Genomic DNA, 104,154 nt, shown 5'->3' with positions numbered 1-104,154 from the left:
TAGCTCATGGCATCATTGAGGTGCTCAAGGTCCAGCACCACGACAAGGTAACGATCCTTTGCTGAAGTTGTATGGACTACCAAGGAATAAATGCCATCTCAATTACAAATCAATACCCCCTCCCCCTAATATAGGACATGCTTTCGCACCTCTCCAAAGGGAAGGTGTTCACCAAACCTGACCTCAGAGAAGCCTATTTCCGAATTCGCATTCAGGAGGGGGATGAATGGAAAACAGCGTTTAACTGCCCTCTTGGTTCCTATCAATATAAAGTTCTCCCCTTTGGGTTGGCGGGGGCTCCTGGTGTCTTTATGCAGTATATCAATGAAGTCCTTCATGACCATTTGTACAAGGGAGTCCTGGTTTACCCGGACGACATTTTGATTTATTATGACAATCTCAAAGACCATGTTAAACTTGTGAAAAAGGTTTTGTCCAAAGTGAGGAATGCTAAACTTTATGCCAAACTTTCTAAATGTGACTCGACTCTTTGGGCTACTGTATATCCTCGAAAGGTGTTGAAATGGATCCTGCAAAGGTCCAGGACATTATGGGTTGGGAACCCCCGTGCACCCACCGCCAGCTTCAAAGTTTTCTCGGTTTCGCCAACTACTATCCAAATTTTATACCCCAATTTGCTCAAATTGCTTTACCTCTCACTGACTTATTAAAAACCAGGGGGAGGGGGGAAACCCGCAAAGTTACCTCCCCTGGAGCAAAACTTACATGGACTTCTGCCTGTCAGGCAGCTTTTGACAATTTGAAACTGCTTTTCACCCATGAACCTATTCTCGCCCACCCTGACCCAACTCAACCTTCCATTGTGCAAGCTGATGCTTCTGATTCAGCTCTTGGAGCTGTGCTCCTGTAAAAGGATGACACAGGTTTTGCTCGTCCCTGTGCTTATCTTTCCTGCAAGTTTTCTGACACTGAGTGTAATTGGCCCATTTGGGAGAAAGAGGCTTTTGCTGTCAAAACTGCTCTTACACACTGGAGGCATCTCTTGGAAGGTGCCCTTTCTCCTTTTGAGGTTTGGACTGATCATAAAAACCTCCAAGCCTTGCAAACTCCCAGAAAATTGAATGGAAAACAAATTCGCTGGGCTCAGTTTTTTAACCGTTTCAATTTTACCCTTAATTTCCTTCCAGGTAAAAAGAACTTTTTGGCTGATGCACTTTCTCGCCTCCCTCAATATCATACAGCACAAACACAAGTTGTGGACACTGTTTTCTCAAAACAGCAGCTTGGAATGGCATGCGTAATGTGCAAACAAGCGGCAGCCAGGAAAGTGAAAGTGCAGGCTGACTTAAAAGAGGAACTGCTTCAGGCGCTGCCAAACGATCCCTGGTTACAATGTAACCAGGCTCAACTGAAATTGACAATGTCTGGTACTCTAACGGCAGAATCTACATTCCTGAGTCTCTTCGCAAAACTGTTTTGCAGCGCTCCCATGATAGTAAATTTGCAGGTCATTTTGCCTTTACCAAAACCTTGCACTTGGTCAATTTTGGTGGCCCTTCCTTCAGGCTGACGTGCAATCGTACATCACATAATGCCACGTCTGTGCCCAGGCGAACAGGAAGGGGAGGAAACCACAAGGACTGCTCCAACCGGTAGCCTCCCCAAGGGCTCCCTGGAAGGAGATAGCCATGGATTTCATAGTGGATTTACCTGAGAGAATAAAACTGTCATTTGGACTGTCATTGACTTGTTTTCTAAGCAAGCTCATTTTATACCCTGCACTAAAATTCCAACAGCTCAGCAATTAGCCAAACTATTTCTCACGCACATCTACAAAATTCACCGGTGTCCCACGTGTGTAATTTCTGACAGAGGCGTCCAATTTACTTCTAAATTTTGGCACTCATTTTTGAAATTGATTGGGGTCCAACAATCTCTCAGCTCATCTAACCATCCTGCCGCTGACAGAGCGACTGAACGAGCTCAATCTACTATAGAGCAATTCCTACGCTGTTACATTAGTTTTCAACAAGACGATTGGGTGGACCTTCTCCCTTTTGCTGAGGTTGCTTACAATAATGCTGTTCATCAAAGCACTGACTTTTCTCCTTTCCACATTGTATACAGTCAGGACTTTGTTCCCATCCCTGAGCTCCAGCTGCATCCCTTGCCTGACTCTTCTGTGGCAGACTGGGCTGCACAGATCTCCACTAATTGGCCTGTCATCTGCCAGGTGCTTGATCACACTCATGAGACTCAGAAGAGGTTTGCTGACTGTCACAGATGCCCTGAGTGGAATTTCAAAGTGGGAGAGCTCGTTTACCTTTCCACCAAATTCTTACACTCCCAACAACCTTTGAAGAAACTTGTTCCCCAGTTTGTTGGACCATTTCCCATTACTAAGAATATTAACTCTGTGACTGTTCAATTGCAATTACCCCCCACCCTAAAAAGACTTCACCCTGTTTTTCATTGCAGCTTGCTTAAACCTGCACCGGAACATTCTAAGTGGCACAAGCCTGCAGTAACCCCTCCACCCATCATGATCGATGGCCACCAACATTTCAAAGTTAAGGACATTCTGGATTCTCAGTTCTTTCGCAAAACTTTACAGTACTTGATTCAATGGAAACATTTTCCAGATCCTGAGTGGGTTAATGCACATCATGTTAATGCTCCTCTATTAACCAGAAAGTTTCATGCTAAATATCCTTCTAAGCCTTCTCCTGGCTAATCTATTATTACAATTGATTCATTATTGCTTGCTCATATTTTATTATCATTAACAATTGCTTGGTTCAATTTTAGTATGTTTTGGTGGGGCGGTATGTCAGATTCCCTGATCAAAGGTTTCACAGAAACCCTTATCAGGACATCTCCCATTGTGTCATTCTCACAGGGTGCAGGATGGGAAGGAGGTGGAAGGGGGTATGTGAAGTTGGAATGTAAGGGGTTGTTTTGGCTATAAGCAGGTGCTGACAGAGAATATCTATTTAAAACCATGTCTCACGGAGTAGATTATGGCACCCCTAGGACCTTAACGAGCGAAAGTCAAAGATAAGGAAGAGTTCTGGAATGCTTTTTCACAAGCGAAAGTGAGATATGCAGACAGTTCTCAAGGGAAAGTAGAAGCAGCTGAAGGTTCAAATCAGCCGATTCAATGTGTAGGGAAATACTAATATCTTCAAATTTAGTACAAAAATAATAACAGGGAGAAAATTACTTATTCTCAACCCTCCTTAATATTTACCAGGAAAACAAAGTCCAAAACTAATTTTTAAAAAGTAATCCCAAAAATAACGATAAGCACCAAGAGAACCAGCTTCTCCTTGCTGTAGAAAGCCTCTCTCAGGATAAAAGGTAAAGAAATATAAACTTAAAAAAATATAAATTGGGTGATTTAGAAATGGGGTGGCTGGTCTTAGTGTCCCTTTAAGGCTACAGCACAGCTTGGAAAATGGTGACACCCTGCCTCCCTGTTTGCGATCTTCTGGCTAAAAACAGCCATCCAGAGGGCATGATTCCTGGTGTTTTCCTTTTTCCGGAAAACACTCCTGGGCTTCAGGAAAACCTGCCTGAGCCTGGAAAAACTGTCCTGTTGTCAGCTCTGCCTGCTGAGCCTGCAGGCACAGCTGTTCAGTCCGCCATGCCCCCACCGGAAGTCCCCATCTCTCTCACTGTTAACATAGATAGTTGACTCTGTAAAAGCTTAATTTGGTGAGTAATAGTTGTCCTCCCTGGGGATTTTTAAAATTCTTCCTTTCTTTTTATCTCATCCAAAATCATTTGTATTTTCTCTTGCCTTTCTGTTTAAATTCACTATTACATTGTATAAAATACCCTCTTAAAAAAGCTTTACTTACATCCCAAACCATCCTTACTTCTGTGCCTTTATTGAGATTATTCTCAAAAAATTCCTTAATTTCTTTTTAGAATCCTCCACTACTGTTTCCTTTTGTAACACCATCAAATTCAATCTCCACCTAAAAGATCCATTTTTCCTTTTAAAAGTTAAAGTCACTGGATTGTGATCTGAAAAAGTCTTTGGTAATGTCTCCACTTTATAAACATTAATAGCCAAAGTCTTAGAAATCCAAATCATATTTATTCTTGAAAAAGATCTACATCTTTCAGAAAAATAAGTATATTATTTTGAATCATCATTTTTGTATCTCCATGCATCAACAACCTCCAAATTATCCATTAAAAAAAATCTTTGGTAGTTTACCCTGTGTATTTTTAATATTTTTCTCAGAAGTTCTGTCTTTTTGTGGGGAAACCACTCCATTCCAGTCTCCCAGGAGACACCAATTTTCATTTGAACAATCCAATAATTTATGCATAATTCCTCTATAAAATGCTGTTTTATCTTCATTTGGGGCATAAATTCCCAATACCAAAGTCTTAGCCCCCATAGATTAATGTCCACCCCAACATATCTGCCATGATCATGAGTCAATATAAGTTTTGGATATAGTTGAGGATTTATATATAAAACATCTATAGCAATAAATCTGATGAAATGCCCTGATTTATAAGTTGTTCTAGTGAAGGTCTTTCTCCTAATTTGGCAGTTTTTCTTGTGGTTGCCATTATGAGAAAGTGAAGGTATGTCAATTACTTCAGTGAAAGTAAAAGGCAGCTTCTCCTTTTTCTGTTTCACTTTATCTTAAGCTCTTTAGTCCCAGTTAGTTCTCCATAGTTACAGTCTCACAGTTTAGCTCATATTATCCTTGTTTTGTAAAATCCACCAATTATCTACTGTCCTTAATAATAAATAATCAACATTCCCACAAAGGTCCAGTCTCTCTCAGTGTCATATTCCCCCCAATCCAGAAAATTAGAGACTTAATAACTTTTCTCTGATATCTTCTCTATGTTGTTCTGGAATTGCCCTAAATCTTACACAAAATTCTTTTGTATAAGATTTGAAGATACTTCAATTCTGTGTAAATTACCTACTTTAATGAAGGTAGTTTCATTAAAAATATATTTCTTTTGTTTTTTGAAATTACTGTTTCCTTTATTCATTTAAAACTTTCTTGAATTGCAATCTTGTTAAGCTTTTTACTGTTAAATTAAAATCATTTAAAATGGTCTTTTTCCCCCCTCTTCTTAATTTCAATAAGAAGGCAACTCACCGACAGCCTTTGATTTCACTGCTGTTCAGAATATCTCTTTTAGGTTGTAAATTAATTAAATCCAAAGGCTTAAGAAAGTGAGGCTTTTGCCAGTCAAACGTCCGTAAAGGCTGCACAGTGGTTAAGAGTGCATTGAAATTCCCTCAGCTCCCAAGCCGCTGAACTTGTGATCAACCACAAGAAACTCAATTCCTGTGGTCTCCTCACAAGGAGCAGCTCTTCCAGAGCCAAGTGGGTGATCCCTGGATCTCTCCTTTTCTCCTGAGAGATTTTCATCAGCCAGAACCTGGCTCATGGCTGGCGATTTCTCTGCAGTGCTGTCCCTGCTCATGGAGCTGCTCACACGGACATCTAACCCACCATCAGTCCTTACCCAGAAGACCAGTTTATCAACTTCAGATTTATTTTCTATTTCACTTCACTTTCCTCACAAATACAGATATCTGTGGCAATGACATACAGTAGCTTCACTCAAATTGTCAATAACAGTTTATGTTCTTCTCTTAAAAGTAATATAAACTGCCACTAGATTTGTAAGGAAAAATTTTCCCCATTTTTGAGAAAGAACAGTCACTGTACCAATTCTGGCACTGTACTATTATTTTAAGAAGCAGTATTTTAATCTACTATCCATAGATTGTAATTTTGTAATTTAACACACTTCGTTTTATTCTCCTCAGCATTAAGGAGAACTTTGAGTTAAAACTGTCTAAACTGAAGGTAAGTATTGGAAATTCACTGGAGAATAGCACCTTCCTTTCAAAGGAGCTGGATAGACAATCCTTTTGTATAAAACAATTCAGTACTTCTTTATTATGCTTTAAGAAATTGATCCTCAATTGTATCATTTCCCCACATTGCTCATACCATCAAGGACTTCCAGTGTATTTTCTCTCCCTCTTTCTCAATACACAAACATGTTGTTTTGAAGGCAATGTCCTCCAGCCCAAATCTTATCTCCCAAGCAATTAACAACACTTTCCTGATGGTATGTCAGCTTTCATTTACATATTTCCATGTATTGGTTGTGTTATCGATAACATGTCACCTGGGGTCAGTAATATTTTTATAATTAGCTTTAGTCTTCATTTGTGTAAATACAAGTTTCATTATTATTAATAAATTATTAATAAATGCTTTGGTGTTAACTAATCTTGGAATACTGTATATACAGTATGTTTGAAGACATACCTATATTCAGCAAAAGGGAAAAATGAGGAACTGGCACCTTTCCCACACTATCCTTCTAATCAGATGCTGCTAAACTGTTTAATGTGACTGCTTTCCATGAATTTTATCGAAAAATTAACGTTACTGAAGACTATTTGTCCCTAGAAGGTAACATCCCATATTCTATTATAGTGGGAACAGCTCAAGAACTGGTGAGATGTGGACGTTTGCCATAATGGCACTAGTGTTACATATTTTAAATGAAATCGCTTATACTCCTTACGTGTATTGTTCTTTTTCTGAGCAGGAGGTTTTCTAAACAGTACTATACTGCAGTCTGCCAACATGCTTTTAAGACCCAGGGCAGCACTGAAGATAAAAAAGACTATGCTGGATGTTGGCAGTTTGATTTGCAAAATGCCAGCTTCCTTTTGAAAAAAAATTAAAGGGATTTTTAATGTAAAAGATCAGATGGGGTAGGAAGTACCAGTGGAGCTCCCCATAGATGTTTTGGAGCTCCTAGGCTCATTTAGGGATGCTTGATATAGGGGAGGAAAAAATTCTGAATAAAAGCCTCCCATAGGTAACTTCTAGCTTCTAGGTCAGCAAGGTTCAGCAATGGACAGTTAACATGAGTTCATCTGTTGGCATGACTAACGTTTATATAAATAGCGGATGGGTTTGTCTGAGTATGCTCATTAAATTATATTTGCATTCTTTGCAAGATAAAACCAGGTATTTAGAGTATTGTATTAATGGGGCTACTTGCAAAATTTTCCTGTTCCATTTCAAGAGCTAGCTAGATTTATTTATATGGCCATCCAACTCACAACAATGACTCTAGGTGGCACATAAGTTTAAAACAACAATATAACAATTCAAACCACAATGTCCAAAACAATCACAATTTATTTTTTTTTAAAATAGCATATTCTGATGTTTATAGAAAATTAATGAAATACAGTACCCAATCTACTGGAAATAACAGATAGTATAGCACTTAAAGTGTCAGAGTGGGACTAGGGGGGACTTGACCATGGACATTTTTGAGTGCCTCTGACCCCATCACTCTCTCTCACCCCAACCTGTCTTAAGATCCTTGTGAGAATTTGCAAAGGGGAGGCCTATAACCTGCTCAGAGCTGCCATAGGAAAGTGGGAGAGAAGTCTAATAAATAAATCCACCCAAGTAATTAGATGCTATAATTGGTGTAAGAAGGTGGATAAGAGGGTCAATAATGGAAAAATTAGTCAAGTTAGAATGACATTTGATAAATAAGATACTAAAACATAACTTTTAGTCTGGGTTCCTAATCTTTAGACATACATGATTATACTTTCAAGCTTTTATTTCAAGTTTTCAAGATTTTATTACATCATGATGAAAGTCTCTGCTTTTTGTTGTCTGTGTTATCTCCAACATATACTGCGAATCATGGGCTTAGTTTTTCCAAAACTGTTTGGGAGTCTTGTGATTGCAGATTTCTTCAATAATGCAAACACATGCCTTTATTTTACAAACTGGGTGGATAAATACTGGCCAGCTTCCTGGTGGAGGGAGAGGCAAAAACACAGTATTTGCTGATCACCCCTGCAGCTTTCTGCACCACCTCTCACATTGCTGCAGCAAGCTCCTGAATCCTCCACAGTCACTTTTCATGGGCACAAAGAGCTGCAGGGATGAATTGCAGAGATGGCCTTTCTCCCCACCTAAGAGGAACTGTAAGTGCTTCTCTAATCCAATCCAATCCATAAGACTTACTTTGCAAAATGTGAAATCATATCATTTTCACTATAAGCAGTTTAGTACAATATCTGGCTTACTGATTGAGGAAGGAAAGGAATTCCCATGCTATAAATTAATCTCTTAAAAAGGCAGATAGCTTTGTCCATCGAAGACTATAAGTATTATCAATTTGGAAGTCTTTTTTGGAATTCCATTTAAACAGGATTTTAACACTGAATCCATTGACTATGGCAGAAATGTCATCTTTTCATGATTAGATATTGTAGTCTCAGTTCACATAAATATTAATATCTCCCAATTAGAAGTAATATATTGAGAAGAAATGCCTACAAGCTAACAGGCTGATAAGAAGGCATTAAAATGTACTAGAAGTAACCAGCATTACTTTAAACTTGCAGGTTGTTTTAAGTACTTTTAAAGTAAAATACTTTCAAAGTATTTAAAAAATCTAAAATTAAACCCAATATCTAAAAACAATTTTAAAAACACCAAATCCAGATGATCTCAACATTCAGGCTAGCACATTCATCTTTTTGTTAAATGTAAATTCCACAAAACATTCTAAAGACCCATGTAAATAGTAGCTAATGCTGCTTCAAATATATATATCCCCAAAAATCCTGCTTTATTATTTGCTTAGAGACATTATGACATTTTTCATGTCCAAAATTAAATAAAATCATGTAGAGAAAAGTTGGCCATAATTTTGCATACTGACTGTAGTCCCAATACTTAGTTTTTCTTTAAAATTATGACTGGGCTGCTTTCATGTGCAGTTGTCTAAACCCTATATTAATAGGGAAGGGGACAAATAATTTATGAAAAAGGTTTTGGATTACTTTTAGAAAATGCTCATGAATTTATTGAGTCTCCTTAAAAATCTTTATAACATTAAAGGCGTCTATCACAGGCATTTGATATATCCATGATAAAATCATTCTCTCATATTTAGATTGTTAAAAAACAGTCATATGATATTCCTGGGTTGCTATTTTTCCATTATAAAGTATCAGATAAAGTGGATTTTATTCCATTAACGCTTATGCTGTAATACATGTACATTTTTTAGGGTGCCATAATACTGTGTCAGTCTTTATAGGTTAACTTACAGGATAACTTCTATTTCCAAGAATATCTGCATTCACAACCCTTCAACATTTTATGCTTGAGTAAATGAGTTACGAATACTTATCACATCTGCACAAGGCTAAATACTCTCTTCTTATTTATTCAACCTATATACTGAATATATATTGAGGAAGGTTTCTCAAAAAAATAAGCAGGGTTCTAAAACTGGAGGAAGAAACATCATAACCTGCGCTATGCTGATGATACTGCTCTGATAGCTGAAAATGCAAATGAACTGGAAGTTCTAGTAAGGAAAGTGGAGCACAGTGAACAAATGAGACTAAGGTTAAATCTAAAGAAGACCAAACTAATGACAACAGGTACAGCAACCACCTTGGAATTGACAGTGAAGAAGTGGCAGATAGCCTTTTGCCTTTTAGGATTGACTCTCAACAGTAAAGGAATCAGCAGTCAAGAAATACATCACTGACTAGTATGTGGTAGGGTAGCAATGAAGACCTTGGAAAAGATATTCAGAGGCTAGAATTGTGCAAGCCACAGTACTCCCTGTGACACTCCAGGGAAGTGAAAGTTGAAATTTGAAAAAGCAGGAGCTCACCGGAGAAGTCTATAATACTGAGCAAGGTGACAGGAAAGAGAAGAAAAGAATGACCAGCAACAAGGTGGATGGACTCAGTTTACAGCGGTGATGGGTGCACCATTGGAATACTTGAAGGACCAGGTTGGAAACAGATATTTTTGGAGGTCTGTCTGTGTTTGCTAAGAGATGACACCAACTCAATGGCACATAATCACATGTACCATCCATATAAAACTGAACAACCTGCTTTTCAGGAAAAAAAAAAGTCTCCCAAATGAAGCCCTGCTCCTGGTGACTACATGGAAATAATCAGCTAGTTGTGGCAACAATACAGAACAGGTTTGCCATTCCCTTCTATATTTTTCCATTTCCTATCGAGCCTACAGCCCTAAGATTTCCTGGTGTTCTCCCTTCCAAGTACAAACCAGGCTTGATCCTGTCTAGCTTTTTCAAAGTTAGCCAAGGTTGGCTAGGGGCTTTTACTTGCTGTATGCACAATACTCAGTTACAAAAAAAGCAAATATCTTCACAATTAGCCATGCCATCTCAGAGGAATAAAGTAATAAAGTTCTGGATTAGTTTTAGCTTATTTCCTAGAACCAAAGGGGCAAATCTTCATAATTAAACTTATTTCAATGGCTCTGCTATCATAATTGTTGTCGGAATTAGGGGCGTTTAGGAGAAACAAAGAATTTCCTTAATAATGTGAAAGTACTGAAAATGTTGGTAATGGATTTTAAGGCTGAGGCTGAAGCCCCAAGCAGGCAGACTTGATAGGAAGCCCTGCCACATACAGCATCCTTCTGTTGAGGACATCTGCATAGGACTGAGCTGTTTGAGTTTGTACAGCTCACCAGGTTGCAACGGAAGATTGCTTCAATTTAATTAATTCAAAAACTGCGTGTTGCCGCCCGTACTTTTAACAGCAACTTCTAATGATTTCCCGGCCATCGGAATCCGCATGTCCAAGCTAACTTTTCACATACTCAAATCAGCGGGTTCTGTTGCTAACGCTTTTTGCTTTTGCTGCTGAGATCTGCCCGCGCCCATCCAACCTATTTCCGTAATTTCGTCTATAACTCCAGTTGGCTTAGCTCCCTCTCTTTCGCCACACCAACTCCTCCCGCCCCTTAAAGACTTTGTTATTACCTCAAAGAACTGAGCGGGGTTGAGTTGCATCGCATCCTCATCCCACCTCTCTGGCCGGAGCGCATGCGCGGTCGGCCAGGCCCTGCTCTCCCTGCCTGAGCAGGTGCAGGGATGGGCCCCGCTATGGAGCGGAGGCAGCGAGGATGCTGCGGAGCCCCAGCCTGGGGGTGCCGTCGCCTGCTGCCCTTTCTCAGCGCCCTGCTCTGCGCTTGTGGAGACACTAGCGTCGGTCCGGTAGGGACGGGGAGCAGCGAACTGCCAGCTATGGTGGGTGTTGTGAGGGGCAAATAAAAAGAGCAGGGGGCCGCCCGGAGCGTCTTTCCATTGCGGCGGGGGGGGGGACGCAGCCGGGCGTCGCCTCCCCACCTCACGCGGTCTCAGTCTGGCCCGCGCAAGCTGCTCACCAGGCTGGGCTGAAGGAAAGACAGGTTGAGTCATCCCTGGGCGATGATGGGCGATGGAGCCAGCCATCCCAATTAGCCTTCTCCTGTCTGGTTATCTGGGAGGGGTTGGTGGAGATGTGCCCCCTTTCTCCGCAAGCACGGCGCTGTCCTTACCTAAATGAGGGGGGCAGATCGTGGCGGCCCCAGTGCTTTGGTGGTGGTGGCCGTGGCTGCGGCGATCTTCCTATTTCCCTCTGTTACGAGGAGGAAGGGGGGGAAGGGGGGATAACAAGGACAGAGAACATTTGGTTGGGTACCACCATCCTGAATGGGTTGGAGGACTTCACACAGAGGCAGTGGGCAGTGATGCAAAACAGTGGAGGGCTGAGTGCCTTTCTCCCAGCAGGAAACAAGTGATGGTGATACTGCAGGTCAGGGGAAAGCTCAGGTAATTGAAGCTCAGGGGTTCAGCGAATGTAAAAGTGAATGATTTCATAGACATATGAACTCCGACAAACGAGCCATTCTTTGGTGGGGTGGAGTGGTAGTTCTGGTGGACTGAAAACATTATTTTCTGTATATCCCTAAGGATATGCTTCCAGTTTTCTATGGATTGACCTGGTAATATATCACTGTATCTACACATTATTGGATCTGTTGTTATTGCCTTTGTGGTAAGCAGTAGAAAAAACACAAAAAGGAAGTGTAGCTATATCTTAGGATAGATTGGTTTTTTGTTTGATAGCTATTGATGATGTGCTGATGTTAGTGTGCAATGATATTTCTTAGCCTTTCTGCAAGCTTTGATGGCATTGTGTGAGGCTGCTTCCAGTTGTATCAGCTCAAACAAACAAAAACCATGATGAAAATGCTGCTATTGAAGATATGCAGTGGGAATAGAGTAATAAAGGAAGACCTACTAAATGCCACTTGTATGACTTGGATATTTACATGGATAGCACACATTTCTAGTATCTAAGACAGTATAAAGAGGGTGCAATTTTGTTTCTATGAGAAACAGTGTTCTCAAATATACTAATTTTAAAGTGGTATGTTTGTACGATGGATCCTGTGAATAATAGGAAAAGGTAAACAACGTCCATTCCCTGACTCTTATTGCTTGCATTTTTGCCTTGGTTCTCGTGATAAACTAAGGAGATACAACAAGTTACAGAGGAGTGGTGGCTAGGCCAACTAACCTATACATAATTCTTAATGCATGACTAGTCTGTTCATAAGACTGAAACTACGAATGGAAGCTGATGCCATATCCCAAAGGTCTTGCAATATGCTGCTCAGTAAACTTATTCTGAAACTAAGGAAACTTCCTAAAACAGTTTGAAATAAATACTTGGCAGGGGAGAAGGTCTTCTGTTCAAAAAGGTTAATTTTTCTGTAGACATGCCAAAAATAGTTACTTGAATCACATCTTTTATATTAATTAACAAAAAGAAGTTCCTCTGTTAAAATGTGAAACAAATATTGTGGCTATATTTAATTTAGTGGAAAAAGAGTTGATATATACTGATTACAAAATGATTCATGTGGGTGCTTTATGCAAGTGAGGGGAGGAGATGAATAGAGCCAGTTTGATCTAGTGGTTAAGGTGCTGGGCTAGAAACAAGGAGACCGTGAGTTCTAGTCCCACCTTAGGCGTGAAAGCCAGCTGGGTGACCTTGGCCCAGTCATTCTCTCTCAGCCAAACTCACCTCACAGGGTTGTTGTTGTGGGGAAAATAGGAGGAGAAAGGAGTATTAGGTATGTTTGCCACCTTGAGTTATTTATAAAAATAATAAAGGCGGAATAAAAATAAAATTAATTAATCAATTAATTAATGGTTTAGATGTGCCTTCAGTATGGTTCATTTTTTGGTCTAAGCCTAGAAGAAGTTATATTTTGCCTCCCCTTGACATAAATGGAGTATATTAAGCATAAATAACCTGACTAAATTTCTCTGGATAGAAATAAATGATTCTGCAAGCACAGAAATTGCTGCAGTATGTAGGCTTTTCCAGTAATAGTTTTGTTTGACAACTAACTATATTCACACATTTAACCTCATATATATATAAATAAACAGTCTAGTTATTTGATATGGGGAACAATTGGATGAGGAAGAAAGAAGATACATAAAAATAAGTGTTATATTTTTTACTGAAAACTACCGTAGTTATATTCTAAGTACTTTTTTCGTGTAGCTAGCAGTACACATTTGAGTGATGCCCTTATTCATCCCTAAACACTTTAAGCATTAGCTGCTTGAACTCTAGAAGCAGCTGTTCTCATTTTAATGCAAATAATAGGAAATGACTAACATAATTTGATAGTATATTGTGGAAATATTCTCTGGAACACTATTTAAATATAGCAATATTTGGATGAATTGGCTGTGGAGTATTGAATTCTGTTCTAGTTTGTCAACATGTAGACCTTTCTCTGCTACTCAACTCTGCTACTTACTCTGCTAGATCTACTCAACATTCAGGTATAGGCTCATCTTCTATTGCATTACAGAGATACCATGTTATAGCCTTTTAAGAAAAGCACAAGACAACATCAACAATAGAACCAATAGAAATGAGAAATGAATGTATTGCCTAGGGAACATTACTCAGAAGAGCTTTATAAGTGGGATTGTGAGAAGAATTGGTAAATGGGAAGAAGGGTAGCCTATTGTTCAAAGAATCATTTAATATAAATTGAAACACTAGTTGAATTCATATATAATGCTAAATCAGAATTTTTTAAATTAAGGCTTGTTGAACAAGCTATAGTTGATGCATTCACATAATGTGAAGCCATCATGGTTGAGTTCACACATTTTGCTAATCTGAAAACAAAGAATTATGAGTAAATCAGGTCCTTAGGTTAGTCTACAATAGCTTGATGTAACAACTCCTTTTTTCCCCTGCCATGTGGTCCAATAACTAGTTGCCTTCACTAGAAAGAACCTGAGATAGTCACTAGTTTGAATGAGTGTATTCTTTCTACAACTTTATATTGGCCAGTATAGAATACATGTAAGTTGGCATCTTCCTTACCAATTTGTCTCTATAAATATTCAGATAAGCTCTGTACGTACTTTCAGAAAAGTTTTTTATGCTTAAATACATGAAAATACATTTTCTAAAGAGTACCCTGATTTTGGAACACCTTCTGACATGAAGTTCAACTGGAACCAACTTTGCAAATCTTTTCACACTTGGTCAAGGCATTTTTATTTATCAAGGCACTTTAAGCTGATGTCATTGCCTCCATCTTCATCACAGTTTGATAATGCTACTGCATTTGTCTATAGTATAGATGCATGAAATACATTTAGCAATTAGTAGGCTGTGCAGTTCTTCAGATTCAGTATCCAAAAGGTACTTTGGAGTTGGGGACGCAAACATAACTTTTGTCTGTGACAGCTGAAAGCTGCTGGGTCGTGTCCTGGGATTTCATGGTGGTTTTAAGGTGCTGCAGACAGGTGCTGCATTTGCACTTCCTCATGCTCTGAACCACTTTCTGGAGATTGAAGCTGAAGAAGTGCAGAGCTCTAGTGATTAGCCTTTGGTGTTATTCTTTGTATTCATTTGTTAAGTAGCAATGTACTACTTGTAGATTGAAGCAATAGATCAAAGAACGTGCATTGCAATTGTTTGTCTACATTAAAATTAAATAGCATGCACCCAATTTTTTCATCAATTGGCAGACAACCTTTGAAGTGCCCTAGAAGCAATTTTTATATTGTAATCAATATTTTCTTCCAAAGTAATATAGCACAAGATGTAATTCTAAAGAAGTAGTTAACTAGTTGCAATGGACAATTATTTTTTACTATTTTGTGTAAGATCTGCTAATTTCTCTATTGATAATTTGACTAAAACTGATAGAATATTTTAAAAGATACAGAACATAAAAGGCACAAAACAAATGTTATATGCATATACCTTGTTATTGTGGAACAGCTTTATTTTTGCTTTAGGCCATAATGCAGATCTGTGAACATTTATTGTAATGGAGCAATGGGTTTTACACTTCTAGATGCTGTTCACAATTCTGTTATTTTGAAAAGCATGTATTCTTCACTACAGTATCTGTAAAGCCTTCTCTGTCAAAAACTCCTATAAAGTTGGTTCTGTTCAATAGAAAACTGCATTATAATCCTTCCCACAAGCCAACTGGGGATTTGAACTGATACAATTTTTGGTGAGGATAAGTTTTGTAGACTGGTTAATTATTTTCAGTGACATATCTGTCTGCAAAGCTAGCCTAATATCCTACTTCATGGTATTATGCTGGCACAGCAGTCAGTATATTCCAAAGAGACTTGTCTGCTGATGCGGCAAGTATTAGGACTGGGTTGTTAGTCATTGAGGCATACAATTGAAAATGCACTGTGCCCAGAGTTTACACTATAGTTTAATTATTTTAATAGCTATAAAACTGAAATGGTTGCAAACCAGTAGAGTATGTCCTGTTCAATCTGCTGATCAGTTCTGCTGCTGACAAAAGCTTTGCAACAAAGAAGTTGGGAAATGCATTTGCACATTATAGGTTGAGGAAGATATGGCTTTACCTTGGGAACTGCTTATGGTAATTTTTATATTTTGGGTTTAATCCACACCTAACTATGACATAGGAAATCTTTGCATTTGATTTCACATCTCAGATATATACAAAAACTTTATTCTCTTCATCCTACAAATGGTAATTATAATGGCACAGTTTATGAAGAACCTTTAAGATCGCTAGAATAATGAATATGAAGGGCCTTGTGATGTACAGTACATCAGAATTGCTTATGCTTTGTAATTGTACTGCTTAGTTTTTAAAGAACTATTTAAGGTCTGTTTATAATCTTAAGAGAATTTTAAGTTCCTGACCTTTAAATACCAAACCCTGTTACCATAACACAAATGGATTTTCAAATTTGCTTTTGTTTCAAAAACCATTTGCTATCTATCCTGGATTGGGGGAGGTTACTTTTGTTTGAAAAACATAAACACAGAGCCCCTTTAGGCACATGAACCAAGATTTTAGCTATAGTCATTCATATAATGCCTAATAAAACATTAAAGAACGTTACCACCCATGTATGGATTTTTAGTTTATGTTTAAGATTTGCTCTCATAATGTTTCTAATTTTGATCAAGATGTCTTAATCTGATTACGACTCTGTTTGATAATTATTCTAAAGTATTCGAAGAAGTAAATAAATGATGGTAGTTCTTATTTTAATGATGAAAAAATTGACATTGCTCAGAGTTGGACTGGCTGGGCTGGTCCTTCGGAAGTGATAGAGATATATCCGAGCCCTGTTATATAGGAGGAGTTTGAGCTGGCTGATCAGGAGGAAGCGGACAGGGTTCTCACAGCTGTGAGCTCAGCTACCTGTGTTCTGGACCCATGCCCCACCTGGTTGGTCAAGGCCTCCTGAGAAGTGGCAGCAGTTGGGTCTGAATGGTAGTTAATGCCTCTTTGTGGGAGGGGGTAGTACTGCCTGTTTTGAAGGAGACAGTGGTACACCCCCTTCTCAAGAGGCTATCCTTGTACAACTTTCATCCAGTCTCCAGGGTGATTGGTGTTCAGCTGCAGAGGGCCCTGGATGAAGCAGATTCTCTGGATCCTTTTCAGTCTGGGTTCAGTGTGGGATACAGTACTGAGACCGTGTTGATTGTGTATGCTGATGACCTTTGGAGGGATCAGGACAGAGGTGGTGCAACCGTCCTGTTCCTCCTAGATCTTTCAGCAGCTATCGATATCATCGACCATGGTACCCTTCTGGATTGACTCCTGGGATTGGGAGTGGAAGGCAGTGTTTTGCAGTGTTTCTCCTCCTTTCTCTGTGGCTGGTTCCAGTCAGTGTTGGGGGAAAGGTCAAGCTCTAGGCCCCGGCGGTGTGGGGTGCCTCAGAGCTCAGGTCTCTTGCCTCTCCTCTTTAACAGCTACATGAAACTGCTGGGTGAGGTCATTCAAAAGCACAGGGTGCAGTATCATCAGTATGTTGATGATTCCCAGTTACAGTATACATCCCCACCCTGGGCTGATGGGTGATGCTGTTGCAGTGCTGGCCCAGAGTCTGGAGGCTGGGAGGGTCTGGATGGGGAGGAACTGACTCTGACTCAACCCTGTCAAAAGAGAGCCCCTTTGGCTTTTTGCCCTCCAGGTGATGTGTCATTTTTGACTCTAGATGGGGTGGCACTCCCCTGGACTGAGTTGATCTACAGTTTGGGGATTGTCTTAGACTCATAGCTTCTGCTCGTGCAAGTGGCAGCTGTGGTTAGGGGTATCTTTGCACAGATTCAGCTTGTGTACCATTGTGCTTTTTCCTGGACTGGGTGACCTTGTGCATGATCACTCATGCTTTGGTTACTTCCGGATTGGACTATTGCAATGTGTTCTACATGGGGTTGCCCTTGAAGACCACCTGGAAGCTACAGCTGGTCCAGAATGTGGCACAGTGCTGGGCACCCCTAGGTTCACCTGTTACAACTCTGTTGGGTGAGGTAAACTGGCTCCCAATTTTCTTCAAGGCATAATTCAAGGTGTTGGTTATGACCTTTAAAGCCTTACATGGCACAGGGCCTGGTTACTTGTTGGACCACCTCTTCCTGAGGGTTTCTGACAATCCCACCAGATCGGATACATTAAGCATGCTCCTGGTCCCTTCCTATAAATGTTGCCATCTTAGGAGACCTAGGTAGCATGCCTTTCCCATGGCAGCCCCTGCCTTATTGAACACCCTTCCCCTTGAGATCTGGTAGGCCCCTACCCTTTTTTTTAAAAAGCCATGAAAAGCTGGCTTTTCCCCCACGCGTTGGGATAGGATGAAGCCAGAGTTGGAAGAGAGTGTTGGGGTTGTATCAAGGGAGTTTGGTTGTGGTGCCTGGTTTTTCTGTTTCTGTTTTCATTGTTTTTTGCTTTTAACTTTTTTGTATGATGCTGTTTTTACATTATGTTGTGAGCCACCCAGAGTTCTGGTTTTAAGATGACAACCATACAAGTATTTTAAATAAATAAATACTAGATCATTATAATAGACTTATTACTTGATACCAAAGTTCAGTATTAAAAACCTGAGAATAATTGCTTTTAGATACTTAGCGTCCTTGTCTCTACTCTTGCCTTTCCCAAAGGTCATAATAAGACCTTGATATTCCATTTAGTGCAAGCAAATTAAAATGCTTATCTAGGAATAATATGCTTTTATTATCTTCTGAAGGGACAAATAAAGGCCCTTCTCCATTATCTCTAAATGGACGGTCATGTATAAGGAAACCAAGGTGGTACTCATGTCAGGATATTCTAGGATGGGGAAGTGATTAGTCAGCATTTTAAAGAACCATACAGGGGACAAAGTGCCTTTGTACGTGCAAAAGATGTAAAATTGAACCTTATAAGGCAAAACCATACATTGAACCAATGAGAAATGGACACATTGTGCCATCTGTAACCATCCTGTTGCTAGTTTCTGCTCCTATAGGACAGATAAAACAATTGTTGCTGAATAAACTTTTCTCTTTACCTGTTGGCCTCCTCTACTGGTAGTCCTCGCTTAACAATGGTAACTGGGACCTGGGACCGGAATTTCCATCACTAAGTGATGTGGTCATAAAGCACTATCTTGTAACTGCATTGTTTAGTGACAGCTGTTGTCACCATTAAGAGAGGATTGCATGTCATTAAGTGAGTCCCAGGTGGCTTGCAGGCAGGCTGATAAGTGGCTGCTGCTGGGTGGGGGAGGTTGCGCGGGTGGCTGGGGAAGCCCAGTGTGAGTGCAGTGGGGCTAGGGGTGGCTGCTACCAGGCAGGGGTGTGTGTGTGGGTAGCCAGTGAGGTGAGGTGAGGTGCAGCACAAGTGTGGCAGGGCCAGGATTGGCTGCAAATGGGTAGGGGAGGGTGTGTGGGTGACCTGGGAGGTGCGGCACAAGCACGATGGGGCCAGGGATGGCTGCTGTCAGGTGGGCGAGGGTGTGAGCAACTTACCAGAGCAACTTGCAACCTTTGCTGCCAGCTTCTCTGTTGACTTTGCTTGTAGGAAGTCAGCAGGGAAGGTCACAAATGACAATCACTTGACCGCGGGATGCTGCATCCATTGTAAGTGCAAGCTGGTTGCCAAACAACCAGATCGTGATCACATGACCATGGGGGTGTTGGGATGGCCAGAAGTTTGAGGACTGCTCGTAAATACCACTTGTTCAAGCCCGTCATAACTTTGAATGGTCATTGTACGAGTAGTCGATAAACGAGGACTACCTGTATTCATTGGACATGGAATGATTATTCCACAACAACTTGGTATTAGAAGTGGAATCAGAAGTGGTAGTCAATAAGTACTTGGGAAATAGGATCTGGTGCCCTGAGTGATTTTGTTCTTATTACCTTTCCATTGTTGACCCCTTCACTTTTCCCACCTCAGTAAAGAGAATTCTGTAAAGAAATGTGTGCTGTCTGAGATCCAGAGACCCTTTCCCAAATCATGAGAGTGAGTCAGAGAAACTCATAGAAGCCAGTGGATCCACCTCAGTCTTTACTCCTTCCAGCAAAATAGGGTCACATGGCTCCAGATTTTCAAAGTGGAAACCAGTCCACTTTGCTAAATTCATGAAAGCTAGTTGGGAAAGCCAAACTCATAATGAAATGCTGAGTGTTGCTATTCATTGTGCTAGAAAATTGGAAACCAAGAAGGAAAATCCCCTTTTTGGGGGAGATGGGTGATGATAGAAATTTTTAAAATTAATTAATTAATTAATTAATAAAGAATGCTTTGTGGCACTCCAAACCATGTCCCTGCAACAAATGGAAGTCCTCATTCTAACTATAGTGTTCAAAATTTCCCCCTTGTGACAGAGGATGGGGGTGCTGTGGTTTTGCTTTTGGCTTGGAGGCTGCAGCCAATCATACAAACAAGCTTGTGTTGGGTGTGAAAAATGGGACTATGCAAAGCCTCCTCAAATGGTGTTGTCTTCCAGCCTCAACAATCTGTGGTGGAGATGGGACTTGCCCAATAGGGCTGCCTCAGGAGACCTCTGTTTCCTCTTTGACTGCTTGATTTTGCTGCCTCTGTCTCTCTCCCCGTTTTACAGGATGCTGCCTTGTCTGTTTCTTCACTCCCAGCCACACCTCTTGTGGCAACACAATACCATAACTGCTGCTGTGAGGATGGGGAGTCAATCCCTGTGTCATCAGGCTAGCACCCCAGCGTCTATTGTAATCAGCCTTTGTCTAAGGAGCAGGCTTTCTTTTGGGTACTCATTTCCCTGTAAATTTATTGGGAAGGGATTTGCTTTGTAAGCTTGGGGATGTTGGTATTTTCTGTATTATTCTGAATTATGGCTGTCCCAGAGGAACACCATAATTCAGCTCTTGCTCTGACCTCTACTCTGGCTTCCCTTTCCTCCCTCTTTCTTATTTTATCCCCTGATTTACCACACTTTGCTCTTGCCTGTAGACCATTCATCTTGTGGGTTACCTCCAAAATTGAATATGGCTTGGTCAAAGCAGCACAACCAATTGTTGTCATATTAAAACCTAGTGCACTTGTCTCTCAGATTCTTAGATATCCACTGACTAAAGCTGCTATGGAAAGACTGTAACCCATTATTACTGAACTAAAATAGCAAAATATTTTGGTGCCCACTTCCAGTCCCTGTAACATTCCTATCCTTGCTGTCAAGAAGCCATACCAGAAGGAGGGGGATTCAGTCCACTACCATCTGGTTCAAGATCCAAGAAACATCAGTGTTATTGTTTGATTCATTTTTCCTCTTGTGCCCAATCCAGCTACTATTTTGAGTGGTATTCCACTGACAGTTTCTCATTTTACAATGATCGACTTGTGTTCTGTTCTCTTTTCAAGACCATACACTCTGATTTGCAATATCTTTTTGTTTTTACCTTTAATGGTGAGCCACTCACTTAAATCAGAATCCTTCCTGGCTATTCGAAGAGTCCTGTGCTGTATGTATCTGTACTCCATGCTGAGTACGTGCTAGCTACCCTTTCACTTCCATATCAGTCTGTCACTTTACAGTATGTTGACGATCTCCTGGCTGCAGACGGTGAAGATGCCTGTGTTAAAGATTCTGTTGTACTTGTATACCATCTAGCATACCATGGACATAAAGCTAATTTACAGAATTGCTGTTTTTAAAATCTTACGTTCTCTGGGTCATTTGATTTCACAGTGTGAGCTTCAATCTCCTGAGTAGTTCCAGGCTATACTACCTCCTATCAATGAAAAAGAAATATGTTCTTTTCTTGGCCAGGTTGGATTTTGGTGTCCCTGGATTTTAGACTTTGCTTCTGAAGTTCAACTCTTCCAGTCTATTCTTTGAACAGATGCCTCTTTTCTTTGGACTGAGGAGCATGACCAAGTATTTTGTCATTTGAAGCAGGCATTGGCTTCTGCCCCTGCCCTTGGTCTCTCTGGTTATTCTTTCCTCTTTATCTTGTTTAGTCATGAACATGAGATGTAGTCTGTGGTGTCCTTGTTCAACCTCATGGTGACTATCTTCACCCAGTGCTGTACTACATTTACAAGCTTGATGTGGTTGCCACTGCCCCCCCCCATCTCTATGCTATTCAAGCTGCGGCCCTTTTAGTGGACAAATTCTCTGAACTTGTTATGGGATCTGCCCTAACCATATGTGGCTCCCCATGTGGTGGTACCCTCCTGTCTCATTACTTTGCCTTGCCCTTGACTCCCCTACAGCTGAGCAATTTGGAATTATGCTCCTGAACTCTCCAGTTGTTACTGTTATCCATGTTTCCTCCCATGATCCCACCTCTCTTTTACCCCATCTCCTTTGAAATGTTTTATGATTACGATTGTCTTCTTTTAACTGCTGCTGAACTTCTTCCTCACCACAATGTTCATTAAAACCCCACTGCAAGTACTGATTTTTAATTTTATACCGATGGCTCTTCTTACCATACTCCTCATGGGAAACAGGATTCTGGATATTTATTTGTTTATTTATTTATTTATCAAATTTATTCTCTGCCCATCTCACTCAAAGAGTGACTCAGGGCGGGTTACATAAAACAGGAGTAAAACATTAATTAAATACAATAAAACAGTAAAACAGTAAAACGGTACAATAAAAACAGTCTTCTTAATAAATAATGAATTCTAAAAAGATGGCTAGTAAAAAGTTATTGATTTAAATATGTGGGTATGTACTCCTTTTGAATGTGTTAAATCAGGTCCTTTGCCTCCTTTTGTCTCTGCTCAAGTTGCTGAGTTACATGCTGTGACTTGAGCTTGTCTTTTAGCCTCTGGTTCCTCTGTTAATATTTATATTGATAGCTGTTATTGTTTTGACACTGTATATCATTGTGGCCAACTTCGGCAAAATCATGGGTTTCTCACATCCTCTGGTTCTTTGGTTCAGAATGCTGACTTTGTTTCCATTTTACTGATGCTATTCTTCTCCCCCCTGCTGCTGCTGCTGCTGCTAAAATAAAAGGCCATTCTCAATGGCAATGAACTTGCTGATTCTTGCACTAAATATACTGTGTTCTGGTCTCCTGTGGTTTCTATACAGAGTACTTCCCTACTTCTTTCTTATCTTCTTTGCTGTCTGCTCAAAAACTGGACCCAGCCTGGAAGGACTAGATTCAGACAGCGTACTTTCTTGGCCCCTGTGGAGCTCTTCAGGCTCTGGATGGTCTCCTGGTAGATCCATTTCCTTTCTTTTTTCCTTTTGTCCTCTCAGCCCATTTTATTGGACCTGCAAACAAAGGGAGGATGTGAAATGAAATTGAAAAAATTGGTGGGCATTTGGGATCGTATCAGTATTACAACAAGTGGTCTGGATTTGTCCTGAATACCTACAACACAATGTTGGGAGCCCTTACAGCTTCCTTCACTGTCTCTTGCCTTGTCAAAAGGACCCTTTCTTGTTCAGGATCAAGAATATTCTTATGACCAATAACTTTTCTTAGTCTTTCTATCGAGAGTGCAGTAATTTTTATCTGTTTAACCTTTGAACTTTTTAGATACAGTATTCTTATAATTGTATCTACATCTATCTGTAGAATTTTGACCTTCTAGGTTATCACCTCACTGTCCCCTTATCTTCCTCTATAGGAAGATATACCAACTATCCCAGCTGGTATAGGAGGGACTGGCATCCATGATGCCCTTGTTTATGAAATAAATGAATCAAGCAGCACACTTTGGTGTTATTTGTTCACTCTTTATATATCAATAAGACCACATGAACCTCTCTTAATATTCAGTAACAAAAAAATCAGAAAATCCAAAAGGAGGTAGATACTTTTTCACAGAATTATACTGTACATTCAACATTTTCTCCCTGAAACCTTAGATAATCTTGAATTTCTTACTTAAGTAATGTCTGAAATATTCTGCTTAAAATTGGATTACTTAGTCTTTATTCCAGGACCATTAATAGCATAAGAATATAAAACCTTCAGATGTGCTTATTAGTCAGTAATTGTTTCATTATTATCAGTTATTTAGGGAATTTGTATTATGTATTGAAGACCAATCAAATTCGATGGGCAAGGCAAGAGGTGTTAGAATTAGTATCTTTTCCCCAGCTGGAGCTAGGGATTTTTAATGTTTGAAATGACTTCTTTTGCTGTCGCTCTGTAATTTCATCTTAAATCAATCTTTTCTGCTTATCAGATATATAAAAGCATGGGTGTTAGAAACAATGGCCAAGAACCAGCTATTCTTGATAAGACCATGGCTGTTGTGATCTCCCTAGCCAGTTTTTGTTTTTTATTCCTGTGGCCCAAATCCTCAATTGAGGCCACAGAAACCACAGTACAAAGCAAGACAGCTTATCACTACATCATTTTTTTTTTTAATCTTGGTCCTTCAATGTTACTGAAGGATCTGGGCTGCAAAAATGACTAGTTACAAGTTTTTGCAATCTGGTGGGCATCTGGAGTTTGCACCCAGCTCTGGTATCCATAAATTATACCCAAGAATTATTTTTGAAATTACATATGCATCACCTGATTTTGTTAAGTCTATGGAGGGTTGTTTTGCCTTTTTTTTTTTTTGCAGTACATTTTTAGTAAGGGCTATTTGGAGCCTGTACCAGTGTATTACAGCAAGGTTGTATGGTGTAGTTTAAAACATTATTTTCAGATCTAAGTAAAAATAGTGCAGTATCCCATACCTTGATGTGTAATTAGTCAGGGCAGACTGTTTCCTTCTCTAACAGTTTATCTGCTTGCTACTAAGAAGATGGTAAGGAAATATATAAGCAGGTTATTGTTAACATCCCATTAATCTTCTGTCAGCCTCATATTCTAAGCTATTTTACTGTTTGTAACAGCTGGTGAGGAAATATATTGAATTTATTTAAATTGTGATCTCTCTCAATACTTGACAGATCTGTAACCAATCTGACACCAGGTTTTGCAACCACTGTGTATTTTATGCTGCTGATGCTTTTTATGGGATAACTACAGTAGGCAGTGCTATCAATTAAGGATGCTACTAATGATCTCACACCAGATCTTATGTGGCCAAAATGGCACCATTCCTGTACAAGTGGGAGGTTTTAGCAAGCTTGAGAAATCCCCAATATTTTCAGAAACGTAAAACAGTATTGCTGGGGGAGGGGGGGAGAATAACTTTGGATTGGGACAAAGGTTTCAAAAACAGCCCAGTGAGGAATAAGTATGATCAGTGGTCGTGGTATGTATGGGCATTTCTGGTGCATAGGGAAGAAATGGAAAATTGGGAGGAATGGAATGGGCTGTCTTCTGTCCCTGGAATCCTGAAAAGAATGTTCCACTTTGCAGCACTGGATTGTGGTTGCCACTTCTGTACTATTACCAGTATCTTTTGAATGATTAAAGTTACACGCTTGACCAGACTCTGACTTCATATTATAGGAGAGGGTGATATAAAATGCACATGGGTTGAATTTAAGAGAATAGAAGTACATGAATGAGGAAAATTACATTCATCTGCTTATACAGATTATCATCCTACCTTCATTTTTCCAGGCACTTGTCTAGACCTGGGCTTTCTGAGATAGCCATTTTGGGGATAGTCTGTAGGGAGATATGGCGCAGGACAGGGAAAGGTTCAGTGAAACTCACTCATCTGCAGGCCTCCCTTTAAAAAAAATCATTTCTTGGCAACATTTTTTGGAAATGGTTTGCCATTACCTTCTTCCTAGGGCTGAGAGAAAGTGACTGGCCCATAGTCACCCAGCTGGCTTTGTGTCTAAGACTGGACTAGAACTCACAGTCTCCTGGTTTCTAGCTGAGTGCCCTTAACCACTCTATCAGTGTTTCTCAACCGTAGCAACTTTAAGTTGTCTGGACTTCAACTCCCAGAATTCCCCAGCCAGCAATTCTGTGAGTTGAAGTCCAGACGTCTTAAAGTTGCCAAGGTTGAGAAACACTGTACTATATCGAACTGGCTCTTGAGTATAGTCATAGACAATCTTAAATATTCATATTTAAATCCTTCGTTTCCATTTTTGTCACATCTTTGGTCATATCATACATTTGCTTTGATCTAGCATGGCTTCCTAGTGCTGATATTTCTCAGCCAAACCACAGTGGTTCTCTTATGTGAAATGCTCACTTAGGGGGCTTCATATTTAGAAAAATGTGTGAGAAAGTGAATCTATAGTCATATTTTTATGCATAAAATAAGCATAGGAACTGAAATGAGAATTGTGTTTGGATGAAGTATCTGAATTTGCACACTCACAGTAATTTAACCACCCCTGTAAAGTTGGTAGGACAACAGTGCCTTTTGCAATTATTCTTGCTGTCCTATTGTTATTGTCAAAAATTCAGACAAAGCAAGAAAAGTGAATATATCAACCATTGTGAATTCATATTTAAACTAAAAATGAAATATGCCAATATTTTATATATACTTGTTAAATCGGGCTGTGTTTTAAAACTGGGTTTGTTTTATCTTATTTTTCAGAGTTGGTTAAAAACCTATGGTTATCTGCTTCCGTCTGATGCAAGAATGTCTGCTCTGCTCTCAGGAAAAGTTATGCAGTCTGCAGTCACCACTATGCAGCAGTTTTATGGCATCCCTGTAACAGGAGTGTTGGATCAGACCACTATTGAGTAAGAATGATTTTTGCAGATACTTGAAAATAATGTCCTTGCTCAAACCATTAATTATAGCAGCATGAAACTTTAAAATGTGAGCCTGATAAATTTGCTTGGCATATGCACATGCCCTAAGAGTGAATATGGCCTGAAACCTGGGTCAGGTTGTCAACCATGCCTCTTTTATCACTTAGATCAGTGTTTCTCAACCTTGGCAATTTTAAGATGTGTGGACTTCAACTCCCAGAATTCTCAGAATGGGATGACGTAATTAAGTTGACGCCCCAAAGAATTCATCCAGGGATTTGCACTGATTTAACTGAACTGGTTTAGCAGATACTGCATAGTTCATCAGGTAGCATGACAACAGAAATGGTATGCTCTATATAATGGCACTATCTTGATGGCCATTTAGAGGTTGTAAAATGTTATTCTATCTATAGGTGTTACAATCTTATACTATAGTCATTCTGTATACAAGTAGTCCTCACTTAATGACCCTAATTGGGACTGGCAAGTTCATTGCTAAGAGAAGCCGTCATTAAGCAAAACATCACATGACCACCCTGCTTAGTGACAGCAGTTCCGGCAGTCCCATTTGTGGTCATTAAGCAAGATATCATGTGACTGTGACTTGCAACCTACTGCTGGCTTCATCCATTGACTTTGCTTGTTGGAAGCTGTCTGGGAAGGTCACAAATGGTGATCATATGACTGTGCGACTCTGCGACCATCATAAATGTGTGACACTTGCCAAGCGCACGAATCGCAATCATGTGACCATGGGGACGCTGTGATGATCGTAAGTGTGAGGACTGTCATAAGTCACTTTTTTCAGCACCATTGTAACTTCGAACAGTTCCTAAACAAATGGCCATTAAGCGAGGAGTACCTGTACCCAGAAGAACTATGTGCATGGAATCTGGTTTGCACAGGACCCACAGGTATCTTTTTTGTTTTTCTTTCCAGCTTCCAATATACTGTATAGTACAGAAGTAATTCTGTGATTCCTAAGTGCACTGATGCTCTCAGCACAAAGGATGTATCAGATAATGCTTTTACTGTACAATCACACTATCTCAAACAAAATTTTATAGGGAACCCAGATTACATTGCCTTCCATTGCAACCTTCTTGTTTTCCCCCATAGTTTCATCCTCTGAAAATCCATTATGGAGAGAAAAATGGACTGGTTGCTCAGTGTTAGCATCTGAAAGTATACCAAAGTTATAATATGTTTTAACTATAACATACAGTGAAACAAAGCTCTCTACTACCACACATGACTGAAGTTCCAGAGATGGAGTTTTTCACTTTCCTTCTGAAGGGAGAAAATGTTGAGCGTAGCTGATGCCCTTTAGTCTGCTTCTTCTTTTTTTTAATAAAAAGTTTGAGCAGATCTGACAAATTACATTCATTTCTGTGGTGTTAATTCTAAAAACATTTCAGTTTCCAAATTAAAAGCAAATCTATTACTGCCTAGCTAAGAGGTTTGTGGAGGGTTGTTCACATTCAAAGGGGAAAAGGTGTTTAGGAGCATGTGTGAACACACATGTAGCCTCTGAGGGCAACTCTTTGAACCAAATGTAGTTTTTGCTGGCATTGCACTGCAGCTGCAACCCAGGAAAAGACACAGTTGTTTTCAGGAGTTGCTGATTGGTGCTGGGTGGGCATCCCATATGCTCTATACACTTTTTCCCCTTTGAATCCAAAGCGCTGCGCAGCCCTGTTAACTGGCTCCAAAGCTCAAACTTATTTCTCCAGCCTACTTCAAAATTGCCTTTTTAAATCTCTTTTGGTACACATCCTCTAGAGCAGTGTTTCTCAACCTTGGCAGCTTGAAGATGTGTGGACTTCAACTCCCATAATTCTCCAGCCAGCATGCTGGTTGGAGAATTCTGGGAGTTGAAGACCACACATCTTGAAGTTGCCACGGTTGAGAAACACTGCTCTAGACTGGCCAGAACTTTAGTCTCAGTCCTTACCTTGACCAGTGGGTGGGCAGGCAAGCATGTCCACACTGAATGGCAAGCGGTTAGCATTCTCTATTTTCATAAAGCATTCTCTGCTAGAGACACCAACAAAACAGGCTGAAATGGCTCAAAACCCTATTTTTGTACCATATTTTCCTGACTCATCAGGAATCTTTTTACTTTCTAGGTGGATGAAGAAACCTCGCTGTGGTGTTCCTGATCATCCCCACCTAAGCCATAGACGAAGGATTAAGCGATATGCGCTTACTGGACAAAAATGGCGGCAGAAACATATTACCTACAGGTATAATCCAACAGTTTAAACAGTTTAATGAAGTTCATACTTTACATATTATGCAATGCCACCTGTCTTGGCATTAGTTTATATTTCTTGCTCAAAGGGGAACTTGACTGGGAATTCTGGGAGGTGTAGTCCCAATACGTCTGGAAACTAACATTTTTGCTTATAAGTTTTTATAGCTTGTGGCTCCCTGTGAGCTTGTTTATGGATGCAGAGCTTTGGTTCAGTAATACAGCAGCCTTTTAGTGCATTTTTAAAAGCTTTAGTTTTTTTAAAGTTAGCTTTCATTTAAAAGAAAGTTTCAGATATTCTTATACATAGAAATTCGTGACCCTTGGAGTCTTTTTAGGATTGTAATTAAAATCAGTATATACTGTAAATACCTTAAATAAATATTAAACATTTAAGAAAAAAGAGGGAAGAATATGAAGTATATTCATGTGGATCTCATTTCATTTATCTTTTTTTGCTATGTTTTTTCATGGATTTTGAAGTAATTTGTCAAGGTGCTTGCTTGCTTTGTAAGGGAGAGCTAAAATGTCATTTAAGCACTATGTTGGCTGAATTTATGCATTGTACATTCATTCAGGCCACATCAATTCAATGCATATAATTGCTGCCTTCTCTCATACAGTTATAATTTGGGGACAGGCAACTATTCAGCTAAGTTCCCAGTTGCCACTGAACAATTGCACCTTTCTTCCTTTCCTGATCTTGATCAAAGTGTGTTGAATAAAACGTATTTAAATTTTTGAGCTTAAAAATGCATGTATTGAGCACAAAACAAGTCTTGCAAATGTGAAATGGGCTGTTTCAACCATTTTGATAGTGCTTTAAGCTCAAAACAGAACAAAACTTGAAACATGGCATTTTGAACTCAGAATGGCTCAACGTTTGAAATCTCTTGTGCACTCTTATAAAAGAATTAAGGTCAAGGATCCTTGATTTGTTAAAAGTCAAATTAGAGGTTTCAAATTAAGAAATTATTAAGATTAGAAATGGAGATCTAAGGGTGAAGGATAAAACATGGAAATACACTTAGGGAAACAACTGTTCTTTGACACCTGAATCAGACCATCATTTGACTACTTATTTGTGAAGAGGATGGATCACCCGGTATGCTATATTTAACAGATTAGGAGAAGCTTTTGATCTTTAAAATTCCACATGGTTAAGATCTAATGTATTTGAAAGACTATCCCCTTGATATATGTGTCTGTGTTTCTTAAGATCTTTTTGATCAATTTGAAGATTGATAGCATTAGAGAGTCTTTTAAGGGTTCTCTTCTGAGCAACTTTTAGCTGGTTCTATTTGTTCTTGTTCTAGAGAAAGCTTCAAAATGGTTTTATTTTATCTTCTTTTTAAAGGAAAGGTTTTACTGCATGTATTGACCCTTTTGCCTCTTTTGGTCAAAGCTTCTTTTTTTTGTTCGTTTGGTTAACTAGCTTATTTAAATTACTAGATTTGTGAATTTATATATTTATTGTATTGTATTTGTGTGATTTCTATTGTAAGTTGCTTTGAGAATACTAGTCTTGAAAAGCAGCTGTGAAATATTTTAAATCAAATAAAAGTAAAGCTACCTCACAAACCGGCTTTCAGTATGGATGAAATACGTTTAAAAGCTATAATGTCATCTGAATTCTCTCTATTGTGAGATGTATGATTTTGTCTGGTGCACTTTGTGAGATTTTGCAAGTTGCATAAAAGGTAGAATGTATTTGTTTGGAAAATAATGGCAGAGATCTTTATAGCTTAGTTAATATAATATTTTTTAAAGCTTGTAGACATTGGAAATAAAAGTGAGTAAGTTATATGAATATTCAGTTATTATTCAGTCATATACTGTTGAAAAAAGTATTGTTTTTGTAATACACCGTATCATCATGATATGTGCTATTGTCATAATTAGTAAAAACTTGAAGAAAGGTCATATTTGATCAACTGATTTTGTTCAAAAGACAGTGTGACTCTTCCTCTTTTTAAAGCCCTTTAATCTTTTATTTTTGCTATCTTTGATTTAGTGTCTGATATGTTACTCTTTCTAAATGTAGAAAGTTTTCTCTTAATTTATTCCAGACTTGCAAAATAGAAGTGATCACCAAGTCCCCTTCAGGGAGAATGCTACATGTCTGTCTCTAAATCAGGGTTTCTCAACCTCAGCAACCTCAGCAACTTCTCAGCATGCTGGCTGGGGAATTCTGGGAGTTGAAGTCCATGCATCTTAAAATTGCTGAGGTTGAGGAACACTGATCTAAATGATGAGTGTTAATAAATGGCTATGTATGTCCCAAAATATATAATATCAAACTAGATAGAAAAATGTTTTCAGTGTTACATTAGGTTTAAATGAGATTAACCAATCCCATTAGTGCTATGAGTGAGTGATCTTCTGAGCGTATGAAGCTTTCTACTGAACCTGGAAAACAACGAGGAAAAAAAAATACAGGTTATCAAAGGCCTGAAGCAGCTCTCCAATGAGAACAAGCTACAGTATTTGGAGTTTACGCTTTAGAAAAATAGGACAATTTATGTGAGACCAAGATAAAGGCATATCATATTAAGCATGATATAGAATAAGTGGCTAAGGAGAAGCCGCCCCTCCCAAGAGCTGAGTCTGGCAACATGGGAACCAGTCATTCTCAGGCTAGAGACAGCCATTACGTAAACATACGATAACCACCTGCCTTCAAGAGCCGTCAGAACCACATCAAGTCCATTCATTCAGAAGGACAAGAGAAAAAAAAAGTCTTGAGTTAAACCCTTGAGAATATATATAAGTCCCAAACATCTTTGCACCGCAGTGCGCAATCAACTATTGTGAGTGTGGCTTCACTCTTGTCTGCAATAAGGATTCCGATCAAGTCAAGCAACATCCATGAGTCTTTTGCTAAGTGAAGCCAAGAAGTTGAACTAAGGGTGAAGGGTTGGGAGATCAATTATTTGTTCTCAAGCCCAGGAGTGAAGGCCGAGAACCCCACTAGTATTCAAACCCAGGACTGCGCAATTAAAGTGGTTGAATATTCAGGACAGACAAAATGAAGCATTTCTTTCTGCATAGTTAGAGTTGCCAGTTTGAGCAGTTTTAAAAAGTGTTTGGAAAAACAGTGCAGAATGCTGTTGTTCAGTTCATAACCCAATGGACATAATTTCACCAAGTTTATTTGTTACTAATTGCTTCTTTGAGTTCTTGTAAGCTTCTTCTTGTATTATCAGCGATAGTATCTAGCCACTTTGTTTTCTGTCAGCCTCTTTTCTGATTGCCTTCATCTTTCAAGTATCAGGGGTTTCTCCAGCTTTCACATTAAGTGTCCAAAATATTTAAGCTTTAGCTTCATAGTTAATGCTGCCAGTGAGTGATCTGGTGTTACATTAGCTTTCACTGAACCTTTTGTTGTTCTTGAGGTCCAGGATATTCTCTAGCATCATAATTCGAAGGAATCTTTTTGATTTTCTGACAATCCAGCTTTCACAGCCATATGTTATAACTGAGAAAACCATAGCTTTGATAATATATACTTTTGTTGTCATTGCATTGCTTTTGCATTTAAGTGTTTTGCCTAGGCTTATTGTAGCCTTCTCCCAAGTAGCAGATGTCTCGTTTGTGAATTTTTGAGCCTAGGAAGAGGAAGTCTGTTACTGTTTCAACTACTGCTAGTCCTTTTCCTCCTCCTTTTCCTACTTGCATTGAATTGGCATTGATAACTTGGTTTTTTAAAAAAAAATATTAAGCAGCAGAGTAGCTTTTGCACTCTCTTCTTTCACCTTCAACAAGATATTCCTTAAGCCTTCATCATGTCCACTAGCAAAGTGGTATCATCAGTATATCCGAGGTGTTATTTCAATTTGCAATCTTAATGCTAAATTCCATTTCTTCTAGTCCACCATGTACTGTGCATATAATTTAATTAAATAAGGTGACACTATACAACTATAGCATATTCCTTCCCAATTGTGAAATTATTCAATAGATCAGTGGGATGGCCTGGTACATCCATATGTTTTAGGGCTGTTTACAATTATCCCCTTCATATAATAAATAAAGCAAAAATAGACATCTTTTTAGAACCCTCTTTCCTTTTCCATTTTTTCATCAAATGTTAGCAATGTGGTCTTGGATGCTCCTGCCTCTTCTGAATTCAGCTTATACATCTGGCAGCTCTTGTTCTATATATTGTTGAAATTTCAGTTGCAAAATCTTGATCATTGTCGTACTGGCAAGGGAGAGAAGCATACCATAATAGTTAAATAGTTTGAACTTCCTTTAGTATTGTTCTTTATTAGTATTGAAATATAAATCGATCATTTCCAGCTCCTTAGCTACTGTTGTATTTTCCATATCCGCTTACAAACCATGAAGTACTTTAACTGGATCATCTTGTACGATTTTAAACAGTTTTGCTAGTATTTCATCAACTCTTGCAGCTTTGTTGCTAGTGATGTTTTTAGGGCCCATTTAACTTATTTTCCAGACTGTCGTGCTCTAGTTCAGTGGTCACACTTACTTTTGATTTAGGGATCTTTTAAATACAATTTTTCTTTATATTTACACAATCTCTTTCTTTTTGTCTTATTTGTCTTCTATTGTGCCTGTTTTTGCATAAAAGTTTCTCTTGATTTCTGTGATATTCTTACGTAAATCTCTCGTCCTTTCCATTCCATTGTTATCCTCAATTTCCTTGCAATGATTACGATATTTAGATACAACTATTTCCTCTTCTCTTAAACAAAGCATTTAGTTGGGCAAAGTTTCCTCTCTCTGTGTTGCTTTGCTTTCTGCCTTTCTTCAGTTATTTTCAGTGAATCAGCAGATAGCTAGAGGGTTCACCTTTCTGTATCATCTTGACATTGTCCTGATTGTGAATGTCCATTTAATTTTCTTGGAAGAATATTTGCCATATGAGCACACTGCAATTTTCTTATTCATTAAATTGTATTTACTCTGATCCTTCTGGGAATGTACATTCCAATGATATAACTCAAAGTATAGTCATTGGGATGTGCATCTCCCTTCCCCACTATAAGGTAACAATCCATGTAAGAAAATGTAGGGTAATAGCTGTTTATGAATTCTAACGTCAAAGAGAGTTACACTTTTTATAAAAAGTTTTTAGTAAGATAGAGAAGGGGTAGACCAGGTTTCTTTAATTTCTTTGGCTTATTACTATATTTCTTTATCCTTTTATGCATTCTACATATACTGTTTACCCCAAAAGGAAGTACTATAGCATGATGGGTATGTATGTATGTATGTCAAATGCAGTATGCCCCTCAATGCATACTCACCATTGCTGGAAAACATGAATGGGAAGGTATTATTATTGTCAAGTATGACATGTGGCCTTCCTGTAGGGTTGTAGTTAGCCATTGTGGAAACCAAATGGAAACCTATAGTCTCCTCTATAGGTTTCTGATCAAGCAGAGCTGTTCTTATGATGTTAAATCCCTTTGAAGATCTCTGTATGGCAACTCCATGCAGAGCTGCCAATTCCTTCCTGGAGTGTCCTTGGATGTAATCAATATGCAATATTTTATTACCCTTCAACCCCCATATCTTTGGTGTGCTGTGAAACAAGTATTTAGATCTATGAGGAAGACTTGATGGCCAGAGATGCAGTGACTGAATAACTGCTGAATTAATATTCTTAAAGTACAATTAAAGCATCAGGATTCTAAAAGATCTATGGCATGTACTTGGTTATCTAGGAGGTATTATAGATACTCCAGTATGAATATGATTATCTAAGGATAACAGTTAATATAACGGTCCTTCTGCTGTTTCCACCATTATTCTCAGAACCTCAGATGTATCTTTCAGTTAAGTATGGACAGATCAGACCTGAACAGCTACTAGATGAAAGTTGACAAAAAAGTTCTGCAATGTATGTTTCCAGTAGAATACTTTGTCTTTAATATGAATTTGAAATGGTTTGAATACAAAACATTTTGCACACACACTCCTAGTTTTCTCTGACTACTTTTATAAATGCCATTTATTCCCTCCCCACCCCCCATATGAATGGGCCAGTTAAGGGCCTGAATCAGTTACTCTTAGATTCTGCAGTAACTATATGGAAGGTTGAGCACTGAGGTTCAGTGAGATATTCGGTGATTATTTTGTTGCCTAGCCTTGTATCCTCTAGAAGTTTTAGACCTGAATCCTTAGGCACCCTTCAGCCGTACTGGTTGAAGACCAGTGTTTTTTCAAACTTGGCAAAAGATGTGTGGATTTCAACTTCCCCAATTCCCCAGCCAGCATGGGAGTTGCAGTCCACACATCTTAAAAGTTGCCAAATTTGAAAAATACTGATTTAGACTTTCGGGAATTGAAGTTAGGCACATCTGGAAGACATAAGTTTGAGGATAACCTGCTATAGATAATTCCTCATTAGATTGGGGAAATTTCTTATTGATATGCCAGATTATTATCTTTTTACAGCAGGTTTGTTTTAGAAATTCAGTACCATATTTCATGTTGTTTTCTACATTCTTAAAAATATATAATTATCAGGTAAGAAACATTATAACAACTGTTAATTCATAGCTGAAATACTTTCAAAAGATATTAAAGGTTTCAAAATTTAATGTTGCAATTGTGCTAATCCAAAACCTGAATGAAAGTTGCTCATGTAAGAAATCAATCCTTTTAAAGCTTTAAATAAACTCTTCTTCTCCTTCACACAGTGTACACAACTACACCCCCAAAGTTGGAGAACTTGATACAAGGAAAGCCATCCGACAAGCATTTGATGTTTGGCAGAGAGTGACTCCACTTACCTTTGAAGAAGTTCCTTACCATGAAATAAAAAGTGACAGAAAAGAGGCAGATATCATGATATTTTTTGCTTCTGGTTTCCATGGTGATAGCTCTCCTTTTGATGGGGAGGGTGGATTTTTAGCCCATGCTTATTTTCCTGGACCAGGAATAGGAGGTGATACTCATTTTGACTCAGATGAGCCATGGACACTGGGAAATTCTAATCATGATGGTAAGACACTGTGTGTATTAACAGTATAATACTATTGTAGAAGAAGAATTTTAGAAGATATTCTTGATAAGGTTTCAGACTTTCACAAGGGAGGAAAAGTCTTCACACTTATTATAATGGGATTTCCAATGTGAACTTAATCCAAATGTTGGAAATACTAATGGATAAAACATGAAGAGTCTTATTTGACTGCAGTGGAAAAGAAATGTAATAAATAATTATAAATAATCACCAGTCTTCCAGGTGAAGTCCTATATACATAGATTGTTCAAATGTACAGAAACATAGGTTTATGCCCTAGCAACAAGAGTGAAGTGAACATGTAAATCCAAAGTGATATAAACTGTCAAACATAAGATGTAATATTATTAAATGACCAGTCTCTGATCTGTTTGTGAGAATTCAGAACAATTCTTTATTTAGGATAGTGGGTAAAATAATATTACTCATTGAAATATATTACTTGTAATCATTCAACACTTAACACATGAGATGTTTTAATTTTTTAAAATTTGAGAGGTCAAAATATACGTGATACTAAATTCATTACTTGAAAGTATATCAGGGTTTATTATTTATTTAGTAAGAAGAGTCAAGAACCCCAATTTTAATTGGAATAGACAAGGAATAGCTACTGTTATTTTTTAAAAAGAACATTACATGCTTCAAATTTAGTGTCATATATGTTTTGGCCTGTAGTATCTTAGGTGTTTTCAGAAAAGTCACTCATTGGTTTAAAATGTGTTCTCTTCATGAATACTGTCTACCTTTAATACTTACTTGCTTCTCACTCTGTTGGGTTTTTCCCTGTAGAGTAGGATTAGGGTGTGTCCCCCCACCCCACTTCTGAATCATTAGTTACCTTTTGTTTGGGAGGTGGAAGTAGAGATTTTCTTTTTTGCTGTGCCTATCATTTCCCATTTTGTGCATCATCATCTGGTAATCTATTTCCTGGAACATGCAGTAGTCCTGAGTGTAATATTGAAACAGGTAATATATTACTAAAATACAACACATGCAATTGAAACAGAGTGATGAATTCCTAGATTTAAAGAGGGCGAGGATTAAAAATTAGATTTATATAATTTGGATATTAGGCATATGCAACCTGTAGAAATATTCATGATTCAGAAGTCACAAAGGAAAAAAAACCCCTTGGTGGTAGATGAGCCAAGAAGGCATAATCCCACTTGCCCATTGTGCGTAGTGTGGTGATCAAGGAAAACATTGTCCACTCTGGGCCTGAAAGAATGATATCAACCTCCCCCATCAAATCTGATCTGAGAAGCAGTGCCCTGTAGTGCTGTCTTCCCAGAAATGCTGTGCTATAAATACAGTTAATTTTTTTAACAATGCTTCAGTGTGAAATGTTCTCTAATTATGCTGATTATGTTGGAAATACAGATCTTTTAAATCCCTAGTATATGATTCATTTATGTAATACCACAGTATGAAGTCAGCCACCCTCTGAGGCTGTTACACAGCACTGGTGAAAAATAATTGGACTTAAAGTGTTCAGCTGTGCTGAGAGTGCTAGAACAAAATAGATTCGTGATTGTTTCTGGGATTTTAAAATGATTTTCATAAGTCTCTCGGTTTCTTAATTTTTAAGAAACATATTTGTACTTCTAGATTCATTTTACATGTTTTCCTTTCTGCATGTTTAGTTTTGTATGATAAGGTTGCCTTGCTCTGTTATAGAAGAAGAAAGTATAGAAATCTTATTATTATTATTATTAATTAAATTTATATATTATCCAATTCACAACTCTGGGTGGTCTATACATTTAATAAATAAGATAGCATAACCTAAGTCTAAGATAGCATATGATACCTCCTTCATAAAACTCATCAGTGGCTTAGTCCAAACTTGTCAGCCTTCCAAGGTAGACCAGACTTGGAAACTTAAAGACACACAAGCTAATAACTACTTTTATTATAAGGTTATAGTAACAGAATCTTGTAAGTCTGAATGTGCTCCCCCCCTCTGCTTAATCTTCATAAGAACTAGTGAGGGTCATATCTGAGATGCTTTCTCAAATTACATTTCTGCCCCAAACTCAGATTTCTTTTATCTGACCATTGTGTTGGTTGCAGCTTTTCCTCCTGTTCCTCAAGGTTATTCTTTCTTCCCATTACTAATAGTGGCTTTCAAATGCTTAAGACTCCATAAAAGGTAAAGATAAAGGTTTCCCTTGACATTAAGTCCAGTCGTGTCCGACTCTAGGGGGCGGTGCTCATCTCTGTTTCAAAGCCGAAGAGCCGGTGTTTGTCCGTAGACACTTCCGTGGTCATGTGGCCAGCATGACTACACGGAACGCCGTTACCTGCCTGCCGAAGCGGTACCTATTAATCTACTCACATTTGCATGTTTTTGAACTGCTAGGTTGGCAGGAGCTGGTGTCCTAACAGCCAGGAACCATGCTGAGACAAGGAACAGGTCTCTAGTGTTTTATTGCTGCTACATAACAGGAAAATCCTAACAAACTGAAGAAGCGTGGGAAAAACCCAGACATATAAACCCCAAAGGTTAAGGTGGGCCCGATCTGTGTCTCTTGGAATGGCTACCTAATTCCTCAGTGCTACGCATGCGCTTTACAGTCTGGATGGGAGCCCCCTGCTCACCATCCTTACTCATGACAGCTGGGACTAGCAACTGGAGCTCACCCCGTCACGCAGATTCGAACCGCCGACCTTCCGATCGGCAAGCTCAGCAGCTCAGCGGTTTAACCCGCAGTGCCACCGCATCCCTTTTAAGACCCCATACAACTGCCATAATGGATGGACGGACAGACGGACACACACACAAATACATATATATATATAATGCATACATTAAAAAAAATCCCTTCTCACCCATATTGGTGGTATGTGTCTGCCTCAACCTCGGTCCTCTGCCAGAGGCCTGGGAGTTTGAGGGTTCTGCACAGTATCTTGGCTGTTCCTAGCACTGCACTGTTCTGGACAAAGAACTCTGTTGTTGTTCCTGGGATCTGTTGGAGCCACTCTTCCAGTTTGGGGGTCACAGCCCCGAGTGCTCCTACCACCACTGGGACCACTTTGGCCTTCACTTTCCTTTCTAGTTCCTCCTTCAGGCCCTGGTACTTCTCCAGCTTCTCATACTCCTTCCTGATGTTGCTGTTACTTGGCACTGCTATATCTATGACCACCGCTGTCTTCTGGTCCTTGTCTATTACAGTGATGTCCAGTTGATTGGCCAGTACCAGTCTGTCTGTCTGGATCTAGAAGTCCCACAGGATCTTAGCCCTGTCATTCTCCACAACCTTCTGTGGAATCTCCCATCTGGACTTGGGAGGGTCTAGCCCATACACTGTGCAGCTGTTCCTGTAGACAATGCCAACTACTTGGTTGTGCCATTCCGTGTATGCTGTTCCTGCCTGCATCTTACACCCTGCCACTATGTGTTGGACTGCCTCTGAGGCCTCTCTGCACAGTCTGCACCTCAGGGCCTGTCTCGTGTGGCAGACCCCTGCTTCTATGGATCTGGTGCTTAGTGCCTGTTCTTTTGTTGTTATCACTGCCTCAGTGCTGTCTTTTAATCCAGCCCTTTCCAGCCACTGGTAGGATTTCCCAAGGTCAGCCACCTCAGCTATCTGTTGATGGTACATCCCATGCAGGGTCTTGTCTTGCCATGGCACTTTCTCTGTTTGATCTTCCTTCCATGACTGCTGCTGCCTCAGGCATTCTCTCAACAGCTCATCTTTAGGTGCCATCTACTGATGTACTCCTGGATGCTCTGGGTCTCATCCAGGACAGTGGCTTGAACACTCACCAGACCCCACCCTCCCTCTTTCCACCTGGTATACAGTCTCTGAGCGTTGGACTTAAGGTGGAAGCCTCCGTACATTGTGAGGAGCTTCCGGGTCTTCACATTGGCAGCCTTGATGTCTTCCTTTGGCCAGCTCGCTATACCAGCAGGGTATCTGATGACTGGCAGGGCATACATGTTGATGGTATGGATCTTGTTCTTCCCATTGAACCAGCTCTTTAGGACCTGTCTTATCCTTTGATGGTACTAACTTGTTGCTGTTTTCCTTGCTTCCTCATCATGGTTCCCATGTGTCTGTGGGATACCAAGGTACTTGTAGCTGGTCTGTATGTCTGCTATGTGGCCTGTATGTCTGCTATGTGGCCCCATCAGTCTTAACTACCTTCCCTCTCTTTACTACCATCCAGCCACGCTTCTCCAGTCCAAATGACATTCCAATACGAGCAGCTGGATAGCATAGTGGTAAGAACGCCGCCTATGGAGCAGGAGACTGGGGTTCAAATCCCGGCTATACCTACCTTACCAGTAGGGGTCCTTGGGCAAAGACCCCCTACACTTCACCTGCCTACCTCAAAAATTTGAGAGTGACACAAACTAAGAAAGTCATGCCAGCTCGGACGTCACCCGGATTAACAAGGTCCGCGTCAGATGTTGGGGAACCAGGACAATCTGACAATGTGGGCCACTGGAACAAACCATACATGGATGAGACAATATGTATGTATGTATGTATGTATGTATGTATGTATATATAATGCATACACAAGGACAATACCATGCTTGTGTCAGTATTCTAGAGATATGCAGTACTGGCGCACACAGACTTCTCAGCAGTTTAATGATTCCATCTGGGAAATCTGGTATAAATAGTAGGAAGTTGTTTGTTTCAGTTATTTGGAGAGTTGCTATCAGCCCCACTAGGTAGACCAGACCAGGAAATCATAAGAAGGCTAAAAACACTTTTATTGAGATTAGCTATAATAACAGAATCTGGCAGGTCTGATTGTGCTGTAGCTTTTCCTCCTTGCACTTCAGTGAATTGGGGAGATGTCTGCCTGAGCCAATTCCAAATGTTGCCTCGTCCTGGAATTAAAAATTATTTCAGCCCCCTTTGTCCAGGTAGTAGTTCTGCATATTTCCATAAAGGTCACCTTCCTTACTCTCTACACAGTTAAAAGGTAAAGGTAAAGGTTTCCCTTGACGTAAAGTCCAGTCGTGTCCGACTCTAGGGGGCGGTGCTCATCTCCGTTTCTAAGCCTTGGAGCCGGCGTTGTCCCTAAGGACCCGTCCGTGGTCATGTGGCCGGCATGACTCACGGAACGCCGTTACCTTCCCGCCGAAGCGGTACCAATTAATCTACTCACATTTGCATGTTTTCGAACTGCTTGGTGTGCAGGAGCTGGGACGAGCAACGGGAGCTCACCCCGCCGCGCGGTTTCGAACCGCCGACCTTCCGATCGGCAGCTCAGCGGTTTAACCCGCAGCGCCACCGCGTCCCTTCTCTACACAGTTACTAAAGTTAAATTCTACTACTGTCCTGATCCATTATTGGTTAATTACTGATAAACCACTCATTTTCGCATTTTATACCTGGCCTTGACCACTTTGAGTCAGACACTGAAGCAATTCTTCATGTGCAACTACTATAAAGAAAAAAGTGTATTAAGAATAAGAAAAGAGCCATGAGGGGAATTTTGAACAATTGTGCAATGAAGTAAATAGTTACCTAGCCTACGATGTATTAGTTCACTGCCGTATGCCATCCTCTATGACCTAGAGGAATCTGTTAGGTCTGGGTTAGGCATGCGGGCCAAATCTTGCCCATCACCTATTTTCATATAGCCTTCAAGCTAAGAATGGACAGACAGGTGGGAGGTAGATTGCAGGCCTGATCCTCAGCCAAGCTCCCGGAGCAAGGGGCAGGGCGGAACAGATGAGTGAGGAGGAGCATCGTGGATGGTTGTGGCCTATCAGCAGAGGCAGAGGAGGGGCAAGATCTGGGCCTTTACTGAAAAAGTTTGCTGATCCCAAGTAATCCTTGCTTACTGACCATTCAGCAACCGTTTGAAGTTACAACGGTGCTGAAAAAAGAGACTTACAACCAGTCCTCAAAGTTCCAGCCATCACAGCACCTTTGTGGTCATGTGATTGCAATCTGGGCACTTGGCAACCAGCTTGCACTTACAATGGTTGCAGCATCCCACAGTCACATGATCACCATTTGTGACCTTCCCTGCTGGCTTCCCACAAGCAAGGTCAGTAGGGAAGACAGCAGGGAAGGTTGCAAGTCGCTCCAGTAAGTCACTTGTACCCTCTTCTGCCCAGCAGCGGCCAGCCCTGGCCCTGCCACACTTGTGGCTCACCTCACGGGCCACTTGCACACCCTCCACTGCCTGGAAGCAGCCACCCCTGGCCCCACCACACTCGTGCTGCGCCTTACTGACCACTTGCACACCCTTGCCTATCTGGCAACAGCCAGCCCCACCCACTTGTGCCATATGTCGTGCCTTATCTGCCAGCCAGCCTGCTTGCAAGCCACCTGGGACTTGCTTAACGACCTGCCATCCTCGCTTAACAATGGCAATGGGAAATGCCAGGATTGCTGTCGCTAAGCGATGCGGTCACGTGACATCACACTTTACAACCGCATCACTTAACAATGGAAATTCCAGTCCCGGTTACTGTCGTTTACCAAGGACTACCTGTAAAGGGGCATCTGAATCTGTATGTCAAATACACAAACAACATTCCACCCTAAATAACTTTCCAGAGCAAGTCCTTTGAGAGTTCTTAATTAATAATGTAAAGGGGTGTATGTCCTTTTCTTCAAAAATTCTGTTGTGTGCTTTGATCATTGATATACAGGCTCTTTGATCTCTGCCTTGATCTTTAATAAACAGACCCTTATTTGGTATAGACATTTTGCAAGGGAAAAGGATAGATCAGTCAAGATGCTTTAGATTTCTTGATTGATATGTAATATTGCAATTTAAAATGTCCTGCAAATTATACAGTTCACTACTTCATTGGACTATTGAGATCTCAGAAAACTTGACTGTTAACAAAATTAGATGCTTTTACATGGCCAATCTTCTACCTAGATGAATATCCAGATGAAACTTTTATTGTATGTGGAATCTTTGTGGATCCATCCCAAACATTCTCCATTTTCAGCCCTCCCATGTTTTCTCCCCATTTCTTTTAGATTTCTTTCTAGTGAAAATCTACTGAGCAGGAGAAAATGAAGTAGCTGCCCAGAGCTTTCTGATGGATAGCATCTTGAATTTTACATTTGGAAGCACTGGACACAAAAGAATCATTTTGTTAGGTTTAGGCACACAGAAAAATGGATTTGTTTGGTCCATTACATTTCCCATGTATTGAGTTAATGATGAGAAGCCTGTTAAAAAAGTTGTAAATTTAGGTGGCTGTCAAGGACTGCTGAAATTGTAAATGACTGTCAGGAGTGACAAGATGCCCTATTCCCTGAAGCTGTATCAGTGTTTCTCAACCTTGGCAACTTGAAGATGTGTGGACTTCAACTCCCAGAATTCCCCCGCCAGCATGGTTGTCCACGCGTCTTCAAGTTCCCAAGGCTGAGAAACGCTGAGCTATATTGAACTAGGAGTTTATGTTTATATACCACTTCAGTGGTTCTGCATTCCTAAATCTAAACAAGTGTTGATTTGATAGATTATCAAATTTGAAATAAAAACTGGTATATTAGCACTGCTCTTTTTGAGCTCTCTGTTTGAGTATTGCTGAAAAAAATACTCAAATATAATTTGTGAAAGACATCAGCTAAGCATTTAATAGTATTTCCGTTTTATACTCTCCTTCCTCTTCCCTAGGTTGTGTGCATCACTTCCTTTCACTGCAGAATTTCTACTTTGTTTCTACCTTGCATATGAGTTAGCTTTCCATTTTATTCATTTTCTCCTATGCCATCATTGCAGTTTTAGTTATTCTAGTATCTGTAACATAGAACAAAATTTTAAACGTTATTATTATACTCCTTCCTCCTCCTATTTCCCCCACAACCACCACCCTGTGAAGTGGGTTGTTCTGAGAGAGAGTGACTGGCCCAAAGTCACCCAGCCGGCTTCATGCCTAAGGGAGGCCCAGAACTCAGTCTCCTGCTTTCTAGGTCAGCACCTCAACCACTACTCCAAACTGGCTCTCCCATCTTCACTCTCTTTTACCTTTTGTTGCAAAGAAATGCAGAGCTACTTTTGAAATAAAAAGAAGGTTCTTTTGGCTGCCTCCTTGCAGCCTTATTTTCTCTATCTAAACACTTGGAACTGAAGTTGCTGTCTCTGACAGATAATCATTAAGTGCACTTCACTTAGTAAGAGTGTACTTTTATACTTTAGTGTTACAAAGCCATTGTGGAGATGTTGCAAAAATTTCTATTGGACTTTTATGGAAAGAAAACAGCAATGGTAAATATAGTTGCTTATATTTTAGGTAATGGAACAATGTTGTACACTAGCAATTCAGCAGATGTATGAAGTCATTTGGCTGTGTTCATACATCACCTTAATGTGTCACTGTATTAACCATAAATAAATAATGTTTCTGCTATGTGTGGCATGTTGAATAAAACACATCTCTGTTTTTAATCCTGAGGTGTTGGTAGATATGCTTTTTCAAAGGCTTTTAAAATGAATAAATAGGGCAACTCTTCTTCAGTAGGTAGCATCATCTGGCTAGACTGAGAAATGTAAAAAGGACCAGAAGAAAACAATGGGGAACCACTTCTATAATGTGCAAGAAAACTGTATGGGTGTATCCATGGAAGTCACTTGCAGTCACTTGACTCAAAGGTGACTTGACTTTGTTATGGCAACAGAGTAAGAATTGTGGGACACTGACAAGCGAGTGAGACTGTCTTAGTATGAATCGATAGGTACTGTTACAGATACATGCTGCTCACTGAGGCATGGTTGGGTTTTTGTTTTTCTTTTGGAAATTTCAAATAAGATAGCTGTAAGTCTCTCATTTTATTTCCATATTCAACCATTGTTGTTTATTCATTTAGTCGCTTCCGACTTCATGACTTCATGGACCAGCCCATGCCAGAGCTTCCTGTCGGTCGTCAATACCCCCAGCTCCCCCAGGGACGAGTCCATCACCTCTAGAATATCATCCATCCACCTTGCCCTTGGTCGGCCCCTCTGCCTTTTGCCCTCCACCCTCCCTAGCATCAGCATCTTCTCCAGGGTGTCCTGTCTTCTCATTATGTGGCCAAAGTATTTCAGTTTTGCCTTTAATATCACTCCCTGTAATGATTGCCCAGCCCAAATACTCAGACTCACAAGAGGTTGCTAAATGAAATCTGATTTATTAGGGAACTTAGGACAAATACAAAGAAAGCTGAGAATGAGCAAAAGCGCGCCAAATACAAACTTAAAACCCTCGGTGCAAACGTACCCTGCCTCCCTGCCAACAGCCCCGCCCGTCCCAGGTGCTGGCAATCGTCAGAAGTGCTAGCCTGGGAAAGTAACCTTGAACAGAACAGATAACCCAAACACATTCCAAAAGCAGAACCAAGAGATAAATCCTCCCATCCTCCCCTGAAAGATGAAACACGCATCCAGCTAATGACATGCGAAACGTTACGATGTATCAAAGACATTGAAACGGCGAACATGACATACCGCCTCCCCAAAAACAAACTTAGGGACCTGGCTTAGCGGGATAAGCAGAATGGAAACGGGCAACAAGGACAGGAGAAGCCACATCAGAGGCAGCGACCCATTCTGGATGAGGGAAATGCTTCCAACGAACTAAATACTGCAGAGTATTGCGAAGGCGTCTAGAATCTAAAATTTCTTTAACTTCAAAGTGTTGTTGACCGTCAATCATGATGGGGGTTGGAGGTGGAGGTTGATCATGCCAGCGGTCAGAACAAATAGTCGGTTTGAGCAAGCGAGGTAGGCTCGCGCCCTTCTTCCACCACCTGCCCTGCGGCGCCCTTTAAAGCAGGTGGCTGCCGTTTCCTGCCGGCTGCAGTAATTCGGGCTCCCCCTCGTCTTCGTAGAACGGCACACTGTCTCCCTCACTTTCGGCCACCGCAGCTTTCTGTTTCCTCGGCAGGGAAGGGGACTTCGCCGGCGGCTTCCCCGGCCGTTCTTCCCCCTTTGCCTTTGGGCATGCCGCCACTCGATGCCCCTCCTTACCGCATCGCAGACACTGGCCTTTCGCATACCGCTTTTCTCGCTCCTCTTCCCAGGCTCTTCGTCCGGGTCGTCCCCCAGTGCTCGGCGGGCGACTGGGTTTCAGCTCTCGCCCCGATTTCGCAGTTCTCCGATGGGCGAACACCTCATGGGCATGCTCAGCCCTTCCCGCGAGCTGGATCCACTCGTACAAAGTATACGGGTCGTCTCTCCCCAAGGACCAGCGCAGCACTTCTGTGTTCAGGCCATCCTTGAATAACTCGATGATGGTGGCTTGGGACCAGTCATCCACCTTTCCGGACAGCGCCTTAAACTCCAGCGCGTAATCAGCCACGGATCTCGATCCCTGCTTGAGTTCCTTCAAAGCCCGCTTCGCCCTCTCTTTTGCCAGGGGATCCTCGAAGTGCTGCCTCAAAGCCCACAGGAACTCGTTGAATTTCTCCAGCTCGGGCGCTTCCGACTGGCACATCTGGACATACCAGTCTGCCGCCCTCCCTTTCAGTTTGGTGGCAATGGTGATGATCTTAGCTTTTTCCGATCGAAAAAGCGACCCCCATTCCTCCATGTATGCTTTAGCATTTGTCAGGAAAAATGAGAGTTTTGTCGGATCCCCATCAAACTTGACAGGGAAGTCTCTCATCCCGCCCGCCGACGGGCTGCGCCCCGCCACTGGGGCCTCGGTGGGTTGCACTTCCCTGGCCGGCCATGGCTCGGGGGCTGGGGGCGGCCGTACGGGCGGCGAAGCTACTTCCACCCGAACAGCCTGTTCCACTTCCCGCGGGCATGCCGTCCGTCTCTGCTCCGGAGACTGCCCATGGGACGAAGGGGTCGAATGCCGTTGGCTTGACCCTTCCCGGGTTTCTTTCAACGAACTCAGGTCCAGACTCATCAGTTTCAGGATCATTTCTAACGAGTCCATTTTCGACTCCAACACCCTGATACGGTCCGGAGTGGGAGAGCCCTCCTTCGGCTGCACCTGGATCACTGTAGGGGACAGTGGGTACCTCTGCCTCCAGGACGGACCCCCCGCGACTGAGACATCCCCTTGGGTTTCATCCCAGGTGACCAGCTCACCCGGGGTGGTTACGGTGGTTTCCGGTGCGGTTTTCATGCCCCCGGCTTCGCCCTCCGACCCAGAGCTCGCCTCTTCCAGTATAGCTGATAGCTCCCCCATTTGGGGAGGTCGGTCGGGGCGCATCACGGTCGAGTCCGGCTCCCCTTCACTCAACTCCCCACTTTCCATCAGTACGATATCGGGTTCGGTCATCGCTGGCGCTCTCCCTCACAGGGTTAGACAACTTGCCCTCTCCTGGAAAGGGGCCAGCGGAGTTGGGATCTTTAGATTCTCAGCTTTATGTAATGATTGCCCTGCCTAAATACTCAGACTCACAAGAGGTTGCTAAATGAAATCTGATTTATTAGGGAACTTAGGACAAATACAAAGAAAGCTGAGAATGAGCAAAAGCGCGCCAAATACAAACTTAAAACCCTCGGTGCAAACGTACCCCGCCTCCCTGCCAACAGCCCCGCCCGTCCCAGGTGCTGGCAATCGTCAGAAGTGCTAGCCTGGGAAAGTAACCTTGAACAGAACAGATAACCCAAACACATTCCAAAAGCAGAGCCAAGAGATAAATCCTCCCATCCTCCCGTGAAAGATGAAACACGCATCCAGCTAATGACATGCGAAACGTTACGATGTATCAAAGACATTGAAACGGCGAACATGACATTCCCTCAAGTGAGCAGTCTGGCTTTATTTCCTGGAGGATGGACTGGTTTGATCTTCTTGCAGTCCAAGGCACTCTCAGAATTTTCCTCCAACACCACAGTTCAAAAGCATCAATCTTCCTTCTCTCAGCCTTCCTTATGGTCCAGCTCTCACAGCCATATGTTACTACGGGGAACACCATTGCTTTAACTATGCAGACCTTTGTTGTCAGTGTGATGTCTCTGCTCTTAACTATTTTATCGAGATTTGTCATTGCTCTTCTCCCAAAGATTAAGCGTCTTCTGATTTCCTGACTGCAGTCAGCATCTGCAGTAATCTTCGCACCTAGAAATACAAAGTCTTTCACTGTTTCTACATTTTCTCCCTCTATTTGCCAGTTATCAATCAAGCTGGGTTTTTGAGGTTTAGCTGCAAGTCAGCTTTTGCACTTTCTTCTTTCACCTTGATCATAAGGCTCCTCAGTTCCTCTTCGCTTTCAGCCATCAAAGTGGTATCATCTGCATATCTGAGATTGTTAATGTTTCTTCCAGAGATTTTAACTCCAGCCTTGGATTCCTCAAGCCCAGCATGTCGCATGATGTGTTCTGCATACACGTTGAATAGGTAGGGTGAGAGGATACAGCCCTGCCCTACTCCTTTCCCAATCTTAAACCAGTCCGTTGTTCCGTGGTCTGTTCTTACTGTTGCTACTTGGTCGTTATACAGATTCTTCAGGAGGCATACAAGATGACTTGGTATCCCCATACCACTAAGAACTTGCCACAATTTGTTATGGTCCACACAGTCAAAGGCTTTAGAATAGTCAATAAAACAGAAATAGATGTTTTTCTGAAACTCCCTGGCTTTTTCCATTATCCAGTGGATATTGGCAATTTGGTCCCTAGTTCCTCTGACTTTTCTAAACCCAGCTTGTGCATCTGGCAATTCTTGCTCCATGAATTGCTGAAGTCTACCTTGCAGGATCTTGAGCATTACCTTACTGGCATGTGAAATGAGTGCCACTGTTCGATAGTTTGAACATTCTTTAGCGTTTCCCTTTTTTGGTATGGGGATATAAGTTGATTTTTTCCAGTCTGGTGGCCATTCTTGTGTTTTCCAAATTTGCTGGCATATAGCATACATTACCTTGACAGCATCATCTTGCAAGATTTTGAACAGTTCAGCTGGGATGCCGTCATCTCCTGCTGCCTTGTTATTAGCAATGCTTCTTAAGGCCCATTCAACCTCACTCTTCTGTATGTCTTGCTCTAGCTCACTGACCACACCGTCAAAGCTATCCCCGACGTTGTTATCCTTCCTATACAGGTCTTCTGTATATTCTTGCCACCTTTTCTTGATCTCTTCTTCTTCTGTTAGGTCCTTGCCATCTTTGTTTTTGGTCATACCCATTTTGGCTTGGAATTTACCTCCGATGTTTCTAATTTTCTGGAAGAGGTCTCTTGTCCTTCCTATTCTATTGTCTTCTTCCACTTCCACGCATTGCTTGTTTAAAAATAATTCCTTATCTCTTCTGGCTAACCTCTGGACTTTTGCATTTAATTGGGCATATCTCCCCCTATCACTGTTGCCTTTTGCTTTCCTTCTTTCTTGGGCTACTTCTAGTGTCTCAGCAGACAGCCATTTTTCCTGCTTGGTTTTCTCTTTCTTTGGGATGTATTTTGTTGCCGCCTCTTGAACAATGTTGCGGACTTCTGTCCATAGTTCTTCCGGGACCCTATCTACTAAGTCCAGTCCCTTAAATCTATTCTTCACCTCCACTGCATATTTCTTAGGAATATTAGTGAGCTCATATCTAGCTGATCTGTGGGTCTTCCCTAATCTCTTTAGTCTGATCCTGAATTGTGCAAGAAGAAGTTCGTGATCTGAACTACAGTCAGCTCCAGGCCTTGTTTTTACCGACTGTATAGATGTCCGCCACCTTTGGCTGCAAAGGATGTAGTCAATCTGATTTCGGTGTTGACAAGTACAGTACTCATGCATATGAATCCATCATACTGTCTCCTTTCTTGATAGGCTACATTATGCAAAATGCAGAAAACGTAACAAGAAATAGTGGACAAAAGAAATTAAAGGCAGGAGATAAGAGAAAAGAAATTAAATGTAGTCTATATCAACATAATTCATGATATACCTTCATATCATCCTTGCTTCTCAGTTAACAGACTAATCCTGTAGTTTTTGCATTTACTCTTCTTATCTTTCTCTTTGTATAGAGGAACAATGGCAGCATTTTTCCAAATGACAGGCACAGATCCAGTCATTACACAAATGATAAATAACAGAGCCATTCCATAAACAATCATATCCATATTTTAACATTTATCCAGTTACAGCATCAATAGTTGCAGCCTTGCCATTTAGGAAACCAAGATAATTTCTTACATTTCAAGATGCAAAATTAATAATACAGAGAACAGAGATACAAAACTTCATATAAGAAATTTGATAGGCAAATAATGGTACACATGCTATTATCCAGAAATACCTGTCCACGAAAAACATCTGAAGGACACTTATAGGTTGATATGTTGATTGAAACATGGTTCCCATTTTTCTTAAGGTGACAAAAAACAGAAAAAGTGCTATGTTCTACTGTTCTTATTTTGAAAAGATTTAATGCACAATAAAATTAACTAATAATATAATAGAGTATGTAGAAGTTATTGGTGTTTTTTGTTTGTTTGGTGTACACTTATACTTTTTAAAATGCATGGTTCATTATTCTTAAATTAGTTAATGAAATTTATTTTTAAAAGATCTAGGTAAGTTATTCCATTTAGGGAAATTCTTGTGCAAAATGTAAAGGCACAACAGTTAATCTGCTAGCGTTCATTTGCAATAGATGTTTCTTCATTGTTAGCCTTGTTTAACATATAATACTGTAACAGAATGTATTCCCGTATATATTATGATGCTGTACTGGAAAAATCTATTACTTCTACAACATTTTGTAGAAATACATTAATATGCATTTTTTTTGTTCATTCCCCACCCCCAGTCTGTCTGTTAGTTGTCCTATGCGTGAAATTTTCTGGATCATGACAAGGATATTATATAAAAGTTATTAATATTTTCTATTTTTTTCTATTGTAGACAGCTTAATGTATAAATGTGCATTATGCTTTAAAAAGGCAGGGAATTTAATAATAATTAAAAGTATTAACTGACAGGCCTAAAATACAATACATTTTTGAGAAAATATGTAATGGTTGAATAACATAGTCTCTTAAAATACAGTTCTTGCTAATGCTGTAAGGCGAACTTTGCTCAGTTATCATTGCTAAAGTCAATTATTCTTATTTATTCTAATTCACATTTGAGTTCCCCTACCACTCTTATGGAATATGGAAAAATGACTTAGATCTTGTTCCATTGTGACTGCTCATATAGACCTCAGCATACATTACATCATTTGCAGAATATGTGCTTTACACTGAATATAATGTACAAATAGGGACACCGAAGACTTCTAACTCTCTAGATTTTAATAGCTTAAGACACAAAATAAGAATGGATAAAATACATAATTTTGTTTTTGTGATTTTACACTGGAACAGCAGATTTTAATCTTTAACCTAATACAGCTGCCTTTACTGAGGATTCATTTATGAAAGAAAAAATAATATAGTAATAGTGTTGTTGTAGTTAAGAACTGTAATATTGTTAATATTGTTAACTGAAAGCAAGTTGTATACATCACAAGGAAGGAACAGAGATCAGGCTGAACTACCTGCCTTTGAAAGAACGTATTGACAACTCCTTGTTTTTCAAACAAGGACTGGAATTCTAGAGTCTGCTTTTGCCATTGCTTTCATGAGCAATCCTTAAAATCAGATACAGGTAGTCCTCGCTTACCAACCATTCATTCAGCGACCATTCAAGTTACGACGGTGCTGAATATGGAGACTTATGGCGGATTCTCCAAGTTGTGGCTGTCACAGCATCCCCGCAGTCACATGATCGTGATTCAGGCTCTTGGCTACAGGTGCCCATTTACAACAGTCTCAGTGTCCTGCAGGCACATCATCACCATTTGCAACCTTCACAGCCGGCTTCCGACAAGCAAAGACAATGGGGAAGCCAGCAGGAAGTCGCAAGTCGCGGTCACTTGATGTCATGCTTAATGACCTGCGGTGATTCACTTAACAACTGCAACCAGAACTGACAAACTACTATCGTAAGTCAGGCGCGGTCATGTGAATTTTCACTTTACGACCACGTCGCTTAGCGATGGAGTTGCCGGTCCCAATTGCAGTCGGTAACTGAGGATTACCTGATATTTACTATATTTCTGCACTGAATTTTCTTTTGTTATGCTATTCTGGCTATCTATGGCCTTTAAGTCATCTCTTTCCATAAATCCAGAAAAAATTGACTTGGGGCTCTCTCCCAGTGCTGTAGGATGTCATCTTTATTCTAAAATGCTACTAAGTATATTTTTCCAAATATCTAACTGGACTTGGGGCATAATTCTGTAGACTTCAATTTCATACTTTGACTTTTTGGACAGTAAGTTGCCTAAAACTGCCTATTTATATGCTCTATGTCTTGATAATTGATAAACAGAGAACACTTTGGCCTCCAAGATTCTTTTCTCTCAAATTAATCCTAAATTTTACAGTGTGATACAATGAATGTCTTTGATAGTTTGCATACCATCAGCAGATTTTGCATACCATCAGCAGCCTTTTGCAAAATCTCATTAGCAAGAATTAAATTATCTTTAATGAACAACGTTTGTTGGTTTGTGGCATGCTTGCTGAGAACGGTGGAGGTTGTAGTCCCAAAACATGTGCAGAGTACCATATTAGAAAAGAGTCTATGAACCTGAACTTAGTGCTTAGGTGCTATAATTGTAGCGATTAAGCCCTTGGTTCAGATTTCACCTTGGCCATTATATCACTTCATTAAGTACACCTTTCCTTCTGAATCTCCCTGCACCTACTGTATAATGATAATGATTTTGATATTGTTGCAAGGACTGTTGAGATGATACTGAGTCAATTAAATATACAAGAAGTGTTATGTTAATTATATTATACAAAGAGAAACAATATCCAAAGGATACAGTAGATGTTGCAATTATATTTATATGTACAGTAGCTTGTTTCTGTTTGAGTTTCTTTTAAAACTATGACTGCTATGCCACTATAATTTTGAGATAGTGAGAATTATGAGAATTTGTGGAGCTTGTGATTGGAACGCTTGTCCTATTAATGCAGAAACTAATAGTTATACACTTTGCCTCTGTAGGAAATGACCTTTTTCTGGTTGCAGTACATGAATTGGGTCATGCATTAGGCCTTGAGCATTCCAATGACCCTAGTGCTATTATGGCTCCTTTTTATCAGTACATGGAAACACACAACTTTAAGTTACCCCAAGATGATCTTCAAGGAATTCAGAAGATCTATGGTAAGATAAATTCCACATCCCTTCCCATAACTTCAGACAGTTTTTAGTAGTTAAATATACAGAACCAGTATTTGTGATTGTGAAGAGCTGGGGTGTTTCTCAAATTTATTTAATGAAGTTTACTATGGGAAAATGATCAGTAACTGTAAAATAACTTCAGCTTTTTTATTACCAAGGATATTTGATGGGGTAAGGCCTAAGGCATTCATTTTGCCCCTTAAATTGACCGTAACCCCCTCAGAAGTAAATGTAATTCTGAAATTTTTACCCATGCCTGCTCTGTGTCACTAAGGGTCTCATGTACTCCTTGAGTTCCCCACCACTGAAGTAAAGGCATGACTTCTGGAAAATGCTCAGACATTTCAGACATTACTTTCATTGTTGAATTTAAAATGGTCTCTTTAAAAGTATTCTGTTTTGGTATGAAATAAACAGAGGACAAGTGTTCCTTCACTAAGAAATGTGTAGCAATTACTCAACTATTGAGCAGGCTGCAAATGAAGGTTTCCTCTGTGAATGCATCAATTGTAGGGAAATGGCATTTCCTCAAGCCAAAGCAAGCTGTTGTTGGTAGCATGTCCTTTCCGCCACTATAGCAAAGACAACTACTGAGAGTACAAACCATAAAATAGAATTCAGTTACTGAAATGTCACAAACATCTGTTGACTAGCATATATGATATTACAGGTAGCAAGCTTGGCACCCTCTTTCCTTATGTCATACCTGTGCCAACATTATCCAAAAAGATTTTTATGTTGCATATGCCAGTGATACTCATGCCAAAAGGAATGCACTTTCAGTCTAGTGCCACTCCCCAGAGGGTTTCTGTCACATGACTGCATTTCTGTTTGTTTCTCTCCTTTCCTTCCTATTTTCATGTAATTACAAGGAGTTCCCTTCTCCAGTATTAGAACAACTTTCTCCTTCAAAAAAGCAATAAAGAAAAGAGCAACAAAAAAGGAAGAAAAACTTTAAAAAGATCAAGAACTACAGCTTTCACTACATGGGAATAGAATATTCTGTTGTCACAGTGCTTTGTATCAAACAACCTCTGTGTAGCAAAGTGTTGAGGTTGCACGGTGAAAGGCTGGAGGTCTCAAACATTGCCCCTCAGAAGCCCACTGGGTCTTCAAACCCTGGTCCTGCCTCCTGCTTTGGAGTCATGGCCTGGTAGTTTCAGCTACTACCACTTATCTTCCAGAGAGTCTTCCACCTGGCACCCACTTTATAAACCCAGTATATTTGAGAGATAGGTCTCTTCTGTCGTATGCTGCCTTTTAAAAAAAAGTTTTCTAACTTTAAATATATAAAACTTCAAACATTCCGTGGAAAATGATAAATTACATGCCCAGATCATGGTAATACAAAGCCTGGGATATCAATGAAAAAAGAAAAATACAAAAGAAATACAATACTCTGGGTATGCCATGAATTGGCCCTTGTCTGCCATAAGCAAAGCACTCTTGCCCACATCTCTCTGCCACTATCTCCACATCTTGGTGCCCTCTCTCCATCCAAAATTATAATTTAATGACATCTTGCAGTGCCATGGCACTTCTAACTTGCAATAGTGTGCAAATGCATCACCAGATTGTAGCAATAAAATATAAACATGTCCCCTGAGCATTGGACTGACACATAACCCAGTAAATATCTTCTCCACACTTGCAAGAAAATAATAAGAGTGCCTTAATTTTTTGCTACTTTTTTCCAAGCCTCACCCACGTGCGATCTGCAACACATTCCACAGCAACCGTAAAAGGGTTGCATCTGTTGATAGTTAGACTAATAACTGAAGCATTTCATGTAGAAAAATCCAATACTGTTGGTAGGTTATATTACCCAAAAGCATGAGTACAATTTGCTACAGGACACTGAAAATTATATTGCAGTTTATAGTAAAAGGAAATATTTTGATAAAATCTTTAGAAATACCTGCTCAGGCTTTCTGACAATGTTTAATGTGTTGGGTAAAATGCTCCAACTGCTTTTTGGTTTTCCCTCTTCCGTTTTGCTTAGGTCCACCTGCTGAACCACTGGAACCCACCAGACCTTTACCAACCCTTCCTGTCCACAGGATCCATTCTACTTCAGAAAGGAAACATGACAGACATTCACGGCCTCCCAGGCCTCCTCTAGGGGACAGGCCTTCTGCTCCAGGCAGCAAACCCAACATATGTGATGGAAATTTCAATACTGTGGCTCTGTTCAGAGGAGAAATGTTTGTTTTCAAGGTAGGAAGAGCTGTTCCTTAAGTGTGGTTTTCTTTAATCTCTATATACTACAAATGAGTATATTGCATGTCAACCAAATCATTTGGTATTTTGGTATTTTAATATCTCTAATCACCTTCAATAATAAATGGTTCTGTTCGGAGGGTTCGAGGCAGCCCCACCCCCCCTTCTCTCTCAGACCACCATTTCGAAACACGTCTTCTCCCTCTGGACACTTCCTGCCAAAAACACTTCTCCCAATATTGCCTTCCCCTTGAGCAAGGTAAAAGGTTAAAAGTCACAAAACAGAATGGGTTCAATGCAAAAGGGGATGCCAGAGATTAAAATGTAAAAGGAAGTCCAACTGTTTAGACAAAGGATTCCCTTCAGATTCAATCAGAAACCTTGGAACACAAAAGGTCGCTTATTCACAGACTTTAGCAGAGCCCATTCAGGTGAACAGCCAAACAGATCTCCATAATCAAATAACAAAAGATTCCTTCTAAGGTGAACAGTCCAGCCTAGTAGACAAAGCCACAGCCCCACAGGGAACCCGGACTATCAGAACAGGAAACAGGACCTGACCACAGAGTGCCCCTTCTCTGAACTGCGCTTTTCTCAGAAGTTCCTAGAGGGCGGGAACACTTTTACATAACAACAGCCAAGCTCTCCAATATAAAGGGCTTGTGGGGGAAATACAAGTGTGGTCACCTCCAACCAGCAGACTCTGTACATGCTCTTGGAAAATAAAATTATCTCTGTTCAAGCAATCACCTAAGAACTTTCATTCCCGGCTCGGAATGGACCTGGTAAGTTTCCTTCCAACAAATGGTTCGCAGTGAATTTGCTTGCATTCCTTGTCTGAGAAAATGACTATGACACTTTGATATGGCAGGTGACATAATGCATTTTCTTCACAAATAATAATTTATTTATTTTAGTAAATTTATATTACCGGCCATCTCCCCCAATGGGGTACTTGGGGTGGTTTACAATAAAAACAATAATAAAAACATCTAAACTTCAATCACACTTTAAAGACATAAATAATAAATATAAAATCCAAGAGGAGATGGAATCCCAATCAATAGGGGGTGCTATGGCACCAACCACCCCCAGGTGGAGCTGTTACTCTCCCTATCCCATGCAAGGTGGCAGAACCAGGTCTTCAATTTCTTCCGGAAGGCTGGAAGTGAGGAAACCCATCTCAACTCCGGGGGCAAGATATGCCAAAGGGCGGTTGCCACTGCTAAGAAGGCCCGCCTCCTGGACCCCACTAGATGAAATTCCCTTACCGACGGAATCTGTAGCATGCCCTCTCTGCCTGAGCGGGTGGGGCAGGTCAATGTCATAGGGATGAGACAGTCCCTCAGGTAGCCTAGTCCCATGCCATGCAGGGCTTCAAAGGTGATAACCAACACCTTGAATTGGACCCGGAAGCAAACTGGTACCCAATGCAGCTCGTGTCACAGTGGTGCCATGTGTGCCAATTTTACAGCACCAATAACTGTCCGCACAACCGCATTCTGGACCAGCTGAAGCTTCCGGATACTCTTCAAGGGTAGCCCCATGTAGAGCACATTGCAATAGTCTATGTGGGAGATGACCAGGGCATGAGTGACTGTTCGGAGGGCATCTTGGTCCAGGAATGGGCGGAGCTGGCGCACCACCCGAAGGAGCGCAAAGGCCCTCCTGGCCGTGACTTCCACCTGCTTTTCAGGCAGGAGTCGTGAGTCCTGGAGGACCCCAGGTTCCGCACTGGTTCCAAATGGGGCAGTGCCACCCCATCCAGAACCAAAGATGACAACTGCCTGGGAACTGAAGGGCCATCAATCCACAGCCACTCCATCTTTAAATTAAGTTATTGAGGTAACTTAAACCATTTTTAATCTAGCATAAGTATTTTTTTGTTTGTTTTCAAGAATGTGCTGTGTTCTGCTGTCAGCATTTGTTTTGATCTAGCAGTTTTTTCTGCCCATGGAAACTCTAGTGCATGTGAAGAGTTCTTCTAACTGACAGTGATTCTGTTTCATAAATGGGGCCTAGGTATGTCCAGGGGCATGAAGATGTGTTTTGTAGCAAGGCAAGTATTTTCATAGCCTTTGACATTTTGCTCTGCAAATATGAGAAGTAATGATGTTATGATTTTGTATTAATTTTCTGAAATGGATTAGAGGGTATTTGGATCAGAACAGTTCTCTGTTATCCCTCAGAAAAACCTCTATTTATAAAATAATTTCTCACTTTTTAGTGATTTTTAAATTTTTATTTATTTATATTTCCTATTTCGTTATCACCCATCTCACTAAGAGCAACTCTGGGCTCTTTTCTTATTTTCTTATTAATAAATTTTGCACCAAATATTTTTTAAAATCAGAATGTTAGCACCCTTACAGAACAAAGTACCACAATGTGCTGAGTTTAGTACCACTGATAGCCTCTCTTATATCAGTCTTTATAATCCTCTCTTATATCATTGTTTGCACGAATAGAAACAAGTTTGCACATATTTCTCTGTGATTTGGGAAAAGATTACAGATCTAGAGTTTCAGCAGAATGCCCAGTGGCTACACATTACACTGAATGAGATGGTAACCCAAGATGCTAACATTGCAGATTATTGCACGTTTAATGTCTCCACTGTGCTCTTTTAAAAATCTTTTAAGAACACCCCAATGTATTATTTTAAAAATCCTCTCAATATGAGGAATTAACGTTAAAAGGCATACATTAAATTTTTGTTTTTAGTTTAGTCCTGCATTAAAAAAATATTTGATGTTGGCAAACTAGAGATGTATTTTAAAAAACCTAATTCAAGAAGGGGGAGGAAGGTAAAATTATGACCACTGTATTTTAGTTGAATTGTAGTAGCTTCATTTCTGGGCTCAGTCCAAGGTGCAGGAGTTAGCACTTAAAGGCCTACATGGCTTGAATGTTCTTTCCTGCATGCACTACTGCATATTCTCCAGCCTCATGAAGTTAGGCATGGAGCCACCCGCTTAGAGCATCCTTCCTCAACTTGGTGATTCTTCAGATTGGTTGAATTACATCTTTTAAATTTTAAGCCAGTGTAGCCAATAGCCCTACTGTCTGGAAAATATGGAACATCTAATACACCTGGAAAGCAACGGATTGGGAATGATTACTCTGGTGCTTTTCTGGTAATGGCAACCATCTTCTACAATACTCACGTAACAAGTATTTTTCAGATTGACTATTCATCAGGCCAGGTCAGAGAATGTACCTGGATGCTACACTCAATTTTTTGGGTTTTCCAAGTGCTGCAGGAGTAAGGAATAGAGGCTGATAATAAAATGTCACCAGAAGGCAAACAAAATCTTTGGACTTTTAGTCTAGGGGATGTTTAGGAATAAGTGAGTGTTTTAACCTTGCAGAAGTTTTAAGTATCCATTTTGTACCTTCACACCCATTGGAAAAATGAACTTGCAAGGCTCCCATTTTGTCTCTCCAAATCCTGAACTTTCTCCCAAAATGAGCAAATATTTTGGCCCACTCACTCCAGCAGTCTGTGAGTCATCCATCCACTTTACCCCAAATGACTTGTCTCTTCAGAAAGGACTAACTGAAAGTTAAAAGCCATTTGTTAATGTTTGAGTACTATTTTTATAAATGTGTTGTTGTTTCTTTGTGTTTTTAAATATTGTCTTAAAAATGGGTTTTTAAATTGTGTAAACCCTTTTATTGCCTTACATCCTGTTCTAAATTTCTGTATGTTTTTAAATAAAATAAATGGGAGTGGAAGGAGAGCAAATGTATGCATCAGTTGATGCTTGATTTGGATATAAAGTTTATAGAAAAAGGAGGGATAAGGATTTGGGATGGTTTTCTTCTGGAAAGCAATGTTATCAAGTAATCTTGGTGAGGGGAGGGAAAGACTGGAGTCAGGAGCTAGTTCTATTATTAGACAGAGTGAGTGTCCTGACAAGCAGGAACCACACCGAGAGGAGTAATAAGTCTCTAGTGTTTTATTACTATTACAGTAGACAGAAAATCCTACCAAACTGAAGAAGCGTGAGAAAACCCAAACAGATAAACCCCAAAAGTCAAGGCGGGTCTGTTCTGTGTCTCTTTGAATGACAGCTCAAATTTTCTCTACTACACATGCGTTTTCCCCCCTGGATAGGGACCGCTTCCTGCTCACCATCAGTGCTCATGACAGTGAGAAAGCCTATCTTAAGCCTTTTACTTCCAGGGAAGGGGAGAGGTATTTGTACTAGAAATAATAAAGTACCTGATCATATATGTATCTCTCTGCTTTTTTGGAAGTAATGCCACTGGTGCCAAAATAACTGGATTGGCTTTGGGTCCTGTGCATCTCAGCCTGCTGCTGTGCCTCAGATAGCAAAATGTCTTGAAGTGCTATTTTAAATAAAACTGCATGAAACCTGGCTTCACTGTTTTGTTACCTCTTATTGGAATCTGAAGCATAATCCTAGGAGGTGGTTTTCCTTTTTTAGGACCGCTGGTTTTGGCGTCTCCGTAACAGTCGCGTACAAGAGGGTTATCCTATGCAAATTGAACAGTTCTGGAAAGGGCTCCCGGCAAAAATTGATGCTGCCTATGAAAGATCTGATGGAAAATTTGTTTTCTTTAAAGGTATTTGTTAAATTTTTTATCAAGTAAACACAAACAGTTCTACTATAATATATGCATATCCATCAAATCAGCAAGAGATGCTAGCACTTATTGGAAACTTGGCCTTAATAAAAATTTCATTCAGTTTTTCATCTTTGATTATTTTTGAGCAATCCAGAGATTATAGAAAGTTAATCACTCTAAAACATTTTAAAACATATACATAAGAAAATAGATGTGTGGAATATTACCATTTTATTATAATAAAAATACATGTATTTACATGTAAATAGTTTTCTTTTGGCTTTCAAAACTGGGCAATACTTTATCAACATCTGTGAGAAATCGGCTAAGTCTTTTAACCTGCAGTTTCCTCCACCATTATTGCTGGAGGAACAACCCCATAGGTAACAATTTGTCAAGGAAGGTACTCTCAAAGGCTTCTGTTTGTATTTCTCTGGCCTTTTCAAGAAAGCCCTAAAACTAATTTTCTTTGTTTTGTTATATTAAGCTATGTCTCAGAGAACCTTCAGTTTTCCAGAAACTGCTGTCAGTTTGGTGTCAATCTGCCATCTTCTTAAAATATTGTTTGTATAGTATGGTAAGACAGCCTCGTGTGGCGCAGAGTGGTAGGCGGCAGTATTGCAACCGAAATTCTCCCCACGACCCGAGTTCGATCCCAGCGGAAGCTGGAGTTTCGGGTAGCCGGCTCAGGTCAACTCAGCCTTCCATCCTTCCGAGGTCAGTAAAATGAGTACCCAGCTTGCTGGGGAAGGTGACAACTGGGGAAGGCAATAGCAAAACACCCCACTAAACGTCGCGAAAGCGGTGTCCCCCCAAAGGGTCAGACATGACTCGGTGCTTGCACAGGAGACCTTTCACCTCACACCTTTCACCATAGTATGATAAGCAGAAAGAGTAAGGTAATGGGAAAAATACGTAGTGTGTGTTGCCTTGCAAAATTGGAAAGAATGGATTGCTGAACTGGGAAAGGCATAGATCGTGAATTAAAGCATTGAATTCCCAAAAGGCTCTGCAGTAAAGTGGGACTGTGTAGAAAGTTCTGTCTAGTTTTGAGTGGAAACTGAGCAGTGCTCTCAGGTGAGAGAGAAAATGGATTCATGGAAGCAAATTTTGAAAATGAAAAAAGCAGGGATTGTGTGACCCAATAGAAACATCCTGGGAATTGTTCTCTGAAGTGTTTCAAAGAATTAAAGCAGTGAAAAGCAAGGACATGAAGACATTAAAAACATTATGAATTCTTTTGGTTAAAAAAAACCCTCTCCAAACATGACATTTTAATAGAATTTCCATTTTTAATTTGATTACTTGGCAGGGAAATAGTGTTTTACCTGAAAAAGTGACAGTGTTTAAGTGCTTGTCCTCTGGAACAAGGTTCCCCCTTAGATCCAGATGCCCCCAACTCTGCTGCTGTTTAGAAGAGCCATGAAGACCTGGCTCTGAGGGGGAGTGAGACCCCTTGCTTCATTGTGCTTGCCATCTTTTATTTTTTATTGATTTTATTCTAATTTCTTTGATTGTTGCGAGCTGCCCAGAGTCAAGAGTCGGGCAGCATACAAGTTTAATAAATTATTATTATCATCATCATCATCATCATCATCATCATCATCATCATCTGGAAAACTTGGTGATGTTTAGATGTTCTTATTGACCCTGGAAGCATAGGCAGTACTTATTGCTAAGTAATTTTTTAAAAATCTATTCTTTAGATAATCATTCTGAGAGGTAATCTTTAGTGTAGTTCATATTTTCATCAACTTTCTAAATTGTAAATTATTTTCCAGAAAACGTTTAAAATTTCCAACACATTGCAATCATGAAATAAACTTTGTGGAAGGCAGTTTATCAACTGCAATTTGATATTGATTAAATTCTCTGGGTGTTTCATCCATCAGAAAACCCTTTTGAGTCCGATAAGGAAATCAGTGAAAAATTGTTGCCTGCTGTTTTCTGAACCTGTAGGACCAAAAAAAAAAAAAAAATCCAGTTAATGATTTTATTAGCCTTCAGTAATTGTGCATTATGTGTGTTCTTTCTTCCTTATATCTAGGAGATAAGTACTGGGTTTTTAAGGAAGTGACAGCAGAACCAGGGTACCCGCACAGCCTAGTGGAGCTGGGCAGCTGTCTTCCCCGGGAAGGGATTGACACGGCTTTACGGTGGGAACCTGTAGGTAAAACATATTTCTTCAAAGGAGATAGATACTGGAGGTACAATGAAGACAAGAGAGCAACAGATCCAGGCTACCCGAAGCCAATCACTGTGTGGAAAGGGATTCCCCAAGCTCCACAAGGGGCTTTTGTCAGCAAAGAAGGCTGTGAGTATGAATGTATTGCATTTGGTTCAGTAGCATTTCACGTCTAACTTTTTTTGCTAAGCAAAGCATTTGGATTGCCGTGACTGAGCAGTCATAAGAGTGCAGAGACACTTGCTTATAAGCCCAGGCAGTACATATTCTGTTCCTGGAAATTTTGGCTAAGCTTCTGCTTCGTTGAATCTTGTATTTCAGCTAGAAGTTGGATTGATTCCATCAGTGAGCATTCCTCTGGCCTTAATCCATAAATGGATGCTTATTCCTATCCTCATTTCCCAATTTTTTTTCTCATGCAAATGAAGCAAATGTAGTTGTCTTTAAGTAGGAAAATCTAAATAATGGTTTCTTTTTACTCTTTCTTCTGAAGTATGGCTAATCTTGCCATATACACAGTTCTCTGTTTTATCTCCACTCCTTAGTATGCAGACTTTCTATACCCTGACTGCAGCAAGGCATTTGACAAAATACTCCATGACATGCTGATTAATGTTGTGAGGAAAATAGGAGGAGGAAGGAGTATTAGGTATCTTCGCTGCCTTGAGTTATTTATAAAAATAATAAAGGTGGGATAGAAATCAAATAAATAAATAAATAAAATATGATAAGCTAGTTAAGTATGGGCTGGATTGCAGACAATTAATTGGAGTTGAAAACTATATTGTATTCCAAACTGTGTTCAAAGTTGTACTCAGAGAGTGCTCAGGAATAAGTAGGTAATAGTCTTGAGCACAGAAATAAAAATTAACATTATGCGAGAAATGTGATGAAAGTAAAATTAAAAAAAACTAAGTAAAAAGTTCTTTGCTTAAGAAGCAAAAATCAGATAGAGATGTACAGGATGAGGGATACCTGCCTTGCTAACAATACTTGCAAAAAAGATCTTGGAATTATAGTTGATTGCAGACTGAATATGAGCCAGCATGTGGCTTACAAAGAACGCAAATGCAATTTTAGGCTGCATCAAAGAAATGCAATTTCCAAATCGTAAGAAGTAATCATTCTACCCTGTTCTGCTTTGGTTAGGCCCCACTTCAAAACTGTGTCCAATTCTGGACAGCAATTTGTCTGAGAAGCTTTAATTTGGATTCTTATACACGATAGCCTAAACGACTGATTCCAACTCTATGGTTCTAGTTAGTCCATGAATGGAATAATCTCTGCTTTTTTTTTCAGTTTATACTTACTTTTACAAAGGTAAGGAATACTGGAAGTTTGATAACCAGAGGCTGACTGTGGAGCCAGGATACCCTAGGTCAATTCTCAAAGACTGGATGGGTTGTAACCAGAAGGAAGTTGAACGAAGCAAAGACCGACGCCTCTCTCATGATGATGTTGATATTATGGTAACTATAAACGATGTGCCTAGCACTGTTAATGCAATTGCAGTTGTGATCCCCTGCATTTTATCCTTGTGTATCCTTGTCTTGGTATACACAATCTTCCAGTTCAAAAATAAAGAGGTCCAGCAAAGTGTGACATACTACAGAAGACCTGTGCAGGAATGGGTATGACAAGTTCAGTAGCTCATTTGGTTCATGAGATGGTGATGATGATGGTGATGGGCTGCAGACGTTAGAAGGTGGTTTGATGGATAGCCTGCCAAACAACTTCTTCAAGAGACGTAAATGAGTCAGAGAATTCTGGGATTGAAAACAAAAACAAAAATCAACTAAACCCAGGTGGCCTTGCACTGTAGAGCCGCTTTCCTTCTGACTGCCTCAGTGCCGTGTGTCTCAGTGTGACATATTTGACCAACCCACTCAGTGAGTGTTGGGAAACCTCAAGAGGAGTTTGCTTCAACCTTTTTTCAATTCACTTGAGCAATCTTCTTCAGTGCCCACTTTTAAACCCAGCATTTGCCAGTGTAGCCAACCACCTATTGAGTCTTTTTTTCTACACTTGCCTCATAAAAAAAGACAGTTCTGTGGGTCACAAAAGGAACATTTCAGTACCTTCTGAAGAGGACATTCTGAGGCTTAGTCATTCTGAAAGATTTTAATTTATTACAGGATCCAGGCAATTACCTGAATACCATTTTTTTTCCAATACCTGCTGGTCAGATGTTTTCTACATTCATGGTAATGTTTCCACTCTTCAGCAACAAACACAAAGAGCTCTTAGGAGGTAATTTTGTGTAGACCACAACTTCAAACAGCTCTAAAGTCATTTCAGTTCACCTAAACTGACAGAAATGAAATTTCTGAATTCAATTAGTCTGCAAGACTAAGGAATTGAATTTATAAACACTAATGATGTGAATGCAGACCTTAATGATCTTGTTTTTAATAACTTGTCATGTAATAAATATTTAAATGTCATATTACCACTATTTTAAGTTGGCAACAATAAATTGTTACCATTATAAGATGAAATGTATGCTCCATGATATTTTCACCCATTTATATAAGAAAAAGTAAATCACATGTGCATTAGAATAGTAAAATGTGTGGGCAAGTTTGCAATGGGAATTTTGGTTTGCAATGATGGAAGGGGTGACATAAATCAGGAAGTTAATGATTTAAGTTATTATAAAGCTGGTAATTTTAAAATTTGGCAGTGTAAATAAGTCACTGTTTATGGCATCAGTGTCTTTAAACAGAAGAAAAATGGGTGTGTGTATGTGTGCAAAACATGACTAAGGGGAGATGGAGAAAGGCCTTTGGAAGATTAGGATTTGATAGGGCCCTGCTGATCAATGTCCTTGGCTTTCAGTGCAGCCTATCTGGGCAGCCTGCCCACCCCCCAGTCTTCCCATGGCCTGCCTCTCCCACCTCACAGTAGTGGTTGTAGCCCATGTCCAGGGTTTCGAGTGCAGCATACGGGAGGTGAGAAAAAGAAGGTGCTGGGATCAATCGATAAGCTGCTGCAAAATCAAGTGGAAGAGGGTGGGAAAGAGGAGCAGGCGCACCAGCCTTGCCCTCTTCACTTCTCCCAGCCAAAACCCAGAACCACCATAAAATTGCTGGTTTCAGTTCTGACACCTGCAGCCCCTCAGGTTGGCAGAACTTATGAGGCAGTTTCAGGTTCAGTACAAGGTATTTTCTGTTTTGTGTATACCCCTAAAAAAGGCAGTCCTAAACATGGGTGCGCTGGATCCAATTCATGAAAGGGTATGGACAAAAGACGGTATTTTTGTTGCTCTCTCTTCCTAAAACCCTGCCTCTTCCAAAGGAATACTGAATGGGCTATGTTATGGATCATGGGAATCTCCCCAAGTGACACAACAACTGATGTGAGCGGAGTTCCCACTCATGGAAGGTACTGTGGCCCTTTCCTCAGAAATCTTTCTCATTCCGCCAGAAGAGTTGAACTACAGTAGATGATGGCTGTTCAATGATAATTCTGTCAAGAGATTGGGAATATACCATCCATTAGCAGAGTGAGGGTGGTTTCCAGGTTCTGTGTGATTCTTTAGGCAGATCCACTGAAATCAAAGTTGCAAGTTTTTAATGAATACAGATCCATTGCTTTCAATGGTTCTATTTGGCAATAACCAAATAAAGGATGGAAAGGTGAAGCTTTTCCAAATTCTCACGGATTCTATTCTGTAAATCCACCCCAAGCTGTCTTTTTTCAGCTGGGCCCACGCACAAGGCCCAGCTGGGGAAAAACAATTGAAAATTATTCAAGAAAAAGGTTAAAGGAAACAGATGAATATGGTAAGGATTAAATACTCAAAGTATTTCCCACATAAGTATTACAAGGACAAAAACAAACAAACAAAAGAACAGTGGAAAACTAGCTTCTTTTTGAAATAGTTAATTCTGTCTCAACCTCAGCAAACATCGGAATTAGTAAATGTTATACTAGTTTATATTTATGCTGTAACTGAGAACATACCAAATAGTTTAGCTTTAAGAAAGAAAAGTCATGCACAACTATAAATGAAATATATTTTATACTTTTGATATTCTGAAAGTCCAGTAGGCCACACTATGGAATTGTAAAGGGCTTCTTTAACAATACAGATTAAAGGGCATCTCAGAATCCATGGTTGATAGATAGAGCATGTTAACTTTTAGCAATGGGGCTACAATAAACTCTTGTTGTGCATTCAACATGAAATGCAGTATAGAACAGATGTAGTAGCACTGTGCTATTAATATTATGTACCAAAATGAGCTACAAGCACACCATCACCTCATGCGCGATATGATAGTGAAACACAGGTTGATAGCACATATGCATTTTCAGCCCTAATAGTTAAGGTCTTTAGCCACTTAATTGCACTGTTGCAAAGACTTTTTAAAGATTCAGGCAGAGTAATACCTATTTATGTTGCACATGTGAATCTTGGTTTTATGCCTGCTTGTAATAATCTTACTGTTCCCACATGCTATCGAGAAGTCTTTCACTGTATTTCTAGACTTGTATGAACTGATCTAAACATGGCTCCTACTTTGGAATTAAACCAGTTGAGACTTAGAAAATGACAAAAGCAAATTCTTCACAGACAATTAAGAAGCAACTTTGCTGTTACTTCTTTAGAGAACTTATAATGTGGGTGGGATTGAATTTGGTCACTGAGAAGCCAAAGATTCCAAAGTCCATCAGCTCAAACTAGTAGGGTGACTAGAACCATATTCCTGGTTTTCCTGCTTTCTTGGCTTTTTTTTTTTAAATATCCTCCCATTGGCTTTAATGCAAAGATATTGGTTACACACTGTTGATTAATGCAAATTTATCCTGATTTGATATTGCCTGGAGATCAAAGGTACTTCCTCTCTCTCCTTTGATATTGGGAGTAGTGTTATTGAGGTTTCCATGGCAGCTAGGATGGTGTTCAGGAGTCACATCTCCCACCTTCAGAATCCAGGTTGTATTGAGAACTGCTGCTGCAATTTCTAGAAATGGATACACTTAGTCTCAAGCCTGACATCAAATAAAGCAATACTATGTATTATTAGTAGTATTAATACTAATACTATTATTAAAGTAATACTGCTCGTGCTTGGTTTATGGTATGAACTCTGTTTAGATTATTTCAGCCTTAGCATTTGTCTCCTTTGCATCATATGGGACTTAACAGGCATTTTCTATCTTCAGCTCTGATATGAAAAGACCTCCTTGCATAAATGTCCTGAACTAGCAGCTAAACTTTTCTTCAACATTATTCTATCAATGATCTTGTATTATTTTCCCTCCCCTTAGTTTTTGGGCTGGGTTTTTGGCAAGTTAATTGGCAAAAGTACCCATTACCCTTTTCACAAGCCCCTAGAGTGGATGGATCAAGTACTTAGCCTGTCTTATTTTTATGGAGGGGAACTGAGGGAGCAAAACAGATGCTTGGAAACTTTGAAGAGGTTTAGGGAACCTTAAAAACACTGGAGAAAAAAAAAACCTTGAACATTGGAATCCTGACCTCACCCCTTAAGAATATGCACCTTGGCATACCATACAAACCAGATTCAACTCTTGAGTTAACAAAAGTTGTGCACCCCTCTGTAATACAAATCAAATACTCATGAAATAAAGACCGATACATTTATTGGAAGTATGTTATCTTTTCCAAAGGGCTACAATTTTGTCAAATTCATTCTAAAATAAATGTCATGGCATCTGTACCACATCATTAAACTCTTTACAATCCATCAGAAGGCTGATTATCTCATTAATGGTCCAGGAAATGTCAGTTTCTAAGATGCAAGTTCACAGTATCTACACTACTGCAATAAAGTTTATTTTTGTGAACTACCATAACAAAAATGTCAACTTCTCAGTTTACTGGCATTAGCTTTCTATGTATACTCCACAAGTACAGCCAAATGACGGAAACAATGCCTGACCCTATATATTCCCACTTAAAAGTACAGACACTTCCCGGGTGACGTGCAACCTGATTTATATAAACTCAGCTTTACTGAACATTTTCTAAATGCATAAAAAATTGAGTTTTGCACAAAGTAGTACAGCATCCAGATGAATACCCAACATGTGCAAACACTGAGTTATGCAAGGCTTTCCAGATTAATACACAAGCTGGGGACTGGCTATAAGCCACCGTACTCAGTAGATCCAGTAGTTACATCTTAGATGCAATGGTTTATGTTGCAGCCTTAGTCATGGTCAAAGCCTTCCCTGGGTGCAATATATAGTTAGCAACTAATTGCTTTTCTTCGTATTTTAATTGAAAAATTGCTATACCTACAAAGGACTTCTGTTTACTACAAAAGTGTAAGTTAATTTAGCTCTATTGCCACCCTAACCCTAATACCCTTATAGTACTGAAAATCTAAATTCAGTAATCTTGGCTGTGAAATAAAAGCCTTCCTTAACTTCTCTCAACAGTATCGAAGTGTGAAAACTGCAAAAGTCTACACCTAGGAGTCGAGAGTAAAGGTCACTTTTGTTAAAAGAACTTATGCAATAGGCAACAGTTGGAGGCTAAGTATGTAATATTTTTCATTTACTTCCAGCTCACCCCATTCTTTTATCTGTGTGTGTGTCATGCATGAGCTATATGTAGAGCAGATGAGTCAGAGCCAGTTCGATCACTTTCAGTCTTATAGCGCAAGTGTCATCACTTCGAATGGGAGATACAAGGCAATTTTGGTAAGGAATACATAACCAGTGAGGATAGTTTTTATAATTTTAGTGTATGTTCCAGACAAACTGTTACACTAATTTGGCGGAGGGTTGATAAAGCAAAAGCTGTGGCCTGACGTATGAAGCAAGGTAAAGCCAGTTGGTGTAGCAAATGTAAAAAACCTATTCAGACTTCAATTTGATACAGCTCTTGTTGTTTCAAGTTCAACTCTATGTCCACACCAATTATTTCAAGGATTAAGGTTTATTAAGCTTAATCTTAAGATAGAGCTAAATTAACTTACACTTTTGTAGTAAACAGAAGTCCTTTGTAGGTATAGCAATTTTTCAATTAAAATACGAAGAAAAGCAATTAGTTGCTAACTATATATTGCACCCAGGGAAGGCTTGTGTTGCTATCATAAAATCTCCCCAATTCCAAATAATCTAACTGCAAGTAGTCCTACTTTTATGCAAAAACAAACATTGTATCCTTGGATTTAAGACAAAGGAGCAATATATTTTGATATTGAAAGATAAGCATGAAGGCAACTATCAGAAAGAAATCCCTTTCAATTTAAGTCTATTATTTTCTCTGATAGAAAAAGACTTTCCACTAAAAAGCAGATACAGTTCTCTTTGGCTTTTCAGTGACTTCACATATGGATGAACTAGATTCTATGACCATACCCTCCTGGAAAACATAAATATGCTTGGCTTTGCTGAAATGTTCCATAGTTTCAGCCCCTTAAAAAATTATTTTCTGGATATAGAATGATGCATGATAGTAACATGAGGATCCAGCTATGTTAATCTGGTCTTGCTGGCTATGTGAAAGCTATCCTGAAAAGTTCCAGACTGAAACAACACAAACACCAGCCCCTTCTGAAAGAAAACAATCAGCATTCTTCAGGCAGCATTCTGGTGAATACTGGGGGAAAAAATAACCTTTTTTTGCTTAAATCATTATTTTATGTTATAACAATCATCTTATGAATAAATGAACGCAAAAGAACAGATTAACAAAACAAAGGGACATAAAGATGTTTTTTTTTTAATTCAAATCTTGCTTGCCAAAGGAGGTTTAGAATAATATAGTTTTGAAACAACGATTGTGGTAGAGACCTCCTTCTTAGACTGGAGGGACACTAAACAGAGGATTTACTTCAGTGAGCAGTCAAGATCATAATCTGGCCTTTCACTCCTGTAGTGTTTCTGCAGGCATGGAGCAGATCATGTCAAGCTATAAAAGGGAACAGAAATTATTATCAGCAAAAAAACATACTTGAAGCTTTACTTTTATGCTTGAGCTCTAAAAATCAGACAAGGTCCAATTGAAAACCAGCACCTCAAACTGAAACTAAGTGAGATGCATATAAAAACATGAGCCACAGAGTTACGAGATAACCATTCTATGTACAGAAATGGTAGGTTATCAATGCAATACAGGTAGTCCTCACTTAATGACTGCCTTGTTTAACAACTGTTCAAAGTTACGATGGCACTGAAAAAGTAACTTTACGGCCGGTCCTCACACTTACGACCGTTGCAGCATCCCTGTGGTCAATCCCACTGGAATTGCACTTCACAGCCGGCGCTTCACAGCCAGCTTCCAACAAGCAGTCAATGGAGAAACCAGCAGTAAAATCGCAAGTTGCAGTCACGTGATTTCTTGCTTAATGACTGTGTTGCTTAGCAACAGAGTTGTTGGTCCCAATTGTGGTGGTTAAGCAAGGACTATCTATAGTAATAAACAATGCTGAACTATTTCTGTCCAGTTAACCTGACATATCATGTAAATGCAACTTCCTCATTGGCTTCCCATCTTCCTAAAAGTCAGCAATTATGTACAATGTGCTCTTACTGGAAGCAGATCCAAGCACATGGAAGAGAGAGAAATGTTTATTAATGAACAAGTAGTACTATACATCTTCTCAGAGTGATGAATCCCTTGGAATTTACAGAAGGCTGCAAACACGTTAAGACCATTGAAGAAAGCCATTGTTAGTATAGTTATATTCTGTCTACCATCCATCTCTAATAATTTTTGAAAGCAGATTTATTTATTTATTTGTCAGTCATATTTTTATTACTGCCCATCTCCCCCACTCGGGGGACCCTGGGCGGTTCACAATAAAACAGTATAAAATACAATAAATCAGAATAATATCAATAAATATACATATAAAATAATGTTTGACTCACCTATCAATCAAAGAATCTCTCATAGTGGTAGCAATGGTACTTGGCTGTGCTTCATTGAGTTTGAAGACACTCTCAATAACAGATAATTCTGTGCTAGTTGTGTCCAGGCCACAGAAGGCACACCAGTCATTCACAACCATTCCAGCTGCGATCACCTCACTGCCACGATTAACAGTTCCAGCCTGATAAGAAAGATAGCTAGTTGTCTAAGAAATTCTTTCTCATGCATTCTATCCCCTCTCCGTGCCTAAGGCTGCATGAGTATGAACCCTATTTGTAACTATTTAAATAGATCAGAGGACCAAAGTTTCAATAGACATGCATAATATTCATGATGTTCAACAGTCATTGCACTGGCAGTTTTCTACTCTTTTCCAAACCATGCTTTATGGCTTAGTGTTATGAGCCCAGCCACTCTGACAAATCATGGTTACAATAAATCATAGATCAGCAAAATGTGTGAATCACAATTACTGTCATTCCCAATAGATGTCTCATATGCTATTTAATACAGTTAACACAACTATACTAGACATATTTTTCAATGTTTCCCACTGGAATTGTTCATCCGGATATTCACTGCTCCTAATTTTATGGTTTAAGATTAGGCTGCACTAGGTCATGCATATTTGGAAATAACTCTTTTGCTGTCTATTTCTTTAGGCTGCAAGGACCACACAACACTATATAATCCAAAAAGAAGTTGAAGGGAATAATATCGAAACAATTAGAAACAACCGTAGGAAGAGATCTCCTGTTTTAAATCAGCCAACCTATAGTGGCATATAGAGGGGTAAAACTGTGGTTGAGTACATCCCCAATGCAAAATCTAGTCATAAGATGTTAAAATCCTATTATGTAATTTGGTTCATAATATAGTATAAAGAAACAACACCCCAAGATTTGAACAGAAAGAATATTTACCACAAGGGGGACTTGTAACAACGAGGAAAGTTCATCCTGGTCTTCTATAGAGGTCTTAGGGTGTACTAATCCTCCTTGGTTGCTGAATGCACAGTAACTTCCCACCAGTGCTTGGTCTGCTACTGTCTGTCTAAATACTTCCACTTTCAGTACATCAGCTAGAATCTCTTCTGTCTCCTGTAAAAAAAATACTGACATTTAAACTTAGGGCTGTTAGAAGACATTTATCTGATTTCAAGTGATCATCATTATGTTTTCATTGCTTTTAACCACAGAACTTCAACATTATTAGGGTGGGCAGCATTCCCTGGGTAGCATCTCTTCCCCCAACTCAAGGTCATTCCCACATGCCATTACACTTGCCTTTGTGCTTGCTAGTGGGTCACCTCAACATAATTAGTCCTCTGCAGCTTGCGTTGGAAGTGAGGCTCAGTGAGCAGAGGGCCCACAGGCTTCAGTGCGGGCTGGAGGAAAGCTCAGTACTGACAGCCTAGCTGCAGGCCCTCTGTTTGCTCAGCCCAGCCTTCCTCTTGCAAGGCCATGCAAAGGACCATCAGCTGCCTTGGCCAGGAGCACCCCTCCTTCTGCAGGAGCAGCTCCAGTACAGGTCCAGAGGGCCTCCCGCATTCGGTTCTCCAGGAGTGCTTCCAATGTGAGCTGCCTTGCCTCCTCTACTGGTTCAGTCCCGCTGCCTCCTCCCTGGCTGGGCCCGGTAAGCTCCCTTCTGCAGATGAGGCTCCACTGCCCTGCCATGCTTGTTGTGTGTATCACGGGGCTGTGCACTCGCCCAGCACCTGGATCCCAGGCCAGCAGTGGAAGAAGATGGCAAAGGTCAGCTGGAGGCAGGGGTAGGCGGCGGAGTGCAGGGCATCCAAAAGGGCAGAGATGGGGCAGGGAGATAGGCAGGTGGGGGAGTTGAAGCAGAGGCAGTTCACGCAGGGCAGGAGAACATGACTGTGGGATGCTGTGAGGGTTGTAAATGCAGGCTGGTTGCCAAATACCCAAATTTTGATCATGTGACTGTGGGGGTGCTGGAACAGCCGGAACTTCGAGGACTGGTCGTAACTACCATTTGTTCAGCGCCATTGTAACTTTGAATGGTCACTGAACGAATGGTGGTTAAGCAAGGACTACCTGTACAGCAAATGTTGAATAAAAAACGGTTTGTTAAACTGTTGCTAAAGATTAGTTAGCTAGTGCAAACAGCATGCTTACTACTAAAGGATTCAGATTTTGACATTTACTCTGTCAATGTCTGGGTGGGCAAGTGCGACGTAGTCATTGCATGCAGTGACATTTCCCAGAGCAGAAAGACGTTCTTCCACCCGCTGGATTCGCACTGAGTCAGGAAGGCAGTTTCGGATATGCTGAAGTTCCTGGTCTGTAGTGTTGTTTGGGACTAATAACCCATGCCTGTTCCCTAGAAGTATAGAAAAAAAATGCCTTCAATTCCTGTCCCCAAAATTCTGTGCCATAAAACAATGACCCAGGACCAGAAATAAGAAAGTATGAATCTAATTCAATGTTCTTTAACAGTATCTGACCTTAAACAGTTTACAGTACTGCCAGAGAGTTGGTTTTTTACCAAAATATATCCACAATACAATGCAAGCATTGTAGAAAAACGGCCACATTTTGCCTACCTAGTTACCTCCTCCAATTCCACTACCACCTTCAGGCATAAAATTTAATTTAATAAAAGTATCATAGCTGTCTAACAAGTTAGTAAATGGGAGTGGGAAGCCATAATAAATTTAAATAAATATTAATAAATGGATTTAGTTGGCTTTATTACATTACAAAACAATGTATTATTTCAATTAACACTTCTAAAAATAAATTAATACAAGATTTTGAAAATAAATAAGGCAATGATGAGGGAAAAAAACCCTCATTCTCCCTGTTTTGTCTTTAGAAGCACTTAGGTAATCGGAAGCTCCTCCATCTTCCTGGAAACCATAGCAACTGACACAATGAAGAGCCCATAGGCTAAATCCAAATTATATGAATGGATCTCCCTTAACACAAAGTTTGTGGAATACAACTCTGTAGTGTTAATGTTTCAATTCAGGGGCCTGGTATCTTTGCTAAATTGTAAACAAAAACTTTTAACTTTTAAGCATTTTTAATAATTTCACTCAAAAGCTATCAGCATAAACATGAACTGTACTCAACAGTACATTTAGACTTTATAACTGAAGGCACAATAACAGTTGCCTTCCTTCTCTGAAATATTACAAAATGCACGGATAAAAATCAAAATTGCTTGTCAATAAGTTAAGGCTAAAATGAGATAAGAATTTTACATTTTAAGGGAAACTCAATCATATAAAGAAAGCAGCTCACCCACACACATTCTGCCAATGATCCGACATCCAGCAATAGACGCATGAATTACAGGAATGGTGTCAGAAAGCTCCCCTTCAAATACACTAAAACACAACAGAATAAGATTTAAACATGCAAGGAAGATTGTAAACTTCAGTTCAATTCAAACATGCCTGAAGAGCTACATTCTCAGAAAGATTAATAAAGGAACAAGTTGCAGAGAAATAGTCTTACTGACATCTTCTGACCTAACGTGTCCAGTACAGCATGAGTAAGAGAGGACACCTTCACAGGTGCTGATCCCTGATATAGGAGTCAGCACTGGAGTGGTGCTGGGGAGCCCCACACTGAAGTCTCCACTCAAACATGGATATATCACTGGGTCATTTTTGTCTGCTTGGTTTTTTGCCCAACCCAACCTACCTCACCGACGCTTAAAGTAATAATCAACAGAACGAACTAAGGCCCAATCATGCTCTTTCAGTATAAAGGAAGACCCCTGCAGCCTTTCCCACTTATTCTTCTTTAATGACAAACTACAATCCAAGGAAGAAGCTGCAGTGGAGCAGAGACGGGTCCCGATCTGGAAAAGTCAAGGCGCGGCATCTTCGTTGCCTGTCGGATGACCAGAGCAAACCTAGGCCAAGATCCTGGAAGCGATCAGCTATCCAAGAGCCTCCCGAGGAGAAGAACAGAAACCATATCGGGCTTCTCTAATCACCTGTAGAAGCCCTCAGAGCCGCCAATGGCCACCAGACAGTATGCGTTGGTGAGCTTCGCGAAACAGCCGATCTCGTTGTTGTTCTCGAAGCTCGCCCGGACCGCCATGCCCGTAAAAGACCCGGCACGCAGAAGGAAAAAGCAGAACCTGAAAAAGCTTCCGAGACGCGAGGACAGGCCTCTCCGACCGTAGCCCGGAAACCGATAGTGACGTTATTCCGTTTCTAAAGTCCTCCCCTAGGCTGATGCTGATTGGACGAATATAGCCCACAGTCTTACTAGGGGGCGGTGTTGGATGTCGTTTTTCCTGTCTTCCCGGAAGCTGCTTCCCAACATATTGCGGGAAGGATGTAGGATTTTTGACGGTGTGTGATGTAGGACGGCAGCTTTGGACTGCCAAAATCCGAACTCCGCTGGCTGAGAGCTAAGAGTTACGGCGAGGGTGGAGGGAGGGACGGTCTTCCTTTTGGCAGCTGTCAGAGACTTCGGGCGCGACCCGCTTCGGACGGCCAGGAAAGTTAATGATGATGATGATGATGATGATGATTAGATTTTTGTCCCGCTTTATTTATTTATATATATATATATATACATACACACACACATACATACACAGAGAGAGCGAGAGAGAGAATATAAGTTGTCATATATATGTATGTATATATGAATCGACACACACACATATATGTATGTAATTAAATTTATATGGTGCCCGACTCCCAGCCAACCAATATATATTGGTCACCTCAAGGTGGTGAACATACCTAATACTCCTGCCTCCTATTTTCCCCACAACAATAGCCCTGTGAGGTGGGCTGGGCTGAGAGAGTGACTGGCCTGAAGTCACTCAGCCCGCCCAAGAGGCCACCCCGCTAATCTCTGCTGGATCCTCACTGACATGGTGGCCATCACTGCTGCTGTCCAGCTGGGATAGTGGCTCTTGGGGAGACTGACCCAAATGAAACACACCTATTTGTGGTCTTCTAGTGCAGGAAGCAGCTAAATTTTTAGAGAATCATGCCAGGAAAATTGCCAGCACTGGCACTAGCAATGAGGTGGGGAGGAGGGAAAATAATAGAGAGGAAAATGGTTTTGTATTGTGGTTGGTTGTACCTTGCTTTCTTGTACCCAAATGCTAGGCCCATGTTTCTTGTGAAAAACAAGGTAGTGCTTCGGAAGTGAAACTTCACCATTATACACCATTATAAAATGTACTAATGTGAACTCGGGGACTAATTACCTTAATTAGATCACTTTTTCCCTTACCTTTTTTATTATTTTCTATCTCCAGCATGATGACTCTCCAGACAAATCATAGAGAAGGCAGCTGAACAGACTCTTGGCTCTGTCAGAGCACCACCTAGTGCAAAAGATGCCTAGCGCAAATCACAAATAGGCATGTTTGATTTGGGTCAGCCTCCCTGCCCCCAGTGCCCCAGGCATGTTGCACTACAGATCCTGGGGATCTGATGGGGATGACTTATGGACATCATAGTCCATTGTTTTTCAAACTTGGCAACTTTAAGATGTGTGGACCAACTCCCAGAATTCCCCAGCCAGCATGTTGGTTGGGGAATTCTGGGAGTTGAAGTCCTCACATCTTAAAGTTGCCAATTTTGAACAACACTGTTGTAGTCCAATGTAGGGGAGGGCATGTAAAGCTCAATATGAGTCATAGGGACTTTCCATGACCTGTGTTTAACATGAGGGGAACTACTGAGCTGTTCCTGATGGAGCGGAATAATGTAAGGTCACGAAATGACACCCATTTGCTGGATTTAAATTGCTGGGTTTGCATAACAGTAAACTAAAATCTGTTTGACTAGTTTCTGGCTCAAATGTGTTGTGCTAACTAAGCCGTTCCCAAGCCAAACTGAGGAAGCAGGGCTGGGCTACAAATAGATACTTTTTGCAGTTGGAGAGAATGTGTTTGTGTTGCATTTATGTAACCACAGTTTAACAATCTAGCTGGAGGGAGGGATGTCTTTTATTCCTGATTGCCCCTTTAAATCAATTAAATGTCATCTGCAGCAGCTTTATAGCACAAATTACATCATTATGCAAATGACGTACATTGATGTAAATACCACAGAAATTTTGTTTTTTGTTTGTGAAGTCCACTGCTTTATAATCCACTAAGATTTCACTGTAAACACTCATATAATACAACTGTCAAGTTGTGTGCATGACGCACCAAAGTACAAACTAGTCAACTACTTTTTAGCTTACTATACTGAGTAATCAGTTAATGGTTTAGTGTATTATGCAGACCCACAGATTGGTTAAATGAATAATCATAGATAAATGTGTTATGTGAAAATAGCCTCACACTGCCTACAAATTAAAATTCACCCCAAATGAATTTTAAATAAAACGAAAAAGAACAGAAAATGAAAAATGAAAAAGAACAGAAAGATAGGATGGGCCATTAAGATAAAGGAAAACTGATTTCAAGGCTAGTGTCACACTTTCTGATCAAATGTTCCCAGAACACCTTATTGGACTTCCAGCAATCCGTGTCAACCCACGAGTTGCCAGCAGGGAGGGGGAGCCAGTTTGGAGTGTGAATCATTTTGTTTGGGCTAGCTGCTCCTTGCCCCAAGGTCATCGGAAGAGAAACTGTTCCAGCCATCTGCTGACACGGGAAGGAGGGGCACATACCAAAGGGGGCAGGAGGGGGGGAATTTGAAGCCTCTGTGATTTTAAATGTAGAAATGTGCGGGAAATGCCATTCACAACTTTTTCTATGTACTGAACGCTTCGCTTCATTAAATAGATTTCTAAGCAACAGCTTATGAGTCTTAACTGAGTGAAAGCTTGAGTGTTCCAGGCATCACAGCTAGATTAAATTGTTATTATCTAAACCCCTTTCAGTCAGGTTTTATTGTATCTGTATTATAGGGTTTTATAGTTTTATATTTTTATCTATCTTTTATTGTAAACCGCCCAGAGTCCCTTTTGGGAGATGGGCGGTGATAAATTTGATTAATAATTAATTAATTAATTAATATAATTATTTCCCGGTCACAAATTTAAAAGGGTTATGCAGTGGTTTAAAGTCTGTTTCAAAAGGATGCATCTGTCTGTATCTCTTTAAAGCAGCTGTGTTTTTCCCATGACTGTACAACAGTTGCAGAGGGCATCATGCAATCCTGGGACAAGACATACTGTAGCTATTTTGAAGAGTTGCAGACAAGAGATGTGTTTTGGAATCATGTCCAAAGCACTGCACAGCCCTTTTGTGTATAGTTTGGTGATAGCTTTTAAGGCCAAATGTCACACCTAAGGTGTTGAGAGGCTATGTACGACCATGTTGTAGTCCTTTCAACTTCCAGTTTGGTTGTGGAACAGCTATCTATATGTTTCTTTCTAGGATGGCACCCAGATGACATGTTCATCCCTGAGGTCACGTTTTTTATAGGGAGTTAGAGCTTCTTTTTATAGTGGTAGGGATAAATTAGCTGATGTGTGAGGGGATGAACTGTCATGAGTAAGGATGGCGAGCAGGGGGCTCCCATCCAGACTGTTAAGCACTGAGGAATTAGGTAGCCATTCCAAGAGGCACAGATCGGGCCCGCCTTAACCTTTGGGGTTTATATGTCTGGGTTTTTCCCACGCTTCTTCAGTTTGTTAGGATTTTCCTGTTATGTAGCTGCAATAAAACACTAGAGACCTGTTCCTTGTCTCAGTGTGGTTCCTGGCTGTTAGGACATGAACTCCAGATAGAATTTGTTTAGGCATGATTGTGGAAGGTCAGGTTCACCATGCAGAGCAGGAGGATGTAGACTGGAGACATACTCAGACTGCTCCCCCCCTCACTGCAGGACAAGAACGGAGGGGGAGGACGAAGCACAGGGGCTTAGAATCTGCCCAGCCACTTGATCCTTCTACAGTGAGCAGCAAAGGGGTAGAGGCAAAGCTTTGCCTGTGGTAGCTTGGGAAGGTAGCATCATTTGGGAACTGCCTGTGAGCTGTTGGGTCAGGTCTATTGGCAGGGCAGGTATGCAATGGTGGGGGGGCTCCATGGGTCCTGCCAGGTGTCCTGGTGACAGGAAGGGGCTGCTGAAGCTACTGAAGTTCAGAGTCATCTCTTGGTAGGTTTGAATGATCTCAGTCTCTTTTCTGCCATCTAGTGGTCATCTGGGGCAGTGTTTCTCAACCTTAGAAACTTTAAGGAGTGAAGACTTCCACTCCTAGAATTCTGGCTGGGAAATTCTGGGACTTGAAGTCTATACATCTTAAAGTTGCCAAGGTTGAGAAACACTGATCTAGAGTTTCACAGCCCAGGTATGGTAGCCCTATTATTAAACAAAAAATGGTTTATTGCAGTGTGAACCATGCCTCAATTTATGATTTGGTAGGCAGGTTTGCTTTTACAGATGAGTCTGGACAGAGTTAAAGAGCGCAGGCTGGAACTTGTCACAGAGTATTCGGTTATGGAGCATGATACTAGAGCAGCCATAAGCCATGTATTATTAGGAAGCACTGCAGTTTCAGTTGTAAGTAGAACGTCACATTGATACTGAATGTGAATGAACCCATTCTTCCTGCTATTTTAAATAAATTTTATTTTAACTCTTTGATTCTAGGGAAAGTTACATGCTTGAATGAAGTGTCTCAAAAAGACACTGAAGAATTTGAAGGCATGGTAACATATTATTTGATAGCTGATGGTACTAAACAAGCAAAAAAATTCTGCTTGTAAGCAAATGTTTTATTCCCTACCTAATTCGTTTGTATGCAGTCACTATGAGCCTGTTTATTTGAAGGTCAATACAAGTTCTGGTAGAGTCAGTTTGGTGTGGTTAAGGCACCAGGCTAGAAACTGGGAGACCATGAGTTCTAGTCTTGCCTTGCGCGCAAAGCCACCTGGGTAACCTTGGGCTAGTCACTGTCTCTCAGCCCTAGGAAGGAGGCAGTGGCAAACCACTTCTGAAATATTGCAGGAAAACTGCAGGGGCTTGTTTGGGAGTCAAAAACAGACTTGAAGGCACACCCAGAAACACACAAGTTCTGTAATTGAGAAAGGACCATGCCTAAAACACTGCCTCATTTGTTTAAGCAAACCAATAATGATAGACAACAATTAGGAAATCTCCACCCAAGGTTTTTGAACTAGTTCAATCTAGAATCACTCTAGGCAGTTTTAAGCAAGGTGTCCATGGCATGTTCCTTTTGTTTTAGAGCAGAGTTTTCCCCAGAAAGTTTCCCACTGTTTTCCAAGGCATGCAAAAAAGTTAGCCTATATGTTTTCTACTCCATGATAAGAATTTTAAGCTAATTGGCTACTTGCTGTTCCTTCCTCCTTCTCTTCTTCCCCATTCTTCTTTTCCCCATCTCTGTTTTTATTTTTTCTTCAGTTAGTAACTTGAAGAAATGCATAGCTCTGTGCTCCCATTCCCAATCTTTTCTTAATTCTTATTGTGGAATGCTCATTAATGCTTTATGCAGAATGTACCAAGGAAGCTTTCTTGATCGAAGAAGCATATTCCTTGTTTAAGAAGAGGTACAGGGTCTTGAATTAGCATATTCATAGCTTGGAGGGAGATCAAACCCAATTGGTGAAGTTCACACATCAAGCTAAACCATACTTCCACTTGGATTTTATATTTATATTTATTGTTTTAGTATATTGGTTGTTTACTTTGTAATTTTATACATTGATGCTTTTAAAAGGATAATTTTATTGTAAACCGCCCAGAGTCCCCCATTTTGGGGGGAGATGGGTGGTGATAGAAATTTGAATGATAAATAGTTTTATTTTTTATAATCTATCTTATCTGAATTTAGCCACTGTACTTTATTTGGCATATGATAGTTAAACAAACCATGATATAGTGGTTTATAGAGTACTATTTATTTCAATACTACCATCAGACTATATTGTGTGCCAAAGTTCTGATTAACCAGAGAGAGAGAGAGAGAGAGAGAGAGAAGAAGAAAAAGAAGAGTTCTTCTTAAGGCATTTACTGTCTAAATTGCTATTGACAGAGCTACCAGTCTTTGAAATTAAAACAATGCTAAAATGATAGTTTATGATTAAAACAGTCATAACCTTTCCTGTGATTCCTTCATGAAATCTCAAAAACCTTGGTTAAACTAAACTCCCTCAGGAAGCATATCAAATCTTTATTTTCAGAAATAACAAATGTTAGTGATGACCATCTCTTCTTCCATACAAAGTAAGACCAAGTATTTAAAATGTTTAACTGCTCTCAGATAGTTAAGCATGCAATGAACACTCTCTTTGAGTTCAGTGGACTTCTGAGAACAACACTTTGGCTGGACAGAAAACAGCTGCTGCTGCTTAAGTTATTTATTATAACTTAAACGAATTGAGCTGGGCTGTGATTGTACAAATCCATTATTAAAATCTGGTTGACCACTTCCTTGGGATAACTATGATATCTATTCGTGTATTTAAAACATATATCATTATATGCAGAGAACTAAGGCAAAATTTAGGTTAGTACAAGGTCATGTGCAATGTTCAGAGATCTTAATTAGGTCTGTGGTTTGTAACCAAAACACTAAGACAAGAGATGATTATTATTCACATTATTTAATGTGATATAATGTAACCAGTCTATTATTGACATTCCCTTTCCTTCCTTGTCTGTACCTGCCAAAGCAATTTCGCAGATGCAGATTGTTTTTGTTGAAGCAAAGAAATTAGCTTTACTTTATTTCGTATAGCTAATGTCCTGATGTTTAAACTAAGAGTTGTATTTTACTTGTTTTTTTTCCTATTTCTGTCATGTTTGAAAGAGAAGGAAACAACTGAGTTTTTCTTTGTCAGAGTGGCTATAATTTGGATTTCTGCATTGAGCATGGTGTATTGATCAACTTAGTGAGTAGCAATATTAAAAGGAAGTCAGGAACTATGTAATATGATTTCTGCATATCTTTATTCCCTGCTACTTTGGTAAATGTGGATTTCTTTCAGCTCTGTCTTAAACAGAATTGCAAAATAATCCACACTGGGCCAGTGAGATGGGTGCTTTTATCAAAGAGGTGCATTATAACCCCTCTACCAATCCTTTAAATTGAATTACTTATATTTTGCATTATCTATCTATGTGTGTGTGTGTGTGTGTGTGTGTGTATTAATACCAATTTTATTTACATACTGATATTCATCAAATTGTTCAAGTTGGTATGTACTCCCCCTCTCCCCCAAGATCGATTAAATTGAGAAATAGCATTGTCCCAAGCATGCTCCTCCAGTATTTCAGGAATCCCAGTTAAGTCTGTGAGGCAAAAGTACTCAGACAATGTTTCCAGTATTCAGAATGTATTTCCTTTCAAATTAATTCTAGAGTTATGTAAAAAAATAATCATATAGCTATGTAGGAGATTTTAGATTATTTTTCTGGCTTTATTAAGCTTTTTTAAGCTTTCCCAATATTTCTGAGCTAAATCTGATGTGTTTTAGATATATTGACAGTTTCATTCCACATTTGACTTGAGATCAAACATTTTTGTTAGATTACACTTCAAATCGACTATGAATTAGTTTTGATTTTGATTTGTTATAGTTGGTAATCAAATCCAATTTACTGTGACCAAGAGTCATCCTTTTTTCATCCCTACATAAGTTGCTGTTCTTCTCCATTGGCATATCATCAGAGACATCATGGAATTTAGGAACTTTAGAGATCTCCTTTATCTCATAATTTACAGATTTAGTAGGCTTGTTAATGAACTCTAATTTGTTGTATCCATGAGTTACTGTCTTTTCATCCTTCTGTATTTTGCTTGAATTTTCAACTGGTTGAGTATAAAGGAACTTCTTGTTATCTTTTATTCCATTATTCTCAGGAAGAAACTGAAAATCATGTCCATTTCCTGTGTTGTCACCTAATACTGGTGAAGATACTGATAGCAAAGATGTCTTCAATTTCAATAAATTAGAAGCATCATTGAGTGGAGGCTTTAATTTAGTTGATATGCTGCAGTTAGAATCTAGCTGCTCTTTGGACCGGTATCTCAAGTTCCTAAGTTCCAGTAAGCCTGAGCTGGTCTTTCTTGTTTCACCTGGAGTTAATTCTTTCTTTTCATAGAGTACATTGGAAATTGATTGGGTGAGATATGGTGATTTCTTTATGGTCACAGCACTGGAATTTGAAAGGCTGCTTGAAGGACTGATGGCTTCACACTCATTCAGTTGAATATGTTTTAAAATGGGCTCAAATTTCTGCATGATCCTGTAAGGAGAAGGTGTGGAATTTTCAGCAGCAGGGATTCTGAGTTGATTCACTGATCTAGATTCAGCATATATGCATCGGAACTCTCTGTCAAAATCATCAACAATTTTTCCTTTGAAGTGCATCACTAGACTGGTATGCACCTGGCTGCAGAGCCATGTAAAACTGAAATGAAAGAATTCAGGGACAACATATTGTTAAATTGTTCAGTTTTGAAATATTGAAAATTCATTAGACAATAATATTCATTTACAACATCAGTACTGTTTTGAAGTATGTGTATATCAGTACACCATCAACACTATTGGTACAGTACATCAGTACATCATCATTAGTATTTTAAAGCATTGAGAAAATAATAGGTGGAACAGTTTGATAGTCAAAAACTTAGGGAGTGTGTATATGTGTGTGTGTTTATGTTTGTTAGGCAATAAATGAAGGTATTACATGGGCATGCAAGCAAACTATTATGGATAAATTGTTATGGATAATTGTTTAAATGACAGCCTCATAAGAATAATAAGGAATTGATTTGCAAGGTAATTATAGACTTCAAGGTCATATTTATAGCTCAAGAGGAGGAAGAGATCAGTAGCTGCCCAGTGTGACTGGAGCTCATTTAGGGAACAGTTACAAAATAGCCCTGGTAAGAAGAATTTCTAAGCCTTTAAAAACTGTACAGAAAAAGAATTTTATTAATTCCAGAAAATATAATCCTTGGTGGGAGAAGAGCTTTAATCAAATGATCAGTGATATCTAATCCTAAATTCCCTTGACAACAGCAGGTCTGACTGCCAAATTATATTCCCAAGGTCAACTTCCTAATAGAATCTTTTTAAAAATGTCATTTTGGAATGAAAACTTGCATGCACTAAAGTTCTTTGAGATGGCCTAATATGGAAACATTCCATGGAGTTGGCAGGCTTCCTGTAAGTAAAATGGGAGGACAAAGGAAAAGCTGCTATTAAATATTTATGTTGGTGAGTCAAATGTAGATTGGGTGGAAGAAAGACAGTGTGCATTATCAATCAAGGAAGTAGATTTGATTACAATTAAAGCAAAGGAAAACCATTTCCCTTCAAAATATAGCCAAAGGTTTGCCAGCTAAGGCAAAATAACTGAAGGTTAACTAGTACGATATGTAAAATGAATATTGTGCTGTTGCCCTTTTATATTTCTTTGGTGGGGTTTACTTGAAACTAAAGATACTGACTGGATGGGGTGACACACTTCCAGGCAGAGTTGGTACATGATCTGGGGATTCTCCTGGAACAGGTGGCAGCCAGGACCATGAGAGCCTTCAAACAAATATGTCTAGTGTGCCATTTGTGCCCATTCCTAGGTGAGGAGGCACTGCTCACGGTCACTTGCATCCTAGTCATCTCCCAATTGGACTATTGCAACCCACTGTATATGGAGCTGCCCTTGAAGAACATTTGGAAGCTTCAGCTGGTCCAAAATGCAGTGGCACGTACAGTATTGGGTGCACCACAGTACACCAATCTAGCACTGCTGCTATGTGAGCTGCCCTGACTCCCAGTAGGCTTCCAGGTACAATTAAAAATGCTGGCTCTACCTTTTAAAGTCCTACATGGCATGGGGCTAGGTTACTTGTGGGACAACCTATCCCCAATGATTTCCCCCATCCACCAGATCTGGAAGAGTAGAGACACTCCAGGTTCCCTCAGTGAAGCAGTGTCTTAGGAAGTGTGACTTCTCTGTCATGGCACCTGCCTTATGGAGTACTCTCCCCAAGAAATATGCACAGCCCCAACTCTGTTGGTCTTCCGAAGGCTGTGAAGACTTCTCACAGGTACTGGGGCTATGATGTTAATGAAGCTCTGGCATGTGGGTGTGTGACATTGTGGCAATGAGATTTTTATAGGAGCCTTAATTTGATTTTTTAAATTGATTTGGACATGTACTGTGTTTTTACCTTTGTCAGCTGCCCAGGATTCCACTCATTAGATGAATAGCCATGTAAATTATTTACAGGATTGCCTCTCCTTGAAAGTATCTTCCTGTTCTACCAGGTCAGATAGAGTGGGCATGCTCCAGGTTCCTTTCCTTAAATGTTGCCATTTGGTGGGACCTTAGAGGCACATCTTCTCCATGGCTGCCCCAGCCCTTTTGAACAGCCTCCCCCATGAGATTTGGAGGGCCCCCACCCTCTTAGCCTTGAGAAAGACCATGAAGACTTGGCTCTTCACCCGGGCACTGGCTTAGGATGGAAGTGAGCCCTGCAAATGTAGAGTTGGTGGGATGTTGTGGCACTGTGGTGGGAAGTATTACATCTTTTGTAGTGTTTTGTTGGTTTATATTTATTTTTTGTTGTTATGGAATGTTGCTGTGAGCCACCTAGGATTATCATGTATAAGATAGGCAGCCATATAAGTTTTATAAACAGATAGATAGATAGATAGATAGATAGATAGATAGATAGATAGATAGATAGATAGATAGATAAACATATACAATGACTTCATTTGGGTCAACCAGGATGTTTTTTATGTGAAAGTTTGGGTCACTGTGACCTTATATATATTTACTTGGAAATAGGTTGGGGAGATCCTGAGATTTATTTACAACTACTCCTCAAAGTTCCGACCGTTGCAGTGTCCTCACAGTCACGTGATCGGATGCTTGGCAGCCCACCCACATTTACAATCACAGGGTGTACTTCAGCTCCCCCCACCAATCTATCTCCCTTCACCATCTCTGCCCCTTTGGCCTTCCTGCACTCTGCTGCCCCAGCCACCACCACCCTGCTCCCAGCTGACCTTCACTGTCTTCTTACTCCCGCTGCTGATGAGGCCCGCCCAGCCTGGCCCTTTGCGAGGCAGCAGCTGGTCACATGTGGCCTTCCTGAGGTCTCTGGGAAGGCCACTTGAAGCCTTGGGAAGGCCTTGTGAGGCCAGCTACTGCTTCACAAGGGCCAGACTGGGCGCACCTTGTCAGCAGCAGGAGGAAGAAGATGGCAAAGGTCAGCTGGGGGCAGCAAGGGTAGCGGAGTGCAAGGCAATAGGGATGAAGGGCAGAGTGCAGGGGGGCAGAGTGCAGGAGAGCCAAAAGGGCAGAGATGGGGGGAGATAGGCGGGTGGGGGGAGTTGAAATGGAGGCAAGCATGGCAGGGCAGGAAAAGTATGAGGTCCTTGCCTGACGACCATGCATTCCTGGCTAAGGACCGCAACCGGGACTACCAAAACTGCCATTGCTAAGTGGGGCAGTCATGTGATGTTTTGCCTAACAACCGCATTGCTTAGTGGCAGACATTCTGGTCCCAATTTGGGTCGTTAAGTGAGGACTACCTGTATGCTGCTTTCAGTTCCTGATAAGCATGTAGTATAATAATTAGGTGGATCAAAATTCACTGGGATTTATTTCACTTTAAGGATATACATATTGGCAACCTCATAATGCAATCCTGTGCTTGTTTCTTTGGAAGGAAATGCCACAGTGATGAATAGGCTTTTTCCCTAGGCATATTCCTTCCGTGTGATTTCAGCTCCCACAATCTTCAGCTGACTGGTGAATTATGAAAAAGTATTAGACTGTGAGGCTGGGGTGGGGATGGGGGTTGTATAAGAGTGTGTATTTAAAATTGGCGTCCTAGACTACTGTTACAGGAGACACATTTTTAAAAATTTCTTCCATCTGAACAACTCGTGGTATATGTTTTGATACGAACTTTTCTGTGCATTTAGAAATAGCATATTCACCATTTCCTATTTCATTTCCCTTCAACGGAAATGGAATTCGATGATACACATCTTTGAGTAGCACTAGAATGAAGAAATTTAGACACCTGTCCTATTAGAAGGATACAAAGCACTATGGAATAATTTTAAATAAATAATTTGCTACATTAGTTAAGTCAGGGATGTCTAAAAGGTATGGTAAAAAAAGTCAAGTTGGTAGCTGCAATAGCAGCTCTGACATCTTGGCTTTTTTTACTGTACCCCATGGTCACCCTGAGTTAGGACATCCAGACATCTCTAGACAAACAATCAAACAAACAGTGCCCTTTGCAGATGACATCATCCTGAAGTCCACTTGTCATCTCTCACCTGTAAGTCCCTGCAAGGACTTGCTCGCAGTCTATCAACACAAATTTCTCAAGGGCTTGTCCTGTAAGCTTCTTGCCAGCTTTACTGTAGTATGTATCTCCACTTACACATCGTATGCGCATATTCTAAAATAATAATAAGAAAGGCATAATAGAGATATGAAAGATTCAGAATAGATACTGCTGTCTTTCTGTGCTGAGCTTATATACAGCCATATCAGTGGATGTGAATCTTGGAACTAATTGCTGCAAAACATACCTAAATCAATACTATATTAATGTTAAAAGAACATTTTTGTAAAATCCAGTACTTATGTTTCCTTATCTCTGTCAGGATTAACCCCAGTTAATCTTATGTAAGTTTCAATGGGTATAAAATTGCAGTCTAAATTAAGTATATAGAATATGATAATGGCATGGGAAATGCGATGACCAACAACTGATTTGCTTCATGTTTTATTAGAAATAGCTAACCTTTTGGGAGCAATGGACATAATTTGGAATTTTGAGGGATAGATATGGGCTGTCTCACAAAATGGTTTCTGGTGGATGCAGCCAGTCACAAAATGCCCATCTACCAGAAGGCAAATCGAGCCTCCCATGATTTTACTTCCTAAGAAAGTTGGGGCAGGGGGGAGGGGGAGAGAGGAGAGCCCTAGATACATTGTTGGAAATGAAAGTTATGCTCAAGGGTGGTGCTTTGCTTTGCAGCAGGTGTGCTTTCCCATTATTTTTAATTAAAAGAATCAGAAAAAAAAATTAGGTAGCAGAGGGAGTTTGGAAAGCACATGTTGGTGGGCGTGTAGTAGAGTGCCCAGGATCTCTGATGAAGAAAAATTAGAAACCAGTATCATTTCATTATTTTCCAGCCCTTATCTCAATATTTGAAAGCTGCAGTTGCTCTGGAAGAATGGGAGATTATTGTACATTTACTGATAACAGACAAAATGACAATAGCTTTCAAATGGCAGGGTTTGGGGTGGTGGAATGAGATACGCCCTGTAGTTAGAAAAAGTATAGGATTATATTCACATTGACAAATGCCATAGTTACCCGAAAAGAAGGTATCCCTGATCTGAAGATAACCCCAGCCGAACTAAAAACAGACTGAAAAAATATGCAGTATAAATCCAAATCCTAAGGAATGCTTCCCTTCCCAAGCTAGGTTTGCTACTCTAGGAAGACAGTCCCAGAGCTTCCTCTTCCCCTGGAAACACATGTATGAGGGGTGTGTGTGTGTGTGTGTGTGTGTGTGTGTAAAACAACTGATTAAAATTATTTGTAAAATAAGGCCCCCTAATAATAAAATTAATTGATCTCCCATCTGCATATACCAAACATTTTCGCGCTCACACACAAATAATGTCACTGCACACACATTCCCTTGCCTTTTTAAACAGAAACAGCAAACAACAACAACAACAACCAACGTACAGACAGGGTAAAAGGAAGTGGCAGCTGGTGGTTGTGACAGCTATTTTGACTTTTTAAATACCTGCTTCCCTCCCCACACACACCTGTGGACACTCCTGGTCTGATGTACTGTCTTATGCCCAAGTCATCTTTCTCTCAACTGGGCTTTAACATCAGAAGTAAACTTCGCTCCATATGTCTATACATATTAAAGATGGCAGGCCTGGATTTAAGCAAATGAGTCTCTGTGCCATCTTTAATTTTGCCTCAACTGATCAATTAAAATAATTGGATGAAAGTAATGTACAGCTTTTCATCTCCTTTTTACTGAAGTACAAGGATAAAAATATGGACATTTAGCTCTTGACTGCAGTGATCTAAAACTTCTAACTATAAATGTATACTTTTCATATTACTTTTAATATACTATCCTTCAGTAAATGAGGTTCCTATATTAACTTCAGGCACTGTTTCGGTCTGGGCTTTTGTTTGTTCAAAAGGTATGTGACCGACAAAGTTTGGACATATGAAATCTCTATCAGTACATAATTCTTTGAAAGGCAGTGCCTATTTAAATTTTTTACCTGCCATCCAGTTGCATCTTGTGCTTCCTCAGCCATATTGTTTCACATGGAAAATGGATTATAATGCAATCCTCAACCACCCAATAAAGGTGTGTGCATATGCTATAATGTGTTATTAATGTCATACCACTTAACAGAGATAGGGGTAAAAATGCCTCAGAAAGCATCCTAGAACTGATGTTTGGTAAGGATATTGAGAATCATTAAAGATCTCCAACCCTCACTGGTCTACCAAGGACCCTAGGAAGGAAGGAATATCTTATACTTTTTTTTTTGGTACTCTGATGTGAATTTTTAGCTTTAGCCAAACAAACCAACACATGTTCATCTGTGTGATGATGAGAATGGTTGAAATAAAAGCAGATTTAAAATGGTATTTTTCTTCTTGTTTCATTACATAATATTTTAATATTGCCATTAAGTAAAAACTAAAACTGATTGAAAACATACTGAAAAGTCATCCATAGTGAGCTCCATTTTATTGCACATTTCTATAAACTCCTTCAAGTTTTTTTCATCAAGGATCAGATAAACAGGAACATGATGTTTGTTTGAAGCTTCTATCAGATCACTGAGTATTTCCATATCTGTGAAGAGATCCATCACAATTGCAATCACCTGCACAGTTTTGGGTGGGTTGGGGTGGGTTGGGGTGGAGAATAGAACAAAAGACATTGTCAAAAGATGATCAGTGGATCTGCCCTATTAAACAACCCATGAACCCAAGATACTCTTTGAGTGATTCAGGCTGCAATCTTTTTACCTTTCAGCAAGGCTTCTCTGAGTAAATATGCATAAAAATGCACTGTCAATTTGCTTTAATAAAACTAGATGGGCAAAAATAGTTAACACCTAAAGTGAGAAGGTCAGTTTTGAAACTCTGTTCCATAGAGTGCTTCTACACTAGTTATTTTTTCTGAGTTTTTTTCTTTGTTCACTCTGCTTTTATGAAGAATCCAGAGAAAGGTATGGACAAATAATTGCATTCCAGAGTTCCTGGGCTTTTACAATATACATCTTCTCCATCACACAGAATTACGAGAATCTATAATCCAGTGACATTTCCCCCCGTCTATTCAGTAGATACGACACCCTTGTTATGGACCTGGTAGGTTTGTTTCAGAATTGCCTTCCGTGTCCATTAAGTTTTATAATGATAATGTTCCAGGGAACAGTATTCCAGGAAGGAACCAAGTAACTCTCTCTCTGTCATAAATCTTGATTAGCATGAAGTGTATGTACAAACTGGGAGTGCTCCTAACCTTTCTACGCTTTACATTTTCCTGCTGCTTCCTTCTCTGACAGCAGACACTTCCATGAAGAATTGATGGAAGACTGGGCTACAAATATGGCAGAATGTAGTGGCAACATTTTGAAGAGGTGACAGTCATGTAAATATTGTGAAGACAGGGGAAGCCTTGGGGCCCAGAGGCCCACTGTGTTTCCCCTGGCAGGGCACTATTTGCCCCATGCCTTCTACAAACTTAACTGGACAGCAGGAATGCAAAGGAATGAGAGGAGAGAAAATAGGTATACCATGTCTGAGCTGCAAAAATCCAGATGCCCACTAGGTAGCAGCAAATTATCTATTTTGAGAGGCTTGCCTAGAGAGCTCTCCTTACATCTCATTTTAAATATTTTCCTACGTGAAAAAAATCTTACCAATTTTTTTTTAAAAAACGGCTCAGAAGACAAGGGCTAGGTTAACTTCGTTCTATGATGTATTTGTTTCCTATTTGTAAGGATTTTAAAAGGTAGATGGAGCATTCAGAAGTGGCATCTCTCTCTCGCAATTTAAAATGATCTACAGTTCTCCACTCCACACACTCTAGCTACATTCTTTTCAAAGAAGAATTTAGGCAATTCTCTGAATCTTGGATCCCCTAACATGGCATGCATGAGCACCACTGTAACCCATGATGCCCTCCTTGGGGTTGTTCAGGCTTCAAGCTCTACCTATGGGTTTTTAAAGATTCTTTTAATTAAGCCAGCATTCTATACAACAAAGTGCCAACCTCAAACATTTTTCTTAATTTAAAGAATGTCTCTGTGTCTCACATTGACCCCAGAGGCATCTTATAAATCCCAAATGAGAGGTGGCTGCAACTTAGTTTTGTTTGGAAGCCTGCCTCGCTCCACAAACAAATAAATCAGAGTGAACGGAAGTAGGAGAGAGTATAATTTGAGTTAGTGGGAGTGGCAGGAGCTTGTAAAACTTCAGTGTTTACCTTCTGGGAAATGAATATTTTGTCATTAGCCGTGCCCTTCATGCCTCTTATTTTATGAGAGTTGCCTGTGCCATTTTCTCAGAAAACCACATGTGTCCACTGAATCCAAAAAGTTAGAAACTCCTGTTCTGAACATTTGATTTCAGATTCTTAAATCAAAACAGAGAATCAACCAGAGAATAGGGTCCACCTCAAATTGACGAAGCCCTATTTATTTGTTTGTTTGTTTGTTTAAACATTCATCCGTGCCTTTCTGTTCTGCCTGCTAAGACTCCAGATGGTTTACATTTAGAACATAGAAAGTAAAACCACTATCTCTATCTCACCTAACTAAACTACAGCAGCCCTTCTACCCTCAGGGCCCAAACATCCTGGGTAAAAGTTAGGCTAGCAGTGCCTTCTTCAAAGCAAAAGTTTGGGAGCACTTCATCTTTCAGGAGGTATCCTCCCTTCTTACTGCCTGCAGGGTGGGAATCTTCAGCATACCCTCTCAAAGAATGTACAGAGCAGGCCAGATTTAGCTAAGAAAGAGAATCCTGTAGGTATTTGATCCAGCAAGTTTATTGGTTTGGGCATCAGCATTCATTCAGCTTTGTTTTGGTAGGCATTTCTGTCAGCTTGATTACTCCACAGATTCTCACCCTGTGTATTTGAGATAAATTTATGGGAGTAAATGAATGGATGGGAGATAGAAATTCTAAATGCCTCTTTTACCCAGAAAGCCTTTTTCAAAAAATGAAAATAAGAATCCTCATGTCCTTCCATAGGACATTTTTCTTCCATCTGATCTTCCATCTGGTTTTGAATTATTCAGAATTTCTGAGGAGAGGCCATTTGCAACACAGAATTAATACATAATGACTTATTAAGTAATACTTCCACTTCCCATTTATTTTATGCAGAATTCTCAAACTTTTCCTTGCAATGTATAGTATTAGCCTAAAATAGTATTCTTACTATAATTTTTATTTTAAACTAATTTTATTTGTTGAGTATTCTAACTATACTAGCAGCCCAAAATCTTCCAACACTGATTGAATGGAAATCAGTCCTATTGATCTGAATAGGAGTGAATTCCTAATAAATATATGTAAAATTCAAATCTGACACATCTCTTACAATTTTCCATTAAGTAATTTCAACAGGTACACAAACACAAGAAGTTTGGAATACTCTTTTTGATATAACAGCCCCCCTTCCCATATAGGTGCTGAGTGGAAGTGCACACTCAACATCGGATTATTATGGGATGATTTCTATATGAATACACACACATACACACAGCAATATATTATTCCAAAGTGGTGAATCTATTTGGATTTTGGAGGAAATATCCCAGAAAACAAACAGAAGAAATCTGACATCCAATTCGTAGACATTTCCTGGGAAAGCCACATTGTATGTAACGTTGTCCATGTTTATTGCTTGACTAACTCCTTCAAAGGACTTCTTTGTTGAGCCTCAGCTGACTGCCGCATGGGGCTGCCAAAGGGAAGGCTCAATAGCTAGGTGTGTCTATGGAATATTTTTATCTACTGCCTAAGGGCCATAACTACTTTAAATTATGCAGTCATAAGCATTTTCATCACAGTTTAACACAGTATGGAAATTTTGGTTCTAAAACAGAGGGCAAATCCACAATTTCATATCACCCCTCTGATCTTTGCATAAGATATCCAGGACATGCTCAGACTCATTTGCTCCTTAACTGTGAATTTCAAATTCCAAAGCTGCTATGATTTTATTGTAATGAACAATATGCAACCTAATCATTGGGCTGTCAAACATAGTTCAGACCTTAGAATTCTTAGAACAGCCTTCAGAATAAAAGGTGGCCAGTTCTGCTCATTTGTTATTGCAAGCTTGCTCCAACATAGCTTGCAAAACTTAAGAGTCTTCTGCATAGCTCATTTCTTTCTGCATGTATACAATTTGTCAAATATAAAACTCACACTAGCATACTAAATACAAATCTGTCATTATACATTAAAGGTATATGCAGAGTAAGAATACATTAAAGGTATATGCAGAGTAAGGATTTTTAAAAAACTAAAAAAGGGAGCCAGTAATTCTGGGTAATTTTTTGTAATTTTAAAATCCCACTGATTAGCTTTATCTTCTCTTTTTAGATGCTTTAAAATGTTCTACTTACTGTCTTGGCCTTGCTTATCAGAGATCGAAGTAACTCCTTCACATTGTTTGCCTTGTCTCTTTGGAAATACAAACTGACTTCTGTTCGGCTGAGCACTGTGACAGAAGGCACCTTTGGCCAACCCAGCTCCAGTTGAGGGGGATCAATATCTGACATAAATGGGAAGTATGTCCCAGATGTGACTTCAGAGAGGAGAGATTCCCTGTCCATGCTGTTGCTTCTTGAGAGTCCTTCCTCTAGCCTCTTTTTTGGAGATTCTGGGATGCTTTGAATGTGCTGGCCCATGTAAACCATGTCTGATGTGGAAAGGAAAGGTAGCTCCTTTTCCTTAGCGATGACCTGCAAATAGCCAGCTTCTCCCTGTTCCAGAAAGGCATCCACAGCCAGCCTGGCAGTCTCACTGTGCTGTAGCATTGAAGGGCTGGCTTCTTTCTTCCAGGGCTTTTTCAGATCTTCCAGTCGATTTTTCAGCTGCCCTGTGTTCCCCTGGGAATTCCCAAGGCTTCTGGGGAACCAGCTCATGCCTCTAGAGCTGGGTGACAAAACACAGCAATCCTTAGTGTTGCCTTCCTGGAGGGATATTCTGAGCTTGAGGTGCTTTATAAATCCCTCTGTGATTCCACAATGAAGATGTTGAGGTGAAGGAAAGTCACAATGAACAATTTTGTTTTATTTTTGTTTTTCTAGTTGTCCACCTGTTCCTAGGGAGAAAATTAGCTAAAAATTCTGATTTTCATGGCTTGTTTTGACGTTGTCTTCCTGATTGAAATGCTGAGAAAAGTTTCTTCATCTTCTTTATAGGAGCTGCTGCTTTTAGGTACACTTCCTCAAGCAATAAGACTCAGTTACGTTCCCGCCCTAAATAGCCCTAAACTGATTTCTCTCTTGCAGTCAAAGCACTGAAACCTGTTTTGTCAGTTCTATTGCCTTAAGAGGAAGTGGGAATGTTGAAACTTGTTCTAAGGTCAATGTGGGTTTATGCAATAGCTAAAAACATGCATAAATGATAAAGCAAGGTGATAATCTGGAAATGGGAAGGAAGCCCGCAATGCATTCCTTAGCACCCATTATTTTCTTATACTCAGGTATTGAAGAAAGAGAGGTCCCCAGTGCCACAAGATTCTGCAGATTGCTTTAATTCAGGGCAGGGAAGTGGCTATTCACAATGCCCATGTAAATATTTTGTTGAAGTGCAACAGAATGTCATGGAGGATCAGGATGTTTATTGATTTATTGATTTATTTTCTATCCCGTCTTTATTATTTTTATAAATAACTCAAGGCAGCGAACATACCTAATACTCCTTCCTCCTCCTATTTTCCCCACAACAGCAACCCTGTGAGGTAAGTTAACTTTAAATCCTCATGTTATTTTCCCATTCTTATTTGCACTCCTATTGATCACCTATTTTCATATGTCTGTGTGTATGGGTGCATAGAAAGTGGGACTATAGGCATAACAGAGTCATCTGTGGAAGAACTTAACAAATTTAGGTTAGGAAACCTACATAGGTAGAAAGTATTATGTTTGCAACTTCCATGGACTGAAGAAAAATCAGGAGTCCAAGCATACTACTGTTGCTAATACTTTCTCACTGTTTTTACCAGCTGCCAGGAACAAGGTTGGGAGACAGAAATTTGAGAGGGATGGTCTTTATTGAATAAAAATAATGCAAGCTCTGTGGCATTTCTACAGTTCAGTGTTTTGTATGAATGCATTACATTGGGCAGAGTGAATAATGGTAAAATGTCTATCAGTTGACTAGGAACTGAAAGTTTTGTCTTTGTCCTACTGGGATGCCTGTGTATGTGCATGTGTATGTGTAGAGCTCTATTCCTCTTTTTTCTGAGACAACAAGAATTAAATAAAACAATTAACTTATAAGTAATCAAAATGTAAATAAAGACATAAATGATAAATCAATACTAAAGAAAACAACTCAATAAGACTGGTTGAAGATGTGTGGCTTGAGAGGTACCCTAAAAGCAGAGAAAAGAAAGAAGAAAGAGCAATCTGAAGGAAATTTGGAAATGACACAGGGGAACGTGCACTCTCATGGGCAAAGTACAGGTAATTCAAAATTGTTCTGATGGGCTCCTGATATGGCTTGAGCTGAGTGTGTGTGCCTGGCCCAACATTACCTTGTGAGCCTCCATGACTGAGGGGGCCTTTAAAGAGCCAGGGACACGCACCCTCCTCAAGAGGCCATGGTTGGACCCAGTGGTCTTGGTCTTCGATAACTATCAATCAACCTCCAACCTTTCTTTTCTGGGGAAGGTTGTTGAGAGGATGGTTGATCTGCAGCTGATGAGAACTCTGCAGGTAACAGATCATCTAGACCCGATTCAGCTGGGATTCAGGCCAGGATTTATTTATTTATTTTCTATCCCGCCTTTATTATTTTGATAAATAACTCAAGGCAGTGAACATACCTAATACTCCTTCCTCCTCCTATTTTCCCCACAACAACAACCCTGCGAGGTGAGTTGGACTGAGAGAGAGTGACTGGCCCAAGTCACCCAGCCGGCTTTCATGCCTAAGGTGGGACTAGAACTCTCAGTCTCCTGGTTTCTAGCCTGTTGCCTTAACCACTGGACCAAACTGGATCTTAGTACTGAGACAGCTCTGGTCACGCTTGCAGATGACCTGTGATGGGACCAGGATGGCAGTAGTGCATCCATCCTTGTGCCTCTTGATCTCTTGGCAGCTTTTTTTACCATCAACCATGGTATCCTTCTGAGCTGGTTCTGTGGGTTGGGGATTGGGGGCACTCTTTGACAGTGACTCTCTTCCTTTCTCCAGGGCTGGTTCCAGTCTGTGTTGGTTTGCAGGGAGAGATCACTCCCAAGGCCCCTTCTGTGTGGGGTATTGTCAGGGTCAGCCTCGCTCTGAATAAGACACGGACTCACTTAATAGGGATTAAGGATTTCCGGTTTATTGAAACGGTACTGACAGAGAGAAAAACGGGAATGGGGGTGCGGTGGTGAGGCGCCCTGTTTATACCCTCTTGCGGGGTCCCGTGCTCCTCCACCCTTCATTGTCCCCAATCCCCCTTGATGGGTTTCTTGATGGTTGTGTGGGCGTTTTCCCGGTGGCTGTCCTTGTCCTCTTGGTTCAGGTGTGTCCTCCAGGGCACCAGATGCGGCTTATTGCTGCTTATCTGAAGTCCTTCTTTTCAGCTGCATATGATTCCATGGGTGTGGGTGCTTTGGGTGCTTGGTTTAAGCGCTGATTTAATTATCTCCTTCCTCTTTTTCTTAATGATCATGATCCATGTTGTGAGGCTCTTTGTGCCTTGCAACGGGGTCATGACAGGTATGCTGATGATACCCAATTATATCTTTCAACCCTGGGCCAGCCAAGTGAGGCTTTTGAGGTTCTGTCTCTGAGCCTGGGGGTTATGCAGGTTTGGATGAGGAGAAACTGTCTGTGACTTGATCTCATCAAGACTAAGTGACTGTGGGTATTTGGGCCATCCAGATTTGGGGATACTTCATCTCTAACCTTGGATGAGGTGGCACTTCCCCATTCAAGGGTGGTGCACAACTTGGAGGTCTTCCTGGACTCACAGCTCTTGCTCAGTGAGCAGTGGCAGCCGTGGGCAGGAAGGCCTTTGCACAGGTCCATCTGGTGCACCAATTGCATCCTCTCCTAGATCGGGGGGCCCTTCAGATAGTCACTCATGCTGTGGTCACCCCATGGCTTGACTGCAGCAATGCTCTGTACATGGGGCTGCCCTTGAAGACCCCCAGAGGCTTCAACCGATCCAGACTGCAAGAGTACAAGCAGTGATTGGCATGCCTCTGTATGCCCACATAACATCTCTGCTTCACAAGCTGCATTGGTTGCCAGTTTGTTTCTGGGTGCAATTCAAGATGCTGGTTGTTACCTAGGAAGTCCTACATGGCATACAGCCTGGTTACTTGAGGAGCTGCCTGTCTCCCATAACATCTGCCTGGCTGATTTGACCTGGCAGGGTTGGCACGCTCTGGGTTCCTTCAATTAAACAATGCCATCTATTGGGACCCCGGAAGTGCACCTTCTCTGTTGTAGCACCTGTTCTCTGGAATGAGCTTACCCCGAGATTCAAATGGCCCACCCTGCTGTGGTTTTGAAGGGGTCAAGACCTGACTCTTCACCCAGGCCTTTGGTGGGGATGACTGGAACCTCCTTTTAACCTAGGTTGTTTCCTTTTGTTTCCATCCAGTTTGTTATTCTTCCAACTCTGCCCTTTTTTGTTTCTTGTTGTTTTTATTGTCTTGTTTTCATGTTTTAAATCATAAACTGCCCAGAGTTTCTGGGAGTCAGGCTGCATATAAATTTAAACAACAACAACAACAATAATATAACAATTATTGTAGTTGTTTAAATTTATATGCAGTATAAGTATCCCCAAATACTCCTTTCTACCTTCTCCTGTGACTTTTGATAGAAAATAGAAGAAAGAAGTGGGGAAACTGATTTATACTGAAGTACAAACATGGATTTACAGGTTTATTCCTTTTTTTTCAAATAATTTTATTAAGAATTATAAATGAAAAGAATAAAAGTCAATACAAACTACAAAAAATACAAACAGAAAAAGGGGGAGGAAGAGTAGAAAAGAAAAAAGAGAAAAAAAGGAAAAAGAAACAACTTTCCCCTTCATCCAGCAGGTAAAAATAATTTTAGTAGCTAATCACCATCTCTAACTCATCTCTTAGATAAAAAAAAATATCCAAATGCTTTGTCAATCATTCTTGTCAGCAAAAGTCCAGATATAACTATTTTCCTCTTCTAGCCCTGGTAAAACAAGCCAACCTTATAAACCTTCCCTGAATTTTTAAAATTATTCTTTCCTCTTCAAAAAAAGCCCCAGAGGTAGTTTGCTGGTCATCTGTGTATCCAGGCAAAAATCCTTCAGAATTTTAACAGATTTCTTTTGTACGTCCATTAGGTAAAGTTTATCCTTTTGTTTGTCACTTCTAAAAAAGTCTTTCCAAACCTTAGCAGAGCTCTTTTGTATATCCAGAAGGAAAAAAAAATCCAAATCAGTTTCCTGATTTAGTATCTGTTCAACTCCTTTAGGGAATAAGTCATCCATCAGATCCATTTATATTACATTTAAATCCCCCTTCAAATTAATTTCATAGACATCCATTGCAACTTCTTCTTGTTTTACAACTTCATTAGAGCATGCTTTGACCAGTTTCTCAAGCAACTGATCCATTCTCTCCAGTAGCTTAGCTGAGAGGTATTCAAAAGTTTGCATAAGGATTTCTGCTCCATTTTCTTTATCCTCTGACTCCCTGTAATATCCAAACTTCAAGGTCTCCAAAGCAATTGTCATTTTCCCAAGAGAAGATATTTTCCAATTAATTCAAAAGTATAATTCCAAATCCTTCTGGCCCCTTAATCCATTATTAACTTTCCAAAATCCATATACTAAGCACCCTTTTGCTTCATAGTCCAAAAAAGTCATATATTTTCAAAATGTTTACACCACTGTCTTTTAAGGAGGCAGAGACTCACCCGATGAATACAGTAAAACCTTGCCGGTCCGAAGGATCTTCATCTCTTCAATATACAAGAAATTTTTAAAAAATTAATCCTTGAAAGTGATTAAGATGTAAGGCTTGGTTGAGCTTAATGTCCATAAGGCTGCTTTGGGAGTGTGAGTTTGATGTAATCCCAACTCCCAGGCACTCCACTCATAAACCAACCATAAAACGGTAGTTTCCAGGATCTACTTACGAGTAGTGACTGTCTGGAGTCATGTGGATGGTCCCAACAATATCTTCTTTGTTCCAGAGAGATTATGCCATCCTGGAACCAGCATCCAGCTGCGATTTCCCTCACAAAAGCTATCTTGCCAGCCAGCAAGCCAGCAAGATGTCAGCTCATCATGGTGTTCACAGGAAGTCAGCTATTTCCAGGCCTGTTCCTGAGTAAGAATAGAATGATGCTCAGATGCTCTGAATGCTTTCGATTTCAATACACATGTGTTGATATGAGAGTCCAAGTTTGCCCAAAATTGTAAAAGTTGTTGATTTAAAGGCCTTAAATTCCAGCTATATGGGAGCTGGTTGTGTTTCCTCAATATGGAAGAAAATGCACTCTGGGCATGCTTGGAGACATATTCTTTCTTGTGATGTATGCCAAGCCTGAGCCCACTTCAAATTAAGTTCTGATTGAAACACCTGAACATAGAATGGATGGGTAGTAGCTGCATTGTGAAACAATGAAGCAACTGGACTTCTAATGTGCAGCTTTTGGTTTACAGACATCAGTTGTAATAATTTCAAGAAATTGCCTTTGACTTTGCCATGTGGCATTGTGTTATATGGCTGGTTGCCCTGCAGCACTTATTAAGATGGTAGAGATGGCTATGGATGACTGGCCCTTGTCAGTATGAAAGTTACTCTCTGGAACAATAGTTTTCAATGAAGCAATAAGTAGTTGAGTGAATACCATTTTAGTCTTCTTATTCAGCCATGATTAATAAAAAAAACTAGAGAATTTGAAAGGAAAATGGTGTTTGGAGTGCACTGTGGTGGGAACATACAGCTTGTCTAAAATTCCTTAAACCAAAATGGTCTTTTTTCAGATTGTGTGGCAGCTGCACAGCCCTAATAAATCAATCTTGATGAATCAGACCCATCAAGCCTGAATTTTTGTTTCCCCAACCTAGCCTTGTATTGTGCTACAACCCTCATCACCCATAAGCAGCATGGTTTCATGTATTGTACTATTTTGCTGTCTCAAATTGACTCAAATTGCTATCATATAATAGTAGATATCCTTTCTTCCTGTTTCCTTATCATAAGTAAGAAAGTTTACCTAAGATGCAGAAGCGAGAAAGACTACTTGGATGGAGGTGCCTGTTTGGAAATCCTATTACGATTTAAGTCACCCCTCCCAAATGATTGATTATCTCCCAAAGCAAATAGCAGCCATATCCTGCTCTGATTGGGATACTGTGGACCCAAGTTTCTGCTCCTGTTTCCAGGAACAAGCTAAGCAATAGGAGCATCTCAGGCAAATGGCACAGAATGTTGAAATAGCATTAATAGGTACAGGCCTTGAAGGAGAAATGAAGGATGAGAACAATCGGGGTTCTTAAGTATCATGAGTATTGTTGTACAAAGCAGATAATTTCAAAAAGGAGTATTTTCTTCATTTCTTTGACAGAAGTGTTCCTAGATGCCTGTATATTAATGACTAGATGAGACCACTACAGTAACTTAGAACTGACTTGAAGAATGAGGGATTACTGTAATTAAATCATAGCACCTCCTATGAAACATGACATCTCAGCCCTAACATTGAACTGGTGCTGTCTCCATTTTTGATTCTTGCATCCCAAATCATCCAGACAAGGATCTGAGCAGCTTTTAACAAACTCCATCAAGGAACCAGTATCTATACCTCAAGTGCTTTCATGTGAGTTGAGAGTAGTTATGAGTTGGGTGGCTTTCATAAATACGATAAACAAAATGTCTCACAGGCAACATGCTTAGCCAGGGATTAATATAACTTGTTTCTTGAATAATTACAGTTGTCTCTTCACAAGATGTTAGACCAGACAAAAAATTTCAAAGGATAGGCATGAATCACCAAATCAAAGAGAAAGAGAGAAGCCTTAGAGTTTATCTTATAGCACTTCTCTATCTTAAATCAGAAACAAGCAAAGCATGTAATGAATTAGTGCACTGGATGAAGCCAAACAGAGTTCCAAACACCTTTGATCTCTGTTTCCAGCAAAGGGGTGAAACTTAGAAGAGGCATGCAGGCTCAGGAAGGGATTCACAACTCCCCCCACCTCCCACCCCGTTCACAGGAGAGAGGGCCGTTCTCTTCCAGAGCCTGTCCAGGGTTCTGGAGGTTCTGCCCATAACTGCTCTTAACACCTGGCGTCCTTCTGGACTCTGAGTGACTGCAGTCCTCAGTGGCTGTTTGTCAATTTCCTGGTCTTAGCAGCTACTCCAACCTGCTCACAGACATAAGAGCAGTTGCATCTGGAACACTTAGGATTATTCTTTTCAACCTTCTATGTCTTAATCATGTAAATTTGCTTCCTTCCAACCCTACCAGGAGCTCAGACTTGGACACTGTTGCTTTCCTTTTAATTAAGTGCTTGTGTTGGTAATCTGAAAATTGCAAACTAAAATAATTTCATCTTTGCTGAACTGAATGCATTTACTTGTAATCTGGAACTTAAAGGATTATCTTTTCCCTCTGGACAATCCCTTTGTTTGCAACTCAACTTTTCCCTGCTAAAGCACTTCCTCTTTCTTTAATTGTGCTTACATCAAGATACAAAAGATAAATGTTTTCCTTCCTTCTTTCCTGATGAAAACCTGTGTGAGTAGGATGAGGAAGTATGTTCTCACTTATAATGTGAAACTCTTCCCTCATTTTTCTCCCCCAATGGACTGGGACTGCCCATCTGCAATTTAAGATTTCTAGATTCCCCCTTCTCTTCTAATGGTCTGTCTCCTTAATATGTTATTGTAATTGGGAGAAAATGCCTTTTTTAATGTTTGGGTTTGTTGTGATCTATCCTAATGTCCTTACATTTACTTGCAGACATAAGAGCAGTTGCATTTGGAACATTTAGGATTATTCTTTTCAACCTTTTATGTCTTGATCATGTAAATATTATATCATTGAATAGAAAGGTTGAACAAACATATGGAAGGATTAATTCTCTTTTGGTAATTTGCTTTTTTTAATTGTGTGAATTCCAAATGTTCTGCTTATGGGGGAAATGCCCATTTCTTTTAGATACATACCATGTTAACTTCTTCTAGAGTTGCTCTAGATATGACTGCTGAATGACTTATTAAGTTGGATTTCATGGCCTTTTCCTTATATGGCATATTATCCTCTAATGAAATTTCATTTCTTTATTCCTTTGGTAATTTTTCAGCCAGTTTTTTTGCTTGCTTTGACTCTAATATTGCAATCATTTCCAATAATTATTGAGCACAATTGTTTATCTCCACTCATTTCAACATAGCTTTAGGATTGGTTTGGGAACAGAAATACAGTAGCCTTGGTTGTCCTAGTCTAGATATCCTTTGTGAGGAACTAGTCAGGAGCAGCATATTTGACAGTTCTGTTGGCCTCCTGTCATTTCTATTACTGTCAGGTATGACATCTTGGTAAGCAGCCATGCTAGGAAGTGCACACATCACTTTTGCCGTAGCCTGAATCTTCTTTTCAGCCTGACCTCAGAAGATCCTGGAGATGCTCTCAACAATATAAATGGTTGCTAGATCTTTCCCTCTGGAGCTATGAGGACTAGAGAGTTCTCTACTGAGGTGATCCAAATGAGTTACATCTCCACATTCTATTCATAGAATGACCTGTTTCATTGTTTTGTGGAAAATGTGCCCAAAGACTGAAAAATATTCAGCAAGATAACATGTACCATATGCTAGCAAAGGACTGAATCCTCTAAGGCAACCTTCTCAACCTTTTGACCCTGGAGGGACCCTTGATATATTTTTCAGGCCTTGGGGAACCCCTACAAATTCTGGCTCAAATATAGGCCAGAAGTTACAAAATTATTATATTTGTTTCATGGGTAGGCCTGTATATATGCATTAACAGTGTTCTTAAACTAAAAATGAAGAATGAAACTTACCTCTTTAATGTGAAGTTGCCCAAAATTGAAATAACTTTTGAAATAAATTGTGATCTCCTGGAGAACCCCTAGTGACTTCTTGTGGAACCCCTCAACCCTGGTTGAGAAACCCTGCTGTAAGGTGATTGCCATCCTAATTAATTATTTTTTCTTGACCTAATTACAGAAATTCTGTGGGCAGATTACCTGAGATTAAAAAAATCCAATAAATGTGCACTGTGACAGAGCTTTCTGAACAAACTCAGCCACTGATTCATCATAAAAAAATACTGCTAATTGAAAGTAGTACCTGTATGTTACCTTGGCAAACATATTGCAAAAAGGAAAGGAATATAACTATTCATTTTCTCTTAAAATGTAAGCAATGTCTCAATATCAGTTGTGTCATCTGGGAGATTTCACAGAAGGTCATGGAGAATGACAGAGCTAAGATCCTGTGGGACTTCCAGATCCAGATGGACAGGTAGGTACTGGCCAATCAACCAGACATCGTGGTAGGAGACAAGGACCAGAAGACAGCAGTGGTGATAGATGTAGCAGTGCCAAGTGGCCATTTTAGGGGCATCTAGCAAGCTGAAGCGAGATGGATTGGTCTACCCTTCTTTCCTTTAACAATCAATATTTATTCAGTAAAATCATTTTGGCATTTTATCCTGGTTTGAGCCTATTGTCTCTAAATCCTAAAGAACCTATCAGCTCCTGGATGGCCACCAGATGGCAATACAGTTACCTACATCCTATTTTTTGTGTGAGTAGGGAAAATCTAAAATTCTGTTTCCATCTTAGCTACTCTTAAGGTTTAGTAACTGTCTGCAATCTTTTGGAGCTAAAGAACTTGTAATCAGAACTTCCCAATCTATAATGAGAGAGATACCAACATTTATATAGAACCTAAAGCTAAGTGTTTGAAGTTCAGGATCCCCTGGGCTCTGTATGGTCCCAGGCATAGGAGAGGAATGTCAAGGATTTGGGGTTACAGACTGCATACCTAGTTTGTTTGTTGAACTTGTATCACGTTTTTTCTCCAGTTCAAGGCTGCATAGATAATGCTTCCTCCTCCAAATTTTCCCCACTCCAGTTCTATGTGGTAGACTAGGCTAAGAGTGAGTCGCTGGCCCAAAGTCACCCACTTAACTTCCATGCTGAGGGTGGACTTGAACCTGGGTATTTTCAGTCCTAGTCCAACCCTTTAACCACTGTACCTAACTATTCATAAATTGTTCTTGGACTGGTGCATCCCAAGCTACTTCAAGGTTGACTGGCACCATGGAAAGAAGACAACTCTGAATACAGGAAGGGTAATATTTTAATTAATATTCAGATTATGGATTAATGCATTTAATTTGTTCATTATTTTTTTCATGTATTCACA

General features: G+C 40.0%; 3 protein-coding genes and 1 long non-coding RNA gene across 4 annotated transcripts; 2 read left to right on the top strand and 2 right to left on the bottom strand.

The window, feature by feature from the left end:
• The first annotated feature begins 10,947 nt into the window (after positions 1 to 10,947).
• MMP24 (matrix metallopeptidase 24) lies at positions 10,948 to 64,135 on the top strand. The gene is made up of 9 exons (XM_063297318.1): positions 10,948 to 11,103; positions 26,145 to 26,293; positions 28,438 to 28,554; positions 35,237 to 35,541; positions 52,493 to 52,654; positions 54,675 to 54,889; positions 59,347 to 59,485; positions 61,536 to 61,802; positions 62,973 to 64,135. Exons 1-9 carry the CDS (start codon positions 10,948 to 10,950, stop codon positions 63,308 to 63,310), a joined length of 1,848 nt encoding a protein of 615 aa, XP_063153388.1. The 3' UTR covers positions 63,311 to 64,135.
• A 1,407-nt stretch (positions 64,136 to 65,542) lies between these two features.
• On the bottom strand, positions 65,543 to 74,671 carry EIF6 (eukaryotic translation initiation factor 6). The gene is made up of 6 exons (XM_063297306.1): positions 74,503 to 74,671; positions 73,800 to 73,885; positions 72,698 to 72,873; positions 71,454 to 71,630; positions 70,530 to 70,711; positions 65,543 to 69,567 (listed from the first exon to the last, which is right to left on the bottom strand). Exons 1-6 carry the CDS (start codon positions 74,607 to 74,609, stop codon positions 69,558 to 69,560), a joined length of 738 nt encoding a protein of 245 aa, XP_063153376.1. The 5' UTR covers positions 74,610 to 74,671; the 3' UTR covers positions 65,543 to 69,557.
• Positions 74,672 to 81,851: 7,180 nt separating this feature from the next.
• FAM83C (family with sequence similarity 83 member C) lies at positions 81,852 to 94,031 on the bottom strand. The gene is made up of 4 exons (XM_063297305.1): positions 93,152 to 94,031; positions 89,222 to 89,389; positions 86,776 to 86,900; positions 81,852 to 82,873 (listed from the first exon to the last, which is right to left on the bottom strand). The coding sequence occupies exons 1-4, from the start codon at positions 93,671 to 93,673 to the stop codon at positions 81,991 to 81,993; spliced, it is 1,698 nt and encodes a 565-aa protein (XP_063153375.1). The 5' UTR covers positions 93,674 to 94,031; the 3' UTR covers positions 81,852 to 81,990.
• On the top strand, positions 91,323 to 99,786 carry LOC134493057 (uncharacterized). The gene is made up of 2 exons (XR_010067540.1): positions 91,323 to 91,537; positions 98,942 to 99,786. It is a non-coding gene; the product is annotated as an uncharacterized LOC134493057 (long non-coding RNA).
• The last annotated feature ends 4,368 nt before the right edge of the window (positions 99,787 to 104,154 follow it).

Source organism: Candoia aspera, chromosome 3 (assembly GCF_035149785.1).
Source record: "Candoia aspera isolate rCanAsp1 chromosome 3, rCanAsp1.hap2, whole genome shotgun sequence".
NCBI classification, from domain to species: domain Eukaryota; kingdom Metazoa; phylum Chordata; class Lepidosauria; order Squamata; family Boidae; genus Candoia; species Candoia aspera.
The sequence above is the reverse complement of the archived record's forward strand: the minus strand, read 5'-3'. Positions and strand labels throughout refer to the sequence as shown.

What these genes read in the sequence shown, in the direction of transcription:
- MMP24 (XM_063297318.1), top strand. Translation starts at nt 10,948, where the DNA reads ATGGGCCCCGCTATGGAGCGGAGGCAGCGAGGATGCTGCGGAGCCCCA. An exon ending in GCAGCGAACTGCCAGCTATG is followed by an intron (nt 11,104 to 26,144) that starts GTGGGTGTTGTG and finishes CTTATTTTTCAG; the next exon opens with AGTTGGTTAAAAACCTATGG. An exon ending in GGGAAATTCTAATCATGATG is followed by an intron (nt 35,542 to 52,492) that starts GTAAGACACTGT and finishes TTGCCTCTGTAG; the next exon opens with GAAATGACCTTTTTCTGGTT.
- EIF6 (XM_063297306.1), bottom strand. Translation starts at nt 74,609, where the DNA reads ATGGCGGTCCGGGCGAGCTTCGAGAACAACAACGAGATCGGCTGTTTC. An exon ending in CCCACCCAGACATTGACAGA is followed by an intron (nt 71,631 to 72,697) that starts GTAAATGTCAAA and finishes TTTTTTTTACAG; the next exon opens with GAGACAGAAGAGATTCTAGC. An exon ending in TGTTACAAGTCCCCCTTGTG is followed by an intron (nt 70,712 to 71,453) that starts GTAAATATTCTT and finishes CTTTCTTATCAG; the next exon opens with GCTGGAACTGTTAATCGTGG.
- FAM83C (XM_063297305.1), bottom strand. Translation starts at nt 93,673, where the DNA reads ATGAGCTGGTTCCCCAGAAGCCTTGGGAATTCCCAGGGGAACACAGGG. An exon ending in TCACTATGGATGACTTTTCA is followed by an intron (nt 86,901 to 89,221) that starts GTATGTTTTCAA and finishes TTATTATTTTAG; the next exon opens with AATATGCGCATACGATGTGT. An exon ending in GTCCTTGCAGGGACTTACAG is followed by an intron (nt 82,874 to 86,775) that starts GTGAGAGATGAC and finishes CTTTCATTTCAG; the next exon opens with TTTTACATGGCTCTGCAGCC.